A 144179-nucleotide genomic window follows, 5' to 3' on the forward strand; every position below is an offset into this window, starting at 1 on the left:
AAGTGAGGAGGGCCCTGGCTCATAGGGATGGAGAAGACTCAAGGGTGGGGCCAGGCAAGGGTGGGAGGGGAGGGGCAAGAGAGTGAACTGTTTTTTTGGGGGCAGAGCCTGGATAGTTTGGGGTGGGTGGAGAGTGAAGGGGAGGGGGGATACGTGGACGGTGGGGGAGGGGTGGGACTTGGGAGAGAGTGAAGGGGTGCCCAGTGGAAGGGATGGGGACGAGGATCCAGGGGAAGGGTTTTTAGGTTGGGGGCAGGTGGGAGGACACAGTCAGTGGCTATGCAGGTGGGGGTGCTCCCGTGGAGCGAAGATAAGGAAGAGGCGGGTTAGAGCTGAGCAGCAAGGGGACCCCAAAATACATGTACTCCAGGAATAGATCAAAGGGAGTGTCGGGGTAGAGGAAGGGGGGGCTGTAATAGGTGTAGGGGGAGTTTATCTTGGCAGGTGGAGGAGGTGCATGGCTCCACACCGGTCTCACAAGCTTTCTTGCAGGTACAACGGAGGCGGAGTAGCGCAGAGTCAGGAGAGCATGGGTCGGCTGGCCAACCCCGATGGGAATGGCCTGCTTGGTGCCGGGTGACCAGCAGGGCAGCATCGTGGGACCCCGTGGTGAGCACCCCGAGTACGTCGGCGACCGCCGTGCTGGGGTGAATGACAGGTCAAGAGCGGGCCCGCTCTGCCAGCGTGATGACCATGAACAGCGGTGCAGACATCAGGGGTAAGAAGGATGGCATACAGGCTATCAAGGAAAGGTGGAGCTTCACCCCCTGGGGCAGAGAAAGCACAGGAGGTGGTGAGTGCCAGGGGTCCCAGAGGTATTGGGCCGACCAGGGGCAAGGTGGTGCCCATAAAGGTATCTGCGAGGAGCACACAAGGGTGCGAGGATGATAGTATGGAGCTAAACTATTTTGAAGATAGCCCAGAGGAAGGGGAAACAATAGACGGTGACAGTGAGATGGAGGGAGAACAGGTGGGAGTGCGGGGGTAGTGCTAATGTTCTTTGTCCTAGTGTGTTGCAGGTCAAAGTAAAGCATTGACAGGCCGCGACAGAACAGACTGCTGCGAGAACACTGGCAAGGTGGCAAGCTTCAGTGTGGGTGCCAACCCTAACACCAGGTAAGACGGGGTGGGCTTGAAGGGGTGCATACACGAGTGAGGTCGGATGTGGAGGGAGAATGGGTGACTTACAACTTAGGCACGGTGTAAGGAAATGCCTCCTTGGCATGGTTACCCCCTGACTTTTTGGCTTTGCTGATGCCAAGTTATGATTTGAAAGTGTGCTGAGGCCTGCTAACCAGGCCCCAGCGCCAGTGTTCTTTCCTTAAAACTGTAACTTTGTTTTCACAATTGGCACACCCTGGCATCCAGGTAAGTCCCTTGAAACTGGTACCCCTGGTACCAAGGGCCCTGATGCCAAGGAAGGTCTCTAAGGGCTGCAGCATGTCTTATGCCACCCTGGGGACCCCTCACTCAGCACAGACACACTGGTTGCCAGCTTGTGTGTGCTGGTGGGGAGAAAATGACTAAGTCGACATGGCACTCCCCTCAGGGTGCCATGCCAACCTCACACTGCCTATGGCATAGATAAGTCACCCCTCTAGCAGGCCTTACAGCCCTAAGGCAGGGTGCACTATACCATAGGTGAGGGCATAGGTGCATGAGCTCTATGCCCCTACAGTGTCGGGAAAAACCTTAGACATTGTAAGTGCAGGGTAGCCATAAGAGTATATGGTCTGAGAGTCTATCATACACGAACTCCACAGCACCATAATGGCTACACTGAAAACTGGGAAGTTTGGTATCAAACTTCTCAGCACAATAAATGCACACTGATGCCAGTGTACATTTTATTGTGAAATACACCCCAAAGGGCATCTTAGAGATGCCCCCTGAAAACATACCCGACTTCCAGTGTGGGCTGACTAGTTTTGCCAGCCTGCCACACACCAGACATGTTGCTGGCCACATGGGGAGAGTGCCTTTGTCAATCTGTGGCTAGTAACAAAGCCTGTACTGGGTGGAGGTGCTTCTCACCTCCCCCTGCAGGAACTGTAACACCTGGCGGTGAGCATCAAAGGCTCACCCCCTTTGTTACAGCACCCCAGGGCACTCCAGCTAGTGGAGATGCCCACCCCCACCGGCCACGGCCCCACTTTTGGCGGCAAGGCCGGAGGAGATAATGAGAAAAACAAGGAGGAGTCACTGGCCAGTCAGGACAGCCCCTAAGGTGTCCTGAGCTGAGGTGACTCTGACTTTTAGAAATCCTCCATCTTGCAGATGGAGGATTCCCCCAATAGGATTAGGGATGTGCCCCCCTCCCCTGAGGGAGGAGGCACAAAGAGGGTGTAGCCACCCTCAGGGCTAGTAGCCATTGGCTACTAACCCCCCAGACCTAAACACACCCCTAAATTGAGTATTTAGGGGCCCCCAGAACCTAGGAAGATAGATTCCTGCAACCTGAAGACGAAGAAGGACTGCTCACCTGAAAGCCTTGCAGAGAAGATGGAGACACCAACTGCTTTGGCCCCAGCCCTTCCGGCCTGTCTCCCCACTTCAAGAAAAACTGCAACAGCGACGGGTCCCCCAGGGTCCAGCGACCTCTGAAGCCTCAGAGGACTGCCCTGCATATAAAAAGGACCAAGAACTCCCGAGGACAGCGGCTCTGCTCCAAAGAAGATACAACTTTGCAACAAAGAAACAACTTTTAAAGGACTGCACGTTTCCCGCCGGAAGCGTGAGACTTTCCACTCTGCACCCGACGCCCCCGGCTCGACCTACGGAGAAACAACACTACAGGGAGGACTCCCCGGCGACTGTGACCCTGTGAGTAGCCAGAGTTGACCCCCCTGATTCCCCCCAGCGACGCCTGCAGAGGGAATCTAGAGGCTCCCCCTAACCGTGACTGCCTGCTTCTAAGAACCTGATGCCTGGTAAAGACACTGCACCCGCAGCCCCCAGGACCTGAAGGATCCGACCTCCAGTGCAGAAGCGACCCCCAAGTGGCCCTCTCCCTTGCCCAGGTGCTGGCTACCCTGAGGAGCTCCCCCCCTTGCCTGCCTGCTTCGCTGAAGAGACCCCCGGGTCTCCCATTGAACTCCATTGCAAACCCGACGCCTGTTTGCACTCTGCACCCGGCCGCCCCCGTGCTGCTGAGGGTGTACTTTTTGTGCTGACTTGTGTCCCCCCCGGGGCCCTACAAAACCCCCCTGGTCTGCCCTCCAAAGTCGCTGGGTACCTACCTGCTGGCAGACTGGAACCGGGGCACCCCCTTCTCCATTGAAGCCTATGTGTTTTGGGCACCACTTTGACCTCTGCACCTGACCGGCCACGAGCTGCTGGTGTGGTAACTTTGGGGTTGCCCTGAAGCCCCAACGGTGGGCTACCTTGGACCCAACTTTGAACCCTGTAGGTGGTTTACTTACCTGCAAAACTAACAAATACTTACCTCCCCCAGGAACTGTTGAAATTTGCAGTGTGTCTAGTTTTAAAATAGCTTATTGCCATTTTTGCCAAAACTGTATGTGCTATTTTGATGATTCAAAGTTCCTATGATACCTGGGTGAAGTACCTTTCATTTAAAGTATTGATTGTAAATCTTGAACCTGTGGTTCTTAAAATAAACTAAGAAAATATATGTTTCTATATAAAAACCTATTGGCCTGGAATTGTCTTTGAGTGTGTGTTCCTCATTTATTGCCTGTGTGTGTTCAACAAATGCTTAACAGTACCCTCTGATAAGCCTACTGCTCGACCACACTACCACAAAATAGAGCATTAGAATTATCTCTTTTTGCCACTATCTTACCTCTAAGGGGAACCCTTGGACTCTGTGCATGCTATTTAATACTTTGAAATAGTACATACAGAGCCAACTTCCTACACACGGGAAGTATGTCAGAGACACGGGTGTGGGTCCGGATACCAGGGGAGAAGAGGAGAGTGCCCAAGGGCAGACATCGACAGTGCAGGCAGGGGGGCAGACAGATTTGGGGGGATACAAAGGGTGAGGAGAAGGAGAGTGAGGACAATGAGGTGAAAGTAGGAAGGAAAGAAAGCAAGGAATTGAAGATAAAAAAATCCCTTACATGAGGGTGACAAAACCTCTGGGGGCGCACTTGATGCCTGCCACCAGGGAAAAGATATGCAAAGGTGAGTATGTGGAGGTACTGAAGCTACTCTACAGGGAGGTAAGGGCCTAAGAGGGTTCGAATGAGGAGGAATTTGAGCTGGCGAAACGCCCACAGGTGCCAGTCACAATAGAGAATTGAATGTCAGCTTTTCTGATATACGCAAGCGTATATTGTGAGAAGCACCCAGAAAGAAGTGTGGCATTGCTAAAATACATGGATGTTACCAGGAAAGCACAGCTCTTTTTTTGGTGGCAATGTATGGGCCCAGTATGACGAGGAGTTCCGGGCCAGGATGTCACCAGACCCGGGAGCCAAATGGATACTGACCTATGGCAATAGGCTATGGGCCCAGCAAAATTTGGCAAGACAGTGTTTCCTGATACAGTACAAGCCCTTTCAGCAGCATCCCACCGGGGCAGGATGGGGTCAGGATCCAAAGTCCAGGGAGGAATATCTGGGGCATGCTGGGACTTTAATAAGGGACTGTGCACAAGGGAGTATTGTAAGTTCCGACATGAGTACTCCAAGTGTAGGGGCAAACATGTCTGGGTGCAGTGCGACGGTAACCCGGGGACGGGACAATCAGGACAGGATATCAGCTGAGGACAGCAGCCACAGGGTGCGCAGGGATGGCAGCAGGGTGGTTCAGGGGCCTTCAGGGGGGTAGGGGCCAGGGCTCTGGAGAAAAAGCTTGTACACCGGTTAAAATAGACAGGTTGAGATACTAGTTGCAGTTTTATCTTAAGCGAGAAGCAGCGGTTCAGTTGTTGGAAGCCTTTAGGTGGGATTTTCATTTGGGGTACAAGGGTCTCCGACAGCGGTGCTGGGTGAGAATTTGAAGTCTGTAAGGACGCATCCACAGGTAGTAAGGGAAAAGCTGTCAAAATAGATAGACGAGGGTAGGGTGGCAGGACCTTTCCAAGACTGGCCAATGGACCAGCTCATGATCTCGCCCATTGGGGTGGTACTGAAAAAAGAACCGGGGAAGTTTCGGTTGATACAGCATCTACCGTGGCCGGCAGGCCAGTCTGTCAATGACTTTATCCCAAGTGAGGTGTCCAGTGTGTCATATTCATCAGTGGACGTGGCGATGGCGCTGGTTGAGCAGGCAGGGCATGGGGCACTGGTGGTCAAAATGTGATATCAAGTCCGCTCTTAGGCTGCTCCTGGTGCACTCAGAGGACTTTGAATTGTTGGGTATCCAGTTTGATGGCGAATGGTATGCAGATAATGCTCTGCCCATGGGTTGTGCGATATCTTCTGCCTTGTTTGAGTGCTTCAGTTCCTTTTTGGAGTGGCTGATTACATTTACCACAGGTCATACAAAAGTGACACACTACTTAGATGATTTCTTCTTTGTTACACCTTCCGGTTCAACGGGCTGCCAGGGGCTTGCTGGACAGCTTTACAGAGCTCATGGAAGATGTGGGTGTGCCTTTGGCACTGAAAGAACTGAGGGTCCGGCTAACTCACTTTCCTTTTTGGGAATTGAGCTGGACTATAGGGTCATGGAAGCCAGGTTGCCTTTAGACAAACAGGTGGCGATGCGCCTGTTGTTGGATGCAATGTTGGAAAAACCAAAAGTCATGGTCAAGGAAGTACAGATTTTACTCGGCCACTTGAATTTTGCATGCAGAGTAGTTCGGGCAGGTAGGACATTTTGTAGGTGGTTGGGGCTTGCCCTTTTGGGATTGTCTTAACCACACCATCACGTGAGGCTTTCCGCAGGTGTGAGGGAGGATTTGCACATGTGGCGCCAGTTCTTGGACACTTTCAATGGTATTCCATTGGGTTCCCTGCCAGAGGTCGAGTGAGAAGCACAGATATATTCAGATGCAGCGTGGGTCGTTGGTTTTGGCATCTACTGGCAGGGGAGATGGTGTGCAGAGGAGTGGCCGGCAAGGTGGAAGGGTGGGGGAGGGAGTATTGCAATCAGCTAGGGACCACAAGTCCTAAAATTGTTGAGTGTGTTTGTGTTGGCGTGTCTGCGCTAAAATATCATGTTTAAGGCAAAACATGTGCCTGGAGTGAACAATGACATTGCGGATGCTTTGTCTTGTTCGCAGTGGGAGCGGTTCCATGGGCTTACCATGGACGCAGATAAGCAAAGGAGCCAGATGCCACAGCAACTCTGGAATGTAAGCGAGAAAGGATGCTGCAGCTGGTGGTAGAGTCTTTGGCGCGCTTGACGCGGAAGGCATATGAGGCAGCATGGAAAGAATTGATAAGGTCAGGAGCGTCTAGGCGAAAGAGGGTTAGAGATAGAGTAGAGGTTGTAGTCCAGTTTATTTTGGATTTGCTAGGAAAGGTACAGTCGAAGGTGACTATAGCAGGGAAGATAGCAGGGATCGCCTTCATGGGCAAATTACTATGGAGGTATGACCCTCAGCGGGTGAGCTGGAAGCACGGACGTTGGAGAGGTGGGCAAGAGAGGCAGGGCAGGCAAGCACGGAGACCAGTGATGTTGGCAGTCTTGACAGGGGTCTTGGGAAGATTGGTTCTCATTTGTTCTGCGGAACATGAATATATTCTTTTTGCGACATTGATGGTGTGGATGTTTTTTGGAGCTTTTAGTGTGTCAGAAATGCTGGGTTCCACAAGAAGCACAAGGGTGTTATTGGGGGAGGTGTCCATACAAACCCAAGGGGTGAGGATGTTTATGAGGTCATCTACGACGGATCAGCGGTTGCAAAGGAGTTCAGGTATTGTTGCCAAGACAAAAGGAGATGGAGGTTTGCCCACATCAGTGGGGGGTGAGGTGGAGCCAGCTGCAGGAAGACAGAAAGGGGGCAGTATTCAGACACGAAGATGGCACACGGGTAACAGCTTTTCAACTGCTGACCTTATTAAGGAAGGCATTGAAGAGCATGGGAATGCCACCAATGGATTTTGGGACCCATTCTTTTCGAATAGGAGCAGCGACTGAGGCAGGGAGGCGGGGTGGTCCAGGAAGGAAATAAAGCAGCTGGGTAGGTGGTCCTCTGAGTGTTTCCAGAGAAACGTGCTTTAGGTTTGGTGGGGGTGTAGGGACAGGACTTGTGGTTAAAACTTGTTTGTTTTTTAGGTTCAGTGCTGGGTCCTCTGTCGGTAAGGTTGACCTATGGATTTTGGGACACTCTTTCATCAGAAGGGCAGAACAGGACACCAAGAAATCGGATTCCGCAAACCTGGGGCTGAGTGCATCATGTGGGGGGTGGTATGGTATGGAAAAGGAGGTATAAAAAGGAAGGAGCTTTTGCCAACATTGGTTAAGTTACAGAAAGGGGGGGCATGGCCTTGTTCATGAGAAATGATTGACTCTGGTGAAATGGATGAAGAGGGATTTGTTGAAGATAAAGTAGCAGTGGGCAGGTTTGGACGGAGTACATCCCTAGGAGGATCTGGAGGGGAGCATGTAGGCCAGCAGCGATAGATAGGGCATGGAGGAAGATCAATAGAGAAATATGATGTTTTTGTAGGGAGCGCGAGTTAGGATGTATTGTGCACTCAGACATCTGGTATGATTCAGTGGAATTGCCCATTTTTTCTGGTGGCAGATGCCGGGAATGTTGGAGGGGTCTTTACAGAAGGTCAGTGGAGTTTACAGAAGGGAACCAGGGCCTAAGCGAGGAGGCAACGAATTTGAAACAGAATAAGGACAGGGATTAGGGTTATTGACAGAGGAGCTTGGCACTTACGAATAGGCATGAGTTAAAAATTTAAGCAGGAAGTTCAAGTGTTTTGAATAACAGAAGGTAGTTAGACATTGGGTAGTTTGTAAGGTAAAAGGGGAGGGTGTTGCTTTATGGGTGGTCGGGGTAGGTGTTAAGCAGATGCTGTTTTGTTTAGTGAGGTACATAGTTTTGTAAGGCAGGATTCCGAGGGATAAATTGTGATATACACCTGTTCAAATAAAGCGGCCTTTTGCACACACTAAATGGTAAGTGGTCTGTCTGGGCTCATTTCACCCAATACGTCTTTGGGTGACAGGTGCCGCCAGGCAGTCTGTCCCCTGGGGGCATTGGTGGGAGGAAGCACAGCTGGACAACTGGTCTGTATTCGGGCTACATGCATCATAGGATGTAGCCCAAAGGGGGAGCACACAGTGGCAGCCCATCACTGAAGTAGTGAGGGAAGCTTCCGTAGCTCCAACCAGCCCACCCTCAAAAATCGTTTTTGGAGGAGGTTTGTGGTGGCAGGGCTGCTTTGGTAGTAGCAGGTGTGTAGGGCAAGGATGTACGGATGTCGCTTGGGGCAGCTGTAATAGGGCGGATGCCCGGAAGGTTGGAGGGGCCTTTGCAGAAGGTCAGTTGAGTTTACAGAGGGGAACCAGGCCCTAAGACAGGAGGCAATGAATTTGAAACAGAATGAGGGCAGGGATTAGGGTTATTTACTGAGGAGCTTGGTACTTACGAATAGGCATGAGATAAAAGGTAGTTGGACATTGGGTAGTTTGTAAGGTAAAAAGGGAGGGTGTTGTTTTAGGGGTGGTGGGTAGGTGTTAAGCAAATGCTGTTTTGTTTAGTGAGGTACATAGTTTTGTAAGGCAGGATGCCAAGGGATAACTTTTGCTATACTCCTGTTCCAATAAAGCAGCCTTTTGCACACACTAAATGGTAAGTGGTCTGCCTGGACTCATTTCACCCACTAGATGTGTTTTCTGATAAATAGTTGGGTACAGGTGCTTTCAGTGGAGTGTGGTGAGTTGTCTCTCATATTTCACCAGGGTCGATCACATATATAAATGCAAACCTACTCTCTCCCTCTCTGTTTTGCAAGTCCTCAAAATATTGGTTATTAAACAAGGTATTGTGTTTTCTTTCCCTTAGCAATCCCACCAATCCGCATTTCTCTCTCTTACCACTGCCCCTTAGGCCCCTCTCATGCACGCTGCAGCTTCTCCTATAATGTATTTAAAAATAATATGTCATTTTGTTTGGCGGAAAATCTGGAGCTTACACCCCGCCAATCTTACTGACCAAGCTACGTCCTTGATTCTGAATCTGTTAAATTTTGAAATACAAACGATATTCAGAACAGAGAAATCGGGGAATATGCACCGGTATGCGTTTATACACAGAACACATTAAAAATGGAATACGTGATAATTTCGAACAAAGGCCTGCGTCCCGGCGTCTTACCCTCCCATTGGAGAGCAGGGGGTTTAATGAGCTTTTAATCGGATGCGCTGCTCGCTGTTGTAAATTATTTGTTAGTAGGGGATGCAATCAGCATGCTGATTACGGCTGCTTGTTTTTGTGATGCTAAGCACTAACGGGATGGAGCCGACGGGTCGTGGGTACGCTGCTTTGCGTTCGCCTGTGAAGGGACAGGACTGTCCAGACTGCCGAGTGCAGATATAGGTGAGTGTTTCCAGGGCCCACTTTGACAGGGAGTCGAGGCAGTCTTGAGAAAAGCGCGCCAAAAGCCGCATCGTCCAGGAAGAACTGCTTGAATATTTGAAGGGTGGGGAGGTCTTGGTTTACGAGCTCTCTCTAAATATCTGTGACATCTCTCCTGACGAGTGCAGGGACCTGTTGCACTGTATTTATATGTGTACTATATGTCGCCTCTGTGCCTTGCAGTGTGCCTGCGCCTCACTGTCTTTGTGTGATGTGTCTGCTGGCAGTGGCCTAGTCTTGGGTCTAGAGACCTCGCGGTGGCATTTCTAATGCAAAGTGCAGGGACCTGCTGGCTGTCCATAGTCCTGCTGTAGTATGTCTGCTGCAGGGTGCAGGGACCTGCATCCCGTGGCCTGACGTTGCATCTATGAGTCATTCGCAGTATGTTTGTGACATGCCCGCTGCAAAACGCGAGAACCCCTGCCATGGCTTCACGTGATGCCCGCGCGCGGTCCTGCACTGCAGACCAACGTCCTAGTTACCAGTGTATGTATCTGCTGCAGGCTTCATGAAACGGGTGCAGCAGGCCTCGTCTGTGCGCATCGCTCCACTGGACTCTCTCTGTGTCTGCGCCATAGCTGCTGAATGTGCGGGGACCGGCCCCAGCGGCCTTGCCCACAGACCCTGGACCTGACGTGCCTTCAGACGCCACCTGGCCAGGAATCCATATTATCCAGACGTCTAGACCGAACCACCGAGCGAATACGATTACCATAATAAGGCACCGGAACGCCGGCATTATTTTATAAGCATTGTTTTAACATGTTTTTGTCTAGCCCTAAAACATGTCTTACCCACTCACACCAGGCAGATCGCGATTGGAAGTGAATAAACCAATACTGCTTTGTTCTTCCCTCGGTCGATGTGTTAATGTTCATGCTTTTGTGGTGAATGTAATGTATGGAGCCTGAAAGTTTTACACGCGAGTATTTATGTATGTGCAGGTTTGCTTATCCCTGTATACCACCCACAAACACTCTCACACAAATATATGCTTCTATGAGATTGTCCTTGTGGTTTTGTGTGAGCATTGTGCATTTAAGTCGGTGGTTCTGCGATTGAGACCAGTAAGCGAAAGTCTGATTGTTAACATCACCAGATCCCGGGGATGACAATATTTGTTCATAATAAGTTTCCATAATGTATGTTTAATATTTTACATCACTCGCTTTTTAAGCAACAAAGCGTTTAATAGAGTGACCACGAGCTGACAGGCAGATCAGCTAAAATCTGTAATTGGCGAGGATTATGTCATCACCTTGGAATGCTGGGTTTACAACTGTTGTTTCCGCATATGTGCATTATAAACAACCTGACGTGGACTTCAGGCGTGACGCACACTCGCCTCCTCTCCCTACGTCTTTGATACACATTAAGCTGCGAATTGTGCATCAATGTTTACACTCCATGGCCCGTAAGGGACACGGAAAACGCTATATCAACACCAATTCAACACAATTATTTGCTGTTGAGTTAATTAGTGTGCGGAGTTTGACATAATGTCAGGTCAGAGGGAATCGTGTGTATCAAACCGGCTTTGTGGGGGAATTATAAATTCCACGCTGGTTCGTCAGGTTGTCCTTCGCTGTGTTTATTTCCCATAAATAACCGGGGCTGCTCTTTACCAGCTCCAGTTTATGACCCCGGAGGTTAAAAGCCTTTGACTGGCATTTGACCCCTGACCTCTTATAAATGTTATCTTATCAGTTCCTGCTTGTTAACTTGTATTGAGGGCCGGTCCCCGGGGGGTGGTGGATGAAGGGGTGATAATGGTTCCTGTTGAAGTGGGTGATTTTTTTTTACCGTCCCGGGCCCTGTTTTTTATCAAATGTTACCGAGGGGGTTAACCACAAAACTCCAGGGCGGCTCCTGCAAGCTTCCTTTCCATGCGACGTCCTAAAATCAGTGACCCGTATCCTCTTTAAATAAACTTCAAGCCGACTAACTTGCAGTGCCAAAATATAGCTTTTGTTACCTTTTTAAATCTGTAAATTTTAAGGTTATATCTTTAATCTCAGAAATATATTTTGAACTTAGATATCCAAAAATGTGTGGTGGAAATTGCAAATGAGCCTTTACTTTTTGTTTGCAAATGGACTCTTTTATGTTTAACTGTCTTCACCTAAACTATAAAAGTCACAGTAGGACCATGCACCGCATATGAATGTTTCTGACTGGAATGGTGGTGTGGGGGGGGGGGGGATCCAAGATGGCCGAATGCTGCAGGAGTTTACATTTGACGGGGTGTTTTACTGCTGGGAACCAGCCATTATATGTAGCTAACATTCTTGTTTTTATCTGATTGGTCGGTGTTATTTCACAAGCAGCAGTGAATTGGCAACCCGCAATTCACAGGTATGAAGTCATCTAAGTGAATTATGGGTTGAGTTTCACAAATATGACATTATTCTGGTCAGCTACGGTTTTCAACCAAGTGGAGTCTTAAACACGTTTTTCCTCACACATATGACATGCAAAGTGCATACTACGTGATGATTTGTCGTGGTTCTTTAATGCTGAGTGGTTCTGCGGCGCTTTACACACGTTCGGGCTCGGATTTCGCGTTCATTGTGGATTTATGCCACGCGAGCCTCTCGAGGCAATGCAAGGCTGTGTACAGTGGTAAAGTGTCGGGCGTGCTTTCTGCATCTTTACCTGAGTGCACACGCAAGCTAGAGAGAGCCAAGTGCTGCTGCCCAAAACCAATTAGGAAACAGACGTCCATCCTGTGCGCGGAGCAGGGCCACGCTAGCTGTGTTGTGTTAAGAGCACCGGTATTGGGCATTCATACCCTTTGTACGGCCCGGAGAGCTCCAGCACTCAGCTCCCAGAGGCACGCTGTAACGCTGCCAAATGCTATAAAAATACAAACCTAAATTAACGGGAACCGTAACCTCTCCACATGTATCAGCTTTAAAAATAAATAGTAAACATCCCATTTAAAGCAACAACAAAAAAGAATGAGCAGATATGCGCCTTTTTATAATGGAATGGAATGTGGAATATTCTCTAAATTGCAGTTAACCGACCCATCTGCCCCTGGGTGGCCTTCACTGCTCGACATCTAGGTAAAAAAGAAAACAACATATGCGAGCAACCGAAATAAAGTGCAGCATTGGAGCAACGCCTTTAAAGTGAGAGTTCTCAAAGAGAAATTAACTTTCGAGTTTTACTGAATTATACCCAAGTGTTCTTTTAATTCCTGATCGCAGACCCAAACATTGTTTATGTTTCGCGAATTATAATAAACAGACTAAGGTTCTCTCCTAAAAGTTACCAAAAATTAATTTAGTTTAGTTTATCCAATTGCATAGACGTGTCCTATCAAAATAGCTGCATGTCAAGTACCGGACATGAATAAAATAAACCGAATTACACGATAAAAAAAATGTAAATCATTTTAAAATACTACACTCCACGAGTATATAATTTACAAATATGTGCTTTGATAAGAAGTAAGGTGATGTTTAGGCGGTTTTAAAAATGTTTAACTATTTTTCACACAGGCAATCTCCAGGTTCGATAAGTTTTAAATTGCTGGTTAAGCAGGTGCAGTGAGACTATAAAGGGGTTGAGACCATAGCTTTCCATAACCACGAAACTGGTTTAAGGTCGGCTGTTACACTTCCTGGCAGATATTGGTACATTGTGTGAGAGTTGCACCTGTGCGTACGAGAGCATAGGTGTAGTGGGCGCGCCCGGCCACTGGCAGGAAAAGGACACGCGCGCGCTTTGGGGCCCTAGGGCGCACACAGCACCCATATCCAACCTGCAACCCTACTGACCTGCGCTCAGGGAGAAAATGAGCCATGAGGTACACAATGACTTTAACAGCCGCAAAATACAAACACACATGCAGTAATACAGGTTATAAAAGCGGCGATGTGAATCTCAAAATAAAAGCGCTGATGCATCTTTGATCTCTTATAATCGTGTAAAAAATAAAGTATATGTTTTACTTCCAATATAAAGAGATTAACATTTTACATGAATATTCGGAACACTAAAGGCGTGTTACACTAGTATAGCAAAAAATAACAATTGAATAAATCAGAGTTGTTTCTCTGTTCCCAATGTGCTGTTTGTTTAACTTTGGAAATAGGGTACAGTGTTTTTTTTTTCCTGGTGATACATGTGTTTAGTGTTTAGCCCCACTACCAGTCAGGTACTTGAAACGTAGCTGTGGTGTAAACTAGGCCCATATTTATACTTTATTTGCGCCGCATTTGCGTCATTTTTTGACGCAAAAGCGGCGGAAACTTACAAAAGTATAAATATGGGCCATAATTCCTTTATCTTCGACCTTTAAAAAGCAGTCAGGTGCACAAAGATACCGAGTAAAGGCGTAGCCAGTACGTGTGCAGGGAAGCAGCTCTGCCTGCGCCTCTGAGTGGCTTGTGGCTGGGTGTTCACAGGCGCTAGGGCCGCCAGTGCGCATGATGTTGGGGTCAGGGTACCCCCGTGTCTGGCCTGTTAAACTTGTGCAGTCCGCGGCGAGGTCAATATCTCTGTCTTTTCCTTTCTTCCCCTTAACTACACGGACAGGAATCTGTCCAGGGCAATGTTCATTTGTTCTTTCCACTGCGTTTTCTTTCCTGTCAGGGTGTAGGCGCCCCTTACGCTTAGTTCTCCGTCCCCAGGCCCTGCCTCTCACTCCGAAGCGCCGTCGTGTGATTGGGAGCGGGGCCGTGTGGGGTTCGCTTAGCTGGCTGGAGGGGGGACGTGGGTTCAGAGCTGTCCTCACGGAGCAGCCCGAGTTATGCAGTTAGCAGCTCTTGGTCATGCTTACTGTACGGGTGTTAGCTCCTCTCGGCATGTGTACACCTTCCTATGAGAGTTTGTGTGCACTCTGTGTACATGTATGTGTCGTCTCAGAGTGTGTGCACACTCCTGTATCAGTGTGTGTGTTGTCAGTCGCGCTAGTGTGTGTTCTTGTTCTAGTGTAAGTATGGGTGTTATTCTTTCAGTGTGTGCATCCGCTTGTGTCACGGATAACACTGAGCCGCTGCGTGTGTGCGTGTCCGTTTGTGTGGGTTCTTGTGTCAGTGTCCTTACACTCTTGGTTCATTGTGTGCACTTATGCTTTTCTGTGTGCCTCTGCATCAAAGTGTATGTGTACTCTTGTGTTAAAACGTTTGTCTCGCGCCAAATTGTGCAGGGTCTTTTGTTAGTCTTTCTGTGCACTTTGGCCAGAGTGTGCATGTGCTCTCGAATCAGTATTTTGTGTGCACAGCACAAGTGTCACTGTCTGTCCTTTTGTGTCAGATTGTGCTCACAGTCGAATGTCATGTTGTGTGTGATTGGTGTCAGTCTTGGCATTCTCTCATGTCAGTGCACGTCTGCGCTTTTGTGACTGCGTATGTTCTCGTCTGAAAGTGGTTGTGCTTTTGTGTCAACAATGTGTGTATGCTTTCCTGTCTTTATGTATGATCGCGTGTTAATGTGTGCACTTGTATAATTTATTGTATTCGCCCTGTGTCAGGATTTGTCTTCTCGTGTGTCCATTTATGTGCATAGTCCTGTGTCAGTGCTTCTAAGCTCGTGTGTCAAAGTATGCATACTCTAATGGCAGTGTTTTATGTGCTGTTGTGTCACTTGGTATACTTGTGTCATAGTATGCGGGCTAGTAAGTTTGTGTATTCTTTAGAGTCAGTGTGTACTCGTGTCAATGTTGTGTATGATCTTACAGTGTCTGTATTCACTTGTGTCAGTGGTTGTTTTCTAGTGTGTCAGGTTGTGTACATACACGCACCAGTATTTATGTGCTTTTGTGTCAGTGTTGTATGTGCCCTTGTAATACCGTGTATACGTTTGTGTGTCAGTGTGAGCTGGTGTAAGATAGAGTATGATCTCATGCCGATGTGTGAGTTTCCTTCTGTCATTCGAATGTGCTCTTATTGCAGTGCATGTGCTATTGTTCAAGTATGTGTGTACACTAGTATGTCCTAGCATGTCAGTGTATATGTGTGCTCTGTGTCATGGGTGCTCTTGTGCTGGTCCTGTGACAGGGTGTGTGTTTGCTGTTATGTCGGCCTGCGTGTGTTCTGTGGTCAACGTATACATTCTCGTGTTCGAGTGCGACTGTGCTTTTATAGCACACCACGCAGAGACGATTTGAGGCAAGGGCCAAGTGAGCAGTTGCCCAAGGGGCCTCCTAAAAACGTGAAATGTCTCCCTTTCTCTGTCTCTCCACCCCGAGTTGTTTGCCATCGTTCAGGCTTCACTTATCAGAGAATGGGTAATACAGTTCTAAGCTGCCTGGGCCTCACAAATTCCTAAGATGACACTGACAGCACGCGTGCGTTTGTGCTAGAGAATGTATGCTTGTATGTCAGGATGCGCGGGCTAAAGTCAAAGTGTGCGTGGTTTTACTTCTTCCAACACTGCGTATGTGTTCTTGTTTGACTGTGTATACGCTGTTGTGTCAGTGTGTATACTCATGTGTGCGCGCATGGCTCGGTGGTCACGTGTCACTGTGTGTAGTCGTATGGCAGCGTGTCCTCTTTCTTGTGTCAGGGTGTGTGTATGATATTGTGTCAGCGTGTGTGTGCTCTTGACTGTGTGTGTTCTCATCTCAGTGGGTATACGTTTTCGTGTAAGAGTGAGTGGCCTTGTATCAGAGTATGTGTGCTTTTATGTTCGAGTATGTATGCTCGTGCGTCATGGTGTGTGATATATCATAGTGTGTATCATGGGGTGTATGATCTTGCATCAGGTTGAGTGTCATTATGGCAATGGCTCTTTCAGCGTGTAAGCGATCCTGTGTCAGTATGTTTACGCTCGCGTGCGTGTGCACTTTGTCTGCTCTTCTGACACGGTGTACATGCCACTGTGCCAGAGTGTGTGCGTGCGCAGACTCTTTTGTGCCAGTGTTTGTGCAGTGCGTGCGTGCTTGTGCGTGTGGATGTTGTCTTGTGTCAGTGTGCACGGTGAGTGTGTTTCGGGTTCTTATTCATAAAGGGGATGGCAGCGAGAAGATGCATTCTCTCCCCTGAACGGGTTCAGAACATTATTTTCAATTGTTGCAAACTAAAGCGGATCTCCTACGTTTCTAAACGGAATGCGTGCCCTGATGACGTGTGCTTGTGAGACGCCTGCCTTATAGAGGCTATACACTGTAACAATATTGGGACACCGGCCCTCTTGGCCCCGTGTAGGAACCCAGCATTCGTATCCACACACAAACAGGACAGGCTCGTTTCCACGTTTACCCGCGTTGCTGACCCCTTCACACCTACACACTGTCCAATGGGGGACTACTGCCCTAAAACCAACCACAATATTCCTACAACTGCAGTGTCACGCCTCATGATGATGTGTATTAAGCAATTTATAGATGGCGGCTTTGGGCACTTTTTATTAGAAAGTGTTTACTTAGGCTCACAAAATGCATTTCTTGACTGGTCCTTCTCGATGATATGTTTGAGGCTTTATACAAGGCAAGGGGCGGATAAACTTTCCTGTATAAGTGTGAATACATTTGTGCACACGTGTGTATGTGCCTATACACGAACGCTCGTCTCTCTCTCTCGCTACCTGTGTTGTTATGTGTGTGTATCGCAGTGCTTTCTTCTGACTGTGTACGGCGTGTGTTACTGCAGGGGCGTCTATGCTCGTGAATGTAGGTGTTGTGTGTATCTGTGTGTTTCTGGTTGTACCTCTCTCTGTGTATATATGTTTTGGCCTACGTGTGTGGTGTAGTCTGTGAATATACATGTGTGCACACGTGTTTTTCTGTATCTATTCCTCTAAGTATGTTTGTAGGGATCTACACGTATTGTATTGTAAATGCTTTTACTACCCTTGACGAAGTGCTGGGAAACTGGGAGTATGTTTTTGGCGGCACATGTGCATGTCTGGTGTGTATATGTTTTTGTGCATGGCTGCCTGCAGTATATGCATGTGCACACGTGTGTGTGTTTATGAATCTGTGCATTTTTTGTTTTCTTGTGTGTTTATCACTATGTTAGTATACGGAGTGTGTGTGGACACGTGAATAGTATGATGGGAGTAGGCTATCTCTGACATGTAGGCTGGCAGAGATACTGTATTCACTCCTATCTGGTTCATCCTGTCATCCACCATTGACCCCTTTTAGTTTATGAATTTATCTGGCATTGCAAAGACTTGAACTGACAGAAAAGTTAGACTTTCTTCTGAAAATCCAAGACTCAGTGTCCACCAGTTTGAGGGCGCGCACGTGTGACGGTGTGAGTGTGGCCTGTAATTCTCATTGTAAAAACGGCCTCGCACTCCAGCATGTGCGCGTGCCCCTCAACCTACATAAATGAGAGCCTCGCGTCAGGAGGTGACGTCAGTTTATAAGAATTTGAGGCAAGGGTTTTTGATAAGATGAGGGAGGCTTGGTTCTGCTAGTGTGGGAGAGTGCGTGAGTACTGTGACAGAAAGCGGGGGACAGCCCTTACTTCGAGGGAGTAAGGGGCTTCCTCGTTTCTTAAGGACATACTCACTCATTTTTCTCGTTTCAAAGTGCCTTGAAACACACAAATTCACTTTATGGCCTCACACAATTCTCATTACTTTTTATTCCTAAACATAAAGTCAAGCACTGTCTTATTACATATTTTTCTCTCAATACTCTACATCAACATGCGTTTGGCCCGCTAATAGAGAACACATCCCGCCCTTGTAGCAACAAAGACCCTCATTCATTAAGATGGCCTCGTGGGAGAGGAAGGGGGTTTGGTAAAATTAGCGGCCTGTCCTGGTATTTGGAGAGAAAGAGTGACAACTTATTGGTAGTTCTCAAGGAATCATTTATATTTCACACTCGACCAGGCAGCTGATTTGAGATGGTCCTGTTAGCATAACAAAGGCCCGGAGCCTGTGAACTTCAGCAACCTTTCGACCTCTTAGCTGCTGCGATGAATAGCCCCCCAGTCCTGCCTATGGAGGCCTCGCAAAGCTCCCCTGTTCGTGGCTAAATTGTTAATCAGGGTAATTTAATATAGTTTTCAATATGCCTCATCTCTCATTGGCAAAGTATTCACGGTCTTGCCCCCCTCCCATTCCTCACAGAAAAGCCTCCTCACTTCTATTCAGGCTGTGAGAGGGGCAGCTGCAGACAAACCCCCGTGAACTGCCGGGAGCACGAGAGGTTCCCACAAACCGCGCTGGGCCCGCGATGCACTCCAACGTGAACCTGAGATCCCAGACTATTTACCCACAAAAACAATAAAGAGCCTCGTCTTGGTCACAGAAGCAGCAGACAACAGACTAAAGTTCTCTAGATACCAGATAGCCAGACACATGCACAATCCGCAAAGGAAAACAGTCTTTCCAGGCATTGGGCCATTTTGTTGGTGTTTCTGACAGGCAGCAATTTTTTGCCAAATGAATCGCACATAAGCTTTTCATAACAGGAAAACAAATATCTCTTTTAATGCACAGAAGAAGTAGAGGTACTTTTTACTAGTCTGAATGACAAAATTACCAAATTTAAATTTGAGGAAAGGAGTGACGTATACAATGGAGCTTATATATCAGTCACAGTGTTGTGGCACGTGTGTGTGTGTGTAGGTTATATATATAGATGCACAGATCGTAATATGCTAATTATTACCAATGATGGTTATGGGAAGGGGCCATGGCTCATGAGAGGCAAGCATAGAGTGATCCTTGATGCCTCTCCCCTTCCTTAATAATAGTAATACATAGCATATTATATTCTACCAATTTGCACCCAAGATTTATGCCACCACATTTTTTTCATGTGTACTTAACCTAAGTTATTTTTATCAAAACCAGAATGCAATGTTTTCAATTTATGAAGTGTAGTAAAATCATATTGAAGAGATATTATGACTGTTAGTAGAGCTGTTCCATGTGTAATGCAATTGTTACATATAATCTAGTGGCCGCAAAACATATTTTCCTAATGTCAATTTTACTGAGTCAATGAACTTGAATTTGAAGTTTGCACTGTAAGTAATATGTGTGTGAATATACCTTTATTACTACAGTTGGTCTAAATTACTTGTTATTGTTGGGCCACGTGTATTTTCACTGCTGGGGCACCTGTGTATGCTCAGAGTGTAATATACTATTTATTACCATCATTGAGTGTGGAAAGAGCCATGCCTAATGAGAGACACTAGAAGTGGGTTGTGCTGCCCCTTTTCTTCCCTCCTTTCTGTTAGCAATGGTAATAAGCAGCATATCACAATCAGCATTACTCCATTTATAGTTCATGCCATACTATTTTTTCATGTGCAGTAGATATAAACAAAGGTGTTTAACCATAACCTGAACACAAGGGGTTATATCAGTGCAGTGAGATGAAATTACAAAAGCATAGGCCTTACCAGTGTGGCCCCAGTGGCTTTCCTCTGTCAAGTGAATCTAGAATGGTGCCTTTTGAGACATTAATCAATGTTTTCTCAAGCCAGATCACTCTACTATGCTAATAACAAAAATGTGCCCAATAGCACATATAATTACATACACCTTATTAACACACATTCCCACATGTATTACTACAGTGCGAAAGTCTCCATATTATTACCTCAGTTACAGTATAGCAAAACCGACAAGGGAAAAACACTGTTGCTACTTCATAGGTAGCCTGTTACTATCAATTCGCACAGCGAAACAATTCTGCTAATAGTCACAATGCCTTATCTATGTGATTTTGCCTCATCGTATGAATTTAACCCTCATATCATTTGAAAAAATACTTGGCATAAGCTATGTATGCAGACAGAGACACAGGATGCAATATACTATTCATTAAAATATTTGAAAACGGGGAGGGACATCATGCATTAGTAATATGTACTGCGTTATACTTTGCACATCTGCATGAAGCCTTTATATCGCTCACCATGTTAATAATATTGGATCATTACTCTGCAAGTGTTATGTAGAAACAGACTTTTATTTCATGATGAATGCGGCACTATGGACACATCTCGGGTTCACACGGTGCCATTTTTAAATAAAACATGATATTAAAAAAGAGCTAAGCTTTAGTCACAGTTTTAGAGCAGTATACAGAGAACACTGTATACATTCTGTAAGAAATAGATCATTGCTCTTAACTGTATAAACTGTTTTGAGAGTTTAAACTTTAGTTTTTTTGCATTACATTTTGCATCAATATTTCCATCCTTAGTCCTTGATTATTTGGGGCTTGGTCAGTCTTACCTCGCCTTTTAAATTGAATATGCTGACAATTGTACATAAGTATGTGGAACAAGGCCAGAAGCGCACCAGAGTTTAGTAGATCATTGAACTTTGTTTGTTGTGCATCAAAGCTCCTCAAAATCATGGTTATTAAATGAATTTGCAAATGTTGCATTCATTTTGTGTAATAATAAAAATGGCAAACAATGGAAACAAACACAAATATCAGCAAAGACAATGAGATGAAATAATGTTGTGTTGTATCTAAGATATGTGGTTTTGACTTTAGTTGTATGGTCTTGAAATGTAACAATCCTTTATTATTAGTTCTCTAAATGTATTTCACTTTCCATGAGCTGACATACTTTTAGAAATTAGAAAATGAGATAACAAAATGTAGGTGTGATTGTGTGTTGCTGTACAGTGTAAATTCCTAGGGCTACCATACTTGGATAATATCTTTCTATGAAAATTTGTAATATTACAATCTATTTTAGATAAATACTCCTCTCCACAAAAAGATGCTGGTGAACAGAAATGTATTATATTTTAAAAGTATGTGAGTTATTTTATATGATGTGCATACAACATCTAATCCTCCACACAGTAGGTATCTATCAGAAACCCAACAGACAGCTAAATCTCGTCAGTGCGTTCCATAAGAGTGGGAAAGCCCACGGAATAAAGCAAAGTACACAGCTCAATATGTTAATTCAATTACATGTAAGACTTAATTACACATGAGTCAAATACTATGCAAAATGTGTAAAATCAAAATTAAAAAATGTAAAATGTCATTGGCTTGCCAATAGTATTTGATCTTGTGTAAATCTAACTTTTGCATACATGAGGAACAGAATGCTTGATCATAACTCTGAAAGAAAGAGAAAGGGGAACACTGGTAAACTAAAAAAGATTTGGTGAGAAGTGCTTAAGAGTAAGTACTATATGCAACAACTTCCAGAAAGCATGAACCTCCAGAGATCATGGTATATAAACATATGTACATTATTAAAAGTAGTATAGAATCACTGATATAGTAAGAACTGAGCCATTGGTCACTTTCAAGCATTTAACAACAGTTCAGGGTAAGCAGTGAAATGAACTACATTAATCTGTAGTTTCTTTATATTGTTTCGGGATATGTCATAAGACCATGTTTCTACTGAAATCGATTTGATTGTATTCCATGCTGTAGTGATAATTTTCTTAAAAAATATATATTGTATTTTTTCTTCATATACCTTTTCCAAAAAATATCAAACGTTAACAAAAAAGGCAACCTAAAGTAAACTCTTAGAAAGAACATGCACTTATTTTGGTGTCTAAAATGTTAAACTAGATATTGCTCTGGTAGGATGGGTTGAAGACCACTAACTGTGTGCCGGATACTGTGCGGTGCCATTCTTGTGTAAGAGTTGCTTAATGTGTACAACTGGCAGAGGCAGGCGGTGTTTACCCATCCCTGGAGGTGATAGGCCCTATATGACTCCCGCAGTCAGATGGCCCCTGCCCGGCTACATTTAAGAGCATGTTGTAGATGGTTTTAAATGTGAGTGCACCTCACCACGTGACCTGCCCTGGTAGTGAATCAGGCTCATGTCATGCAAATTGGTTCCGTTGTGACGTCAGTACTTCTACTGATTTATATGCCAATGCTTGATACACTGTATAAAGAGTTAAAATGTGCAACTGGTGTAGTTTTCTTCAAGGACTGGATCTAGCCCGCAGTATCTATGAGTTCTACCCCAAACATACTATAGCAAAATACCTCCATGCCTCCTGACATTGTTCATGGAAAGAGTCATATTACCTCAAGATATGCTCACAAAGCAATTGTTGTTAAATGAAACAGATGCTGTATGGAAGGACAAGACCAGATCCCTTTTCCAGTGCAACAAAAGTAATAATTGATCATTTCTAGCAAAATCAGATCCCAATATTTTGGCTGTCACACATATTTCTGTGATATTTTACGTGGTTTCACTTTCCAGATAACGTAACCAGTTAACCAGTACTGCGATCCATATTGTGAAACTATGTGAAGTTGGTTAAAAATTGGTTACTGGGAAACAGGTTTAAAAGTTATGGAAGAATGGTGTTTCTCACTACTTAAACCGATTCATGAAATGACAAAGAAGGCAATATAATAAATGTATGTTAAATTTCGTCAATTTAAAGGCTATACTGTAATTACTTTGTCAGGTAATAATGAGAAGTACACAGTAATATATTTAGTATCAGACAAATCTGTGTCCACGTTTGCCATTCATAAAATGCCGATTTATTATTTGTTAGTTTTAAAATCTGAAAATTACCACCAAGTAGGCAGTTTCTGGAATCAGATTTCAGAGCTGACAGCAACAGTGTTATCAGTTTCATTATGAAAGAGCTAAGCTCTCTGTTAACCATGTCTGTCCAGATAGTCTGACATAAGCTGCCCTCTTTAACTTGACTGGTTATTGTTGACATAGGTATTATGCAATGTTTCACCATGAGCTAATAAGGCTACAAAAGTGTGTTATTCACATTCTTTTATATAACAGAATTATATGGATGGCATAAAGAGAACTGTTTTTTTGAGGAGATTGAGCAAGGCACTGGTTTTAGAACGATGGAGATTGCTCTTATTTATTGACTCACTACATAGATCTTACAAAGGTAAAACTAGTTGTGGCAATATCATCATATAAACTTTATATGGGATAATGCCAGGGGCTGCGGCCTTTCTCTCTGCTGGCTGGTACATTGCAGGAGGCCATGAAGGTCCATTTGGGCACTCTGGCATTTACCTGGTGAGCTGCAAGGCAGAGAACTGTGGCGTCAACATCCTGGGATTTTGTGCAATTCTGTGCATCACTTGGTCTCCCTATGACTAGAAAAAACGTGTCCTGAAGTAGTCTAACTGGTGCTCATGCAAAGTGCTCCAGTACCTTCTGGTTGAGTTTGTGCTTTATAAAATAAAAAAATAAAAAAACAGCCCACGGTTTGCCCCAGTTGTTTTCTAAAAATATTTGTGAGAAAAAACAGTTACAAAGACGGAGGCACAATCCAGAGACAGGCTTTCATCCTAGGCTCATTTGCACAAAGCAGTAAGGGTATGATTTAAAGCTTTTTGCCAGGGCCAGGTTTAGTTCATAATAGGTCTGGGAGTAACTTTAATTACGCAGGATTAACCAGAGCTATTTTGGTAATTTTGCATTACTCCTTGGAGCAGAATTAGTAATAACAACGCAATTATGCCTACGCCCATCACTAAGAGTAATTTGGGGAAAAATGTACTCCAAGTGTACATTTAGCAAGCATGAGTGGTTGATTGAGCTGCTATTCATGTTTTGTTGCATTTAGAGGTATTTCCTATGGTAAAATGCACCCTCATGTTCATTTTGGACTTGAAGGTGAATTTTGCTCTAAGAGCATAGCACTAACTGCAGATCTCCTCTTCTAATGTAATTCTGCTTAATATCGCAGCATTTTTAAGTAATTCTGTGCGATTACTCTACATGGAAGTAGGGGAGGTACAACCACCCCTAGTTCATAGTCTGGCAGCATATTGTAATATAAATCTTCCATATGCTGGTGCTCTTGTCTATGCATCTGTTAGTAGAGACATGTATTTTTTTATGCTTAAACATTTTAGCTTAATTAACACCATTGCACCTCTACTAGATGAGAAGTGTGTAAATGAACAATATTTGTCCTGAAAACGCTGCTAAGCAGAGAAGGTTAGCAAAGCTCTGGCTGCTACAATAGGGGGTATAAACATAGAGGGTCTGAAACTGAAAAAAGTTGGAACTGTGCACCCGCAGGTTTGTGACCTTTCATGAGTGCTACTTTCATAGTTTTTGGAATCCACAAAAGAGTTGACAGCCACAGGTTACCAAGCGTGCCTGGAAAAGTTTGTGAATTCCACTTTTGCACTTAAGAATGGGTACACACATACCTTTGCACGCAAAAAACAGAGCAAGTGAAAATGCACATGATCTGTTTTTTTTACCATGGATAAAATATGTTCCCTGTGGAGAAAGCCCTTCTTCTACTGTCCTACCATTTTCGAGGATAGTTATTTTCCTAAAATCCCTTCCCGATATTTACTTCTGCGCTTGACAGGAATAAGACTCCCCACTGCCCACCTAACTCATGTCCCGGCTCGTAGAAGTATTCACATTAAAATCTTTGTGTGCATAACGCCTTTTATGAGCACAGAAACAACTTCTGGCAATAGCAAAAGTGGTTGTGCATTCATATAACAGCACATTTGAATGTGCAGGTCGAATTGACATGTTCACTTTTGTGAATTAGCCCAATGTCTTGAACTAGCGATCGCATTGGTACACGCTGACGATCCTCTCGGGGTGAATACAGCGACAGGTTCAGAATTTCTGCAGTAAATAATCATGAGATGCATTTACTTGAAAGGGAGTAACCTGCACGTTAATTTTGTATCCTGAAATTCTGACAGTATACACTCCTTGAGGACTGACAGCCGGTACCCCTGATCTATAGAAACACCTGAATGCAGAAATCCTAGAAAACCAACAATGCACTGTTTGGTCATGTAACACATTTTCATCTTTAACATTAAGCTCAAGACCACTATATTGCTGGCATTAGGGATGTGTTGGGCAGACATTCCATACATTTTGGGGGATGTTCTGCATTTGCTAATCTTTAAATCCACCTCCAAGTTTCCATGAAACAGCACCACATTAGGGAAAGAAACACAAAAGCAAAAGAAGCTCGTGATTAAAATAATACTTGATAACACAAAAAGGTTAAATATCGAATCCTCCATTTAATTAACACCATTTCAATCCAATGTTAAATCTTAACAATAAGATAACAGGACTTTAGGGCACAGAAACTAAATAAAAATTAATGCCAGCAACGTTTTGCACGGCAACAATTTTAGTGTTGCATGTTAGATTATGCAATTTTAGATGGCATCCGGCTATTTCATAACCTTTCATGCCAGCTGAAGATCTCTCTCACTCTTACTATGCAAAGCAGCACCTCAGATGGAGCACAGGCCAACCATTTTTGTGCCTGGACTGGAAACTGCTTTAACAATCTCACCAGCTTCACGTTTTCCAAAACGTTTCAGCCCTCTACATACATTGGTCTGTTCAAGAGTCTTTCAAACACGGCGTAGGGGCAGTGGGTCAGCCCTTTTCATCCATTGGCTGTTTTGTAGTGTGAGGGATGGCATTTTGCCTGATATGCACAGCCTCCTGAAATGGAGTGCATTTCAGTAACACGGCTAGCATGGATGAGCAGCTGGGCTACTCCTTTATTTATCTATATGTTTCTCAAATTATTTTTGTATATTGCATAGGTTTAAAAAAAAAAAAATACATGAGTGCCAATGACAAACCTATTTGCTTGGAAGTGCTTATTAAATATTGTTTCTGTATCCCACAGCCATGGCCTACATAGGCCCTCATTATAAGAACGGTGGTAAAAACCACCTACCGCCGTGGCGACGGCCACCAAAAGACCATTGCCGCAACCACCAGCCATCCGCCATATTATGACCACAGCTGGATTTCCGCCACAAGAATGGCGGAAATCTGGCTGTGGCCATACTGGCGGATGGCAGTAAGGTGGTGCTGCTACCACCAGCAGCGCCACACCAGTAGAGTGCCGCCAGCTGTATTATGACAAATAATACGGTCTGGCGGTGTTCTGCTGGTGGGCACTGCTGGTGGTAGCAGCGCCCCATTCCGTCTCCTGCCGGAAGACCCCCTGGATTCAGGTAAGTCAGGTCTCCAACAGGGGAGGGGCGTGGGGGTTGTTGTTTGCAGGGGTGTGTACCTGTATGTGTGTGCATGTATGCGGGTGTGTTTTTAGTGTTGAATGCGTGTGTTCATGTATGGATGTGTGAGTGCGTGTACGTTGTGAAATGTGAATGCATGTATGTTTGGAAGTGTGTGTGGATGTGTATGTGATTGGATGTATGTATGCGTGTATGTATGAGTGAATGAGTGTGTGTATGCATGTGTGTGTGTGTGTGAAGGGGGCATGGATGTAGGGGGTGGTGGTGGGGTATCTGGAGAGGTGAGGGGAGACTCCCATCAGTGACAGGGAAGGAATTTCCTGTTGTTGATATGGCCTACCACCATGCTTTCCGTGGCGTTACGAACGCCACAAAAACCATGGTGGTAGGCGGGGTCATAATCATGCAGGAGTCCAATGGCGGCCGCCAGGCTGGAGATAGATATCTCCAGCCTGGCGGCTATTACCGCCGTGGCGGTCAGAGTGGTACATTGGCGGGTTGAATGTCATAATGTGGCGGTAAGTACCGCCAGCCTGTTAGCGGTACTTACCGCCACATTATCGTCAACTGCCGGGGTCGTAATGACTCCCATTATGTGTAAAAGTGTCTGTTTTCAATAGCCTCTTCAGAAATGAGTGAACCTCACCAAAGGGTTCACAATTCAGGCAAAATATTTAGGTGACGTTTTAAAAGAATTAACTTGAGTTTTATGTGAGATAAGAGTTATTCATAAAATTACCCTTGTCGCTTCTACATGATATAATCGTCAATGATGTATCCAGAATGCTTTAAAATGAAATATCATGGATATTAACCTCTTAACAGTTATAGGTCACCTTGGTCTTTGGCTTCACTTTCAATTGTTTATACAGGATAAAATTGATCCAAACTTTAGTCACTTCAAAATCTTTCAGTGACAGCAGGGGTGAAAAATTCACAGTCATCTCTTCTTCATTTAATTATTTAAAACACTCAAGTATGACCTTTATGTTCTTGGAAAATGCTTTAAGAACTGAGCCTCAAAGGACAGTGTTTGCCTCTGAATTCAATACTGAATCCTGCACCTGCACTGTTGATGACAGTAACCCAAACATAGATCGGAGAAATTCAGTTGAATTTGATCCAGCCAGTGAGACTTTTTTGTGGATGGACTTACATACCACAAACTAAGGCGGGCATATGTTTTGCACTGGCTACAAAAATAATAGGGCTAGTGAAAGGACTTAGGGCCAGATGTATCAAAATGCAAATTGCAATCTATAGAAATAGCTCTTTAGGAAATACAAAATGATATGTATGAAATTGCTGATTTCCCAATAGCGATTCCTACAGAGTAGGAACACACAGATGCCGGACCCTGAAAAGAGGCTTGTGGGGATGTCGGAGTGAAGCTGGATACATTGAGGGCTTATCATGGTCCCATCCATTACTAGACTTTCACATCCCAATACTGCTGCCATGACCAATCACCAACATACTTATTTGGCGACCACGTACTACAGGAAGGTTTGGTAAATTTGAATCAGATGAAAGTACTTACAGATCTGGGATACAGTGCGTTTCTTTTCCTCTTAGTACTCTTAATTTTTTTCTAACTTGGAGACAACAACATTGTGATTTAGCCTTGAAAAAGTCCTGTGGAGGAGGAAACACAAGTCGGCTGTGAATAGGCTATGAACATTCATGAGGAACCAACTCTCCTTGCATTTGGAATTTGATTAACATCAAACATTTGTGGCTGTGAATATTCATGAGGAGTCAATCTTTTTTATATTTGTAATTTGATATGCTTGAGAAACTCCATCAAACAATTGTACACAAAAATGATATATGGAAATAACATCTGTGTGCAGTTTGGATTAAGAACACGTGTAATATGAAGGACTTTGTTTTTGCTGTTGGGACCAAGTAAAGGGAAAATATATCTGAATGTTTGCAGTGGAGCCTTGTAGTACTTCTTTAATAGTAAAATTGATTATATATAGGTACCAAGGTGCATGTATGGACACTTGGAAAAAAATGATAATTAGGATACTGATTTAAATACACATTTGTTGTGTGCTCCACTAATATATGTTTTTTGGTCTAAGATTGGAGTGTTACTACCACTACCCAGCCCCACCCCGATAACCATACTGAAAGGAAGACCATCTTTCTTTGCTGTCTCCACATCTCCTGTATGAAAGAGTGCTCTATTTAGTGTCTGGGTTGGCTCAGCGAGAAGGGACAAGCTCAAGAAGTTTCCAAGGCATAATACTACCGACTGCCATCCTGGCCTGTTTCCCATCTGCTGACCGCTATCTCCTGACTATGTCCGTGCCAACCTATAGAACTATGCACTAAAGCAAATCAATGGTACCTTGCAAATTAAGTGTGAGCTGGGATAAAGATGATTTCACAACTGTCTTAAATGGCACCCGAGCCTGATTGTGGACCATGAGCTCAGTCTCAGGCAAACCTTGCAATTGTTCAAAACTAGCTAGTGCTGTTTCCGAATCGTTTACTGAATTCAGCAACAATGTAGCTTATCAAGGCCCTCTTTCACTGCCTACCTTGGACTGACATTAAAAAGTGATTTACATGTAACTTCTTTTACCTCACCATGAAATTAAATACATACCTGACGATTTCTAAATGTTCCTAACTGCTGGCAAAAAAGCAGTGGCCTCTATGGATGCCATTTGAGTGTATTGCCTAGTAGTGAACATCTTCCATCTTTTGCCATCTTCTTGTTATGAAAGTACCAGATTTAGTCACCCATAGGTTTTGATGCAAATCTGATCCATTAAGACAATCATGCCTTCTTGAAGCAGGCTTTAACAAGGGGACACGATTACATTTCTCCAAAACTCCATGCACTGCATGTGTGCCGGAATGCATAACACAAATCCAATATGTGGGACCCTTTTGTAATAGGTCTATGTATAGTAATGTATACTGGAAGGCTTGCCTTCCAATGCAAACGCTATGCTGGTCATCGGACTCTCACCTCTGCACCATGGTGAGAGGCTGTGCATGGCACGAGGCTCCCTAATTAAAGTGCCAGCGCAAGGATGGCAGTCGCAGCAGGCTAATCTTTGTAGCTAGGGCTCTGTGCTTTATTTTCACCGTTGCAGAAAATAGTGCAGCACATTTTCTTAGTGCGTTCATGAAAAATTACAAAATTTGCCCCTTAAGCCTTCTTCCGTAGCATGATCAAGATTGCTAATAATACTCTAAAGTATTACAAATTATTTCTCAACGTGTATTCTGTTATCGTTCTGCTGCCACCCACACACTAACATACCGTGCCATTTACACTTTATTTGACTTCCGTGTATGATATCGTGCCATTTCATACCTGTATTGGGAACACATGTGATAAATATGTATGAACTATTTGTATCTTGAGGTATTTGAGCTTCTCTGTAAAGTCATATTTTCATCCAGGTTATCTATCATTTCACATATGTTTCTGTGCAGACATAAGGAAACTATGTGCATGTTGATTAGCCCTGCGTCAGTTATAGGATCCGGAGGCCTCCAAAACGGCCCACACTTCCCCCGCCAAGAATACACGAGACGACAAGCTCTATTCGTTGGAAGAAGTATCTTTTATTTTCAAAAAGACATAATTCAAAATAACTCATAACTTCAACAAGCCAAACATCAAATAGCAAGTATAGCAAGGTTAGTCAATAAAGAAAACATTTTTATTTACATGTTACTGAGAAATTCTTGTGACCATAACCAATCTGACAGGATCCCTTCCTGTCCTGAACCACCATTTGGACCACACAGGTGACCCATGTCTCACCTGTATCCATAGGAGGGACGATTACCCTGACTACACTGTACCTTGTCCTCCAGTTTCGGGTTCCGCCCCCCCCTCCAAACACCAATCAGCCCTGGGGTGTAATGGGGGGAGCCAAGAGCTGGAGCCCCATGTTCTCCCCAGCGATCTGAGTTCTCTTACCCCCTGATCTGGTGTGTACATCCACTGGTTGGCTCAGAACTTCAGGATCCTATCCCAGATGTCCTCCTGGGGGCCCCACCTTGGGGACCCCCTCCTATTGTTTCTAGTCACATTTTTTATCTCAATTTCCCAACTTCTTTCCAAACTACTAAACATAAAGGAGAGGGTGGGTGGGACAATCGCGGGCCGCACGCCAGGTCCCGCCGCCGCACACAGGAAAAGAAGGTCTAGCCTTCTTGGGGGGACATTAAATAGCCCCCCCACCAGTATGCGGCGGCCGGAACCGGCGCACGGCGAACGCCGGCCCCACGCCATGCCCCCTGCAGGATTGACTTCCGCCCTAACGCCTCGCGAGGCGTCATGGCGGAAATCCGGCCGAACTCCAGCACCCCGGCAGAAGGAAAAAGGGGGGGGGCGGAAGGGCCCCAGGGCCTTGGAGGCCCCGTGTCCTAACGGGACGCGCCCCCCCACTGCGGAGCGGGCGCTTTTCCCGTCTCTCATAGCTAAAACCGTTGGACCCACTGATGTCTATGGTGGTGGCCGATAGTATTATGCGCTCTGCTGGACCTTGTTATGTCGTCTAAGAAGTAGAATGACTTTAGGCTAACTCCCTAACAGATAATGCGCTAGAAATAGTGACTGCACAATGGAGAAGGTCACTGGAAGATTCTTTTCATAGGGATGTGTAGGCCTTGGAAGGGTTAAGGAAACAGATAACTACATTACAATGCAATTATTGTTGACCCTGTTTTTCCAATGACAATGTGTATCCAGCGTTCAAATATGACATTATTAAAATCTTCTAATGATTGCCTGAATTATATTGGCTCAGAATTTGGTGTTTTTGTAATGTTGCTGTAGCTAAGCATAGTTCCAGAAAATTACAATTGGTAAGAGAGATTCTAACAATCGTACTGCATGAAACCAAAGCTTGGGCTCTTTTTAAAATACACTTTAGGTCATAAACATACGTTTCTGTCCGCAAACACCTGATTTACACCTGCCATAAATTCACAAAGGCACATAAATGTGCTACTCTGATGGATTTGTCTGTCACAAGGGCATAGTTGCCTTATACTTTTGTAAATGCCCACATCCATGTGCAATGTGTGGACATTCACAAACTTAAATACGTCCCAGTACAATTCTGGAAGTGGTTGTAAAGTTACTGCAGTCAAGGACTGGGGTAACTCCAGGGTCGGCTCCTCCGTCAGGGCAGATGAGCGTCGCCCCCCGCCAGTAGCAGCAGGAGCTAAAGGGGTCGGGCCATGGGGGTGACGGGCATGGAGGGGAGGTCACAGAGCAGTCCCCTCAGTGTACATGAGTGTGTGGCCGGCCATCTTGGGCAGGTCAAACATACATGCGTAGAAGGGCTGTCTACAACCTGGCACTGTAGTGCCGAGTTGGAGAGAGCTTGCACAGGCTCCCAGTCTACGCTGGAGCCCCTAGCCGAGGCACTCCAGCGAATCATGTCGCTGCTTTGAGCAGTGTCATTATTGGCGCAGAGCAGGCTGGGAGCCTGTGCGTGGGGTATGATTTTTTTTTATATATATGTATACATTTGTTTGGCCATCCCCCGCCCCTCCTCCATGCCAAGTCGCCAGCTGCGACTGGGTAACTCCCAGGAAAGGAATACGAATGTCACAGCTCATGTGTGCTGGCAGCATGGGAGAAGGACTTTCTACTAAGGAAAAAGGTTTTCAGTACAGAGAAAAAAGTGTGGATTTGGATTGTAGCCATCATTTCTCCTAAGTGTAACTCTAGTAACTGTAGGCTACATAGGGTTTGGCACAACGGGACCTGGAGCCCAGGGAATGGGTCTCATGACTTTCCTAGAAATACCCCTGGAAACCTGAACTTCACATAGCTTTCAGAACATTCAGTGGCATATTTAAGTGGCGCTAGCGCCACTGGAGCGTCACTTTTTGTGATGCTCCGGTGGCGCTAAGCGCTGCTTCATATTTACAAGGAGGTGTAAAGCCTCTTTTTTGTGGTGTTATGCCTCCTTGTAAATATGGCCCCCTCCAATGCAGTTTTCTGCTTCAGAGGGGCATGTAATGGGTGTTGCTGTGGGCGTTCCACCGCAACACCCTTTGCTTTTGACGCAGCAGCAGATTTACGAGTTGTTGTAAACCTGAGGCAGCGCCAAACACTAACGCCACCCCAGGGGTTGCACTATCATGGCAAAACAAGATGGAATGCTTTTATTCCTCCTTGTTATTTGTTTTTTTCTATGTGTGATGCATTCAGCAGCACACATAGAAGAAGCAAAATGCCATGGACGATTGTTTATGTGCAGGAAGGTGTCCCTTCCTGCACATAAACAATCATTCCAAATTATGCTTTGGTGCTTTTATGTGTGCTGCATTTTGCAACATATATAGAAGTGCCAAATCACCATTATAGATTATGTGCAGGAAGGGAGACCTTCCTACACATAAACAATCTACCCCCTCAACGCAGACACCCTTGCACTATGGTGCAAGGATGCCTGTGTTGGCAATAGGCAGCTTAATTCAGCGCCAGTGCAGGGGGAAACGCAAGGATGCACCACATTCCCCTAAATACGATGCACCCCTGCGTTTCAAAAGTGGCACAGCATAAATCTGGGCCTCAATTGGAAATGTTTATGATTTTACAAACACAAATGTATGCTCAGCTAGAGATGCAAATCTCTGTCCATACTTTCAATTTGTCACTCTTTGTTGCAGCATGCCCTGGTTAAATATGCAAAGGCTTCACTTTAGTGCCTTGGTGATACCATTTGGCCTAACTGGTTTGGGTTCCTGAGGAAGAAAGGTATGTGAGTAGTACAAGCTGTCAAAGTAAAACACCTGTAACAGAGGTAGTAGAGTCTGCAGCACGAATACTAGAGTCTGTAACAGGAAAATTAATGTATGCACCATGAGAAGTAGAGCTTGCAGCAGAAGTAGCAATATTTGCAACACAAATAGTACAGTAGGTGTAGTACAGCCTTTAACAGAAAGAGCATAGGCTTTAACAGTAGTAGTGTATTACATGAATAGTAACTTTTATAAACAGCAGAAATCCTTTAGAGCAGCATTTAACTGTACCATCTTGGAACATTCTGGTCCCATTGCTTTCAAGTAGCCTATCATTCTCCTCACAAAATGCAGTGTTACACTGATTTTCCTCAGTCTCTATCCAAAAAATATTCTTAATCCTAGTCCCAATCCCAATCTCGGTAGTGCAGATCCATATAAACAAAACTCTAGCCTTTATTGCAGATAAGTCACCGTACCCTAGTCTGCGCCTTGGTACACCTATAACTGTGTGCATCTGGTGCATAGTGTATCAGTTCTCCTTATCAGTATGAATGCTGTGCCCAGTAAAACTGCAAATTCGCATCTGTCCTGGGGGCAGCAAATGTGATCCAGCTGTTTGAAGCTGCTGGTCCACCTTTCACTTTTGCAGTTGGCAACACAGTCGACATTTGAAAGGGGGGCCAAGATCCCCCTGTAGGCAGGTGCAGTGAGAGACTGAACCCACCTGGTGGAGGATGTCTGTGGGTTCCCTGGGGTCCCTCTACCCCATACAAGAGGCACACTCAGGGTGGAGCATTGACTGTGGTCCATCTCTGTGTGGTAGACAGTCAGTGCAACTCCTGATGGCCTCTTTGACTCTGTACATCTATAATTTATTTCAGGGGCAGAGGCTAAGTATTTCTTTATTGGCATGTGGCGACAATCCTATGCAAGTGAAGGAACCCCCCTTCAGACTGGACTATTGCTACTTGTAGGGTGGCATGGTCTGTGTTGGACCTGGCCCTTTTTGCAGGGTCATATCCAAAATGTTTGCCCTCTTCCTCCTATCTTTTCTGATATGTTTGGTTGGCTTTAGGACTGTGGGCACTTTACCATTGCTGACCAGTGCTAAAGTGCAAGTGCTCTTTGTCTAATATGGTACTGATAATTGATTGGCATATTTGGTTTACCTGTAACATATTTGGTATACCTAGTAAAGTGTACTAGGTGTGCCCATGGCCTGTAAATTAAATGCTACAAGTGGGCCTACAGCATTGACTGTGCAACCCACATGAGTAGCCCTGTAAAAATGTCTCAGACCTGCCACTGCAGTGTCTGTGTGGGCAGTTTTAACTTCCAGTTCTACCTGGCAAGTGCACCCACTTGCCAGGCCCAAGTCTTCCCTTTTATCACATGTAAGTCACCCCTAAGGTAGGCCCAAGGCAGCCCAATGGGCAGGGTGCCGTGTATTAAAATGATAGGATGTGATTGGTGTGTTTTACATGTCCTGATAGTGAAATACTGCTAATTTCGATTTTCACTATAGCAAGGCCTATCTCTCCCATAGGTTAACATGGCGATTGCCTTTAAGTGTAAATTTCCATTGGGAACAGGTAGAGATATGGAGTATGGGGTCTATGGACTCACAATTTAAAAATACATATTTTGGTAAAGTTGGTTTTTAAATTGTAGGTTTGAAAATGCCACTTTTAGAAAGTGGCCATTTTCTTGCTGAACCATTCTGTACCTCTGCCTGGCAGCTGAATACAAGTCTGGGTCAGACTGACAGTTGTCCTGTTTGTGATTTCTCTCTACGCAGTCACACCTAGGGAGCTGAGGTGTGTCCTGCATATCCGGATGGGTCTTCCTGGGCTAGAGTGGTGGGAGGATGTAATACCTGCATTTGACTAGGGATGTGCCTGTCCTCACTCAGTGCAGTCTCCAAACCCCTTGAGAGTGTCTGGGGCCAGGACAGGGAAAGGCAGGGTCTTGTGCACTATGAATACTTTCCTTTGTAGAATGCTTACTTCAAAGGCAGAAATCAGTATACGTATTGGACTGGTGACTCCACAACTTCATAACACTTCTGGACAGAGGACATTCTGTCAGGGAGAAGAGCTGGATGCTTGATGAGAACCTGCCACTCTGCCTATGACGTTACTGTGCTGGCCTGCTGCTGCTACTTCTGCCCTGGGAGTGAAAAGACTGGACTTTGCTTTCCACATTCTGCTTTCCAAGCTTCTCCAAGGGTGTGAACTGAGCTGAGCTTGCATCCTGTTGTACAGTCTGAGGGACATCAAAGACTTAATCTGCTAGTGCCTAGGCAATTCTGCTGAGAGTCCTGGCTTGGACCAGTCCCTGGTGCTAAATCCAGTCCCTGGACCTCGAAGGAAAGCTGGTAAACCTGAAGAAAAATTCTCTCACCAATCCATTGTATCAGAAGAATCGACGCATCACCTGCACCACAGACGAAAAATCAACGCAGTGCCTACGAAATCAACGCCTTGCCTGCTTCAGCATAGATCCATCAATGCAGTGCACGTGGATTTTCCACACATCGTCCCTCGGCATCAAATCTGCAACATCACCACAAGGAACCGAGGTTGCGTATCCAGAAATCAACGCATTGTTGTTGGGCAGGGAAAAGAAATGACACATTACCTACCCGGTGGGGAAATGAATCGATGCACCGCTTCACTTGCGAATAAGGAATTGATACATCGCTTGCTTTTCTGACACATCACCCTTCCTGTGGTTTTAGTTTTTGATGCATAACAGGTACTTTGTGTTAAAACAACACATCCATTGGTTTCTATGGCTTAAGACTCTTTTAACTTTCAAAAGTGATATCTTTATTTGTGTATGTTGGATTTGTGTCATTTTGGTCTTATTTTATTCAGCTAAATATTGACTATTTTTACTATACTGGCGAGGAGTACTTTTGTGGTATTTTTACTGTGTTACTGTATGTGGGTACAAATACTTTACACATTGCCTCTGACATAAGCCTGACGGCTTGAGCCAAGCTAGTAGGGGGGTGAGCAGTGGTCATCTTAGATGTGTGACTCCCTTACCCTGATTAGAGTGAGGATCCCTACCTGGACAGGGTGTAAATGGACTGCCACCTAGAGACCCCATTTCTGTCTGTATTACAGAAAGGGCCATGCAGGCACTCTAAGGGATGGGCAAAGTTAGCAGTTGCTAAGGACCACCACCTTCCGATTGAACCTGGGGAGTATGACATTTTCCTATATAACCTCTGTCTATATACCTGTCTCCACTTTTAATGTTATTCAATACTGTTTGGCATCACAGGGCTTGAATTAGCAGAAAGTGGGTAGTAAAATACAATGTCTGAACAGTGGAACCAAAATATGTCTTCCCCACGACCCACACAACACTTAAGATTGCACTGCATGGGCACTTTTCAAAATACAGCTCTAGATGCAATGAGCGTAAGTGCATTCAGAAATAATAAGCTACAGTCCACTTCTTAACTTGTCCAGTTGAGCACAGACCCTCGTGATTTTACTTGGCCTACTGGCAGCTGAATTCTAAATAAAGGCCCGGCATTCTACCTTCAAAGTTTGACTGCCCTAGCTTCTCACAGATGCTTCTTAATAAAACCCATTAGGAATTCAGCTGCCCACTTTATTTTTTGGTGCCACTGTTTGCATCAGTTTATTTGCTACAATTGCTAGAAAATTGCGAGAAGAAGCTCAAATGTGCAACTCTATAACCAGCAAAGCATTTTCTCAAGGCAGTTACCACCTTCAGAAATGGAGGGAGATACATGCGACTGTCTCATGTCCCTACTCTGTTTCCACTATGGAATTGTTTCATTGTGTGCTGCGCTCATCCCGGGTCTTCTTGACACCAAGTCACTGTTTGAACCAACAGACAGATTTAAGAATGGCTCTATGGAAAAAAACTGGAATTTAACATCATATATTGTCAAATATATAATTCAACACAAGTCAAACATACAATTCAGAACAAAATTAACGTAAGAATATAATTACGCTTTTTACATTGCACCACAAAACAGGAAGTTAGTAATAGTCGCTTGCCAATTTAATGTTTAACAAAAATTGCTGTACTCGTTGGAAAACAGAATATTGTTTCAGGAGAATAATAAGTGTCACAATAATTCTCCAAGACATTGAACACTTTGAGCATGTTTTGGCAGTGGGAAAGGGCGGCCAGATTTTTTTGCAGGAGAAGAAATGCTTTGCAAGGGCCTGATTCACAAGGTCATTTGCACGTGTAGGCCTGATTTACATTCATATACAGCTGGACTTTCGACTGGAAGGAATTCACAAAAAGTACCCTTGAAGTAGGAAGCTATTTTAGTGGTGCCTAATTTTACCCCACAATGGTGTAATATTAGGCTGGATTAAAATCCACTCAGGAGGTGACGAGTGGGAGCTGCATGGTATGGTTTCCCTCCAAAGTTTGTAAACACCCCAAAACACATTAGTTTGAGTGCGCTTTCAAACTCCTGTTTTACCTCTTCCCACTCTGGAAATGGTCAGAGATTTACTGCTGTCGTGGCCAGGAAGAAATTCTTTTCCTGGTTATAAAAGGGGTTGGAACACGTTCATATTCATATGGTTGTAGGCAAAGGACTTTCTCCTGATGGAGAAAAAAACTATAAGGAAATTGTGCTAAACCGATGGTATTTCAATTGCAGCTCACGTTTAGTTTGGCCGGCAGAAATGCCAATAGCCAGATGTAGCCAGTAATTCATAAAATGTAAAATGAAGTATGCCTCGAAAGGTGCACCTGGTGACGTTTTCCGGGGGTAATCTTGAATGTGTGGTGAATACAAGGTCATAAATGCACGGCTTCTGAGGTGGCCCTGCAGGTGCCGATTTATGACTTTTGTTTTCTAATCCAATCTCAGGAAAATAAGGTTGATCAGATTGGCTTGTGATTTCATTGATATATCACTTTTTATTTTACACAATACCATTTTGCCTCTTGGTGCAGGATTTATACTCTTTACCTGAACAAATGGGTGTTTTAACCTATTTTTAAATCTGGAAGGGCTGGACAAACAGCTTGGAGGATGGTAGCTTCAAAAATACCGACTCATCGGTTGATATAAAATAATCCGGTTGGCCAGCTACTGTAGACCATATTGTCGGAGCGTTTGAACAACCAGCGGCCTTGCCTGAATCTGGTTCGGTCTTTGACAAAGAGCCAGTGGAGAGGTTTCCTGGCATCTGTTAGTAGGTCTTTCCTACCCAACCCAGACAGCCCCTTACCTGCAGTGTTCCGAGCTTTCTGAAACATATGATCTGCCAATGTGACAGTCATAAGTAGACGAAGCACCAGTAGCCTAATCTAGATCTGACTGTTGCTCGTAGGTTTGGTGTACAGTAATATTTGTACAAAGTCTGAATGTGGCAAGTTGATTGAAACAACTGCCAATTATTGTGACTTTATGGTGCTGGGTGTCATTCCAGCTTGCATGGGTCACTATGTTCTTTCAGTGGGTGCTATGCAGTGGCACATCCATTGATTAACAGGGCATGCCACATTGGTGTGCTTCCTTGCTTTTCAGCTTAATTCAGATTTCTTTGCATTCGCATTTGCGTAATTTTAGCATGAACATCAGTGTGTGCCCTAGTTTGAGACGAAGGACAGACTTGCACTTGTCCCTCAGAGGAAATTCTGGTACAGGTGTTCAAGTGTTTTGTACATGTTCATTGTAGGAAATCTGACTTTTCTGCATGGGCAGTTTGGATTTTACAACTTTTGCTGGACTCTTTATTTTTTATGGCTTTAGAGCTCCTGCTAAACAGTAGTAAACTGTCTGTGCTCCCTTTTTTAAATGCGGTTTAATTGGCATATTCCTAAATGACATTTTTAACTTGCCTATAAGTCCCGAGTATATGGAAGAAAGTGTACCCAGGGCCTGGATTTTAAATGAGGGTAGTGGACTGCAGCACCCCTTTTGCTATCCACTACAGTTGCAGTGGAAAAATAGCTTCAGGCCTATTATTGTAGCCTGACTAGCAGCATAAAAACTGCAATTCGATCCGTCAAAATAAACCTTTTGACAGGTCAAAACTCCCCTTGTAAATATTTATAAGCTACACCTGTGTGGGTCATGTAGCCACCAAGGCAGGGTGAATGGGATTTAAAAGTAGGCAATGTTTAATGTCCTTACAGTGACTAGCGCCCAAAAGCTATTTTTCACTATGTCAGGCCTAGTTGTCCTATGTAGAAAACCAGAGTACAAACTGAAATCCTAATAATGTATCTCAGGAATGAGACTTGCTAGAAAAATAATTAAACAACTATGGTTAACAGTTATCAAAATAATAAAGTAATGGGGAAGCTGGATTTTTAATAAATATTAGGGAATTTACCCTTTACGTCTTGAACTATCAGAAGGGTAATCCTCTGTTAGATCCCAGCCATTAATTAGCCTTTGAATAGGTTTGAACAAGGTGCGAATTTTCTCTCAGGAGTTGACCAATAGCTCATGTGATCATCCTTTTTAACTTTAAAGTGTCAAATCCTGATTTAGGGGGTCATTCCGACCCCGGCGGGCGGCGGTCGCCGCCAGCCTGGCGGGAACCGCCATATGGCCGCTCCGCGGTCGAAAGACCGCTGGGGCCATTCTGACTTTCCCGCTGGGCCGGCGGGCGCTAGCCAATATAGCGCCCGCCGGCCCAGCGGGAAAGAGGACTGCAACACTGAAGCCGGCTCCGAATGGAGCCGGCGGTGTTGCAGGTGTGCGACGGGTGCCGTTGCACCCGTCGCGCTTTTCACTGTCTGCTAAGCAGACAGTGAAAAGCTTCATAGGGCCCTGTTAGGGGGCCCCTGCACTGCCCATGCCAGTGGCCGCAGAAACAGGCTGGCGGGAAGGGGGTCAGAATCCCCATGGCGGCGCTGCTTGCAGCGCCGCCATGGCGGATTTGGGCAACCGGGGGAAATCCGGTGGGAAACCGCCGGACCCGGTTTTCTGAGCCCAGGAAGCACCGCCAGCCTGTTGGCGGTGCTTCCGTCGTCCCCGGCCCTGGCGGTCTTTGACCGCCAGGGTCGGAATGAGGGCCTTAGCCAATTAGTCATTTACATTGGTTTATTTGGAATAGTCTGGTGCCAGAAAAGGAAGGTGATAGCACTGGCATCAGCATGGTGATTGCTTTGAGTGCCTAATGGAAGCACAGGTGTGTTGCCTTCCAGTGCTAGGCAGTAAACACAAATCAACTTTCTAGTTAAGTTAGTGAAAATAGAGAGGAGGCTTGCAAGACATAACATAGATGGCTGCATTGACAGCAGGTGCTAGAAGGACAGTAGCTTTGGAGTTGAATGAAATCAAAACACTTGAAGCAGAAGCAAAGATGTTTAAAGTTGAGAAAATGGGGGATATGTTGGTACCTCTTCACATAAAAAGTGAGTGTAATGCAAGGGAAGCAAAGCAAGCAAAATGTTGCAAAAATGGCCCATTCCTTGGATAATAAATCCCCCCTCTTTCAAGCAGAAGAAAAACCTACCTGCCAAAATCAAACTTACAATGAGCAACCCCCAAGGGTCTCTTCATTTCATTTACACTTAAATTAAACCCTAACGAGTTGAATCTCCAGTATGGCCACAAACTCAACATCAGGATGAGAAATATCTTCACGATTGAAATATCCAAAGAAGCATTGTCACTCAGTTAATGGCCTCACCTTAACAGATCTCTCAAATTCCTCACTCAGGGCCCTCTAAAAGTTATGAATATTATGTATTTTTTATTCTTGATATTCCCCAGTTTGAGTTACATGTGCCAGTCAATCAATAAATAAAAAATAGGTGTGATTATTGCAACTCACATTTATTTTATATTTTATATTTTGCAATGTGTTAATCAAGCTTATGTGAATATATCTGCAGTATTTAATCTAAATGCTAAATGCTTTATTTTACAGTATTTTGTTATTGATTTTTAAGAGTTTCTAGAGGGTTGACAACTAAATGCCTTGTTTATTGTTATTATTCTGAAAAACTACTAAACTCTGCTAAGAATTTTAACAATAATAAAATACATTATCAATACTGAGCACAGAGAATGAAGGGTAAAGTGGAATCATCATGCCTGGCGACACTGGGAGAGGCCGTACAGGATCATAACTCCGATTCCACTTAAAAGCTACCAGGACTTAGCATTTGATAGCTGACTTATCATTGCAATTGACCTCAAAAGACGAGAATATCAGACTTTGCTATTCTACTGGACATAACATACATTGTTCAAACAGGTATGTAGGTGTGTACTATCTCTGAATCCTGAAATAGATTTTATTTTTTGCTGCACTATGATTAGATTAGCACTTAGAAGTAGTGAAACAAGGGTTAATTGCTATAACTTTCTAACAGGAATCATGTTGGACTGACTCCTTTTATTCATGCTTTTAGTAAATGTTGTTGCTGCCATTTTATTTGACTTAATTGTGGTTGCAATTCATATTGTGTGCACTTGACCAGGATTTTGTTTTTTAAACTGTATCGCTTGTGTTCTAATATCCTTCAATGTGTAATTCCTAATGAAAGAGGGTTTTGTGTTCCAAAAACTATTCTTGTAATGTCCCATGGGATTGATTGTTACCTGAAACACATCTCACTAAAATACTTCTCGGTGGATTGTGGTGTGGTTGAATTACACTTGGTTTCTGTTTGAGGTTGGCATATTGACAGAGTCCTTGGTACCAAAGGATCTAGAGGTCTAGAAAACCAACCTCTCTGTATGTAAAATCTAGAAAATGTGCCATAAGTGAAATCCTGCTCCAGTTCCAGGGATTATCCATTTGCTTGATGACAGTATACCAAAGAATCCATCACTGATCCTCTTGCTGAGATTGTCAGTTGAGCCCTGTTTGGAGGCTTTGTTGCGGAAACCTTTGTGCACAGTTTACATGTGCTTCATATGAATTTACAGCCATGGAATCACAATCTGTTTTGTAGAATTTCAGGAAATAATCAATACATAACAATATCCTCACATACATTCACTGGCCGGTGAGGTGTAACTTAGGGAAAGGAAGGTTAAGTGCGAAAGGTGGGAAGCTGGGAGTGTGGACTGGCATAGGGAAGGGGTGATAAAGGTGAACAGGAGCGTCAAGGGAAACAGGGTATGGGCATGCTCGACAACCCCTGTTATTAAGAAATGCAATGAATTCAGGCTAAGGGGTAGGTAACAGTTTATATTACAACTTTCACACCTCAGTCAGCCTCATGGTCTGTTTGTGTGAGGCAATGCACCCACAGGAAGGCTGGGCAGGAGACTTTACATTGTGGCACTTTGCTGTCTACTGTCACCAAAAGCTCCTCTATGCCAAGGAGTTACCATAGTTTATGCTGCCAATCCAGCAGTTTTGGCATCCTATATGTACCTCACTTGGACAGTATGACTTGCTTGGCTGCACAAAGGGCAAGAGTGACAGTCACCCACCCCCTTGCCAATCACAGGGGGTATGTCAGTGCATTGGGGAGCCTGGGCCAGTCAGTTTCAAATACCTCATTAACTTCTGCCAGGACGTCCATCCGGTATTGTTGTAGTTTGGAGCAATGCCTACGAATATGTGTCAGTGTGCCTAGATGTCTACAATGTCTCCAGCATCCATCATCCCTTCCCTGCTTCAATTTAGCTGTTCTGGCTGGGATGTAGTAACAATAATGCATAATTTTAAGTAAAGTTTCCTTTCCGGAGGTGCTACAAGCAGCTGTGCGCACTCGATGTAGAATGTCAGACCATTCTCTACAGTTGAAGGGGTGTTTGCACTCCAGTTACCATCACCGCTGTGCTGGAGATTTAGTGCTGGTCATCAGGGTGTTAAGGAGGACACAGATGTCAGAAAGAAGGCCTTTGTCCATGTGGCAGGTGATGAGCCATTTCTCAAAGGTTGTGAGAGGCCAGCAGGTATGTGGGCATATGTGTGTTTGAGTAACCCACTGCCAAATGGCAACATGTTGCCAAAGTGCACTGGGAGGGATGTGATAGTTAGACTAGACTTGTATGAAGTCCATAAGGCCATCATGATCAAATAAGTCTCCCACCCTTTTACAATAGGCCTTTTGCCACAGTGAGAATGAGGTCCCCTGTAAAGATGGAGGGAAGTCAGGGTTACCTATAATAGGTGTCTGTGGTGATATGTGGGTGGAAAGCTTCTGTGTCAGTTGCACCTTGTCCCAGGTTGCTTCCCTTGCCCTAACTACAGGAGAGATAGAAACCTCTGGTGGTCGTCAACGTATCTGAGGGATCGATGGCACTTCTCAAATGTGTATCCTGGCAACCGCTTGATCTATAAAACACCAGTGCTTCTCAGTGCAGGGCTTAGACATTCTACCAGATATAGGTTTTACGCTGTCTGATAGTACCCCATCAAGTGGGGAATTCCCAAGTCACTCTCTGTTGCAGCCAGGTATGCTTGTTTCGTTGCCATGCATGCTTTATCACCATTCCATATGTGGTCTTCAATTAGGTGCTGTTGCTTACCAATAACAGGAGGGGGGGTTGCAGTGGTAATGTCCTCATGACATGGAGTATCTTGGGTAGGAGGGTTATTTTAACCGCTGCTAACCTACCCAACCAAGATAGGGAGCCTTCCTTCCAATGCTGCAGAAAGGATTGGGCGGTGGAGAGCAATGCAGCGTAATTACACTTTGCTCTTCTCTCTATCATGGAGTTTATTTGCAGGCCTAAATAAGTGACCACTTGGGTGGCCCAGGTAAAGGGGAAGAGGCATTCTATTTGGAGTTGGCTACATTGTAAGGGTAACAGCATGTGATTTCTGGAGGTTTACCTTAAAGCCTGAGGCCCTCCCAAAGGCTTCTAATTCCTGCATCAGCGGGGAGAGAGGTATGTGATTGTGTCTGCACACTCTTTATGCAAATGAATCCAGATAGAGGGCAAAGAGGAGTGGTGACAAGGGGCACCCCTCTCCAGTGCTGTGCTACTTTAAAGGGTTGCAACATCAGCCTGTTAACTCTGACCATAACCATAGGACTGATATAACCACACCATACCCAGTGCTGGAATCTGGCACTGAATCAGGCTTTGGCCAGCACCAACTGGAGATACAGCCAGTGCACATGGTCAAGCACTTTTTAGACATTGACTGAGAGTAGAAGCACTGGTGTGTGGGAACAACTGATTTTATCTATGAGATGGAAAAGGCATTTTGTGTTATCGCTGCAGCCCCTCTTGGGAATGAACACGGCCTGCTCAGGGTCTAACAGTCCCTGCATGTAGGGGGCTAGGCGGGCCACCAATATACTAGTGAAAATCTTAGCATTGACATTTAACAATGAGATGGGGTGATATGAAGAACAAAAAGTGGGGTCCTTTCCATTCTTGGGGAATACTGTAATGGTGGCCTCTCTCATAGTGTCTGTGAGGGAGCCCGATTTACTAAAAGAGCTGTAGAGCCAGGCAAGGAGGGGGGCCAGGATGGGCAACAAATGTATTGCAAAAGTCAGAATTCTGTGCGTCTTGACCAGGTGCTTTACCTAACTGCAGGTGAGCTATTGCTATGAGTACTTGATTTGGATGGATGTCACTGTCTAGTTGCAAGGCGTCATCTGCAGGAAGGCAGTCTGTATGGACCTGGGATAAGTAAATGTCAGCGCCCCCCAGACCAAGCTCCTCTGCCGTATATAATGTAGAGTAGAAGTGCTCAAATTCTTGAGCTATTTGTGTGTCCTGATGCACCCTGCAGCACTGTGACCCCTCAATCTTTGCTAACCTCTGTTTGAGTACCTTAGTGCATAGCTGATGTGCCAAAAGACGCCCTGCTTTATTACCCACTGTGTAATATTTATGTTTAGTATGAAGGAGCGCATATTCTGCCTTATCCATGTCTAGGGTCTTAAGCTGCTTTCGAGCTATTGTAAATTGACACTGCACTTTATGGGAGCCAGCCAGCTTATGGGCCTGCTCTAATTCCTTCACCTGTAGTTGGAGTTGTTTGTCTTTTCTGTCTCTGCTAAGTCAGGAAGCAATAGCTATAAAGCTGCCTTGTAAAACTGTTTTCAGGGTGTTCCACAATAATGCAACAAGGTATTGGGTGTGTCTTTGGTGCTGAGGAAGGTGCGACTTGTGTAATTGATTTCAGATACAGTTAAGTTGTATGTCAGTATTTTATAGGTAAGGTGCCAGGTGTGAGGCTGTGATTTGGAGTCTGGGATGTGCAGTGTAATAGAGATGGGTGAACGGTCAGAAAGAGAGGGACAAGCCAATGTCCACTAGTGTGGTAACAGCTGTAAACCACGTTGAGATCAGAAAGAAATCTATTTAGGCGTATGTTTGTGGGTTGCTAAGAAGTAGGTGTAATCTCTTACGCAGTCACCACATATAATCCAAATAATGGTGCACCACACAAAATTGAACACAAGAGAAAAAAAGTTTTTCATTCCAATGTCCTTGTTTTTAAAGGATTGCACCTTTGCAGCAGATGTTGTTAGAGAGTGCACACATATATGCAATCAATTATTTCACTTAAATATCTAGGAATTCTGGGGAGAGGTGTGGTCAGTTTTTTGGCCTGCTGCCACCTGTTAGCAGTCACTACAAGTCCACCAGTCCCATGTCCTCCAGCTATTGGGGGCATGTCAATGTGAATGCCCCTGTCTGCCCCATCCTCTGGGCTGATCTGTTGAGGTGTGTACCAGGGAATAGGGTAAAGTTGCCTCCTATAAGAGGGCCTGCATTGGGAGTGGCCATCACCTGTCCCAAAGTGTCCAGAAGGAAGGTCTTCTGATGGTCATTCAGGGCTTAGATGTTAGCAAGTGTAAAGGCGTATGCATTTATCGAGTTGCATGGGGAAGGTAGTCTACCCGGCAGCTTCACTTGTGTCGGGATGACTACACCCAGGAAGTGCGTGGCCAAAAGGACTGTCACTCAGGCCCATTTCCTGGGACCAGAGGAAAAGTATTGGTGGTCAAACCACCCGGACTCCAGGCGTTTCCAGAAAGCTTTAAGAATGTGGGTTTCTTGGATGAGACAAACATCGCATTTGGAGTCTGTAAGTATGGAAAACATGTCAGACACTTTCCTGGAGCATTAAGGCCTCAGACGTTCAGGCTAAGTATTTTAACTATTTGCTAGAATGTGTGATGGAGCCAAACAAGCAAATGTGGACGAGCAGCAGTGCATGCACCATATCAGGCCAGCCTAGCCATCACTTCAGGAAGTGGGGGGCACCAGTATGTGGGTTGTTGAGCAAGAGAAAAGGGGGGGTAACACAGAACAATATAACTGGAGCGCTTCCCTCCTGGTAACATAGTAAGGGAAGTAGAAGGGGTCCATGTTGTTAGTAAGTGATTGTCTCTGCTGTAGAGTTGGGATGAAATCGGTACTGTGCCGCATTCAAGGAGTGTTGGTTAAAAGAGAGTAAGGCAGCTGAAGTTTCTTGGATCCGAGTAGGTGGGGGGGAGCTCAAGGGGCCTCGATGATTTAGCCAGGTGTCCATCAGGCAAGACCCAGGCAACTCATCTCTCTGTCAGTCATTGTCAGGATCTGATGCACTGTCCCAGCACTGGAGCTGGCGTAGTAGGACTGTCCTCTCTTTGCCGTTCTCTGTTTCTGTAGGTTTGCCAGGGCACTTTTTCACTGACGTGAGGGGTGCCATGAAGTGTTGGAGGGGTGTGGTGGGCTTTGGGTCTTCAAATGGTTGCTCTCCTCCTCCTGTGGTGCCTCCGTGCCTAGCACCGAGCGAGCTTCCTCCATGATGTGGACCATATGGGTCTCGTTATTCCTGATGAAGATGAGTCAAAAGGGATCACCCCATTTATACTGGACCCCCCTTTCCCATAAGAATGTGGTGGCTGGTCAAAGTACCCTATGACGATGTAGCTTAATAGGAGACAAGTCCTGGAATAACCACAACTTTGCTCCCTCAAAGGTGATAGCATTTTGTGCTCAAGCCACCAACATGATGGTTTCATTCTGACGGTAGTGATGCATGCATGTCAGTATATCTTGGGGTATGCCAGGGGAATTAGCTGGTCAGCCCACTCTACGGGTGAGATGCAGAATGATGTCCTTGTCCGCAAGGTGTGGTGCCACAATGCGGAAAAGGCAAATGACATAGTCCTCCAGATTCCTAAATTCTAATGTTAGATTGGTGTGATCTGTTTTCAAGATCTTCCAGGTGATTTTGCAGCTCCTCATTTGTGTCACACAGCTTCAGTAATTCACGTTGGTGGTCATTGAGTTCCTCTTCTTGTGAGTCACTAGTTTGTTCTAGGGTGACCACTCTTTAGACCAGTTCTCCTTGGTCTTTCTTAATGTCCTTGACATCTGCTGCCATGTCCTGCTTGAGGGCAGCTATGTCGTCTTTCAGCGTGCTAGATAAGGTCTACAAAATGGCACGGGTAACAGGGGCCTCGTTCGAAGAGTCTGTGGCAGTCGCAGCTGTGTGAGAGAGCACAGGAGGTGAGGCGCTCCGAAATTTATTGTTTTTTTGGGCGGGTGCTTAATAAGCATGTCCTTGAAGGTAGCGTCTTTTTTGTTACGGTGTGTGGTCATTTGAGCGCCAGGGCAACCCTATCAGGGGAAGCGGGTTGTCAACAGAAAGTCAGGAATTACAGGCCACCACTACTGGGAGTGTCCAGGCATACCCCTTTACAGTTGGGGGGTCCCCTTAGTAATGGATGTTTCTTCAGAGTCCTGCCAAGTTAGCAGGAAGGGAGGGAGGGCCGATCCCCGTACGCCCAAAGCACGAGGATCCACCTGGGTGTTGTTTCCTGAAGTGGTGCCCCCAGGTTGCCGTCAGTGTGTCGGACCTCCACAGATTTTACCAGGTGTATCCACTAAGACGTTAAGGCCATGGCCTCACTGCAGCTTGAGCTGTAGATCTCAGAAGGGCTTGAGGCTCAGTGAAGGCACTAAGGCACTGGACATCCCTGCGGCAGGCAGGCAGGAGTTTAGAGTGCTGTGGTGGGGTCACCTTCATCCAAGGTGTGCAGTTGGGGTCCCGGAGCCTTACCATCCATAGCTCAATCTCCTTGCGAGTCCCCAGCTCCAGTAGTGCAAACACTGGCCTCCATCGCTGTTGCAGAGTGGACAAATGTCCCTCCCTGTAGCATTCCATGCTTCTGTCTGCAGGGTGCCTGGTCTCCAGGACGGGGGCTCCATCAGGCTCTCCCCTGTATTCCACTGTATTTCCTCTTCTGGGCCTTACTTCATACCAGAAAATTGGAATTGCTGCAGTTTATCCCCTCATGGCCGTAGGTAGCAGCACCTCACCGTAGCCTTCAGTATGTGCCACCTAGGGCCTCGCTACCATCACAGGGCCACCCTCCATCAAATGTAATTGTTAGTGCCCCTTCCCTGCCTCCAGGTATCGTAGTGCATTTGGGGGAGGACTTTGATTGCAAAGGCCCAATCCAGCCTGGCGCTACTGCAGCCACTGCCAGGGCCTGGCGCCGACCTCCCCATTGCACTAATGTTCTGCGTGGAGCACTGGCCATGTACCAAGGCCCAGGTACAGCTGTGTGCCTCACCAGTGATGCTTGCTAAGCAGTTCGTAAGGTGCAGGAGGTTTGGAGATGTATCATTGCGGCCCGCCAGAGCCGTCAGGATAAAGGACCTATGGCAGCTGCCATTTTAGATGTGTCAGTGTTCTTCCCCACGGGCCGAGGATCTTCTCAACCGCCATTTTTCTGGTCACAAAGCCACAGTGCCGCCGCCCCGTGTGGTCAGAGGACTTACCCCATGGAGTGGAATCACTGTGGTGTCCCAGGACATGCCAAACCCACTACTTTGCAAAAGCAGGTGGCGGATCTATGCGGAAGCGCAGCTGCTCAGGGGCCATCTTGGACACATACTGACATCCTTTCTAAAACACTTGGACGTGATTGTCTGGCATTTGCTTTGCCTTTAACTATACATGTCATATCACTAAACTAGGCAGAACTGTGAAAGTATAAAAAATGTGGTGGGTGTAATGCTTGCATTATTTATAACCACTCCACTTGTCTGGGTATCATTCTATTCCCTTTTGTTTTCACTGAAACGGCCATTACGGCTATGTTCAAATAAGGCTCGGCCCTACCTCAAAAAGACCAGTGCAGCCTGACCTGATGCCCTGTGCCCATTCTAAAAGAGAACACAAGCCACCTGGACCAGTTGAACCTTTCGGGTTGCCACAGTGAGTGCCAAGATTCAAGCCTGGCTATATCAGCCTCAATTGGAGAGAACAAAACATGCAATTGATTAAATGCTTTTATGTAGTATAGCCATAGCACATGCTACTACTGCAGGTAGCATGCTGTTCCATTTTTTCTGCTCGTTGTGCTGTTTAGAGAAGGATAAACGTATGCAAATTGGCTGTACCATATGGTCTGAAGTTGTATATCACTGACACAACTACATTTGGCCGAACACTGTCTGAGGATGCTTTCAGTGGGAACATGGCCAAGCAGCTTATACTTGGACTGCCACTTTCGAGTCAGAGCCACGAGTTATTTGAATGTTAGTTCCCTTTTGTAATGTCACAGTCAGTAAAATATGCCATTCAACGCTACCCAGAGTTAGTGTCTGAGTTTGGGTATTTCTAATACATATTTCTTTGTGGTTATTAGTACAGTTGCTAACGTGGCAGTTATTTGCATTGTTCATATTGGAGTAGTCCAGGAGTTCATTAGTGGAACAGATCTGACACAGCATTGGTGTTCTCAGACATGGGCAAGCTATCTCGTCATTGTGGGGACTATGCTTGGCCTATGTTGTGGTGATGGAAAACCTACGGAACGTGAGTGCTGAGAGATGACAGAATAGAACTGACCAGCCTCAGTAAAATCCTGTAAAACCTACGTCATGATGAAAATAGCTGTGTCTATTGCAGGGTGCACAGAAGATTGGTCTGCGTCTCTAGGAACACTCTGAACGCTGTTGTCAAGCTGGGTAGACAGCCCTCCCTCAGGACTCTCTTCGTCTTCTGGATAAAAATGATTATGACTGGGAAAATACTGCTGCTACTACTCTGTGTGCAATCGAATGGCAAGTTGTGACTAACCAAGAGATCGATCAATGACTGCACTCCTCTTAACGAGCAGCAAGGCAAACATTGACAAAAGATAGCAGGTTTGACTGAGTAATTTGAAATTTCTATATTTCCTACATTATTTGATTTGACAACTTTCGAAGCACATCAAAAATGAATTGTCTTGATGCTCCAAAAATATATTATTTTTGCAAAGCTCCAATGCATTCCTTAAATTGACCTTACAATGATGAAAGACTCAGTTGATGCTTGTGCATAAACCCTGTCAATGTATATGTTCTTCTGTTGTCAAGACTCAACTCACCGAACTATATGTGTGATTTATCAGAAGTCTGCAAAACCTATATAAACTCATTACATTATTATAGTCTATGTTTTTATCACTATCCCTCGCCCACAATAAGAATATGTCATCAATACTGCAATAACTTGTAGTTATTACTTCACAGTGCTAGTTGCCAGGTCCATGGTACGTTAAATGTGTTGTTTTTTCAGGTTCGTTCTTCTGAATTGTAATTTTACTGCCACCCCTTTGCTAATAATGAACTGTCTGTGGTCATCTGTATATTGAGTAGACGGTTGAATGTATATTGAAGGAGGCAGTCATCTTTATTTGAAAGACACTTCTGTCACTTGGGTTAAAACATGCATGGCACAAATTACAAGCTACAAAACCATGGGTACTACTTCATGACTATGGGTTCTTCATTTATCTATTTACGCATGTAGACATATGTTATAGCCCTCTCGTGTGTAAGCTGTATAGATAATGGAAGGCATAGAGGAGTTTGGGGAACATACATATGAAGGAGGCCAAGTCGCTTTTTAAGGTTGCCTATCCCTCCTTGATTTCCAGTATACTCTATGCAATACATATGTGTTTGAGTTTCCTGGCTTTTGAATTAATACTGTTTGACCACTGATAGTCACACCAACAGGGCATAGGCTGTGACCATGCTGTGGTTGTAGACTTCTCCAGTACCTGCAGGGCATTGCCTCTGGCAATGCCCTGCGTGTACCATTCACATTATCCATGGGCTTAATACCTATAAGGAATGGCCTGTGATTATGGCCTGTGGGCACTAATTACAGTGCTTACCATTTAACCATGTCCTTTGTTCACTGCTATTGCTCACAGTATATGCAATTAAGGCATCAGGTTAGGCCCTGTGTGTACTGACTATAGGGAATGAACTTGTTCATGCTTTGTGCCCAGTACCCTTACCCACAGTAACTTCAGAGACTGGCCTGCGGCCATGCCCTATGCATCCTACACAGACAGGTCCTTTAAGTATTTGCATCTGAACAGTTACTTAAGTGTCCCTCGCACTACTTTTAGTATCTATACATGTTATGATGGCCACATAGTATCCAACAGGCGTTTGCAAAGCCTTTGCATATTACTGTCAATACTGAAATCATGGTTGAGTTGGAATGCATTTAAAGTATTGCACTGACCTCCTGGTCGGTGTCTGCTGCCCTCCCCAGCTCCTATGGCTGCTGCTGCTGCTCCTGCCTCTACCTCTTGCCTGGGATGAACTGAGTCTCCTGACTCTCAGTTTGAGGCCCTCCTTCACCCACAGGCTTGTACCTGCGCCTCATCCCTAGTGGTCTAGTGGCCATTACCTCCCGTCCCTCCCTCACCTTCCTTTTAACCAATGAGGCCTCCCGCCTCCCCTCTAGACCCTCCCTTCCCCTTTCAAAACCCCCCCCCACCCTTATCCCCTCTGTTCTTTTGTCTAGCCCACGCTAGACGGTTTTCTTTCCCTTTTCTTACCTGCATGGCGGGGCCTGGAGGTCGTCGATGGAGGCACTCCTCGGGACGCGGAGCTCCGCGAGGAGTGCTACGGCTGGGTCGCGTCTTGAACGAGCAGCATGGTTGCTCGAGAGGCGTGTCCTGGAGGCCGGCTGACGGGGTCAGCCGGCCCTCTGTGGCTGGGACGTTGATTTCCGGGTTTCAGCGCCGCGGAGCCGCGGGGAACCGAGGGACTTCAACTCTGAGATGCTCTCAGGTAGGACGGGCGTTCGGCCCGTGGTTTTTATGTATTTTGATGAAATAGGTGACCTCTTTAGGGACTGGTGGAGCCCTGATTGGGGGGAGGACCAGGTGCCTATATAGAGGGTAGTTTTTTGGGGTTCCAGTCAGTGATTATTTGTTTACCATGCCTAAAGTTCCAGCAAAGAGACGTAGGATTGTCTCTTCTTCCTCGGAGGAGGAGGGGGGTGAGGCTAGCATTACTACTCCGGAGAACTCACAGGTACCTGGCAGGGGTACTCCCCTCATGTCCAGAGAGGAGGTTCAGGATATGATTGAGGTGGCGGTGACCAGGGCACTACAAGCAGGCGTGGCCAGGACTGGTCAGTCTAAATGTGAGCATTCATCGGTAGCAACTAGGAAATCCTCATCGGAGAGTGAGGATGAGGCCCCATCGACGTCATCTGGGGGGAAATATGTTTCCAGAGAAGATATGTGGGAAGTGATGGCACATGTTCGGGACAATTTGGGTTTCCCAGTGTTTCAACCTGCAGACTCGGATTCTCATTTATTTCCTCAATATAAGACACCTTCAAAGTTTGCCATGCCTTTTCAGGGACCTGTGAGGGATATGGTGTTTCGTGAGTGGAAGGATGTGGATAAGGCTCAGGTTCCACGATTCCTTCAGAAACTTTACTTACTTGAGGGTGAGGAGGTTTTGCCTCCTTCAGTACGCCTGGACTCTATTTTGGCTACTCTGATTGGCAAACCGGCAGTCAATCCGGAGGATTGTGTGCCTACGGATGCCACTGACCGTAAAGTGGATTCGGGTCTTAAGAGGGCTTTTGCTGCGGAAAATCTGGCGCTGAGGGCAGGGATTTATTCTGCATATGCGTCACAGTCATTGGTTCAAGACTTTGATAAACTGGCGGTGGCTGTACAGGAAGGGGCGGAATGTTCGGAGCTCCTGGCTGGTATGGAGCAGCAGGCCAGATTGTTGGCTGATGTGTCTTCGGATGTGGTCCGTACTTCGGCTCTGGCATCTGGGTCTTTGATTGGGGCTCGTAGGTCCCTCTGGTTGCGTTCCTGGAAGGCTGATCCGGGGGAAAAGGCGGCCTTGTTGAGACTGCCGTTTGAAGGTCGTACCTTGTTTGGAGAACAATTGCCATCCATGCTTTCCAAGGCTTTTAAGGAACGGAAGCATGCCTTACCTTATAAAGGGGGTTCTTCTTCGAGTAAAGGGTGGAAGAAACATTCCAGATCTTCTCCTACTAGGGATGCTAAATCCTTTTCATTTAGGAAACGGCGTTTTCAGCCGCGTTTTTCACCTAAGAAGTCTGCTCCTGCGACCCGGGGTGGTTTCAAGAAGGGGTCCTGACAATCACTGTGGGCCTGGCAGAGGGCCGGTTGGGGGAAGACTGAGTCACTTTCTTTCGGCTTGGAAGGACAGTGTAAACGATCATTGGGTACTAGACATTGTGGCCAATGGTTATGTCATAGATTTTGTGGTGGTTCCTCCAGATTCAGGGGTACGTCCCACACCTCTGCCTTCAGAGGGGTCACGGAGAAGAGCATTATTGGACGGAGTGCGGGACTTACTGGTCAAGGGGGCCATTTCCCACGTTCCGCTAGACGAGCGGGGTCAGGGCACTTATTCGGTCTTGTTTCTTGTTCAGAAAGTTTCAGGGGGATTTCGGCCGGTGCTCAATCTAAAGGAGGTGAATACCTGGATCAGGACAGTGCATTTCCGCATGCTGTCCATTCAGACAATTTTTCCATTGGTCAGACACGGGGACTTTCTGGTGTCACTGGATCTGCAGGATGCTTACCTACACGTACCGGTGGCAAGATCCTCTCAAAAGTTCCTGAGGTTTGCTGTGGGTCAGGACCATTATCAGTTTTGCGTTCTGCCTTTCGGTCTAAAATCTTCTCCTCGAATTTTCACAAAGGTGCTGGCTCCTCTAGTGGCTTTGCTTCATTCAGAAGGGGTATTTCTGCATCCTTATCTAGACGACATTTTGATTCATGCCCAATCACGAGACCTTTTGCAGAAGCAGGTGGTCCATGTTCTGGGGGTCCTGCAAAACCACGGGTTTTTAATCAATTGGGAGAAGTCAGACTTAGTGCCGTCCCAGGATCTGGTTTTTCTGGGAGCTCGGTTTCAGACTCTTCTTGGGTTGGTGACTGTGTCAGAAAAACGGTTGGGTGTCCTACAGGCTTTGGTAAAGAAGGTATTGTTGCAGTCTGCTCCCCGAGCTCTTCTATGGTTGCGTCTGCAGGGTCATTTGGCGTCGGTGATATTTCTGGTTCCTTGGGCACGTTTCCATCTCCTGTGCTTGATGACATGGTTCTTGAGAAGGTGGACACCAGGGTCCGGTTCTCTGAAGGACAGGGTTCCAGGGTCCGGATTGATTCACAGAGAGTTGCAATGGTGGTTGGATGCAGACCACCTGAGGATAGGGGTTTCTTTATCGCCTCTGAGACCCGTGGTGGTGACGACGGATGCCAGCCTCTCCGGTTGGGGGGCATGGATGGGGTCGTCTCAGATTCAGGGGTTTTGGTCCCCTCGGGAGGCGAGTCGGTCGTCGAATTGGCGCGAATTGCGGGCAGTATTCCTGGCTCTGGTCCATTTTCAGGATTCCCTGAGGGGTTCGGCGGTTCTGGTTCGCACAGACAACTTAGTGGCCAAGGCTTATGTCAATCGGCAAGGAGGGACCAGGTCAAGGGCTCTGTTCAATCTAGTCAGGGAGATTTTTGTGTGGGCTCAGGAGTGGGTTCCTTCTCTCAGGGCTACGTACATTCGGGGGGTGGTGAATGTTCGGGCGGATCGGCTGAGCAGAGTGATTCCTTCCTCTCAACTTTTCTCTCTCCGGAAGTCTCTGTTTCAGCATCTGGTTCGGCTTTGGGGTCTTCCAGTGCTGGATGTGTTTGTGTCAGTAGGGAATGCGAAAGTGGATCGCTTCTGCTCCCGGTTTCGATGTCCCCAAGCATGGGAGGTGGACGGGATGTCATGTCCTTGGCCGCAGGGCCTTTTGTATGCGTTCCCTCCTTTTCAACTACTCAGGGCGTTTCTGTTACGTGTGAGGGATCTGGGGTCCAGGGTTGTCCTAATTGCGCCACTTTGGCCGAGGGCGAATTGGTTCCCCTTGTTGAGGCTGATGGCGGACGGGAGGATGTGGCCTCTGCCTCTTTGTCCGTCTCCCCTGGAGTTTCCCTGCCTCCCATTGGGGTCATTGAGAAGGTTACACTTGACGGCCTGGAAGTTGAACGACGGGGATTGACAGGTCTGGGGGTGCCGGTAGCTTTGAGTTCTACATTGCTGGCTTCGAGGAGACGTTCCACTTTACTTTCTTATGGTAGACAGTGGAAGGTGTTTTCGTCATGGTGCTTAAGTCGTGAGTTAGATCCTACCTGCGCTTCTATCTTTGAGGTGATGCAGTTCCTGCAGGACGGTGCTCATTTAGGGTTGTCAGTGGCATCTCTTCGGGTGCAGTGGGCGGCTATTCAGGCATTCAGAGGACCATGGCGTAATCTTCAGGATGAAGGGCGCTTGATGCCGAGATTTTTTCAAGGGCTTGTTAATTTATTTCCTCGCCCGGTACGTTCTTTTCCTTCATGGGATCTGTCCTTGGTTTTGGATGTGTTGACGGAGCCCCCTTTTGAACCTTTGGGGGACTGTGATTTGCGCCATCTATCTTTGAAGACATTCTTTTTGGTAGCCATTACTTCGGCTCGTCGGTTGGGGGAATTGGGGGCATTGGCTTGTTCCTTTCCTTTTTGTAAGATTTTTCACGATCGGGTGGTTCTGGTTCCGGTACCTTCCTTTATTCCTAAAGTCAATTCTTCGTTCCATTCCCGGCAGGAGGTCATCCTTCCTTCATTTTGTCCGAATCCCTCCTCAAGGGAGGAGGTCCGTTTGCATTCGTTGGATGTGCGCAGGGTTTTGTTGGAGTATCTGCGGGTGGTGGCTCCTTTTCGTAAAGGGGATTCACTGTTTGTTAATTTTGGTCCGGCTCGCAAAGGTGAGAAACCTTCCACGGCTTCCTTGAGTCGGTGGGTTCGATCTTTAATTCTGTTGGCCTATTCCTTGAAAGAGGTGGTTCCTCCTCAAGGGATTCAGGGGAGATCTACCAGAGGCATGGCGGCTCCGGTGGCGGAGCTTCAGGGGACTTCCGTGGTGGAAATTTGCAGGGCCGCCACTTGGGCTTCTCCTTTGACGTTTGTGCGTCATTATAGGCTGTCGGACTTGGGTAGTTTGGAGTCGGTGTTAGGTCACCGGGTCTTATCCTCTATGAGATAATGTTTGGGATGTTCTTGGTGCAGGATATTAAATAAAGGTCTTGCAACTCGATGTCCGTCTCCTGTGTGTTTTCTTGCTATGTCTCATTGGTTAAAAGGAAGGCGAGGGAGGGACGGGAGGTAATGCTTCCATTTTCTTACGATAATGGCATTACTCCTAGTCCTACTCCCTCGCCTTCCTTTTCCGTTCCCTCCCACCCTCCCGGTACGGACTGTCCGAGTTGCAGCTTGGGCTTGGTTTTTGTACAGGAGGGGATAAGGGTGGGGGGGGTTTTTGAAAGGGGAAGGGAGGGTCTAGAGGGGAGGCGGGAGGCCTCATTGGTTAAAAGGAAGGCGAGGGAGTAGGACTAGGAGTAATGCCATTATCGTAAGAAAATGGAAGCATTACAAGTAAGTATTTTCCTTTTCTTTTCCTCTGTCTGTTGCTCTTTCACTCTTACATTTTCTGCCTTTCTCTTCTATCATTTGCCTTTTCTTTTTTCTCCCTGTTGCTCTTTCACTTTTGCATCTTCTGCCTTTTTCTTCTATCACGCCTCGTTTTTCCCTAGTGCTTTTTCCTTTCTCCCCTCTTCCTCTGCCCCCCTGCGAAGCACCTTTCCCGCCCTCCCGCCTCCCAGCTGACTGCTTCCCCCAACCCCTAACCCCCCTCCTCTTCTTAATGACGGCCACGTGCAGTGGAAGCGCCGCTGGCGCACCAAAGGCAAGCCTGTCTGCGCCCGTCCTCGCCTGGACAGCGTCCAGCGCCAGGAACCCTGGTGGCTTCCGGTTTAGGTACCCCCCAGCACCTTGAGGCCCTTATGGGATAATAGCTACGCTTTATAAGCATTGATTGATTGATTGATTGACATTTCATCTCTGAAAACGCTAGAATAATTTTATCATATTTGATGAATAACCATATTCTTAGAAGATTTGTTTCCATAGGAACTGTGACATAAATGGATATGAATGGTTTTAAACTATTTGTGCCCTTTTGTTTTCTATGGCACAGTCCATGCTAAAAAAGTTCTCAAACGCTGACTCCAAAAAGTAGCTTTAAACGATGGAATTACTGACCTATGTTTACCTGCCTTGCAAGTGGAAAAGTGCATCTTTTAATTTGCCATGAAAAGTGCAGCCTAACTTTAATTGTTGTATTATACTTTTATTTATAAACTCCCAGGCACCACTTCTATGCAGATTTAAGATTTATAATTTCAAACAGGCGCTGGAGAGTCTCTGGCTACTGTACTTCTGTTGTTTAATGTTTTTGCACAGAGAAATCAGACCTTTTTTCCTAAAACAAATTATCTGCTATACTGCTTCCAGAAGACAAAAAAAAAACGATTTAGAAATAGACTTTGAACCGAATGTCAACAAAAGAGCCAACTAAATTGAGAAGTGTGTTATCTGATTGTTAAGGAAAATTATAAATACTGAGTGAGCAGGAGAGCGATGCTGCTTAAACTGGATGCAACTTTTAAAATATCAAAGCCACTAACGACACTGTATACCTCTATTTATTTTATGCTAAATAATAAACAAGATAACAAAAACAAGTTAGAAAATGAATTAGCTCATTGTTTGACCAGGTACCCGTGGGGCGTCACTGTATGAAAGAGAACAGTTCAAATTCTCACTGCTTACATTTACAGTTTTGTTTAAAAATAGGCGCAGTAAGAAAAAAAAGGCTTTGTACTTGTCGCTGTTTACTACAATATTTTCCCGGCATACGGCTATAAACGCCATTTACAGTTTACCACAGCCGGGTCTATTATATTTGATCAAATATATGCGTTTTTGGAATGGTATTCGATAGGGAGAATGAGCACAGACACCAGAACAATTATGTTACGAGCCCACAGGGACCGGCGGCACCAAATTTGGTCATCCCTGAAGGGGGAGCGTCTAGACGGCCCCTTTGTGTGTCAGCTGTTTTCTCCCGCGCTATTGTCCTGACTGAATGTGTCCGTTGAGCCTGCATATGGACCCGACCCTCGGCAGCTACTCAGCCATATTTTATCAACCACAAATAATGAAACTTTACGTCGTCTGGGTGGTAATTAAGTGCCCCTTGTTTTGTGATCCATCCATATATTATTTTCTAAATATGCAATTACGAATCGAGAATGTTCTGTTAGCAGTGACGCCGCAACGGGAAGGCCTCATGCCAGAGTCAAACTATGCACGGAGAATGGCTACCACAGAAGGACAATCGGAAAATGTTCTTGTTTTATGTAGGCATGGCCTTTAAACCAAGCATGGGAAATATCAATTAGAAAGACAGTGCATATAGAAACAGAGGAAGAAAAAGATGTTAGAAGCATGTGAGAAGAAATAAATATAAATGTATTTAGAAATGAATACATAATCTAGGGGTGCCAAGGGAGGAACCTAAAAGGAAAAGTGAGGACCAAAGAAGTAAGACAGTGAGAGAAAAAAGAAGTGTCGAAAGAAATGAAATGCAAATGAACGAGCAAAGAATGACACAGCAAAAGGAAGAGAGGACAAATATGACATACAACACAGTGGAAAATGTGAGGAATTTAAAAAGAACTACAAATATGATGAAAAAGAAAATACAAATAAAAGAAACTGATACAGAAAGATAGGAGAAAAAAGAATGAACGGAAATAAAAAACAAAAGTAAATAAGAAAAAGAAAGAGAAAGAGAAAGGAAGAACGATGAAGAAGAGAGGGGAGGAATGGTCTGAGAAGAATGATAAAAGGATCAAAATGCTAAAGGCAGGCATGAAACAAGGGAAGGACTGATGGAAGAATAGACTGAGCCAAAGAAGTACGGAAAAAAGGAAGAAGGAAGGAAAGAGAGATTGTATAAAGATAAGAAACAGGGAAAACAAGAGAAGACGAGAAGAAAAAGAAAGAGATGGAGAGAGAAAAGAAGATGGAGAAAAAAGCAGGAAATGGGAATGGGGAAGAGTAGAAGTATGACAATCAAGGAAGGAAGTAAAGAAGGAAGAACGGAAAGAAAAAGTGGTGAAAGGAAGGATGGATGAAAGGGACGGATAGAGCGAGGGGGAAATAAGGAAGGAAAAAGAAATGGAGTGAAGGACTGAAGGAACACTGAAAAACAAAAGGCAGCAAGACAGGCAAAAAGAAGACAGGAGTAAAAGCAGAGGAAGGGAGTGATAAAAGATGAAGAAATATATGAGACTTGAAGGTGGAAGAAAACAGCAAAGTGCTAAGTAATAGTCCTATTTATGAAAGAATAGCCAATGTTAATGTAAACAAATGCTTGTTTCTAAAAGTTTATTTTCCAGTCTGCATTTCCCTATTGTTGTTCTGTGTCATATAACTGGTTCACTCAGACATTGTAGAAGGCTGACAGGAACCATAGTTACTATAGAGGGAGGGACTAAAGCAGCCAAACAGACAGACAGAAATACAAGGGCTTTCTGCTTGATGAAACTTCCTGCGTAAATGTGACTCCTACTTTGAAAAAAGTACAATGTACACATATATGTATTGCGTGTGAGCCATATATGCATGTAATGCGTCATGACATAAACTTTAGGGAGTATCACTGTTAGACTTTTTATCCTTGGCGTGGTCTCCCTTAACTTTTTGCCTCTGTTCCCCAGGTTGTTGATGTGTGCTGGACTCTGATTTTGCTGTTTTTTTTTCACTCTGGGCACTTTACCACTGCTAACCAGTGCTAAAGTGCAAGTGCTCCTTTACAAAATGTGTATGTAATTGGCTTATCCATGATTGGCATATTTGATTTATTAATAAGTCCTTAGTACAGTGCACTAGAGGTGCCCAGGGCCTGTAAATCAAATGCTACTAGTGGGCCTGAAGCACTGGTTGTGCCACCCACACAAGTAGCTCTGTAATCATGTCTCAGACCTGCCACTTCAGTGGCTGTGTGTGCAGTTTTAACTGTAAATTCGACTTGGCAAGTGTTCCCACTAGCCAGGCCTAAACCTTCCCTTTTCTTACATGTCAGACACCCCTAAGGTAGGCCCTAGGTAGCCCCAAGGGCAGGTTGCAGTGTATGTTTAGGGTAGGACATATAGTAATGTGTTTTATATGCCCTGACAGTGAAATGCTGCTAAATCCGTTTTTCACTGTTGCAAGGCATGTCCCTCTCATAGGTTAACATAGGGGCTACCTTTAAATCTAATTAAAGTGTAGATTCCCTTTGGGAGCGGATGGACATGTGGAATTTGGGGTCTCTGTGCTCACAATTTAAAAATACATCTTTTAGTAAAGTTGATTTTAAGATTGTGTGTTTGAAAATGCCACTTTTAGAAAGTGGGCATTTTCTTGCTTATACCATTTCTGTGACTCTGTTTGTGGATTCCCTGTCTGGGTCAGTTTGACAGTTGGGCTGGTTGCACCTCACACTAGACAGTGACACGAAGGGAGATGGGGTGTAGTCTGTATGTGCTGATGAGGCATCTGTGCTAGGCGGGAGGGGAGGAGTGGTCACTTACACCTGAAAGGGCTGTGCCTGTCCCCACACAATGCCGTCTCCGAACCCCTGGTGAGTGTCTGGGGCCTGGCCTGGGAAAGGCAGGATTTCACATTCAAAAGAGACGTTACTTTGAAGTAGGCCTACTTCAAAGGGGAAATTGGGTATAAGAAGGGCACCCAAAACCACAGACTTGAGATCACTTCTGGACATCAAGAGGAACCTCTGCCTGGAGAAGAGCTGAAGAGCTGAGGAGAAGTGCTGCCCTGCCTGTGAATGTGCTTTGTGGAGCTATCCTGCAGATGCTGCTTCTGCCAGAGTAAGACGGCAAAGACTGGACTTTGTGTGCCTTCTATCTTGTGAAGAAGTCTCCAAGGGCTTGATTTAGAGCTTGCCTCCTGTTGTTTGAAGTCTCAGGGACAGCAAAGACTTCTCTCTGCCAGCACCTGGAGTCTCTGGAGAGACTTCTGCTCTGACAAGTGGTGCCCTAGCCAGTCCCTGGGCCCTTGACAGGAAAGCTGGTGGAAATCCAAGGAAAATGACTTCTGACGACTTCGGACCAACACCGCTGCTGAATCCGGTGACGCCGCCTGCAACCGACTCCGTGATCTTCGCTGGAACGCGACGACCTCCGCAGGCCCGACGCCGCTGCAGCCCCTCTGAAGTCCGCGACTCCGTGGAAGTCGCTGCACCACATCATGACCGACACCGCTCGAAGTGCGCAGATTCAACGTTTCACACAGACGCTGTGATCCCCGACTTCACGCATCAACTTGTTTTCACTCTTCACCAAAGGTACTGTACTTGGGGGTCTACGTGACTTCGTGTTCGCGTCACTGGTGTTGGCTTGTTGGGAACGACTATGTCACGACGCCGTGTTAACATCTCATTGAAGCATTTTGTGTTTCTAAGCGCTATTTTTTAGTTTAATCTTTAAAAATTCATACCTTGACATGTGTATGTCAGATTTTTGTTGTTTTGGTCTTGTTTTGTTTAGATAAATATGTCCTATTTTTCTAAACTGGTGTTGTGTCATTTTGTAGTGTTTTTATTAAGTTACTGTGTGTGTTGGTACAAATACTTTACACCTAGCACTCTGAAGTTAAGCCTACTGCTCTGCCAAGCTACCAAGGGGGTAAGCAGGGTTTAGCTGAGGGTGATTCTCTTTTACCCTGACTAGAGTGAGGGTCCTTGCTTTGACAGGGGGCTGTCAACCAAAGACCCCATTTCTAACAATCACCATCAGTAAATATAAAGAAACTCATATGGCAATTGACAAACATGTTTCTAGGTATTTCTCACAGAGTAATATCACAAAGTATTAGATAAAAACACTTGTGTTTTGTACACCAGTTTTTCCTTCACATTTACAAGCTCCCTTTCTCAGCTTTTTCATGTTTACAAGCTTTCTTTATCAATTAATCTCACTTTTGTACACATCATGTAGACATTATCGAGTTGTAGGAAGGAGTTAAGTCCCACAGCCGACACGCTTTTCGCATCTTTATGCTTCTTAAAAGCTTTAGTGAGATTCTTACTGGTAATATCAAGTTCACAAGTTTGCATGAATCCATCAAGATCTCCCCATTTTTTGATCTTCAAATTGTATGATTTGTTACTGAATTAGGATCTAATGTTCATAAATCTGTCTTATCCATTGTGATAAAAATAAGGTAATGAAGTCTGCAATTGCCCAGATGTGTTGGGTTACAGGACACCAAGTCTGTCATATTTGTAGCTCCTTCGAGCAAGTAATCATGATAATAATACTTGAGTTGAGGCCTGACTTTCTCATTAGGTAGATCCAGGCTTGAAAACAATGCATCTTCACAAACCTCTTCCCGTGATAAGGAGTATCTCATGAGTTGTTCCTATCACTGTCTAAATAAAGCTACTTTATATGTTTTTATAATTTGTAGATCAGTGAGGTTACTAACCTGCTTAGTGTGAGTTGTGCAGGGCCATCCAGATCTGTAAGAACCTTTTTTTGTAACTCATAATGTATACATATATTTGTGAGATACATGTAAGCAATGTATGCAAGGTACGCATGCATTAGGCTCGGTATATATATATATATATATATACAGTTTGGGATTGGAATGGTAGGCATCAGAAACGTGGCCAGAGAAATGCAGTGGAAATTCTAGTTACTGCTCACAACGCTGTATATTCTTGGGCATTCACAAACACCAAGATGTTTACTTTTTCCTTTTCAGAACACCCAACTTACAGCCAAATCGTTCTGTCAAGGAAGAAGTACAATAGAGGGTCCACAAATTTCACAGTTTGGGAGGCATATATTGTGTGAAATAATTTTGACACAGCTAGCACAGAGCCAAGCTAAAAAAATAGAAATTTTGCAAAGCCTCAGGTGAAAGGTCATATTTCTTCACTTGATATGAAAATCATATGTATAGGTGAGTGCATTTACACTAGACCTCTGCAGCATCTTTATTACGGCTATAAAACATCTGTCTCAAATTCATGAACTTCAGCGAATTTTGCAAAATTTCACACAGTTGTCAAAACATTTGCTGACAAATGTAACATTATTTCACATTGTTATTAGAGACCTGTGCAGAACACGCATGGGGAGAAGGGCATGTATGTAAGTAGCCAGTGAATGAAAAACGATGTAAATGCTTAGGAATTACTTTATCACTGCCTCCTTTTCACGTCTAAGTGTGCATGTATATAAGGGCTCCCTTATAGTTTATAGTGAGACCCATTCAAATCACCTATAGCTGTACATCAGGCAAACAAGTGAGCAAACTGGTTATTGCACAAGGATTTCCTTCTCATTCTGATGGGAAAACAGTAAACATATTTTGTTCTATTTCAAATGTGTAGTTTCAAATTCTCCCATTTTTGAAGTTTGACCTGATGTAAAATCGTCGTGCAATGTGGCCAGTCAGCATTTGTGCAACATTTGTCAGCATTTGTGTCAGCATAATGTGCAACATTTCATACGTGCAAGCCATAATGATAAAAAAATGTTTAAGCTCAATGGGCCAGATGTATCAAAGGATTTTGCATTCGCAAATGGTGCGAATCGCAAAATTCCACCGTTTGCGAATGCAAAATCGCCCTTCATGATTTATGAAAGGAATTCACAGTGCAATTTTAAGAAATTGCAAAAATAGCGATTCCTAAAAATTGCGACTCCATTTAGAGAATCGCAAATTGCGATTCTCTAAATAGGAAATCGCAAAAAAGGAATTCCTATTTGCGATTTCCAAAGCACATGTATCATGCATTTCCTAAATGCGAATTTGGAATTTAGGAAATGCAATTACCACAAACTCAAGTTTGGTGGTAAGCATGTGCAATTTTAAAAAATGCATCACAAATGCATTTTTAAAAATGACATGTACTCACACATGCCCATTGGGCATGTGTGCGCTTTACATGTCCACAAATATTTTTGTTGGGGTGCATCAAAGGGGGCCTTAGGCCCCCAGCGCCCTGGAGTTTGCATTACCTAATTTGCGAAATCCTAACAGGAATTCACAAATTAAGTAATGCAAAACCATTCGCACCTGTGGGCCTACAGGCCTGTAGGGATGAATGGAGTCCCATTCCCTAACTGCGATTTGGTAATAGCGATTGCGATTTTTAAGAAATCGCTATTACCGAATCGCAATTTTCATACATCCCATTTTGCATTTCGTAAATAGCGATGTTTTAAAAATCGCTATTTAAGAAATGCAAACTTGGAGCTTGATACATCTGGCCCAATATTTCCGCCTGTTCGGCCTATTAACTAAGCCGCCAGGCCTCTTGTTAAAATGGATCTATATCTTTTAAAGCATATACATACTTAGATAATAAACAGCAACAAAAACAAGGTAAACATCAACACACAGCCTGCCAAGCCCAAAACGAAATGCAATAGAGGTAAACTACAATGAAATTGAACTCCGGCGTACGCAGGACTGCAGCACCTTGCTTTTAAAGTGTGTAAATAGGGGCTCCGTTTCGCAAGCAGCCATTGATGAGGAAGGGGTGTCCTGAAGTGCTAGAGTGACGAGGCCTAAGCTTCTCTTCTAACACCCGTGACCGGCCTCCCCCCGCTGATACACAAACCGCGAACGGAAGTCCTCGAAGCCACAATGGAATTGTCAGATATTGATCGATCCGCGGCCGCCACCGCAGCTTCTAACTCCTGCTGTGGATAATTATAATCTGGGGAAAGTTTGATACCAGCTCCTATTGAGTCAGACAGGAAACACAAACAAGGCGAGTGATGGGCAATCTTTCCTGACACCACGTGGGACGGCTGTAAGTGAAGCTGCCGTGGCCGCCTCGGTACTTACTGACCAGTAAATAGACACTGCATTTGAGAAGCGCCTCGAAATGGCGGCAGCATTCAGTAATTAAGGGAAGGATAATATAGCGCGGTGGTCACCGGTGCAATGAATCATCTGATCAAGAACAAAAGGCCATTTTTGTTGTGGAGAAAATAAAGCCCGTGTTGCAGTCATGCAACAGAGTTCTGATCAAGATTTCCACTCCGTCGCACTATTCGTATAAATGAAAACACGCAAATATGCAAAAGAACACAATAAAGCGCGTGTGCACCCCCCATCCCCCGCATATGTATACCCAAAGTTCAGCCATGCATATAGAGACACACGAGCAGGTACATACATCATGTGCCATAAAATGCAAACTCACCCAGCCCTTGATGCATACGCAAAAACATGCAACCCTACAACAAATACACCCACAATACATGCACATAAAAATGCGCCGACACAAACATACACATATAAACACAAATGAGCCCTACTAAGTACAAGTACATAAAAAAAAAAAAAAAACTCTTTGCCATAAACATACGGGGTCAGCTCCACAACAAATTAGTAAGTTATGTGCAGAAGCCATGCTCTGCTCTCTCATGTGGTGTCAACAACATGCAGCAACTCTTTGCTCCTGCTGCATCCCAGCCCCCCCCCCCGAACGCCGCTACCACTGACGCTGTCAGTGTCTCAGTGCAGAAATGGAAGAGGCAAAGCTCTGTCAATAGTTGAGCAGTCCTGTGCATATATTTGATAGAGGTTTCATAAAGCATACAAAATTTGAAGTCAGGAATGCTTGCAAATAGAGTAGCCACTGGCAATCGCTCAGAGTAACATTTAAATCCATTGCCTTTTTGTTCAAAATGCCACCTCAGATTAGACCCAGCCGTATGTAAATCAACCTTGCTTCTGCTCAAGGAGGAACAGTCCAGACCAAAACGCCAAGCCAGGCCTTCTCTGAACCAGAATAGAAGCAACCCATGACCGATTTTGTCTTATTTGGGCCTCTTCAGTGAGGCACATCTTGGTTCCAGTAGCACAGTAAGCACAAAACCCACATTTGGGCATATCCTTTGCCACTTTACCAGTAATTACCAGTGACTGAGGTTAATTCAAGCATTCCTACCATCACTTTTTCCTGTACCTCTATTGGCTAGAGGTTTCACATTTTTGAAGCCCATTTTAGGGTCTAAGGTTCTTGACGAGCCACCGTACACTCTCTGATTCAAGTATCCAGTGTTGCCTCTGAATTATTAAATAGTCTGTGGTGTGACAATACAAGCTTTTCACCTTAAAGCAGTTTGTACACGTCACATAAGAAGCTGATATGCAATATATGTACCATCAGATACGGAGCATTTAATGAGATGAAGTTGTATGCACACTATTTGGATGCACTGTACATTGTACACAGGGGTCCTGATGATGCCTATTAAAAACAGGCTAAATTGTGTTAATAGGAATGGAGGAGCAATATTGAACAATTGAAGGGATTAAGGGCCAGATGTAGCAAGCCTTTTGCGCCTTTCAAACTGCGAAAAACGCAGTTTGCGAGGCGCAAAAGGTCAAACGCGATGCACATCCGCAAATTGCTAGTCGGTACGACTCGCAATTTGTGGCTGCGACTAGCAAATAGGAAGGGGTGTCCCTTCCTATTTGCGACCACATCGCCATGCAGAGTTGCTTTGGGACCGCGAATGCGGTCGCAAACCAACTCACAGTTACCATCCACTTGAAGTGGATGGTAACGCATTCGCAAAAGGGAAGGGGTCCCTATGGGACCCCTTCCCCTTTGTGAATGTCAATAAAAATATTTTTTCAGAGCAGGCAGTGGTCCTAAGGACCACTGCCTGCTCTGAAAAAACCGAAACCAAATGGTTTCGGTATTTTTAGGGTCGAGCCTGCTTTGCATGCACTCGCGCATGCGTATAGCAGGGAGACTCTTTTGTATTTATAAAAGGGCTCGGAGCCCTGTCAACTTCACGTCAGTGCTTTTTATTGGTTCGTGGGCTTCCCTAATTAAATCTGCTTGCTTTCATTAGTCGAAGGCACGCATATGGCATGCCTTTTCCGGTGGCAAGCCCTCCTCGAGCGCAGCGACCAAGTACAGAAAACATGCGAGGCTCGCTGTTTTCCATCGAGCTCGTGGACTTTTTTTTCTCTAATTTAGGAGCCCGATCTCGCTTGGCAGAAGTCGAGCGCTTTACCTACTTGATTTCACTTTTTCGGGTTACGTGCATAAATGCACTTTTGCCCGATAGGTGAAAAGTCGGGTTAGGAGTTTACAACGCGATCGGCTCTAACACGAGCAAACGCGAGACCCGATGCATTGTAAATGCTTGTTTCTTTTTGCAGCTCGTTTTCCTTCAAGGAAAACGGGCTGCAAAAAGAAAAAAAAACCTGCTTTATTCAAAAAGCAGTCACATACATGGTGGTCTGCTGTCTCCAGCAGGCCACCATCCCTGTGAGTGCCTAGACTCGCTATGGGGTCGCAAACTGTGACCCACCTCATTAATATTCATGAGGTGGGTCTTTGCGACCCCATAGCGAGTCGCAGAAGGTGTCTGAGACACCTTTCTGCATCTCGTATTGCGAGTTGCAATTTGCGAGTCGCTATGACTCGCAAATTGCAAGTCACAATTGTATACCTACCTACATCTGGCCCTTAAAGTGTATATAACATTTGGATTTAAGGAATGAGGATCAGTTTTTTTCTAATTGGAATTATGTTCATTTTACAAGTTGACATGTGCATGGAATAATTAAAGACATCCCATATATTACACTAAAATTGTTTTTAACAGATTGGTTGAATGGATTTGCTTGACAAAATAATTTTAATAGAACAAAGAACAATTGAATTGGCATTATTTGTACTGAGTATTAATTGGAAAAATATAAGGCCAAGTTTAGAAAATGCTTAGAAAAGAATGATTAGTAAAATAATAAAATGGCCAGATAATGTAACAGTCTCTGATTGGATGATACCCAGAAGGAAAACTATAGACAGTGAAACAGTTCAGGTAACAAGTGCACGTATCCTTCTCAGCTATCCGCTGGTAGCCACTGCAGGCTTCCACTCGATTCCATCTGCTTGCAGCAGAGACCCATGGAGCGTGCCAGAAACGTGACAGTGGGAGATGACTATTACCAGGTGTTATCAGTGTTCAGCCTTGCATTTGCTGTTTCCTAATTTGGCACCTACGAGTCAGAAGACGACTGTGGAAACATTTTCAGGAGTCCCAGGGCAATCAGGTAAAGTTGGACTCAGATTGTAATAATGAGAACTTTTTACCACTGATGTCTATCGTATTACATTACTATTAAGTCCAAAATTGAGGCTCAGTTTGCACCTGAATCCCAGTGTAGCGAAGTTGAGAAGTCCAAGGCTTACTCAGGGAGGTGGTACAGGAGAGAAACTCAGAACTCAACGAGACACAATAACAGTCCATAAGTGATTGTCCAGCTAGTGCATGTTCTAATAGGAAAAGGAACTTTACTTTTGACATGCAGCTCAATACTGTACATAAAAATCAAAAGAAAGTAGTATGGTACACAGCCATCAACAAAGTAACTACTATGCGAGGGGACCCACCTGTATTGGTTTAGGCTGTTTCAGTTGGTAAAGTATTCTAAGAGAGTGGGCTGCTGGTTGAGGGGGTAAAACCCTACTCAAGCAGAAACCACAATCCTTGTCAGGGTGAAGTCACAAGCAAATTCCAAATTAACTTGTGCTCAATCTCCTGGTAGCTTGGCACAGAGCAGTCAGGCAGAAGGTAGAGGCAATGTGTAAAGTATCTGTGCAACACATCAAACAGTAACACACTGAAAACAAACAACAACAACAAATCCCACATGAGACGCAGAACAATAGATTTCTCTTTATTAATTAAAACAAGACCAAAATGACAAAAATCCATTTAGTAAAGCCGGAGATATGCAATTTTAAAGATTTCATTTGTAATAGTGCCAAAAGACACAATGAGCCAACTGTGGATATCGGACTGTGCCGGTCTGTGACAAAGTCAAAAGTTCAAGCTGACCACGATTGAGCGCAGGCCGGCTACTGTCAGATACCTGGAGTTGATTTCCTCAGGAGCACAAGATTGGTCATCCATCCCAACCCAGACTATTCGCACAACAAAATTAATCTCCGTATTGACCACCCTGGAAGGGGAAAGGGGAATAGGATTTAGAGAGACTGCCTCAGAGATGGTACTTCATCAAGGCTCAGACTGCCTCCTCACTGTTGGTTTAGCTGGTGAACGGCACCTGAAAGATTATTGTCACAATTAATAAGGACACACTATTATATACTAATCAACTTAACAAATAATCGTTTTAACCTAGCAATACTATAATCACTCACCCTGAGCTCTCTGGGAAATTTGCCTCTCTCTCTCTGTTTGTCCTACTGTTGTTATTGAAATGGAAATAAGTTTTTTTAAATGTTTTTAGAAAATAAACTCTCTCAGTTCAATAGAAGAATTGTCCACTTTTTAACTGAGGAATTGTTTAGTCTTTTTTCCTCTGCATACTTTTATTTTCCTTTGCTCAAGAATGTTGCTATATATATATATAATATATATATATATATAATATATATATATATATTTATTTATATGTATTTATTATCTTGAATTCAGGCAAAGAGGAATGACCTTTTAGTTAACTGTCTCTTATTAGCTTCCTCGTAAGGTAAAAAAACGTAAATATTGTCTGTATAGCTTTTCTTGTGTTTAGTTGGCTATGTCAAGCATGCTATATTATTTGAGACGTTAATATATTTATATTCTCTAAATGCTCTTTGAATTGTCGTATATTTTCTTATCAAAGAATTTTCATAAACCTTCAATAAAGTTTGTGTTCAGAATTTGCTTCCTGGGTTTTCATTCGCTGAGACACTTGTGTTTTTTTTCTTTATCAAGATACTTTCCTCACAGAATGTTTCTTCACAGACACGCTCTCTCTCTGAACACCTGTCTCCTGTTAAAGCGCAGTTGAAGTGCAAAGCTCTCAGGCTTCGCACGTGTATCCTAGCAACTGGACTAATGCAACACTAGAGCAGCAACTTCACTGTCTGCCTAAACGGCAGACATCTTGGATTCCTGTTCTTGACCTCCTTTCTGTAACACGGTGCAATACGACTTGACAGATCTTCCTCCAGCCTGGACGATGCTGTCTGCACTGAGGATGCTTCTTCACCTGCATTCTGATTACTTTTCTGGCACCTTTCGTAGTTACGGCATGACAGGTTTGAAGGGTCTTGACAGCTACAGGGGAACAGTTAGGTCAGCTAATCAAGAATACCTTACATTTTGGTTGGGGTGTCACGACTTACGTGCTGCTTTGCCAAGTAGGGGCCACTCTTTCTGGCGGCCACGGTGCTGCAGGCAAAGGGTACGCCAAGAGCAGGCCGTGTCGCTCAGAAGTAGCGCCAGAGGGAAAAAAAACCCAAAAGGGGAAAAAACCTCCACAAAGATATGTTCCTACAACAGGAACAAAAAAGAAGAGATATCAGCAAGAGCAAATACAGGAAAAAGTATTCTGAACTGACAAGAACCAGCACAGGAATACAAGGAAGCAGGAGCGAAGACACCATCCAAACAGAAAGTGTTGCAGCGCAAGGAGAGAAAGAATCACAGCCCTTAAATCCCATCAAACAGGAAACGACCAACAGGAAGTAAAAGGACACCATCTTAGATAGGGAAAAGCACATAGAACAGAATGGACTAGGAACCGTAGAGAATAGGGAACAAGGAATGCTGGGAAGAGAAAGGTAACATGGGAAGGGGGAAAAAACATAAAGGAAGGCACAACCAGATGTCCAAAGAAAAGAAGAAAAGAAAAGAAAAGAGAAGAAAAGATAAGAAAAGAAAAGAAAAGAGAAGAAAAGAACAGGTGAGTGGGGGTCAGACATGCCTAAAAACGCGGTGCACAGCAAAAGAACGAGGCCCCATGCCCAATTTGGGGCCTCTTAAAGCACACAGCAGACTGGGGGCGCGTCACGCCTGAGAACCGCGTGCTGCGGCCCGAGCCGAATGTTCGGCTCGTGCCGCGTGCAGCAGCGCGACATGGGGAGCATTGCACCGTCCTGCTTTGAGGATGTGTTCTGCAGCAGAGGCAATGCATCAGTTCTGAGGAGATACAGCACTGTGATGTGAGGTCCTGCATCATCTTCAAAGATCCCCTCTATGAGGGATTACAATGTAGAGTCCGCTGTCAAGGATGCGTCGCTCAGCTGAGGTGAAGAGTCAGTTCTGGGGAGTGACAAAATTGCAATGTGAGAACCTGTGTCATCATCGAGGTTGCCGTTGATGAGAGATTTATGATGCAAGGCCCATTGTGGAGAAAGTATGCACAGTCGAAGTTCCAATGCAGGCTGCAAGGTGGTTTCAGAGTCCAAAACCTCACAGCAGCGGCGATGCGTTGGTTCTGCTCAGGATTGCGCCATGTAGCAGAGGAGATGAGTCAGTTCTGCTGGATCCACAGATGGACTGTGTTGGAAATTGGGTCTATTGTTGGCAAAGGTATGCACCCTGTCCAGGTAGGGACCAGAATCCTAGTCAGGGTAAGTAACAACACAACCTAAAGTATCCTGTGCTCATCCTCTGATAGCTTAGCACAGAAGAGGCAGGCTTAACTTAGAAGGCAATTTGTAAAGTATTTTTGTCATAACTCATAGAGTAACACAGTGAAAGCACCACAAAAAGCACTCCACACCAGTTTCGGAAAATAGATAATATTTATCTGAATAAAATGAGACCAAAACAACAAAAATCCAATATGCACAAGTTAAGATATCACTTTTTAAATGTCAGTGGCTGGATCCTTTTAAGACACAGTACCTGGGATCCCTAAAAAATAACGATGCAGAGGGGCCACAGAGGAGGAGAAGCGTTGAAAAGTAAAGCGATGTGTCGATTTTTCAGACGTGCAACGTGATGCGTCGGTTTTCAGGAGCGCAGCCTTTGTTCCTCATTGCAATGCGGGGCTAATTTGACAGCCAGGGACGATGCATGGAAAACCCAGAAGGCGTTGAGCAGATGCAACAGGCGCTGCTTTGATCCGGCAGGCAATGCTGTAATTTTTAAGCCGCGAGGCAGGCTCTGCATTGATCCAGCAGGTGTTGCATCAAATTTTGCAGGTGTTGAGTCGATTTTCCAATGTGCTGGATTTTCTTCGGTGGAGTCTTTGATAGCCCTGAAACCTCAGAACAGGAGGCAAGCTCAATCCATACCCTTGGAGAGCACCTGTGGAAGCAAGCAGAGTCATTCCAGTAGAGTCAGGGGTCAGCAGGCAGCAGGGCATCAAACAAGCCAACAGTCCTTCCAGCAAAGCAGTCTAAATGAGTATTTTGGGCAGCCACAAGTCCCTCTGTCAGAGTGAAGTTGTAGGTCCAGATGTGTCTGATTTGGTGGGGTCACAGACCCAATACATATACCCAGAAGTGCCTTTGAAGTGGAGGAAACCTTTGAAGTGCACAAGTTCCCATTTCAACCCAGCCCTGTCTACCAGGAGCTCTGTAGGTGGTTATCAGTCCTTTGTGTGAAGACAGGCTACTGGCCTTTAAAATGTAAGTAAGAGCCCCTCTATCCTTCCTGCCCAGGAAAACCCATCTGTATGCAGATGAATACAGATGTAGCTAAGTGTCCTGTGTTTATGGCTGTCTGGGTGGAATGTACAAGGGGAGCTGTCAACCAGCACAGATCAGATGTGGATTGGAGACAGACTGTACGGCACAGATGACAGTAAGCTCTGAGAAATGCCTACTTTCTAAAAGTGCCATTTCTTTAACAGTAATGTAGAATCCAACTTCACCATTAAATAGGATTTCTAACTATAATTCCAGCCATATTAAATATGACAAGTCTATTCCTCTCAGATCAGAAATGACCACTTAAAAGCATATAAGAGAATCTCTAATGCTGGCCTATGAAAGAAGCAGGCTTCACAGCAGGGAAATCCAACTTTGGAAGTTTTTCACAACCAGGACATGTAAAACTTGTAAGTACATGTTCTGCCTTTTACTTGCATAGCACCCTGCCCTATGGGTTACCCAGGGCTTATATTAGGAGTGACTTATATGTAAGAAAGGGGAATGTAAGGCTTGGCAAGTAGTTTTGAATGCCAAGTCAAAATGGTAGTGAAACTGCACATCCAGGCCTAGCAATGGCAGACCTGAGACATGGTTAAGGGGCTATTTATGTGGGCGGCACAATCAGTGCTGCAGGGCCACTAGTAGCATTTAATTTACAGGCCCTGGGCACATCAAGTGCCAATGTTACCATGTTTACGGAGAGAGCACAAGCACTTTAGCACTGGTCTGCAGTGGTAAAGTGTGCAGAGTCCTAAAATCAGCAAAAATTAGATCAGAAAATTGGAGGGAGGCAGGCAAACAGTTGGGGGAAGAACACCCTAAGGCTGGCAGGTCTAACCGACTGGCAGAGCACCTTCAGGCCCACTTCCAAGGGTCAAGGACTGGGGTGGAACCACTTGGCACGGTAGGACTCACAGATGGCAGGGTCCAGGTACTGGGTTCAAGGTTGTTGGTGTCTTCTGTCCCTGAGGCTCTAGTTAGGAGGACAACCAACTAGCCCTTTTAATCACTCCGGGGTCCTGAGTTCAACAGATTCAAGTCCAGTCCATCTGACCCAGGCAATTTGGTAGTAGGCTGCAGGTCAGCAGGGCAGTAGTCCAGCAGAATGGCAGTTCTTTCAACAGCACAACAGCAGCCCTCCTTCCTGGCACAGTATCCACAAATTACCTGAAGGTTTGCTGTTTATACATGGGCCTTTCTTTGAAGTGAGAGAAGCTTCTAGAGGTTTCGTTTTGAAGTCCAAGGGCTTCTTGCCTTCCCTGCCCTAGCTCCAGAACAACTATGTGGGGTATACAGCCCTTTGTGTGGAGGCCGGGCACAGAGTATTCAAGTGCAAGCAGAACTGTGCCTAGCTCTGCCCTACCATCCTGCAGTAATGGTCCTTCCAGGCACAACTAAGCTTTCTATTGTGTGTGGCTGTCTAGGAGTAATACACAGAACCTGTTAGAAATAGGGTCTCTAGTTGGCAGCGGTTATCACCCTGTCCAAGTAGGGGCCATCACTGTAGTCAGGGTAAGGGAGTCACACAGCTAAGATAACCCCTGCTCACCACCTTGGTATCTTGGCCCAAGCAGTCAGGCTTATTTCAGAGCAATATGAAAAGTAATTGTACACACACGCAGAGTAACATAGTGAAGACAGCACAAAAGTACTCCACACCAGTTTAGGAAAATAGCAAATATTTAACTGAGTAAAACTAGACAAAAACGTCAAAAATCCAACATACACTAGTAAAGTTACAAATCTTCAAAGATTAAGCCTTAATTTAGCGCTTAGAAACACAAGAACTCCAACTGGGCCATCACAACGCCTTGATGGAGTTGCTTCCAACAGTCCGATGCCACTCACGAGGGAGTGTGGGCCAGTCATGGAGTCGCACGGACCCCAGTCACAGTACCTTGGAAAACGATGAGGAAACAAAGACGTTGCACGGAGTTGGGGAGGTGAGGCGTCGCTGGAGCAAGTGCGGCTTCAGTTCCTTACTGCCACCAGGGAGGTGAGGAATTGGTTCCTTACTGCTAGGCAGGTGAGGTGAGGCATTGGTTCCTTACGGTTGCAGGAGAGGTGATGCAGCATTAGTGGCACGGCATCCGTTCCTTATGACAAGTCAGGGTCGATGGATCCAGCAGGTCAAGACATGAGGAGTCAAACTTGTGGTGCCACAATCACACCGTGGGGCCACAGGTTCTGCGGCAGAGATGGGTGTCATTGACGTCGGGGACACAGCACTCTGGACTCACGCTGTGGCACGACTTTGGAGGCACTGCGTCAGCAGCGGGCCTGCAGCATCTGTCGCGGTCATTGCACTCAGTAGGGACCATGGGTCCGGTGCAGGCAGCGGCGCAGGGGTCAGAAAGCAGAGCTGTTTCAGAAGTTGTTCTGGAGGTCGATTCACTTGCTTCTAACTTGTTACACCAGAACTCACTCCCAAGGGCCCCGGGACTGGCTTTGCCACCACTTGGCAAGTCAGGACTCTCAGTAAGAGGAAACCAGGTGCTGGCAGGTGACGTTTTTGATGTCCCTGAGAGTTCTTAACAGGAGGCAAGCTTAGTCCAAGCCCTTGGAGAACCTTTGGAAGCAGGAAGTAGAAAGAAAAGTCCAGTCCTTTCAATTCCAGGACAGAAGCAGCAAGCAGCTGGCCAGCACACCAAAGCAGCAGACAGAGTGGTAGTCCCTCCTCCAGCATCCAGATCTTCTTCCTAGCAGAATGTCCTCAGTCCAGAAGGCTTCCAACTATGTGGGGTCAGAGGTCCAGTACTTATACCCATTTCTGTCTTTGAAGTAGTAGTAAACTTCAAAGAGAAGCGTTTGTAGTGCACAAGACACTGGCCTTCCCTGCTGGGCCCAGACAGACTCCAGGGGGTTGGACAGTGCTTTGTGTGAGGACAAACACAGACCTATTTGGATGCGGATGTCAGCTGCTCCCACCACTCTAGCTCAGAGCGACCCATCAGGAAATAAAGGCCACACCTCAGCTCCCTTTATGTGACTGTCTAGAGCAGTGTTTCCCAACCTTTTGATTTATGTTGAGCCCCATTTTAACATTAATGGAACCCAGAGACCCCCACTGAATCATCATTGGAATCCGGGGACCCCCGTCTGAGTCATTACTGAAAGCTGGGACTTAATTTGTTAATATTTGTGAATATTTTGTAATTTTCTAAGCAGTCGCGGACACCCTGAGAAGGCTTTGCGGACCCCCAGGGATCCCCGGACCACAGGTTGGGAACCACTGGTCTAGAGTGAATTCACAAACAGCCCAACTGTCATCCTGACCCAGACGTGTATTCCACAGACAGACAGAGGCACAGAATGGTTAAGCAAGAAAATGCCCACTTTCTAAAAGTGGCATTTTCATACCTACGATTCAAAAACTAACCTCACCAAAAGTTGTATTTTTAAATTGTGAGTTCAGAGAATCCAAACTCTACACCTCTATCTGCTCCCAATGGGAAATTACACTTAAAAGATATTTCAAGCCAATGCCCATTTGAGCCTATGGGAGAGACAGGCATTATAATAATCACTATCAAGACATGTAGAATGCACCAGTGCATGTGCTACATTTTAAATATACAGTTGCCTGCCCCTGGGCTGCCTTCGGCCTACTTTAGGGGTGACTTACATGTACTAAAAGGGAAGGTTTGGTGCCTGGGAAGTGGGTGCACTTGCCAGGTCAAAGTGACAGTTTAAAACTGTCCACACTGGTACTGCAGTGGCAGGTCTGAGAAATGTTTTCAGGACTACTGACGTGGGTGGCACAATCAGTGCTACAGGCCCAATGGTTGCATTTGATTTACAGGCCCTGGGCACACCTGGTGCACTATACTAGGGACCTACTAGTAAATCAAATATGACAGTCATGAATAAACCAATCACCAATACATTTAGGCAGACAGCATATGCACTTGAGCACTGGTTACCAGTGGTAAAGTGCCCAGTGTCCTACAGCTACCAAAACAAGTCAGGAAAATAGTAGGAAGAAGGCAAAATGTTTGGGGATAACCCTGCAAAACTGACCAAGTCCAACAGAGCCCAACTGTCAGACACACCCAGTCATGTGACCCAGACACTACATTGCAGAAAAACGCCAACTTTCTAAAAGTGGCATTTTCAAAAAGTGTAATTTAAAATACATCCTTATAATAATAGAGAAGTTTTCCTTACAGTTCAAAAGATGCCAAACATGAACTGCTTACATGTTCCCATTTGGAAGTTACAGCTTATTAAATATAAAAATGTAACTAATGTTATCATATGGAAGAGGTTGGCCTTGCAATAGTGATAAACTAATTAAAGAGTTTTTCTACCAGGACATCTAAAACTCATCATGTCCTACTTTTTAAATACATTACACCCTGCCCTGTGGGCTGATTAGGACCTACCCGAGGGGTGACTTAATTGTATAAAAAAAGCAAGGTTTTTGGCCTGGCAGAAAGTTTATTTTTTCAGGTAAAAGTGGCAGTTTAAAACTGCACAGTCATGCTGTAATGGCAGACCGCAGATATGTTTAAAGGGTTACTTAAGTGGGTGGCAGAATCAGTGCTGCAGGCCCAATAGTAGCATTTAATTTAAAGGCCCTGGGCACATGTAGTACCACTTTTCTTGGGACTTACAAATAAATTGAATATGCCAATTGGGGATAAACCAATGTTATTATGGTTTAGGGAGTGAGCACATGCAGTTTAGCACTGGTTAGCAGTGGTAATGTGCAGAGAGTCCTGAGATCTGCAAAAATAGCAGGGGTGAAGGCAAAAAGTTTGGGGGAAGACCAATCTAAGGCTGACAGGTCTAACAAGTATCATGTAGGTACAGTCATTGCAAGTTGGGGCACATTGTCCTCTTAGTGTAAGCACCACTCTGGGATTCCCATCTACCCCAAAGTTCTTGTCGGTATTTTTATGGTAGAGTGTGAATTGCCCAAAGCCAAAGCTCCCCAGCAATGTCCGATCCTTGTGCTATGTAATTTCAGTCCTCAGCAGATGGGGCCAACTTCTGCAACCTGGGGGCAGCTGGAGCACTTCCATTTCAGTGTCATTGCACAAGTCTCATAGAGAAGGACCACACTGACTCTGCCACAGCCTAGATAATGCTATTGTTGTTTCTTGCCTCTGCATCTTGTGTATAGCTGTGCCCCAGCAACTAGTAAAGGCGACATCATGCACACAGATGGAGGAAAGACTGCGCCCCACTTACTCATTACAATCTTTTAGGTCTTGAATTGGGATGTTCCTCTGGACAAAACACAAACACACAATTGGAACAAAGGGAATAATCTGTCCCGGGTGACACTGATGACCAAAAGCAGAGGTACGGATAGTAGTTGACAGCAGTTTTAATCTATGTATAAGTCTTTCAAAGATCACGGCATCTGTCGACATGTGATAATTTTTCTGTAGCACTGCACCTCACAGATGCTTCAGCTTATTTCATGGAAGACATCAGAAGGGTAACCTTTCTTCATGAGTGCCAACCCTCCTCTGGTGCCTTTGAATATTGGCAAGCTATGGGAGCACTAGGGTTTCAAAGCCTCACTACACATCCTGGAGATCCGTTCCTGCAGTGGGCTGCTTCAACATCTTCCTTTTAAATAACGTTTCCTTAGACCTGATTAAAAATAACAAAATAAGGTAAAGTGCTGCATGCTTTGTATTGATACACCATCACAGGCACAATGGGTCATCCTTGAAGAACATTGCATCATATCAGGAAAGGCAACCACGTGATGAACAATACCCACTCACAGTCTGTTTAAGACAAAATGGTGCTGGCCATTGGTTACCCAGGTAAGATATGATTGGCAACCATCTGGCATATCACTCAATAAATATGTCATATCTGTTGCTTCCTACATTCTTTGCTCCAATATATAATTCATAAAAGAGGCTTAATTACACTCTTCTCAATAGAAAGGTAGCTTTTGAGGTCACTCAAAACAGGTAGATTAAAAAATGTACTAAACAAATCATTTATATAAGACAACCAGGAAATTTTAAGAGCACAATTTAAAGCAAGGCAGTCTAGAATAATAGACTTTGTAAAACTTCTATTGGTTTATGCTGAAATAGACTGCCATTATAGTAAAGATTGTAAAGTTAAAATGTCCTTCATAAAGTGAGGAACTTTTTCCTTATGAGTTATAAATGATGATGCAGATCTAGGTACACCCAACAGACATTTGAGGAAACAAGTCTCCTCTGTCTGAAGAGATTTACTGGGTATGTAACCGTATAGTCCACCCCCTAGGTAGCAGTTGATACACATCTCGCTTTGTACATTTTAGTAATCTCGTTAACTGGCTGACTACCAATTTTGTTTTCAGCTGAGTATTTGAGACTTGTTGTGCCCGTCATCCAGGATTAGAAAATAAAATCCCTGGATAGCAAAAGGGATTTACACTAGCAATCGCAGAACCCTCAATATAGAATGTCCTGCATTTGTGCATCTTTTTCCCACACACCATTGTGAATCTTTTATTTTAATTTATTTTCATTCTCCTAGATGCCATGAAAAACCCAAAGGTGTCCATTAATCCTTGCAGGCCGATCAGCGTTATGGATAACAGGGCAGTCTTCAGCTTATAATAATATTGGCACTGAGCAGCCATTGACAGTAGGTGCATCAGCCTGCAAAGTCTGAAGGGTGTCACCCGCTCCATTAATGAAGAGTGAAAAGAAGAATGCTGCCAGTATGCACCCCTGTCTAATACCCCTCTTGATCTTAAGAATGGGAGAACATTCCCGATTGGGGTCATACCGCACCATAGCGTGTAGGTTTTCATAAGAGCTTGCAAGGAAGCTAATAATATATCTCCGGGCACCCAGGGAAACCAGAGTAGACCAGAGTATTGAATGGTCCACCAGATCAAAGGCGTTGCAGAAGCTGACAAAGCATAGATAGAGAGATCCAACTTTAGCTTTAGTGTACTTCTCTATAAGTAGTTCAAGGTTTACACATTGATCTACAGTCCCCCTCCCTCTCCTATACCCATATGGTATCTCATATTTAATGGAATTATTTCAGCAAAATTCTCCAATCTTTGTAGAAGGACCATTCCCATCAATTTAGCTGCAGAATCTAGGAGGGAAATAGGCTGATAACATTTTGAGTCAGATTTGTTCCCCTTTTTAAAAAGGGGATTACAATTTGAAAAGTCTAGGAGGGAGGAATTGAGCCCTCAACAGCTGCATTAAGTACCCTAGTCAAAGTGGGACAGCATAATTCTGTCACAGCTTTAAAAGCATCTACTGTCACCCCATCTAACCCTGGTGATATCCCTACTGCACTCGTACTCATGGCGAGGAGAACCTCCTCTAAAGTAATATGTAATGGAACTTGAGGCTTGATTAATACTCCCTTGTCCTCTGCCGGAGATTTTTCTACCACATGGGAATCAAAATCAAAACTACCCATAAAGTGGGTTACCCATGCATCACAATATACCAGTGAGGTGAGTTCAGACAGAGTATCAGTGTAGAGTAACGAAAGACAAATCCTTCACAAACGAAGCGTGTTAGGTGATTTCAGTGCGAGGTTTAATCAGGGATCCACGGCAGGCAAAGAAGCGACTGAAACGGATGAAAGTCAGCCTCCAACTGCCCCACAACAGAATACAGAACCTTAACGTAGGAGTTCTATTAAAGGAACGGAATGGAACTAACAGAGTTAAATACTAACAAAAGGTAAAAGAGAAAAGAGGCAATAAGCACAGGCAAATGCAAACAATACACGAATACAAATAATAATAAATACCAATGCTACATCATCTTCCTCCTTCACAATGCAAAAGAAAAAACATATTAACAATGGAAAGTAAACAGCAGCTAAACAGAGGCACATACAAATAATACCTAAACAGAGGCAAATGCAAACAATACACGAATACAAATAATTAGCAAATAAATAATAAATATACTAATATAAGCAATAATCACTGTATTTAGACGGAAGTTTAACAATTCTATGGCAGCGTGTATGTAGAGGTTCTACAGCTGGACCAACCGACGAGGATAAATCAGGAACATCCAGTCCTTCCTGATGACGGGAAACAAGAACTTGATCCTTGGAATTACTTTGCATGGGATTCGTCTTGTCTTCTTTGTTGATAGGTCTGTCTATAAATATGTCGCTAGAAGTAGCCTCCTCTTCACGGCCAGCATAGACTTGTTTAAAAATGTCAGCTTGTAAAGGAGAAATAGGGATAATAGAATTTTTATTCCACCACCCCTTCCCCTCTAAAAGTACAGCAGTTTTAGAAACTCTTAAAACCTTTACAGGTAAAGAATATTTGGAAATTCCTTTGGGCACTTTGCAAGGTTTTTTTATCAGGACATAATCATTCACATTAACTAATATCTCACACACGTTTCTACGAGCATCATAATTACGTTTTTGAATACGTTGTTTCTCAGAGACTCTCTTTTTCAACTCATTAATATCAACCTTCACCTCCTTGTGAGGGATGGTCATCCATGATGGTGTTAATTTAGATCTAGATTCCCTCCCTCTAAGTAATACAAACGGTGAGAGACCCGTGGTGGAATGTGGTGTATTAAGATATGCCCACAGTTTTTCATTCAAAGATTCTTTAACATTGCAGTTGGTGGCAATGGCTGTTTGAATCCCCTCTTTAAGAATGCGATTAGCTCTCTCCACCAATCCATTAGAGGAAGGACTGTATAAAGCTACGCATGAATGCTTTATGTTGTGTTTAACTAAGAAACCTTCTATTTTACTAGAAATGAATTGCACCCCATTGTCAGTGACAATGTTAGACGGTGGACCTTCTAAATAAAACATAGATGACAGGAATGCAATAACAGATTCTGTGTCAGTATGTTCTACAAAGTCATAATATATCCATTTGGAAAAATAATCGATGGCAACAATCATGTATCTCATGTTCCTAGGTAAAGTGTTAAAAGGACCAGAAAAATCTACTGCAATACTCTCCCAAGCACCATTGGGAAACGGGATACTATGCAAGGGTTTAGTCTGGCATTTCCAGTGCTTGTCAGACACCACAAGAGGTGCACTGATCAACAAAATCCGACACTTGTTTGTCAATACATGGCCACCAGTATTTTTCTTTTAACCTTCTGCAAGTGGCTGAAATGCCTAAATGCCCCTCATGAGCAGCCTTTATAAGCAATGGTCTTAAATCATAGGGAGGAATGCACAGAGAGCCTCTCATGCACACCCCGTTCTCATATGACAATTCAGCAGCCAATTGACAATAGGTGTTGAGTTCCCTACAAAGTTTCTGATGTTTGGGCCAACCATGAGTAATATGAAATTTCACTTTAGACAAAATTGAATCTCTAGTCATCGCAGAATTCCAATCATGTTCAGAAAAAAGACCCTCAGAGGATGAAGCTACCTCCAATACGCCAATGACACATTCAGTGTCCTCATACTCAGTATCAAACAAAGGTAAAGGCAACCTAGAAAGGCAATCCGCCCTCACATTTTTCCCACCAGGAATGTATTTTACATCTAGATTGAACTCTTGCAACTTGGACAACAGTCTTACTAACCTTGAAGAGGCTTTACCTAGCCCATTCCCTCCCATTAAGAAAACAAGTGGCTTGTGATCAGTGTAGAGGGTACAAGCCATACCCCAAATGTAAGTCTTGAACTTATGTACAGCCCAGACACAGGCCAGAGCCTCCCTCTCAATTGTGCTGTAATTGACTTCAGTATCTGAGAGAGATCTAGATGCAAATGCAATAGTGTGTTCACGACCATCCACCCATTGGCCAAAAACTGCCCCTACGCCCTTCATACTGGCATCCACAGCTACAAAGGATTTGGCTGACGATATAAATGGCTTTAATGCCGGAGCAGATAGTACAAGTTTCTTCACAGAAATAAAGGCTTCCATAACTTCTTCACTCCATTCAAACTTGCTACCTTTTTTTAAGAGGTTTCTAAGGGGTTGCACTAACATAGCATAACCATGTACAAATCTTGAGTAGTATTCGCAAAGGCCCAAAAATGAGCGAAGCTCATCTTTATTTGATGGAGAAGGTGCATTTAAAATGGCATCTAGGTTCCCCTGTTTAGGCTTAATACCATCAGCAGAAATTGAATGGCCTAAATATTCTACGTCCTGGACCAAAAATTTACATTTGTCCTTTTTAATAGTAATCCCATGGTCTCTGAGTATAGTAAACACTTTGTCTAACATAATAGTATGTTCCTCTATGCTCTTGGTGTGTATTAGAATGTCGTCCTGAAAGACACATACATTATCAAAATCACTAAATAAAGAATCCATTAATTTCTGGAAAACACTCGCTGCAGAGGCTAATCCAAAAGGAAGTCTGAGATACTTATAAGCTCCAAATGGAGTCACAAAAGTAGTGAGTTCCTGAGAGTCTACACTAAGAGCAATCTGATGATATGCTGAATGCAAGTCAATAGTGGAGAAAAATTTAGAGGTCCCCAAACTAGCAATCATCTCTTGTATACGAGGTAGAGGATGACAATCTACAATTATGTTTTTGTTTAATGATCTTAAGTCCACACATAGCCTTAAGTCCCCATTTTATTTTTTAGTGATAACAATGGGCGAAACCCACTCCGAGGAATCCGTAGGGGTAATTATGCCATCTTTGACTAGTTTCTCTAAAAGATCTTTGAGTTGCCCTCTGACAGAGATAGGGACAGGTTTTACTTTATGAGCCACAAAAATGGCTCCATGCTTAAGCCTAATGCAATGTTCGAAACCTTTTACTACCCCAATCACGTCAGCAAATACTTCAGGGCATTTCATAGTAAAAGATTCCGAAATATTGGTAATGGGCAGGCTGATTTCTGATACTTCTAAAGGCATTTCTCCTAAGACTATAGGATTGTCAAATCCAGGACGTAAAGTTATGCCTAATTTAGCAAGATTTTTCCACCCTACGATATTTCTACCATCCACAGCTACATAAAGCTTAGTCACTGTGCTCCTACCCAAGAGAAATAATGTAGATGAAAAATATCCTAGAAGATTAATGTCATGGTTCCCAAACGCCTTGGGACTAATATCTGCCTCAATTAGTGTTTTATTTAAGGGCCAATGTCTGCGGTAAGTGGTTTCTGCAATGATGGTGATGGGTGAACCAGAATCAGCCATAGCAGAAATTTCAATAGAATCAATAACAACCTGACAAATGGGCCCCTTAATACTTCTAACCGTAGTAACATCCACAGTTAGTACAACATTAGATAAAATATTTGTACAGTCATTTACACCACCATCCTCCACCTGGTCACATTTAGCATATACATTACTGACTTTAACTCTGGCATTATAGTTAACAGGTTTGTAATTACGGTTATGTTGCCTACAGACAACCTGAAAGTGGCCAACTTTCTGACATCTCAAGCATTTTTTCCCCAATGCTGGACACGACTGATTGTTGCTTAAATGATTGTGTGACCCACAACGGAAACATATTGGTACATTCTTACTAAATTTTGTAGTTCTTTCCTTTATATAATTAATATCAGAATCTGCTGTCATTTGGTTAACCATTATGCCTTCAACATGTCCAGAAACTAATTTGGAAGTAACAATGGATCTCTCAATGGCTTTAGCTATGTCTAATGTCTCCTCTAATGAGGGATTACGACAAGCCAACAACCGTTCCTGAATTTTTTTTGAAGAACAATGAAACACAAACTGGTCTCTAATGTGTAAGTCTACTTGATTGCCAAAATCACATCTGGCAGCTAGCACACGTAAATTAGCCACATACTCGTCCACTGTCTCATCCACAGATTGCTTGTACATTGCAAAATTGAATCTCTCCAAAAGTACATTGTGTTCATCCGAGAACTGCTTCCCAATCCTTTCTTTCGCCTCAATGTAAGTGTTCCATGTTGTATTATCACCACCACTTCCATCAGGTGGAGAGATCATGGGTAGGTTGTCAAAAACCCGTTGACCAGCCACACCAAGGTGATTAAAAAGTAGAGCTAATTTCCTTGAGGGAGAAAAGTCGTTGGCATCAATTGCCACTAAGTAATTCTCGAAAATTCTAATCCATTCTCTCCACTTAATGTCCGGTTTGCCACTCTTGGTTAAAAATGGTGGAGGTTGTACTACCAAATTATTGGATGCCATGAAGAGACAGCAGAATAATGCAGGTAAGATGCTTGTACTGTTGTGACAATGGCAAAGTTTTTTTTTTTTTTCTCTTATTTATTTTAAATTTGCTTGAGTTCAGATTATATTGTTAAAATATGGGATCGTGTATCAAATAAATGACACTTCCAATCTTCCGGCCTCCTGAAATCAAATATACACGTGGTGTACGTAATTAGGCAAATCAAACTTCCTAGAAATGTACTGACGCGTCCGTAAAAACGGGACGCTTTTCCTTCAAAAATCCTCGCTAGGTGTAGGCACGTCAGTATCCTAGGAGACCACCACAATGCCACGACGTCAGCAGGGTGAACGCCGTAGTATCCTGGGAAACAGAGCGCGACGGCACAACAGCAGAAAATGCTGAAGACAGGCGCTGCGCGAGCACGGCCGTTGAAGCTCGTGACAGAAGGCGCGTTTAAAATGCACACAAGTAAGTCTTAATAATGCGCATAAGAAACCGCAAAACGCACACGTTACCAATCACAAAGGTAGAGGGTGAAGTCTATGCCGGTCGGTGAATCCCTGGACAGGCACCAACTCCGTTGTGGAACTGCTCCGCAAATTATCTTGAATGTTGGGTTTTCTCCACCCCACTCCTGGTACCAAAATATGTAGAGTAACGAAAGACAAATCCTTCACAAACGAAGCGTGTTAGGTGATTTCAGTGCGAGGTTTAATCAGGGATCCACGGCAGGCAAAGAAGCGACTGAAACGGATGAAAGCCAGCCTCCAACTACCCCACAACAGAATACAGAACCTTAACGTAGGAGTTCTATTAAAGGAATGGAATGGAAATAACAGAGTTAAATACTAACAAAAGGTAAAAGAGAAAAGAGGCAATAAGCACAGGCAAATGCAAACAATACACAAATACAAATAATAATAAATACCAATGCTACAGTCAGCTTTAAAAAAAGGGACATTTACTGTGTGCCAAAATAAAACTGAATCCTTTGTCTCACAGACCAGAGCCATATGAATCCAAGCCTCCTCTTGCAGTACTCTCTGCAGGAACCTGCTTATAATTCTTATGTAGGTCTCAAATAGCTGGGCTATCCCTATGAATTCCATGAAGAGCCTTCCTTAGAAGTTTCGATGACGGGATCCATCCTACCAGCTTTAATGGGGCTTCTAAGGAATGATTTTAGCTCCCCAGTGATCTTCCCAAAGGCATTTAATATCCCAACATAATCTATCTCCTCTTCTAGACAATAGCTGAATTAATCGAAGTTCAAAGTTAACAATTCTCATAGAACTTTATTTGGGTCAATCCCTGCCCATTTAATCTGGACTCCAATAGGCCTAACTGGAATGACATTGGTAGCAATCACATTACTTATAGTATCATGGGCCAGAATTGAGAGTAAAAGTATTAAAGGGTTGTGGCTGTCTGTGATATATTAACAGAGTGAACCAAACCCTTATCAATAGCAGAAATCAAAGTGTGATGAATGGTGGTATGTGGATCTCTGCTAATAAATGTAGGGATCGGTAAACTGGTACCCACACATCTGCTTTCCAAGAGCATAAAATCGTACTTAAAGATCAGGGAATTCAAACCGTTCCCATGGTCATTGTGGCAAAAGTGCACAGCTCCAGCCCCAATGGCATTAATTATGCATTAATTATGCCACAAACACTTCTTGCCATTTTGGAACATTTATGGATATTAAAATCACCCAACCAAAAAATGTTGTACAATGAATCGCATGCAAGAACTCCTCCAAACCTGCGTCTGGGGCATACACGACTGAACAACACGATGAATCAAACATGTTATTGTAGAAAGTAATCACCACCAAATCCGTCCTACATTTTAATGATAACCAGAGTGTGCATAGGATAGAACAGTTGGAACTCTCCTGATGGTGACAGATAGCAAGTTAGAAACCAGAACTCCCCAACGTCCCTTTGTCCTGCCCTGCATTAGATGGTAAAGCTCCACTCAAAATTATGTAAACCATTTAACGTGTATAGGTTCCACACACCAGGGGCCAGATGTAGGAAAGGAATTGCAACTCGCAAACGGCAAAAACTGCCGTTTGCGAGTTGCACATCACATTTTCCTATGCAGAAATGCATTCTGCGAGTCGGACCGACTCGCAAAATGCATTTCAGAATCGCAAATAGGAAGGGGTGTTCCCTTCCTATTTGCGATTCCTAGTGGTATGCAATACCATTTGCGACCGCATGTGCGGTCGCAAATGGTGTTGCAGTTACCATCCACTTCAAGTGGATGGTAACCCACTCGCAAATTGGAAGGGGTCCCCATGGGACCCCTTCCAGTTTGTGACTGGACCCAAAAACATTTTTTCAGGGCAGGGAGTGGTCCAAGGGACCACTCCCTGCCCTGAAAAAATACCGAAACTAAAGGTTTCGGTTTTCTTTTTAAGTGCAGCTCGTTTTCCTTTAAGGAAAACGGGCTACACTTAAAAAAAAGAAAAACTGCTTTATTTAAAGCAGTCACGAACACGGTGGTCTGCTGACTACAGCAGGCCTCCATGTTTGCGAGTGCCCATAATCGGTATGGGGCCGCAATTTGCGACCCACCTCATAAATATTCATGAGGTGGGTCATTGCGACCCCATACCGACTTGCAGACGGTGTCTGAGACACCGTTCTGCATAACATTTTGCGACTTGCAAACAGCGAGTCGCAATGACTCGCTATTTGCAAGTCGCAAAATGTTATTTTGCTACATCTGGCCCCAGGTCTCCTGAATGCAACTTACATTGGAATCTGAAATAATAGGACACCAGTCTGGGGAATACAGTTTGCTTCGTAGCCCGCACACATTCCAGGTCACAAATTGACATTCTCCCCTGGTATCATAACCATTAGGTGTCACCGATGGGCGGAGATGATCAGAGACTTGCAGACTAAAAGATGTGATTATTTCCTTGCTTTGATTAGATTTGGGGACTGCAGAATTATAACAACACTCAACACAGTCTAACAATGGGATAGGTGAGATAACAGTCTCTTTGCTAGAATTTGATATGGCTGATTGATTTACCCAGTTAACTGAAGGGCAGTTATTTACTCAGGGCCCAGATACGCACAGTCAATTAATTTCATTGAGGCCAGAAAGAGGTGTAAACCTGTTGCTGACTGACATGGATTGTCTCAGCTAATGATTGGTGTTAGGGAGAAGTGCAAACGATGCCTGGAAAGGTGGCTTTTTAAAACAGTCCAAAAGCAAAGCAGGTATTCTAGCGCGGATAAACAACCTCTCCTCATGATGCCTTAATAGCCTTCTCACTGTCGTTGGATGGCAAAAAATCACCACCAGGCAGTCTCCTAGTCATCAGGCAGTAGTCTTCGGTAATGGACCAATGCAACCAACCCTACGTGCTGTGAGGATCTCATTTCTCTCTGCTGGAGTGAAGCCCTTATCTACCCCGAGCCAATGTGTGACCTTGTTATTAGCCTGTTCCCCAGACTCTGGATTGGTAAGGTTTAATGCTGGGACTCCCTCCACAACCAGCACATATGGACATGACTCGGGGGAAGACTTGGGCATATTTATAAGAAGTGACACAGCGTGGCTGCTGCACCAAAATTGGCATCGCTGCGCTGCTTTATTTCTAAAATGCAGGGATGCGCCCTATTTACTAGAATACGGCACATCCCTGTGTTTTCCCTGCACTGGTGCTAAATTAGCTGCCGAGTGCCAATGCAGCTACCCTTCTGCCATGGTGCAAGGATGGCTGCATTGCGGGGGCGATTGTTTTTGTGCAGGAAGGGATACTTCAATGGCGATTTTCTCTTCATAATGCAGCACACATAGAAAGAGCAAAAAACGTGGAGAAATGAAAGCATTTCTCCACGTTGCACCATGCTAATTCCACCCCTGAGGTGGCGTTAGATTTTGGCACTGCCTCAGGTTTAGGAAATCTCATAAATGTGGGGCAGCGTCAAAATGCCCCTTTCACGCAAAGTGCTGCGTGTGAAGGGGCCGTATTTACGAGGTGGCATTAAGCCACAAAAAGTGTCTGCCTTGTAAATAAGGCACAGTGCACAGCTTCATCGGAGCGTCACAAAAAGTGCTAGGGGCTAGGCACTAGGAGCTTGTAAATATGCCCCTTAGTATCGTAGTGCTGGGAACTGCATCCTCTCCTCTGTGTTCCTGTTGTTGACAGTTAAGAGGCCTGACCTCCCATGGGGGAGACTCCTCTCTGTACTGTCTCAATGGTCCTCTCATTTCTCCTTCCTGTCTGAACACAAGGAGCTTTCCTCTCCTTTTGTGGGAAGGTGGCAACCATACTTGTCTCCTCCACAGCTGGTGCACCTCTGTTGGGCGCATTCTGCACCCACGCCTATAATAAGATTAAACTGGGCTTCCATGGCAACCAAGGTCTCCCTGATTGGGGTAAGATGCTCTTTCAGAATTTCTGCAAATTTCTCTTAGATCTCATTGTGGTTCCAAACTCCCCCCCACATCCCGGTCTTTCCCTAACCAGCTCTTGATTTCAAAGGTTGGAGTGTTCGGGGCATTCTGGTGTTAGGTCTCTTGAGTCTAGCAGCAGGTTCCAGGAAGGAGTTAACAATGTCTGAGCTCTGGGACGCCAAACAAGCACAGGGGTTAATCTCTGCCACTGTAACCCCTTTCACAGCTTCTTCTGCACTATGGGTATCCTCCCCATCAATATTCCTCACTAAATAGTCCTTCTCCATCACAGGGAGTGCATCCCTCAACACACAGTACCACAGTTTGACATCTCCTCACAACCTTCCTGCGGCCCCCTATGCTTCTCCATGTCTTCATGTCTTCACTTGGTCAGAGCTATTCCCATGGAAACTACCCCAATGGCTCTCTCAAGCATAGTATCTATGTGTGTAGGCCCATGTGGAAGGAAAGTTGTTTCCTTTGCCTTGCACTTACCCATGGTCAGCTGTAATCTGGATTACTAATTCTCGTTCTGACTGCACTGATGTTAAGGGGGTGCCCTAGCCCTCCTCCGATCATGGGCAGGCTCACCTTTAACCAGAGCAGCGAGAAAACACAGCGCTTAATTGCACTAATCCTCTGTGGCAATAATATGACAGGAGGGCTTCCTCCTCAGGCCCACAAGATCTTAGGTTGTGTAGGTCCATCAGCCCATCAGACCTAGCAATCCCGGGAGGTGCCAATGTGCCCAGTCTGGCCCTCACTTTCCACTAACCAAAATGTATTTCTCCACATGCAGAGGAAGAATGAAGAAAGAAAGAGGGATGTCATTTCATAGGGATCCTCTATTTTCTACCCTCTACCCCAACAGCCTGGTCCACCACAAAGATCCTTAAGAATGCTTTTGAGTAGTCCTGCACTTCGCACTGCTCCAAGCCAAACTCTGGGCCTCATTTACAAGCCTTTTGCTCCATCGCTGCATCATTTTTTTGATGCAGCGGTAGCGCTAGCAATGTGCTGCACTGCTCCAGATTTATAAACTGATACATTGGGCCTAATGTGTCAGTTTGTAGAGCCCTATGTTAGGTTACACCTGCGCCAGGCATAATGTATGCAGGGTAGGCGTTCCCAGACAAAAAGCCACACAGAACTGACGCAGTGAAACGTATGATTTCACTGCGTCAGAATGTTGCCACTTGCTCAGATCAGGCATAAAATTGAGGCAGGGCTTTTTCCAATGGGAGCCTCCTCACATTGCTGGAGTAGCGTTATTTTGTGACGCAAGTCAAGCAATGCGTCAGTTTAGGGCCAACAGATGCATCAGAAGTTCTGACGCATCTGTGAGAACTTGAGCCATGGAGCTGTGTATTGTACATACAGTGGGTCCATGACATTGTTCGTAGGTCTTAGGCAAGTGCAAGTAATCTGACGCATCGATGCCGATGTGTCAGACTCTTGTAAATGAGGTCCTCTGTTATTTGTACCAATCAATTGCAGGGAATAAAAATGGATTTCTGCTCTGCCACAGTCGTACACAGCATATATACTCCATGCACATCTTACCACACATACATAAGGTAAACAAACATGCATCTCCCACATAGAGTGAAGTCTCTAGTTGCATCCTTATTTTAGTTTAATAGAAAGTTTATTGTTAAAGTAGGGTGAAGATAAATAGTACAAATTATAATTCATGCAATTATACACAATATTAAAGCAGGTATTAATAAAATAAAAGGCAAATATATTAATCAAACTAATGTATGCTGTTAAGAAAATGTTAACAAAAATTTATAGGGAAAGAAGGTAAAAAAATGAATAAAATGGAATATATTTGAAAAAGAATAAGAAAGATATGAATAACAAACAGAATATAATAATCTATTGTTCTTTCTTCTAATTAGAGGAAATTTTAAACAGGTATGTAGTAAAAGGTAGCCATAAATTATAATCTTTGATCCTAGTCTTAATATCCAAAGCAGAAACCGTATCATTTCTATGGCAATCAAATGTATGATTTCACCAAGAAAGAAAAGCTAGCTAAGAAAAATCTTTTGAGCAAGATGGTATCTCTCTAATAGTAATAGCAGTAAGGAAATAAATAAAATAAAATAAAAACTTGAAGACTTGCATTCCAATTTAAAAACAAGCGAGGCCAGTAGGCAACTCTCTTTGGCTGGTGACAGGTCAAAAGATCAGGCTACAATTACACTATGTTTCTGCCACCACAGTTGGCCCTTTACATCACAGTAGGCTGATTATAGTCCTGCTCAATTAAAGAAGGGGCTCCTGGTGTACCCTGAACCATATTCCATGTCGAAATGCAGCTTCAGCGCACATGCAAAATTGCCCAACATGCAAAATTGCCCCAAAACCATCAGACTTGCAATAGGAAACAGACAGCAAAGATGCGTGCTTTCCGAGACAAAACAGGTGGCATTTCCCTTCCCAACACCAGCCGTACAAACTCTTGTGCAGGCAAAGTTAGGAAGGGTCTACAAGCAGCCCCTTCAATGGAACAGAAGGCTGCAAATACCATCAGAAAATGGAAGCTAATCAAAAACACCTTAAAATTAACCTGAATTATGCCACAAGAGATTATTAGGAGAACAAAAAGCTTAGAATCTGCTCCAAACTTAACCGTCCCAGGCCCTGTGGCAACCCTGTGTGACCCAGACCAAGGGGCAGCTTGGAATAGCAAGGACGAATCACAAGATTCGGGAGTTAGGGCCTGATTACGATCTAGTTGGATGGGATACTCCGTCACAAACATGATGAATATCCCGCCTATAGTATTAAAAGTTCCATTATATCCTATGGAACTTGCAATACAGTGGGCAGGATATGTGTCATGTTTGTGACGGAGCATCCCATCCGCCAAGATCATAATCACTCCCTTAGAGAAGAAAAATCTACCAGAATCTTTTGGTCTACACAGAGCTAAGAATGCCTTTGTCACCTTCGAATATCATTCTAGATTCTTCTTTGCTAACCATAATTGCCCTGCACTCAATGTCCGACCCCAGACAAACTGCATTCTGTCTACACCTAACATTCAACAGTTCTGCATGCACTTTTCTTTTCCATTACCTGCGTCATCCTTCTAGAAGTCATTCTTAATTTTAGAAGCACTCTGTTTGACTTGGCCCTTTTTGGAGGGTCTCCTCCAGATGTTTGCCATCCGTAGCTGAACCCATTTTGTAGGCATTAGGATTCTGTGCAGGTATGTTAAAATTGGCCTACCCTGATTGGCATTTTTAATTTACTTGTGCGTCCCTAGTAAATGGTACTACATGTACACAGGGCCTTGCCAAATTGACATTTCTTAATTGAGGATTAGCATAATTGTGCATTTGCAAATGTAGCTATTTTCAGCTTTCCATTTAGAGGAAGCTCCACTCCTTTCGACTCTTGAATATAATGGCAATGTAAAGGGCACTTTCTCGCGCCCATTTCACCACTCAATACTAAGTGAAACAGGTACAGATTAGAACTGGATTGACTGCAGGAATGGCATTCACAATGTCTTGGCTTTGTCAGTGTTCACCACATTTCAATGAAAGCTCCAATGGGAATTCACATTTTTTCTGCCCAAAACATATTTATGACAGGAAAACCCGTAGATCTGTACGTCTTTCACAGTACCGAGTGCCATCTGTGCCCTCAAAAACATTGATTCTGTAACTCAGAGACTCGAACTTTCGGATGTAGATACCATTTTGAAAACCTAAATATAGCATATACACACACATTGTTTTAAATAAATTGTGCACACAACATCGGTTCTTCCTGCAATAGAAGGCTTGACTGGTTTGACAGTCATTTAGGAAATGTAATGCTAAGTGTGCGCAGGATGGACTCTCCATGCAATATTCTCAGGATAACTGCTGACTATGTGTGAGTGTGTGTGTGTGTCACCGAGGTCTCTTGTATGACAATTTAATTTGTGTGGCAGTCCTAAAGGTCTGATAGATTGAGCCTTTCTAGACCGACATTAATCATCACTCCCATGTTATAGATGTTTAATGCACTAGTTATGGGGTTTCTCATTAACACAAAAATGAAAGTTCCAGACACGGCCTCCCGTGTAGGGAGCATAATGATTACAGATTAAGTAACACAGCAACCTGAAAAGTACTCTGTTATGTGTGCTTTCTTATTTACAAACTATATTTAATTTTATGACATAGGTGTAACGTGATCAAACGCCACAGAAATTCAGATATTATGTGGCTTTAACGGCAGTCTGTCATGCACCACATAGAATGTGTTGCTTTTCTAATCTCCGAAGTAAATCCACATAAATTAGTGATAAAATGCAAACAAGCTACAGCAGTACATTCCAATAATAATTTTCCGAATTTCAACATTTCAGTTTCCATTGCCAATATTGTAAATCTTACTTGATAGATTTTTCTTATTCTAAATCAAGGTGCTTTCATTTGATGACACACTAGTGAGAAAGGGCTGTCTTAAACGATTGAAAAGTTCCCCGCCAAACACACATATTAACCGTGTATTTCTTCAAATATTAGCATCTTCCAAGAATACAGTGCCGGCGAGCACATGATGCCGGCTACTGAGAGTTTAAACCTTTCAACCTGTTTTACCCACTGTATTTGAAAGTACTTGTCCACTACCTCCGATATTTAGTTTAGCCCGTTATTTTAACAGAACGTGGCACTTGGGCGCTGATTTTATCTTATTCTAATTTACCCTTTCATTTAAATGAATGTATGTTTCACAACTTTCATTTAAACACTTTTACAAATTTTCCCTGTACATGCCTTGTTGGGACAGCCTATTGTTAGCATGTCACACCTTAATAAACTTACAAGGGGACGCAAATAGGTCATGAACCTTTTGACTTGCAATTAGGAAGTTCTTACCATAGCTCCAGGACATAATCAATAATCAATACACAATAATCGACATTCATTAGTAATCTATAAAATCGATAATCAGTGGAGTCAGTAACTGTCACTCACCATGACCTTTCAGTCACGGAATAACCACACTTTTAGTAAAAGTTTAGAATGTTTATTTCCCTATATTAACAATGCTAAGGTCATGTGGATTAATCTCAAATCAAATGAAACACATACCAAAACAACACTGTTTGTCCAAAGCGGCGGAAGAAACGCAATCTAATCAAAGTTGCATTACAGCATACTCTAATGTTACAGCACAAATCAATAGCTTGCGTTAGCGAAATGTAGTACGTGTGGTAAAGCAGAGAAATCCATCAAACATCAGTCTTTTCTTCATAAGTCAGAATCCTCAACTAACACCAGATTAGCATCAGCATGTTGGGCTTCATGCAAAACAATTTATTAACACAAATTTGGAAAACATCTTACTAAGGTTGTATCAAAACAGCGCAGTTGGTACTGAGAAAGAAAAGACAAAATGCATAGTAATCACATTTCAATGTATACCTATCCTCGGTATGGGTCAGCAAAGCAGAAACTGTCTTCGTCCTCAGGACATCAGTCGGTCAGCAGGGCATCAGGTCTCAGTCAGGAAAGCATGGGTAAAGTCACTTGGCATTAAAGATAGGCACAAGAAGCTAATAATCTTTCATCAGACATGTGGGGAGAGAATGCTCTCCTCTCTCGGAATGAGCGTTGTTATATTAAAGTCACCTGAACTATCCCCTGATTCCCTATTGGTCAGTTAATCGTATGTTCACACTTTATCCAATAATATTTCTATGTCAAATCTATGAATTCTAATATTTTTCTGTTCACATACAGTTGATTGGTTCGTCTTACCATGTTCTCATCATCCGGCTTGTCAGGTAACAATATTGTTGCAGCTTCCACTCTAGGCAGTATCTTCATCACACACACATTACACATAAAATGTTACACTAGCAAGAACATCATCTCCTAGCAGTCAATTCTCTAGAAAAGCTTCCATTAAGCACATTTAGCCATTCAATGGACATTTCACAGTTTAATTCACTTGGTCAGCAATTTACTCAAACGTTAAGAAATACAGCTTCTGCATAAGGCCTGGCAAAATAGGCCAAGACACTCGCTAAGTAAAGGCCTACAATTAATACGCTAAAACATACTTCATAACCCTTAATATGACATATTACTGCATTCATCTAGTACATATTCGATATATAGTATTGCTCATTAATTAGTACATTTCGTTAACATTGACGGCCATTCTTCGAGGTCACATTTTCAAAAGCATGCATTATTTTTCTACGTTATTTCATCTTCTACATAAACTCATTATTCAAAATACATAAACACTCATTAATACATTTTATTAAAGACACCTGCGCTACCACTATCAAGCATGTCACCACTGTTTTCTGGTTATTTTTCAGCTTGTTAGTTTTGGTTGGTTAGTTGTGCTGCAGCAGTTTGAGGAAACTGCATGTGCAACTGCACCATGGGCATGTCAAATGTCAAAGTCAAGCCCATCTTTGTTCTGGATGTGGCCGAAAGGAAAGTCTGTAGTGCCCGACGCAATCATCGTAGGGATGCGGCATGATTCTTTTGCGCTGCTCCAATCTTACTGAAGATCAAAAACTTGTCTCTCTCTTATCACAGAGACCACATTAAAGATAATTTGATTGTTCTGAACTCTTCTTCATGGATATTAATTTTACCATAATTATCGTATTGGAAAATAAGTGGTGGATTTGCAATTCTTTACAAGAAAAAGTTTTCTAAATTTTTATTAGATGCAGTGATCACTAAGCCTAAAGACATATGTTACAGAACATATTACGTAGTGGAAATGATTGTATCTATCTCATATTTTCTCCACTTTCTCATTGCAAAAATGAACAATATTCCAGTTAGCTGATTACACTACACCACTACTATTTTTTTGTGTGTAAGCTAGAGTCCACTGCTCAAATTTTAAAACATAAATTCACCTAGCATAATCAGCATAATTTTACTTCTATTCTACCAAAAAGTGTCTTATGTGTGCCATCTGATGTTCACAACAGTGTTAATAATTTTAATAACTGGTTAGCTACTCCACTCAGTTATATTGTTCCTTCATTGAACTGTACCTCACATGGATCGAGACCATCTGCACCATGGCACACATACTTCTCTGGAGTGTAGGTGCAACAAATTAGAGCACAGTAACACAGAGACTACTCATCAGAGGTCAAATAACATGATAAGGCTGTCCAGAAAACAATACAATTTCAAAGTCCAACTGTCATTTTGTGCAGTTCCTAATTTGGTAAGAAGACTGCGTGTTTTAGGCTAGCAACACCATCGAATGTGGGTAACTGAGTCGGTCCTGCACCATCTGAAAGCTGTGGGCCTCACTCCTGGCTAGCCCGCAGTGCCTCACCCAACCCTAGAAAGGAAAGGTGATTTGTGGCAACCTAAACATGACATTCTGACTAATCAGGGAAGCTGTGGTGAATAGATCATACCCCTTTTGTTCAGTTACTCAGAGACTCACACATGCAAAGGGAGAACAAGAGATGCAAAATGGTATTCAATGCATTTATTGGAGCCATAGCATCCTATTATAAAAAGCATGGGCTGCAACAATTAGGCAGATGAAACATAAAACAGCAATCATCATTACAATTAATGTGAAGAGGACAAATGATCCCAACATCTTTTTATGATCCTAAAAGCCTAAAGATTCCTACCTACACTCTATGCCTAAAATCTGAGAGTATATCAGTGGTAACCCTTCTGCCTGTCCTGGTCTCAGGGAAGGACCCCGACCCCATACCTGAAGAGGCTGGCATGGGTCTGCCTGTTATCTAGATAGCAATCCTCTTGGGTAGCTGAAGAGCCAGCAGCGGAATCAGCAAAGCTGTCAATGGAATAATGTATGTCGCAGGACAGTCATGACTGTAATGCCGTCTGCCCCCCTTAGGCCGATGTGGTGTTTATATAACAAATTCTGCAGTGTTCTAAGAACAGGCCTGACAAGATAATATGTCGAGGAATTGAGGACTGACTCCTGAGCTCCTGGAGTGGCAATATGAGTTAGAATATCATGCACCAAACGTGATAGCCTTGAACAGGGCTCAAAGTGAAATGTGTACAAAGGGCTGATAAAATGTACAGCACAAACAACTATGCCTTCTCGGAATGAAGGAGCTGAATAAAACTTTAAAAAAATGAGCTAATGGCTGGCTGTCCTAAGAAATTTGAAATGGATAAAAAATTATGGATAAAAGGTTCAGGCTGCGGGTCTAATGCTAAAATGAGGTTGCCCACCCAAACACTAAAGAGAATCCATAACAGTCACATGTGCAGTTTTAAACCACGAGTATTGCATCATCAACAAATTCCATACAGGAAATGCTTTTAAATTGTGAAAACATTTTATCATCCAGTCTGCAACATTAATTCCACTACTCCATCACTGAAAATCCAAAAGTATTTTTTCCTTTTTCACTGACAAAATTAAAATTATACTGAATTCTTTTGCTCATTAAATCCAGCTCCACTGTCCACCAATCTGCCACCCCTCTTGTTATGCCCAGGTTCACCTGAACAATGACTGGAGGCCATTGTTTTATGATTTTGGCTCACACCATTAGCTCCTTTCCATTACAAATGATTCTCTGTTTTTGTTTGGGCCCTGAAAACCTTTTTCGTTGTTCTTAAGGTGTTGGTGAGTATTACGGCCATGTTGTCCCCCAGTACCAAAGCTACGTTGAGTGAGTGCGTTAGAGGAGACTAAAACATAACATAAAACAAAATATCAAATGTAAAAATAAAATGACACGGTCAACTGAGATTTGATAGACATAATCAGACAAATAGTGTCATAATCTCACACTCAGGGGCAAGAGCAGATGCCAAAACTGTGTTGAAAAAGTAATCATGAATCTGAAATTAATGTATATACCACAGTCCTTCCAGGAAATCCACAACCTCTTGTTAAAATTGTAGGAAGTTGACATAGCACCCTTTACTAACATAGCTTCTAAAATGTATACTGAACCATGAGTTTAGTCCACTGAAGACAGACAAGTATATAGTTTTTTGGAAAGAACATGTTTGCATAGCACATATACCAAACGGTAAATAGTTAAGCTCCAGGTAACAAATCTTAGTTGTCTCTTCTTACTAAAGGAAGAGATTTTCAACATAAAGATATAAAAGATAGAATGTAGGAGACAAGAGTAGAAAATAGGGGCAGTTCCTCATTTCTGGATACAATAACATCTCAGGGAGAAAACAAAATACAGACCAGGTGGTGCACTATGGGAATCACAGACATTTGTTTTGCATGTTCCTTTTTAGAGAGCTCTTACTATTTTCATCCCACTTAAAGATATGTGTGTACATATTTTTGTATGACTGATTGCAGCCAGCAGCTGTGGGTGCTTCCGGAAACCTGGTTAGAGCATTTTCTTCCAAAGGTGATGCTGCATGCAGTGCAAGACACTGGGCAAGCACACACGTTAAGTTGTTGCAGTGTACAATTACAATTACAATGAAAGTAAAGGGTGAGCATATTAATGAAGTAAGATATCGGGCAGTTTTAAATGTGTTTAATATTTCAAGACTATACATTCCCACTGCTTTATAAACCTTGCTTTCTCACTAAATTTATTTCCTTTCTAATGCACTATTTGTCAGTCTTTTTCAATTTTTTCTTGGGAGGACCCACTCTTGACCCCACACTTGTCCACTGAACGTGATCACTTCACTCGCTACATAAAAGTCATACCCAGACTTTTACGCCCCCTCACTTTCAAATGTCATCAGACACAACTGGATGGTGGCATTGGAAAGAATATGATTTGCAATTAATCACTCTTTATTCCATTACACTCACTTCCCTCTTATTTATCCAAAAGAGGTGGAGTCTGTTTCTAAGTAAAGATACCCTGTGCATAATTTAGAATATGCTGCTCCCAACTATCCAGCATCTATGATATACATGTGTGTTATGAAAGGGGCATTTAGTTCTTACAACGCTTTGTTTTTAAATGTCTCCAATAGGTGCCATGATTCCCAGTTGCAATACCACGCTGGACTGAGTGCTATGTCCCCTCCTTTGGACGTCTTGATGCCAGGTGGGTTGTCTGGGAGCCGTCAGACCAAGCACTGCAGATTGAGCAGTTATCACTAATCTGGAAATTTATTGAGAAGATGCCTACTGGTTTTTTTCTATACCAGCACACCGACTGTTTGAAAAATGTTGGGAGATAATGTCATATTGCATGCCCAGAGTATTTGAACTGTTTGTGTTTTGAGTCAATTGCTTCAGGAAACTGCTTTGTGAAATTCACAGTTTGTTAGTTTTTCAATGTTTCCTTGAGATTTGAAAAATCTCCCAGAACTCCCACAAGTAACATTGGGCGCACTTTGTCTACCATACTGTATTATGAAAATGCTGTTTTAGAATTTCCCCCAATGGTATTTTTAAGCCAGTTTATTTGAAAACTGTGATGTAAAATGCACCAAATCGTGCCAGTATTTTTAAAGTGTTTTGGAGATTAGCTCCTCTGAACTCACTTGGGAGGTTCTTATCACTTGTTTTCTATTGATCGGTGCAGTTCACTCCAAGGACTATGCACCAACACCTGGAAAGTCTACCATCCACCATTGGATCTGCATTCAAAAGAACTCCCTTTTGTTTTTAATGGAGCATTTCTTAAATTACAAAATGCACCACTGCCTATGGCACAGGAAAAGATCAATATTTGCAGGCCATCTCTGGTATGATTTGCAAATTGTGCCCTCTAAAAGGCATGTCAATGGGCATCAAAAGTGGTCAAACTTACCATGTGAGCACCCCACTAATTTTCCTCAATTATGTCACCAAATGTATGGAAGGAAAGTGGTAAATTATCCCAGCAGTGTTCGAGAATGCTTCACTAAAGGTTTGCAATAAACTGACCGGTTGGTGAGCCCATCTCAAACAAGTTGAACATGTTTGCTCCTCTTCCATCCACACTTGAGCTGCACCCAGCCACAACCTAAGTCACATTCACATTTCATAGTATGCCCCTTTGTGCTTTCTACTATATAACTAGCCATACGTGATCTATTGTACAGCAAGATTTTATTTACATGTCAAACTTGGTAAAGTCTATTAAAGCATGAGCAGCATGTATGTTTCAATGCTGTATTATTTCTTTGGTTTTCTTTTTTATGTAGAATGTGGAATATAGAATGGATGCCATGGCAGAACTAGGGCACAAATCAGCAGATTGAGTCATACTAGTGCCCATATTGTACAGAGTGAGTGAGTTCAATGAGACCTCTGCAAGTGGGGTTTGGATGGGGCTGATGGAGAGACCGCAATAGACTTATGAAAAACACACTTTCCAGAACACACTGAGTGAAACAGATAATTTCACATTGCACAATGACATTCATTTCTCCAGGAATGGTCAATCTACAGGTAGCAATAAATCATTGAAAGAAGGTTACAAAAATCACTAAATCATCACACCAATATATTGGACAAATAAATGTTTGCAATATGTGCAAAATTCATATTTACTGTATTCCCCTATCCAAATCAATGTATGTGTGCAAGGATGTCTTATTTATGTTTGCAATCATGGCTGTAGGTGTGTTATTGTGGCTGTACATGGATACCCAAAGATATATTGCTCTGACTGTATATCTGCTTGTGCCATCTATGTTGGCCTTTGCATGTTGTGTCCATCTCCATATGTGTTTGCACTATGCAGAAGTCAAACCTGTCTTATCTATATTAATGTGTGTGTATGCTGTCTGTAGTGCAAGTACTATGCAAAATTCAAATCTACTGACTTTGTCAATGTTTGTTTTCTTTGCTGCTTTACCAACATCCCTTATTTGGCTCATGGGGGGCTTTTCAAGACAATGGCCCTCATTATGACTTCGGCAGTCAAAACAGTGGACCGCCGAAGTCACGCCGGTCAGGAGATCGCCAGTGATGGCAGTCTGGAGACTACCATATTATGACTCCTGGCAGCTCTCTGCCTTAAATTGGGTGGAGAGCCACCAGCAGCCATTCTGGCAGTCGGCGGTCTAGTGGAGGTTGCTCTGCTGGTACTGCCACGTCATCACAACACCGCCCGCAATATTACAACTTTGTAATCGGTGTGGCGGTGTTGTGGTGATGGGGAGTGCCGGTGGAGCAGGCCTGTGGACCCATTCCCTCCCAGACGACCACCTGAAGCAGGTAAGGTGATCGTCTGAGAAGGGAGGGGGAGAAGGGAAATAGGGTGGGTGTTGAGTGTTGTGTGCATGAATAGGGGTGTGAGTGTGTGTGAATTGAGGGGAGGGTGTTTGTGTGCCTGTGTGTGCATGTATCTATGTGAATGCGTGTTGGGGGCGGGGGAGTGTCATGGACACGTGTATGTCTGTGATTGTGTTTGCGTGGATATGTGTGTGATGTGTGCATGTGTGGATAGGGGAAGTACAGGGTTCAGGGGGAGGGTGGTATCTATGAGGTTCAGGTGTGGGAGGGGGGCCGTGGTTGTTTGGGGGGGTGGGGGAGTCACATACTGGTGACATGAATGTTAATTCCTGTCGCCTGTATCCTTTCCACCAGGGATTTCCTGGCGGGGTTGCCACCAGGAAATCCCTGGCGGAAAGGAGACTAATAATATAGTCTGCAGTATAAGGTGGACCGCAGGGCTGATCTTGTGATCAGCCAACTCAGCTCCTAGGGGAACCCATTTAAGCTCATAAAGGCATCCAACAGAGATCAATTCAGCAGCTATGGAACTTATTCACGCATCATGCCAGTCAGCCCTTGCAAGGACCCAGCTAAGCTTCTGCAGGCATCATATTGAGCTCCTGAGAGTACCCACACAGCTCCTAATGGGATTTCACTCAACTGCTTGTCACAGTACAAGTCTCTATAGACGCCTATTTATCGAACTCCTACAGACATACATCTGAACTGTTACAGGCAGCTACTTATGGACCTGCACACACCTTCCTGTAATAATGCAGGTTCGACTGAGCTCCAGCAGGCACTCAAAAAAACCCATTCAGACACATATCCAGGCACATGTAAGAAACTAATTAAACTTCTATAAGCGCTACATAAAACTCATGAAGCAACCCCACATACTGCCACTGCAGAGATTCTACTGAGGTACTAGACCACATACAGAGAACCAGTTGAACACCTGCTAGAATCCATGTGAGGTTCTGCAAGTAAAAAGTTCAGTTCCTTCAGGAATGCAACAATGACCCTTTTTAGTGCCCCAGTGAACTCTTGTAGGCACCACACTTATCTTCTGCAAAGTTAATCGTTGGCAATACACTCAACAATCCTTGCATAGATTCCCTTCTCCATCCCTAATTGAAGAGGCTCTTCCAACTCGGGAGAGCCGGCAATATGGCGCATGAGCAGGGGGCCATCCTTGGTTGGTGGCACACACCTGGAAGACAGGCCCAAGATGTGGATTGGCTGCAGTGTAGTTGGTTTGCCCATTGACACACTAGAGCGCTTTCGTGGTCATTACATGATCAGTTTAAGGCTATGCGCATGTCTGTATGTTCCTGCTTGCTGTCCCAAAAGCATCAATGCATCTGCCCCCTTCATACCCCTGGGATGAGATGCCCACACCCGACCAAGGAGCAAGGCCACATTGCTGCTTATGGTCTCTCCCCATTGCCCGCTGCAGGCCGCATGGGCTGAGCCTATGTTTTTGCCCGACCCGAGATTTCTATTCCTAACACCTTTACTTCTGTCTTTCTCAACTGCTCATCTGTTGTAATGATCCTCTGCATTGTTCAAACATTTTTCATTCTTTATCAATGCTTTTCCCTAATCTGTAGGGATGTTGATGTTCCTTGCTGCCAGTGTTATCCATTCAAGACTTCTACTTTTTGTTATTCCCCCCTCTCTTTTATGCACACTCCTGCACTGCAGCTTCTTTCTCCATCATTGCGTATTTTCTTGTTTTTGTTTAATGTATTTCCTTATTTTTGTCACTCACTTCCTCCCTCCTTCTCTCCCTTGTGTGGGTTTTGCTTGAACCTTTTGCCATTGATTCCTTCTTCATTATGCTTCCTTAGTTTTTCTCTGTCTCACCTTTGCTTCTTTCAGTGTCTCAATTCCTCAAATCCCCTCACTCATTCTGTTTTCTCGCAGCGCTCCTTTTCTATATCTCTTTTCTCCTTTACCCATCTCTTTTTTGTCTTTCTCTCTTTAGGTTACTTTTTCCAACCCCTCTATTCCTCTCTCAACTATGGGTTTTCTCCCTATATTACTCCCCCTCTTGCATTCTGTCCTATTTCCACTCTGAGTATCTTCTCACATTGATACTTTCAGCCCTTTCATTTTTTGTCTTAATTATTTCCCTTTATGCCAATAATCAGCAGAAGGGGAGAGAACTAATGGGACTTGAGAGGAGTGTGAGAAGAGCATTGTTTCGACCTACCTCAATTCCTCTCCTCTTTTCTGTAGATGTCTACAAACTATTTTTTTGTTGCTTCTAAAGCACTCCAAGACTCTTTATTTCTTACTTTTGATCATCAGCTACAGCTTGAGTTGAACAACCAGATCTGTTGCCTATATCATTGCAAGTAATGTTGAAGGTTCAGTGCCCAATGACAAAGGTGGTCTATAGTGTGGTAGCTGAGCTCTTCCTTTCCCATAAAATGCCAAGGACTACTCGTTTATTCAATTTTAAATGCCACCACTTTGGCCAGCACAGTGAATAGCTGCACATCTGCTGGCATGCTATTTTAGGGGTTGTAAATTGGCCATTCCAATTTCACCTGATTTCGTTGGCTCCCAGAGCGCACTTAATATTAATCTGTTTGACATCAGAACTGATAGAGCGGTCCGTACTAATAAGTTACCTGTATTCGGACGCTCTTTAGGCCGATGAATCTTTTGACTAAGTGGGACTCTCCGTACTCTATATCGGTCAATTTAATCAAATCAATAATCAATAACGAACATAAGCAATACCTTGATCGACATAACACTTAACAATTAATCCAGAATACATTTCGGCAAACCCTGACCTTTCAGTCAGGAATAACCACACCAGTTTATTCAAAGTTAGTGAATTTTATTTCCCTATATTAACAAAGCTAGCACAATATAAATGTGTCTCAACACCAAATGATAAACGTAAATGAACATTAATAGCTGTCCATAGCGGCGAAACAAGTGCAGTCTATGCAGCATTTGAATAACAAGGCATTCGATAATAGCAATGCAAATCACTAATACGATAATCTGTAATGAACTAATTGCATACATTTAGTCAGCATAACAAGATCTCAAATTGCATTGTGCGACATAAGGAATCCTCGTCTAACCTCAAATTAGCATCGGCATGTGGGACTTCATGCAAAAACAATTTAGCAACATTAATTTAGAAAACTCCTAACTAGGGCTCTTATCAAAATCAGCAGTTGGTTACCTAAAAGAAACACAATGCAATTTTACAATTTACTTTCATATTTACCAATTGCGATCAGCATACAAGGAAGTCTTCGTCTCACAGGTGCCGTTCTTCGGTCAGCATGGGTACCGTTTCGATCAGCATGGGACGGGGCAAAGGGGCAGGGGTGGACGGGGCAATTGCCTCACGGCGGCAAAATAAAACTACTACTTCATGCAAAGGGACAGTTCAAAGTTAAAGTCTCTAGGGCCAGAATCATTAAAGTCTCTTCCTCTCGATTAGAGAAAGCATCAAAGTCTCTTTCAAAATGGCATCGCAGCAAAGTGGGCCATAATAGCTACGGAATGACGCAATGTCGGGCAATAGCTGGTAATGGCTATAATGGCCGGGAAATGGCTACTTCCTTCTCGTGCACCTGGTTTAAATAGACAACAGTTCGAATCCAGTAGGGTCTTCCATTGGAGGGTTCATAGGTTAGCTTCAAATTGTCCAATCAAAAACGACAGTTCTCAAGCTTTTACTTAAGCATACATTATCCTTGGAGATGGGTACGCAAGTTGCAACATTTTATACCAATTAACTCACTTTCAGAGCTTCCATTGTCCGCACCTGCAGATTGACCTTGGAGTAAAGAGAAAATATGCCAGGCTGGCACGAAACCTTAAGATAAGCATGTGAACGATCTCAGTGGAAAAGTACAGCTTCAAGCAAAAATACACGTTTAATAGCACATTGGAAAAATACGAGCATCTAAACCGTGAGACCAGGCAACTAGGCCGAAGCCTGCACTAAAGTAATGCTAAGCTAAAACATTTCAAACGAGCAAATCATAGCACACGTTTACGATTATGTCGGATTAGTGCAATTCTAATACACCACGTTATATAAAGCACGCTTATAAATGTTGGCGAACTACTCTAAGGGCACATTTTGTCCCCGTACAATCTTTATTAGTTCGGTTAAAGTCACACATGATTATTTCACACTACGTTTATGCGTTAATAAATGAAAACCTTCATTTTCTGCTTCATCAATCCCTCCTCTGATGACTACTTGTCATCACACCAAATCATCCCCACAAATTTTATTCCATTAAAATTCTGTTATTTCTCTTTTCCTTTTAATTCCCCTAGTTTTCGCTTTGGATTCTTCTGCCATTCTCTTCATTATTTTCTCTTCCTTCCTTCTTTTAATTCTTGCCATAATCATTATTATTCCCCTTTTTATTCCCCAAATTCCAAATATGCAAATTAGTACTATTAATATTCCTTGTATTATTTTCAGTAATATTCCATTCCAAATTCCCCCAATCCAATGTCCCACTGAAGCAAGTCCTTTTCCAACCTTCTCCCACACTCCTGGTTCTTTCAGTTCCTTCAAATCTGCACTCTCTTTTGTTAGATTAGCAAGCATAGTTTTAATTTTCACACTATTGTCAGGAATATATGTACAACAGTGTCGTGCACCAAGCATTTTGCAAACGCCGCCATCCTTTGCTAAAAGAATGTCTAAAGCAAGCCTATTTTGAAGAGTCATAGCTCTTTCCGCTGCAAGTTCAGCATCTATCAGGATTATAGCACCTGAAAACTTTGTCAACATGTTATCCACTATAGTAGACAACTTTCTTATTTTAATGGAATTCAACACAACCCCCAACGAAGGAATCATGGCTCCAAATATATCTCCTACCACAGCAGCTGCGGTCTCTCTTTTCTGGATACGATGGGATCCAGATGTCTTTTTAATCATCGATAGGTCATCCAGTTGATAAACCTTTGGGAACACTATACCCAAATAACATCTCCCCCACCATCCCTTTGGAAGACGATAATAGGCATTATACCCACAAATGTAATATACACTTGGAATGACAGGGTCAAGTCCGTTCATCATGAAAGTCCATTTGGCCTTAAAAATAAACGTATGTTTACACTCACTCGCTCCTACAAAAATATTGTCATAATAGGATTCACCCCGATATATACAAAATTTCCCTACATGCCAAGCATCTAAAGCTATTTTCCCTTGTGTCTTTATTGCGGCAAAATCATAATTATCTACTGAAGTCCTCTTATGTAGCTCCTTTTCTAATTTCGCATTCATTTGTGCTCTTCTATCATCTGTGCGATCTAAAAAGCTTATTTCTATTGCAGAGAATGAGCAGGTAAGGTTTTCCCTATGAGCGTGAGCCGTTTCAAAAGGTTGCATTGGCTCGAAAAATTCCCTCATTATTTTAGCATCCCAATCTTTAGCAATCTGGCTTAGCTGCGCTATTATAGGAACATATGCAAAGGTAACATCATAATTCGAGTAAAAATACTGTATGTTAGTTTGACCATAAAACCTAGACATTACTATACTACATGTAATCCCGTATGTAAGAGGCATGTGGTGATAAGTCACCCCTTCCTTTACTGATGTCGGTATCTGTGTACACACATAACAATCCTTCGCATCCATAGTCTCAACATATTCTGTTAGCAAGCGATAGAAAACATTATACGAAAGCTCTTTCTTATCATGCAGGAGCCTCTCATCTAATTCTAATCTTTTTAATGCGGTTAGTTCAGTGACAGTAACAGGAGCAAAAGTAGAAGCGTCAATTTTCTCATTCTCACCCTTTCCATGCATTGTAAGCACTATTGCCATTATTATTAGTACACATGCAGTTACCAAGCCTATACACACATATTTACAATATTTCTTTCTACTGTTTTGTGTAGCGTACCCAGTCATGATCTGTATAGAATCAGAGAGCTGGAAGCACCTGTAAAAGAAACTATTTAGCAATTCAGTTACAAAGCTGAGCGAGCGCAATGTTCACACCGTCTTCTTCAAGAGGCCAGTCACTTATCGGTTAGCAGCATTTGTCTCAATTCGGCAATAACTCAGTCTCTATTCGGCAATAACTCAGTCTTTTATCAGTTCAGCAAATGTCTCATCCGGTTTAGCAATGTCTCAGCTGGTTGTATCACGTTAGATTGTAACAAGCAATGTCATTTATCACCCTTTCAATCGACAGAGTCCATAAAACTTTTCTTTTCTATTGGTATCTCTTCTTCTTCGTTATCGAGGCTAAGAGATACAAATTCGTCAGTCCAATCGTCATGAACTACATATGCCCATTCAGGACCGGAATACCTTCTGTTCGGTATCCTTTTCCTTTTCAATTTTGCCTCTCTTTTCGATTCTGCCTCGCTGGTACTTTCCTCTTTGGCCAAGTCGTTTCCCTCACTTGAGGATTGTTCCACAACAGTCACTTCCTTTCTTTTCTCCTTCACTTTTGGCCTTTCTCCGTCGTTCAAACTTTCTTTAGCCCTTTCTTTTATTGGTGATATACTTAGTCTCCTCTTTGCACCGTGTCCATTTGATGGACCTGCGATCTTTTCTGTGGAAGCTTGAACTTTTTCGTTCTGTTCTGCCTTGTCCCCTCCTTCTGGGGAATCAATCACGTTCTCCTTTTCTTTTTCTCTATCGTCTGCTTCTGGGAAAGCCCTCCTCTGATCAGGCTCTCCTGCTTTTTCACCTTTTTCGAGGCCTTCGTCACCGTTACTTTCGTCAGGCTCTTTATCACTTTCAGCTGCTTCAGGTTCTTTGTCACCTTCAGCTGCTTCAGGCTCTTTGCTACCCTCAGCCGCTTCCGGTTCTTTGTCACCTTCAGCTGCTTCGTCGCTGTCTGAACTTTCTCCTTGGCCTCCCCCAAGCGAGTTGGTCTCTTCGTCCTCAGAGAATATCTCTCTCTCTCCCGTTTCTGCCTGTTCGCTCTCAGTTCGGTTTTGTTCTGTCTCAGCACTCAGCACTGTTTTATCAGGCACTGGCAGTTTTAGCGCTTCAACTTCCTCATCTGTGGGACACAACACCTTCTTTGTGTGACTGGCGTGAATCCAGTTGGGAACCCCCGCACACTTCACAGCGGTAGTTGTCGTCAGGATCACTTGGAAAGGGCCTTTCCAACGGGGTTCCAGACACGACTTCCTCACGTGCTTCTTTACCACGACCCAGTCACCTGCTTTCAGTGCGTGTCCTGGACCTTGTATCGGTGGCAAGGTGGTCGCTTCCACCTGGTGAGAGAAAGAGCGAACCACGTCAGCCAGACCTTTGCAGTAGTCTAACACCATATCATCTGTAATATTCAAAAGCGCGTTTACGGGAACTGCAGGAAGTCTCATAGCCCTGCCCATGAGAATTTCGTGCGGAGACAATCCAGTCTTTCTATCAGGGGTGTTTCTCATTGACATTAGCACCAAAGGCAATGCGTCAGGCCATTTCAAATTTGTCGATGCACATATTTTCGCCATTCTTGATTTCAATGTACCATTCATCTGCTCCACCAGTCCTGAGGCTTCAGGGCGATAGCTACAATGCAGTTTTTGCTCAATGTTCAGCGCCTCGCAAAGTAACTTTATCACCTCGTTATTGAAGTGACTTCCCCTATCTGATTCTAAAGAGATCGGGAATCCGAAACGTGGTATTAACTCCCTCAACAATAGCTTTGCAACTGTAAGGCTGTCATTTCTACGTGTGGGGTATGCCTCAATCCAGTGACTAAAAATGCACACAATCACCAACACATACTTCAGACCTCCATGCACAGGCATCTCGATGAAGTCCATCTGCATTCGACTAAATGGTCCACTGGCTCTGCCAATGTGGCTCGCGTTCACAACTGTTCCCTTTCCTGGGTTCATCTGCTGGCAAGTGACACATCGATTGCAAACTGCTTCTGCAGCTTGACGAAATCTGGGGTTAAACCAATCAGTTTTGAACAATCTTATCATGGCATCTCTCCCTAGGTGAGCTTGCCCTTGATAGAACCGCGCAAGCTGTGATAAGAGACCATCTGGCAAAACAAATTTTCCCTCATTTGAAACCCATAACTCATCTGGTCTTTTTATACATTGTGATTTAATCCAGGAATCTCTTTCATCCTCCCTGACATTATTCTGTAATGTTTTTAGTTCATCTATTGTATCTACAACCTTCAAGGCAAATGCTTCAGCTGGTTCGAGTTCTGGTTCACTTATCGAATTCCATTCATCTCTGAGTAATATACAATTCAAGGCACAAAATCTTGCGACTTGATCCGCATACGCATTTCCCAGAGAAACATAGTCTTGTCCTTTCGTATGAGCACTACACTTTACCACTGCAACTTCAGCTGGCATTTGAATGGCGTGTAACAATTCCCTTATTCTCTCCCCGTTTTTCACTGGGGATCCTGAAGAAGTCAGGAAACCTCTCTGTGACCATAGTTGTCCAAAGTCATGCACAATCCCAAACCCGTACTGACTATCAGTGTAAATGGTAACTTTCATCAATGCAGACAGTTGACATGCTCTTGTGAGGGCTACAAGTTCTGCTACTTGTGCAGAATAGACTCCTTGAAGCCATCCCGCTTCCAAGACACCTGTTACAGTGCATACAGCATATCCTGCTTTCAAAATTCCCATCCCATCTCTTAGACATGAACCATCAACGAAAACAATTTGGTCATTTTCATCAAGCTTAGTATCCTTAATGTCAGGTCGAGGTTTTGTGCAAAATTCAGTCACCTGAAGGCAGTCATGCTCGACGTCTTCAGCGTTCTCAATTTCAGCATTTTCTCCAGGAAGCAAGGTTGCTGGATTCAACGTAGTGCACCTTTTCAGCTGCACATTCGGTGAGCCCAGAATTATCGTTTCATACCTTGTGAGTCTTGCTCCAGTCATGTGCTGCGTTCGGGAGCGGGTCAAAAGTATCTCAACTGAGTGAGGGACCATGACTGTTACTGGGTGTCCCATCACTATTCCTTCACTCTGAGTGAGGCTGATACCAACTGCTGCTATGGCGCGCAAACACCCTGGAAGTGCTGCTGCGACCGGATCCAAAGTAGCTGAAAAATATGCTACTGGTCTGTTTACGCCACCATGGGCTTGAGTCAAGACAGACAAAGAACATGCATCACGTTCATGACAAAACAATGTGAAAGGCTTTGTGTAGTCAGGCATACCTAAAGCTGGAGCCCTGCACATGCATTCCTTCAATTCAATAAAAGCATCCATCTCATCTCCTTTCAGCTCAATTTGATCCAAGGCATCCTTCTGGGTCAACTTCAGTAAAGGCTTTGCTAGAGTCGAGAAGTTGGGAATCCACTGGCGACAGTAGCCCACCATTCCCAAAAACTTCCTCACCTTCCTCCTTGTCTTTGGTGGACTCATTTGAAGTACACTTGTTATTCTTTCCTTCATTATTCTCCGTGACCCTTTCTCTATCTGGTGACCCAAGTATTTCACTTTCTTCTGACAGAACTGCAATTTGGAAGGAGACACCTTATGTCCATTCCTTCCCTAATGGTTTAACAGAGCAATGGTATCGGCTGTGCAGCCACTTTCTGTCTTTGATGCAATCAATAAGTCATCAATGTACTGTACTAGAGTTGACTCGAATGGCAATTCTAATGCTTCCAAGTCTTTCTTTAGAATCTGATTGAAGATTGACGGTGACTCAGAAAACCCTTGAGGAATTCGACACCAACTGTACACTCTGTCTAAGAATTTGAAACAAAAGAGAAATTGGCTGTCCTCATGAAGAGGCACCGAAAAGAATGCTTGTGACAAGTCGATGACTGAGAACCACTCGGCATCGCAAGGGACTTGAAACATTATCACAGCTGGATTTGGTACGACAGGGCAGCATTTGACTATGATGTCATTTATTTTCCTCAAGTCCTGCACAATTCGGACCTTTCCACTCGGCTTTATTAGTCCCATGATTGGTGAATTACATGGACTGCTTAACACTTCTTTCAGTACTCCCTGTTTTACAAATTCGTCAATGAGTTGGGCAACTTTCATGAGGGTGTCTTGTGCCATGTGGTATTGTGGGGTCTGGGGAAAAGTTGCATTGGGCTTTACAGTCACTTTCACTGGTTCCACTCCTTTCATCAATCCCACCTCTTTCCCTGTCATATCCCACACTTCCCTTCCGACTGTTTCCCGTAATTCAGCTGGGATATCTTCTTCAGTCATCATTGGGAACAGACAAATCAGAGGGTAATCTTCATCGACAGTTTCCATCTCATCCCCCTCTACACTGTCCTCTTCTTCCCCATCACTGCTCGTCTGAATTTTAATTCCCTCGTTCGAACACATAATCGAACATCCCAACTTGCACAATAGGTCTCTCCCTAATAATGCTATCGGGCTTGAGTCACATACCACAAATTTGTGTAACCCTTGATAGTTACCAATGCTGACTGGTACCGGATCTGTTATTGGGTTTGTCAGGTGCCTGTTTGCTACTCCCACCACTTGAACTGTACTCCCTGAGAGTGGCAAATTTGGTACTTCACTGCTCTTAACAGTTGAACGTGTGGCTCCCGTGTCAACCAAGAATGAGACACGATGACCCATTACTCTTCCCTCTACGTACGGACCCTTTTGATCAACTTCCAAGGATGCTGCAAGCACACAATCTCCTTCCTCTCCTGAACTTTCACTCTCCCATACATTGTTTATTCCACTCTCACTGTGTAATGGGAACTGTTGTACGGTGCCATTTGTACTCATTACCTGACCCGAGACCTGTGGAGGAACCATCACTTGCTGCTGACTCATTGGTGCCAAAGGTATTTGCATTTGCTGATTAGGTACCATAGGTGACTGCTGTTGCATTGGCTGCATTTGCGTCATCTGCATACGGGGCACCTGCATCTGCTGCGGCTGCATAGGTTGTAATCACTGTAATTGATTTATGGTCTGAAAATTTGGGTTTGGACCTCTCATTTTCGGTCCCCTCATTGTCTGAAATGCATTGACATCATTGTTTTGCTGACCAACACCTGCACCTGCACCTTCCTGCACCACCATCGGGCACTCGCGTTTCCAATGACCGACAATTCCGCACACGTGACACGGCATCACCTTCTTCATTGCCTGCACACCGTTCACAACAGTGTTCAAATCCGGACCATTATTCACAAAACCTCCTCTGCCTCTGCCTCTCGCCTGTGACTGAAACGCCATGTTTCCCTGCAACTGCGGCTGCGGTTGCGGTACCTGTTGTTGGAACCCTTGCAACCCTTGCAGACCTTGCAAACCTGTCTGAGCTGCCTTAAGCTGCATCATCATCACCTTCTCTTTCAGCTTTTTCTGTTTCACCTCAATTTCGTCGCTACAGTATTTTGCATAATTCAATACTTCGTCAATCGGTTTCGACTGCCAGCAAATCAAATGCGACTTTATCATCTGACTTATCTCTGGTCTCAACCCTTCCACAAATCTGAACACAAAATGAAGCATGTCCTTCGCCTCTATTGTTTCCGTGCCGCTGTAGTTCTTGAACGCCTTTAACAACCTCTCATAGTAACTATGAATCGATTCTTTAGCCTCTTGGGCAGTTCGATCAATCTTCTGCCAATCCACATTTTTCGCGGCAACCTTCGTCTTCAAATGCTCAATCACCTTATAGTACAAGCTCATCACCATAGGTGATGGTGCACCCGTCTCCCTGTCTCTCTCTGGTTCACTTGTCGGCCAACCTACCGCTCTTTTGCAATCCTCCCACAAATCTGCTGGAACCACAATCTCAAATAGAGTGTTCAGGTCTTCCCAGAGACATTTTGCAAGCTTCACAAACCTATCAGTCTGTTGATACCATTCAATCGGCTTCTCTCTCAGTTTGGGAAAATCGTCCGTAAAAGACTGAATATCGCTTCTGTGCCATGGTACATGTATTAATTTTCCCCCTGCTGTTTCCCTCATTGGTAACATGGTTACTGCCTCGCTACTCTGTGGTCTTTTCTCATTGTGCTCTGTAGCGCTGTCCCTCCTCTTTTCCTTTCTCTTTACCCACCTGCTTTCCCACTTGTCTAAGCACCTCCACACTTGTGCACTCTGTAGCAGTTCTCTAAGGTGCGCCTTCATGCCTGCTGACCTCATATGTTCAAAATCTGTGGTCCCAAAGTCCAACCTGTAGCTTCTGCTCAAGTGTTTTGTCTTATCTATGTCAACCCCGTTTTTGTCGGCTATTTCCTGCAAGCTCTTATGTACCTTGTTCACTTCCTTCGTAATCCTGGGACATAGATACCTCAGTTCTTCTTCCGAGTAGGACTCTAACCTATTCACACCCATAGTCCCTTCCACCAATTCTTGTGCTTCCATGTTCAACCTCATCCTATTCATATAATCTTCTCCCTTCCCACTGGCTGAGCTTTGTGTAGAATTCAGACTGTTGAACCACTGTGTCAGCTGTTGCGCATTCAACCCCATCAGCGTAGCATTCACATCGACTGCCATTGATGGTTGCGGCAACTTTTCAGTGTTCGATGTTAGAGGTATTATCAGTGGGGGGCTTGACCTCACCAGCGTTGACTGAGCACATATGGGACTAAACTCCATCAAGGACCCAGACCCAGTTGGCTGAGCCGCTATCGGAGTTATCCCTGGAGTGTTTTCTATGCACCTTCTTTCTGTCCCATTCTGCAGCATTGATCCTTGACTGCTCATACCTAGGTTAGGCTGACTATACAAAGGTACTGGTGGACCTACAGTAATGGGTAGTGATATCGCATCTGGGTTTTGTCCATTTCCCATGTTCTGAGGCATGTTCATTCCCATACCATGGGTCATCATTGCCGGCATGCCCATCTGGCTCCCCGTCATTTGAGCATGTGCTGTTCCCCCCTGCATCTGCTTTTGAGGCATCAAAAACTGGGTTGATTCGGCTTGTGCCAATGTCTGGTTGTGACCATTCTGTACTCCCCTTACGGTTTGTTCTAGAATCATTCCTGCACCGTTGTCACTGCTGTAGTACCCTGGCATCTGCGGCGGATAATTTTCTGCTGGTTTCAACATGGGCACATCTGGATATATTCTCCTAACCTGCGGTATCTGCGGGGTGAACGGTAAACTCGGGTCCTTAGATCCCGATGATGCTCCTGAACTCTGAGTTTCACTGTTCTGTACCGGTGCCGGAGGGGCAGAACTGGTACTTGGACCTTGTCCACTCTCCGCATAAGGTGGTGGACGGTCGTTCAGCAATTGCATTATTAGCTCCTCATCCTCTAACTCCTCTTCTCTTCTCAACTTTTCCTCGTCCTCCCTATCCTTGGAACACCTCCTGTTTGTCTTACAGGTAGCTTTCTTACCTGTCTCCTCTTCTTCCTTAGTAATTGCGGGAAACAATTTTATCCCCTGCAATACATCTGACCTCCACACCTTCTGTGCATTATCCCACCTAGCGTCCGCTAGTGTCTTTTCTACCTTTCTCATTCTGGTCTCGAACTTCTTTTGCTGTTGCTGTCTAGCCATTAGTTCCCAAATTGCTAGAGCCTCAAACTGGGCTGGCCTTGGAGGCACCTTCATGTCGTACATCGTGAATCTCAAATTCTCTAGAATCCTTATATTGAATGTCCCATGTATCGGGAACGCTACGCTCCCATGTTTCTCTGTCAGTTTGTGCCATTGCTTTAGCCAAAGACACGGAGCTACCCCCTTCTCTTCCATTACAATGTAAGCTGGTGTGCCTTCGGGCGGCGTTTCCTCTCCTACGCTCGCTTTAATGTAAGACTCCCCCTTCATCGCACTCCTAAATGCTTTAAAGAATTTCATTTTCTCGTCCTTTTATTTCACAAAGTTTGTAATCAATAGGTGACTTTAATTCCCGGAATACTCTTCGCTTGCCTTTCCCCTTCCAATCGAGCCCCACGGACTGCGTCCAATCCGTGCGCGACCCCTCTCTACAACCAACCTATCCCAGCGCGGCTCCTAGTGACGTCACACTCACACACACTGCGGCTGACAAAGCCTCGCGGCTAGTCCTCCTTCACTCAGCTCCTCTCGTAACAACTTCTGGCATGTATCGCGAGCTACCAAAAATAAAACAGATCTGTCGGTTTACTACAGGAAGGGTAACACAATCGCTTCAGGACCTTAGGGATTTTTCACTAGCCTCGGCAGTTATTCCATCTTTCTCGGTCCCCACGTTCGCAAGCAAATCTGACCCGCAGACCTACTCTCAACTTGTCAATGATCTATTCTAGTGCACTTAGAATTTTGTCAAAGCCCGAAGTCGAAGTTTCTTTCACTCCCTAACACACATACCGACTCGTTGACCACGCCCGATCAACCTACTAAACCGCCCAGACCACAACATAAAACAACATACTCCGGAGTCTCTTGACCTCGCAGGGCCCGTCTCAACAACAACAACCACGTGGACCTTTTTATGCACGAAGCGCCACACGCACATGAAGTTCGACGACTTCCCTACTCTCACCCTCGGAGTCGCACCTCCGCTATTTCTATGAAGTTCGACGACTCCACTACTCCTACACTCGGAGTCACACCTCCGCTATCCTCTAAGAAGAAAAAAAATTCCTCGCAACCTTCTCACACAATCTGTGGCAATAAGCTGTGCAAGCGCAAAACCCTAACTTCACCCATACCATCACTAGTACCGCCAACGCCGATTCCACACCTCCATTCTCTCCATTCGCAAGCTCCGAGATCCCGAGAAAGTCGCGGTGGATCTAGCCCATCATCATTCTGTCAATCTGTTTTACCCAAGAAAAATCTAATTCAACTTCTCGAGTGGGGTCTCAAAATGCGTAACCGTTAATTCAACACCATGTACTTTAAGAGTACAGGGTCCCAAAAGACGAAACCGTCCTCTGCTACCATCTACTGATAGAGCGGTCCGTACTAATAATTTACCTGTATTCGGACGCTCTTTAGGCCGATGAATCTTTTGACTAAGTGGGACTCTCTGTACTCTATATCGGTCAATTTAATCAAATCAATAATCAATAACGAACATAAGCAATACCTTGATCGACATAACACTTAACAATTAATCCAGAATACATTTCGGCGAACCCTGACCTTTCAGTCAGGAATAACCACACCAGTTTATTCAAAGTTAGTGAATTTTATTTCCCTATATTAACAAAGCTAGCACAATATAAATGTGTCTCAACACCAAATGATAAACGTAAATGAACATTAATAGCTGTCCATAGCGGCGAAACAAGTGCAATCTATGCAGCATTTGAATAACAAGGCATTCGATAATAGCAATGCAAATCACTAATACGATAATCTGTAATGAACTAATTGCATACATTTAGTCAGCATAACAAGATCTCAAATTGCATTGTGCGACATAAGGAATCCTCGTCTAACCTCAAATTAGCATCGGCATGTGGGACTTCATGCAAAAACAATTTAGCAACATTAATTTAGAAAACTCCTAACTAGGGCTCTTATCAAAATCAGCAGTTGGTTACCTAAAAGAAACACAATGCAATTTTACAATTTACTTTCATATTTACCAATTGCGATCAGCATACAAGGAAGTCTTCGTCTCACAGGTACCGTTCTTCGGTCAGCATGGGTACCGTTTCGATCAGCATGGGACGGGGCAAAGGGGCAGGGGTGGACGGGGCAATTGCCTCACGGCGGCAAAATAAAACTACTACTTCATGCAAAGGGACAGTTCAAAGTTAACGTCTCTAGGGCCAGAATCATTAAAGTCTCTTCCTCTCGATTAGAGAAAGCATCAAAGTCTCTTTCAAAATGGCATCGCAGCAAAGTGGGCCATAATAGCTACGGAATGACGCAATGTCGGGCAATAGCTGGTAATGGCTATAATGGCCGGGAAATGGCTACTTCCTTCTCGTGCACCTGGTTTAAATAGACAACAGTTCGAATCCAGTAGGGTCTTCCATTGGAGGGTTCATAGGTTAGCTTCAAATTGTCCAATCAAAAACGACAGTTCTCAAGCTTTTACTTAAGCATACATTATCCTTGGAGATGGGTACGCAAGTTGCAACATTTTATACCAATTAACTCACTTTCAGAGCTTCCATTGTCCGCACCTGCAGATTGACCTTGGAGTAAAGAGAAAATATGCCAGGCTGGCACGAAACCTTAAGATAAGCATGTGAACGATCTCAGTGGAAAAGTACAGCTTCAAGCAAAAATACACGTTTAATAGCACATTGGAAAAATACGAGCATCTAAACCGTGAGACCAGGCAACTAGGCCGAAGCCTGCACTAAAGTAATGCTAAGCTAAAACATTTCAAACGAGCAAATCATAGCACACGTTTACGATTATGTCGGATTAGTGCAATTCTAATACACCACGTTATATAAAGCACGCTTATAAATGTTGGCGAACTACTCTAAGGGCACATTTTGTCCCCGTACAATCTTTATTAGTTCGGTTAAAGTCACACATGATTATTTCACACTACGTTTATGCGTTAATAAATGAAAACCTTCATTTTCTGCTTCATCAATCCCTCCTCTGATGACTACTTGTCATCACACCAAATCATCCCCACAAATTTTATTCCATTAAAATTCTGTCATTTCTCTTTTCCTTTTAATTCCCCTAGTTTTCGCTTTGGATTCTTCTGCCATTCTCTTCATTATTTTCTCTTCCTTCCTTCTTTTAATTCTTGCCATAATCATTATTATTCCCCTTTTTATTCCCCAAATTCCAAATATGCAAATTAGTACTATTAATATTCCTTGTATTATTTTCAGTAATATTCCATTCCAAATTCCCCCAATCCAATGTCCCACTGAAGCAAGTCCTTTTCCAACCTTCTCCCACACTCCTGGTTCTTTCAGTTCCTTCAAATCTGCACTCTCTTTTGTTAGATTAGCAAGCATAGTTTTAATTTTCACACTATTGTCAGGAATATATGTACAACAGTGTCGTGCACCAAGCATTTTGCAAACGCCGCCATCCTTTGCTAAAAGAATGTCTAAAGCAAGCCTATTTTGAAGAGTCATAGCTCTTTCCGCTGCAAGTTCAGCATCTATCAGGATTATAGCACCTGAAAACTTTGTCAACATGTTATCCACTATAGTAGACAACTTTCTTATTTTAATGGAATTCAACACAACCCCCAACGAAGGAATCATGGCTCCAAATATATCTCCTACCACAGCAGCTGCGGTCTCTCTTTTCTGGATACGATGGGATCCAGATGTCTTTTTAATCATCGATAGGTCATCCAGTTGATAAACCTTTGGGAACACTATACCCAAATAACATCTCCCCCACCATCCCTTTGGAAGACGATAATAGGCATTATACCCACAAATGTAATATACACTTGGAATGACAGGGTCAAGTCCGTTCATCATGAAAGTCCATTTGGCCTTAAAAATAAACGTATGTTTACACTCACTCGCTCCTACAAAAATATTGTCATAATAGGATTCACCCCGATATATACAAAATTTCCCTACATGCCAAGCATCTAAAGCTATTTTCCCTTGTGTCTTTATTGCGGCAAAATCATAATTATCTACTGAAGTCCTCTTATGTAGCTCCTTTTCTAATTTCGCATTCATTTGTGCTCTTCTATCATCTGTGCGATCTAAAAAGCTTATTTCTATTGCAGAGAATGAGCAGGTAAGGTTTTCCCTATGAGCGTGAGCCGTTTCAAAAGGTTGCATTGGCTCGAAAAATTCCCTCATTATTTTAGCATCCCAATCTTTAGCAATCTGGCTTAGCTGCGCTATTATAGGAACATATGCAAAGGTAACATCATAATTCGAGTAAAAATACTGTATGTTAGTTTGACCATAAAACCTAGACATTACTATACTACATGTAATCCCGTATGTAAGAGGCATGTGGTGATAAGTCACCTCTTCCTTTACTGATGTCGGTATCTGTGTACACACATAACAATCCTTCGCATCCATAGTCTCAACATATTCTGTTAGCAAGCGATAGAAAACATTATACGAAAGCTCTTTCTTATCATGCAGGAGCCTCTCATCTAATTCTAATCTTTTTAATGCGGTTAGTTCAGTGACAGTAACAGGAGCAAAAGTAGAAGCGTCAATTTTCTCATTCTCACCCTTTCCATGCATTGTAAGCACTATTGCCATTATTATTAGTACACATGCAGTTACCAAGCCTATACACACATATTTACAATATTTCTTTCTACTGTTTTGTGTAGCGTACCCAGTCATGATCTGTATAGAATCAGAGAGCTGGAAGCACCTGTAAAAGAAACTATTTAGCAATTCAGTTACAAAGCTGAGCGAGCGCAATGTTCACACCGTCTTCTTCAAGAGGCCAGTCACTTATCGGTTAGCAGCATTTGTCTCAATTCGGCAATAACTCAGTCTCTATTCGGCAATAACTCAGTCTTTTATCAGTTCAGCAAATGTCTCATCCGGTTTAGCAATGTCTCAGCTGGTTGTATCACGTTAGATTGTAACAAGCAATGTCATTTATCACCCTTTCAATCGACAGAGTCCATAAAACTTTTCTTTTCTATTGGTATCTCTTCTTCTTCGTTATCGAGGCTAAGAGATACAAATTCGTCAGTCCAATCGTCATGAACTACATATGCCCATTCAGGACCGGAATACCTTCTGTTCGGTATCCTTTTCCTTTTCAATTTTGCCTCTCTTTTCGATTCTGCCTCGCTGGTACTTTCCTCTTTGGCCAAGTCGTTTCCCTCACTTGAGGATTGTTCCACAACAGTCACTTCCTTTCTTTTCTCCTTCACTTTTGGCCTTTCTCCGTCGTTCAAACTTTCTTTAGCCCTTTCTTTTATTGGTGATATACTTAGTCTCCTCTTTGCACCGTGTCCATTTGATGGACCTGCGATCTTTTCTGTGGAAGCTTGAACTTTTTCGTTCTGTTCTGCCTTGTCCCCTCCTTCTGGGGAATCAATCACGTTCTCCTTTTCTTTTTCTCTATCGTCTGCTTCTGGGAAAGCCCTCCTCTGATCAGGCTCTCCTGCTTTTTCACCTTTTTCGAGGCCTTCGTCACCGTTACTTTCGTCAGGCTCTTTATCACTTTCAGCTGCTTCAGGTTCTTTGTCACCTTCAGCTGCTTCAGGCTCTTTGCTACCCTCAGCCGCTTCCGGTTCTTTGTCACCTTCAGCTGCTTCGTCGCTGTCTGAACTTTCTCCTTGGCCTCCCCCAAGCGAGTTGGTCTCTTCGTCCTCAGAGAATATCTCTCTCTCTCCCGTTTCTGCCTGTTCGCTCTCAGTTCGGTTTTGTTCTGTCTCAGCACTCAGCACTGTTTTATCAGGCACTGGCAGTTTTAGCGCTTCAACTTCCTCATCTGTGGGACACAACACCTTCTTTGTGTGACTGGCGTGAATCCAGTTGGGAACCCCCGCACACTTCACAGCGGTAGTTGTCGTCAGGATCACTTGGAAAGGGCCTTTCCAACGGGGTTCCAGACACGACTTCCTCACGTGCTTCTTTACCACGACCCAGTCACCTGCTTTCAGTGCGTGTCCTGGACCTTGTATCGGTGGCAAGGTGGTCGCTTCCACCTGGTGAGAGAAAGAGCGAACCACGTCAGCCAGACCTTTGCAGTAGTCTAACACCATATCATCTGTAATATTCAAAAGCGCGTTTACGGGAACTGCAGGAAGTCTCATAGCCCTGCCCATGAGAATTTCGTGCGGAGACAATCCAGTCTTTCTATCAGGGGTGTTTCTCATTGACATTAGCACCAAAGGCAATGCGTCAGGCCATTTCAAATTTGTCGATGCACATATTTTCGCCATTCTTGATTTCAATGTACCATTCATCTGCTCCACCAGTCCTGAGGCTTCAGGGCGATAGCTACAATGCAGTTTTTGCTCAATGTTCAGCGCCTCGCAAAGTAACTTTATCACCTCGTTATTGAAGTGACTTCCCCTATCTGATTCTAAAGAGATCGGGAATCCGAAACGTGGTATTAACTCCCTCAACAATAGCTTTGCAACTGTAAGGCTGTCATTTCTACTTGTGGGGTATGCCTCAATCCAGTGACTAAAAATGCACACAATCACCAACACATACTTCAGACCTCCATGCACAGGCATCTCGATGAAGTCCATCTGCATTCGACTAAATGGTCCACTGGCTCTGCCAATGTGGCTCGCGTTCACAACTGTTCCCTTTCCTGGGTTCATCTGCTGGCAAGTGACACATCGATTGCAAACTGCTTCTGCAGCTTGACGAAATCTGGGGTTAAACCAATCAGTTTTGAACAATCTTATCATGGCATCTCTCCCTAGGTGAGCTTGCCCATGATAGAACCGCGCAAGCTGTGATAAGAGACCATCTGGCAAAACAAATTTTCCCTCATTTGAAACCCATAACTCATCTGGTCTTTTTATACATTGTGATTTAATCCAGGAATCTCTTTCATCCTCCCTGACATTATTCTGTAATGTTTTTAGTTCATCTATTGTATCTACAACCTTCAAGGCAAATGCTTCAGCTGGTTCGAGTTCTGGTTCACTTATCGAATTCCATTCATCTCTGAGTAATATACAATTCAAGGCACAAAATCTTGCGACTTGATCCGCATACGCATTTCCCAGAGAAACATAGTCTTGTCCTTTCGTATGAGCACTACACTTTACCACTGCAACTTCAGCTGGCATTTGAATGGCGTGTAACAATTCCCTTATTCTCTCCCCGTTTTTCACTGGGGATCCTGAAGAAGTCAGGAAACCTCTCTGTGACCATAGTTGTCCAAAGTCATGCACAATCCCAAACCCGTACTGACTATCAGTGTAAATGGTAACTTTCATCAATGCAGACAGTTGACATGCTATTGTGAGGGCTACAAGTTCTGCTACTTGTGCAGAATAGACTCCTTGAAGCCATCCCGCTTCCAAGACACCTGTTACAGTGCATACAGCATATCCTGCTTTCAAAATTCCCATCCCATCTCTTAGACATGAACCATCAACGAAAACAATTTGGTCATTTTCATCAAGCTTAGTATCCTTAATGTCAGGTCGAGGTTTTGTGCAAAATTCAGTCACCTGAAGGCAGTCATGCTCGACGTCTTCAGCGTTCTCAATTTCAGCATTTTCTCCAGGAAGCAAGGTTGCTGGATTCAACGTAGTGCACCTTTTCAGCTGCACATTCGGTGAGCCCAGAATTATCGTTTCATACCTTGTGAGTCTTGCTCCAGTCATGTGCTGCGTTCGGGAGCGGGTCAAAAGTATCTCAACTGAGTGAGGGACCATGACTGTTACTGGGTGTCCCATCACTATTCCTTCACCCTGAGTGAGGCTGATACCAACTGCTGCTATGGCGCGCAAACACCCTGGAAGTGCTGCTGCGACCGGATCCAAAGTAGCTGAAAAATATGCTACTGGTCTGTTTACGCCACCATGGGCTTGAGTCAAGACAGACAAAGAACATGCATCACGTTCATGACAAAACAATGTGAAAGGCTTTGTGTAGTCAGGCATACCTAAAGCTGGAGCCCTGCACATGCATTCCTTCAATTCAATAAAAGTATCCATCTCATCTCCTTTCAGCTCAATTTGATCCAAGGCATCCTTCTGGGTCAACTTCAGTAAAGGCTTTGCTAGACTCGAGAAGTTGGGAATCCACTGGCGACAGTAGCCCACCATTCCCAAAAACTTCCTCACCTTCCTCCTTGTCTTTGGTGGACTCATTTGAAGTACACTTGTTATTCTTTCCTTCATTATTCTCCGTGACCCTTTCTCTATCTGGTGACCCAAGTATTTCACTTTCTTCTGACAGAACTGCAATTTGGAAGGAGACACCTTATGTCCATTCCTTCCCTAATGGTTTAACAGAGCAATGGTATCGGCTGTGCAGCCACTTTCTGTCTTTGATGCAATCAATAAGTCATCAATGTACTGTACTAGAGTTGACTCGAATGGCAATTCTAATGCTTCCAAGTCTTTCTTTAGAATCTGATTGAAGATTGACGGTGACTCAGAAAACCCTTGAGGAATTCGACACCAACTGTACACTCTGTCTAAGAATTTGAAACAAAAGAGAAATTGGCTGTCCTCATGAAGAGGCACCGAAAAGAATGCTTGTGACAAGTCGATGACTGAGAACCACTCGGCATCGCAAGGGACTTGAAACATTATCACAGCTGGATTTGGTACGACAGGGCAGCATTTGACTATGATGTCATTTATTTTCCTCAAGTCCTGCACAATTCGGACCTTTCCACTCGGCTTTATTAGTCCCATGATTGGTGAATTACATGGACTGCTTAACACTTCTTTCAGTACTCCCTGTTTTACAAATTCGTCAATGAGTTGGGCAACTTTCATGAGGGTGTCTTGTGCCATGTGGAATTGTGGGGTCTGGGGAAAAGTTGCATTGGGCTTTACAGTCACTTTCACTGGTTCCACTCCTTTCATCAATCCCACCTCTTTCCCTGTCATATCCCACACTTCCCTTCCGACTGTTTCCCGTAATTCAGCTGGGATATCTTCTTCAGTCATCATTGGGAACAGACAAATCAGAGGGTAATCTTCATCGACAGTTTCCATCTCATCCCCCTCTACACTGTCCTCTTCTTCCCCATCACTGCTCGTCTGAATTTTAATTCCCTCGTTCGAACACATAATCGAACATCCCAACTTGCACAATAGGTCTCTCCCTAATAATGCTATCGGGCTTGAGTCACATACCACAAATTTGTGTAACCCTTGATAGTTACCAATGCTGACTGGTACCGGATCTGTTATTGGGTTTGTCAGGTGCCTGTTTGCTACTCCCACCACTTGAACTGTACTCCCTGAGAGTGGCAAATTTGGTACTTCACTGCTCTTAACAGTTGAACGTGTGGCTCCCGTGTCAACCAAGAATGAGACACGATGACCCATTACTCTTCCCTCTACGTACGGACCCTTTTGATCAACTTCCAAGGATGCTGCAAGCACACAATCTCCTTCCTCTCCTGAACTTTCACTCTCCCATACATTGTTTATTCCACTCTCACTGTGTAATGGGAACTGTTGTACGGTGCCATTTGTACTCATTACCTGACCCGAGACCTGTGGAGGAACCATCACTTGCTGCTGACTCATTGGTGCCAAAGGTATTTGCATTTGCTGATTAGGTACCATAGGTGACTGCTGTTGCATTGGCTGCATTTGCGTCATCTGCATACGGGGCACCTGCATCTGCTGCGGCTGCATAGGTTGTAATCACTGTAATTGATTTATGGTCTGAAAATTTGGGTTTGGACCTCTCATTTTCGGTCCCCTCATTGTCTGAAATGCATTGACATCATTGTTTTGCTGACCAACACCTGCACCTGCACCTTCCTGCACCACCATCGGGCACTCGCGTTTCCAATGACCGACAATTCCGCACACGTGACACGGCATCACCTTCTTCATTGCCTGCACACCGTTCACAACAGTGTTCAAATCCGGACCATTATTCACAAAACCTCCTCTGCCTCTGCCTCTCGCCTGTGACTGAAACGCCATGTTTCCCTGCAACTGCGGCTGCGGTTGCGGTACCTGTTGTTGGAACCCTTGCAACCCTTGCAGACCTTGCAAACCTGTCTGAGCTGCCTTAAGCTGCATCATCATCACCTTCTCTTTCAGCTTTTTCTGTTTCACCTCAATTTCGTCGCTACAGTATTTTGCATAATTCAATACTTCGTCAATCGGTTTCGACTGCCAGCAAATCAAATGCGACTTTATCATCTGACTTATCTCTGGTCTCAACCCTTCCACAAATCTGAACACAAAATGAAGCATGTCCTTCGCCTCTATTGTTTCCGTGCCGCTGTAGTTCTTGAACGCCTTTAACAACCTCTCATAGTAACTATGAATCGATTCTTTAGCCTCTTGGGCAGTTCGATCAATCTTCTGCCAATCCACATTTTTCGCGGCAACCTTCGTCTTCAAATGCTCAATCACCTTATAGTACAAGCTCATCACCATAGGTGATGGTGCACCCGTCTCCCTGTCTCTCTCTGGTTCACTTGTCGGCCAACCTACCGCTCTTTTGCAATCCTCCCACAAATCTGCTGGAACCACAATCTCAAATAGAGTGTTCAGGTCTTCCCAGAGACATTTTGCAAGCTTCACAAACCTATCAGTCTGTTGATACCATTCAATCGGCTTCTCTCTCAGTTTGGGAAAATCGTCCGTAAAAGACTGAATATCGCTTCTGTGCCATGGTACATGTATTAATTTTCCCCCTGCTGTTTCCCTCATTGGTAACATGGTTACTGCCTCGCTACTCTGTGGTCTTTTCTCATTGTGCTCTGTAGCGCTGTCCCTCCTCTTTTCCTTTCTCTTTACCCACCTGCTTTCCCACTTGTCTAAGCACCTCCACACTTGTGCACTCTGTAGCAGTTCTCTAAGGTGCGCCTTCATGCCTGCTGACCTCATATGTTCAAAATCTGTGGTCCCAAAGTCCAACCTGTAGCTTCTGCTCAAGTGTTTTGTCTTATCTATGTCAACCCCGTTTTTGTCGGCTATTTCCTGCAAGCTCTTATGTACCTTGTTCACTTCCTTCGTAATCCTGGGACATAGATACCTCAGTTCTTCTTCCGAGTAGGACTCTAACCTATTCACACCCATAGTCCCTTCCACCAATTCTTGTGCTTCCATGTTCAACCTCATCCTATTCATATAATCTTCTCCCTTCCCACTGGCTGAGCTTTGTGTAGAATTCAGACTGTTGAACCACTGTGTCAGCTGTTGCGCATTCAACCCCATCAGCGTAGCATTCACATCGACTGCCATTGATGGTTGCGGCAACTTTTCAGTGTTCGATGTTAGAGGTATTATCAGTGGGGGGCTTGACCTCACCAGCGTTGACTGAGCACATATGGGACTAAACTCCATCAAGGACCCAGACCCAGTTGGCTGAGCCGCTATCGGAGTTATCCCTGGAGTGTTTTCTATGCACCTTCTTTCTGTCCCATTCTGCAGCATTGATCCTTGACTGCTCATACCTAGGTTAGGCTGACTATACAAAGGTACTGGTGGACCTACAGTAATGGGTAGTGATATCGCATCTGGGTTTTGTCCATTTCCCATGTTCTGAGGCATGTTCATTCCCATACCATGGGTCATCATTGCCGGCATGCCCATCTGGCTCCCCGTCATTTGAGCATGTGCTGTTCCCCCCTGCATCTGCTTTTGAGGCATCAAAAACTGGGTTGATTCGGCTTGTGCCAATGTCTGGTTGTGACCATTCTGTACTCCCCTTACGGTTTGTTCTAGAATCATTCCTGCACCGTTGTCACTGCTGTAGTACCCTGGCATCTGCGGCGGATAATTTTCTGCTGGTTTCAACATGGGCACATCTGGATATATTCTCCTAACCTGCGGTATCTGCGGGGTGAACGGTAAACTCGGGTCCTTAGATCCCGATGATGCTCCTGAACTCTGAGTTTCACTGTTCTGTACCGGTGCCGGAGGGGCAGAACTGGTACTTGGACCTTGTCCACTCTCCGCATAAGGTGGTGGACGGTCGTTCAGCAATTGCATTATTAGCTCCTCATCCTCTAACTCCTCTTCTCTTCTCAACTTTTCCTCGTCCTCCCTATCCTTGGAACACCTCCTGTTTGTCTTACAGGTAGCTTTCTTACCTGTCTCCTCTTCTTCCTTAGTAATTGCGGGAAACAATTTTATCCCCTGCAATACATCTGACCTCCACACCTTCTGTGCATTATCCCACCTAGCGTCCGCTAGTGTCTTTTCTACCTTTCTCATTCTGGTCTCGAACTTCTTTTGCTGTTGCTGTCTAGCCATTAGTTCCCAAATTGCTAGAGCCTCAAACTGGGCTGGCCTTGGAGGCACCTTCATGTCGTACATCGTGAATCTCAAATTCTCTAGAATCCTTATATTGAATGTCCCATGTATCGGGAACGCTACGCTCCCATGTTTCTCTGTCAGTTTGTGCCATTGCTTTAGCCAAAGACACGGAGCTACCCCCTTCTCTTCCATTACAATGTAAGCTGGTGTGCCTTCGGGCGGCGTTTCCTCTCCTACGCTCGCTTTAATGTAAGACTCCCCCTTCATCGCACTCCTAAATGCTTTAAAGAATTTCATTTTCTCGTCCTTTTATTTCACAAAGTTTGTAATCAATAGGTGACTTTAATTCCCGGAATACTCTTCGCTTGCCTTTCCCCTTCCAATCGAGCCCCACGGACTGCGTCCAATCCGTGCGCGACCCCTCTCTACAACCAACCTATCCCAGCGCGGCTCCTAGTGACGTCACACTCACACACACTGCGGCTGACAAAGCCTCGCGGCTAGTCCTCCTTCACTCAGCTCCTCTCGTAACAACTTCTGGCATGTATCGCGAGCTACCAAAAATAAAACAGATCTGTCGGTTTACTACAGGAAGGGTAACACAATCGCTTCAGGACCTTAGGGATTTTTCACTAGCCTCGGCAGTTATTCCATCTTTCTCGGTCCCCACGTTCGCAAGCAAATCTGACCCGCAGACCTACTCTCAACTTGTCAATGATCTATTCTAGTGCACTTAGAATTTTGTCAAAGCCCGAAGTCGAAGTTTCTTTCACTCCCTAACACACGTACCGACTCGTTGACCACGCCCGATCAACCTACTAAACCGCCCAGACCACAACATAAAACAACATACTCCGGAGTCTCTTGACCTCGCAGGGCCCGTCTCAACAACAACAACCACGTGGACCTTTTTATGCACGAAGCGCCACACGCACATGAAGTTCGACGACTTCCCTACTCTCACCCTCGGAGTCGCACCTCCGCTATTTCTATGAAGTTCGACGACTCCACTACTCCTACACTCGGAGTCGCACCTCCGCTATCCTCTAAGAAGAAAAAAAATTCCTCGCAACCTTCTCACACAATCTGTGGCAATAAGCTGTGCAAGCGCAAAACCCTAACTTCACCCATACCATCACTAGTACCGCCAACGCCGATTCCACACCTCCATTCTCTCCATTCGCAAGCTCCGAGATCCCGGGAAAGTCGCGGTGGATCTAGCCCATCATCATTCTGTCAATCTGTTTTACCCAAGAAAAATCTAATTCAACTTCTCGAGTGGGGTCTCAAAATGCGTAACCGTTAATTCAACACCATGTACTTTAAGAGTACAGGGTCCCAAAAGACGAAACCGTCCTCTGCTACCATCTACTGATAGAGCGGTCCGTACTAATAATTTACCTGTATTCGGACGCTCTTTAGGCCGATGAATCTTTTGACTAAGTGGGACTCTCTGTACTCTATATCGGTCAATTTAATCAAATCAATAACGAACATAAGCAATACCTTGATCGACATAACACTTAACAATTAATCCAGAATACATTTCGGCGAACCCTGACCTTTCAGTCAGGAATAACCACACCAGTTTATTCAAAGTTAGTGAATTTTATTTCCCTATATTAACAAAGCTAGCACAATATAAATGTGTCTCAACACCAAATGATAAATGTAAATGAACATTAATAGCTGTCCATAGCGGCGAAACAAGTGCAATCTATGCAGCATTTGAATAACAAGGCATTCGATAATAGCAATGCAAATCACTAATACGATAATCTGTAATGAACTAATTGCATACATTTAGTCAGCATAACAAGATCTCAAATTGCATTGTGCGACATAAGGAATCCTCGTCTAACCTCAAATTAGCATCGGCATGTGGGACTTCATGCAAAAACAATTTAGCAACATTAATTTAGAAAACTCCTAACTAGGGCTCTTATCAAAATCAGCAGTTGGTTACCTAAAAGAAACACAATGCAATTTTACAATTTACTTTCATATTTACCAATTGCGATCAGCATACAAGGAAGTCTTCGTCTCACAGGTACCGTTCTTCGGTCAGCATGGGTACCGTTTCGATCAGCATGGGACGGGGCAAAGGGGCAGGGGTGGACGGGGCAATTGCCTCACGGCGGCAAAATAAAACTACTACTTCATGCAAAGGGACAGTTCAAAGTTAAAGTCTCTAGGGCCAGAATCATTAAAGTCTCTTCCTCTCGATTAGAGAAAGCATCAAAGTCTCTTTCAAAATGGCATCGCAGCAAAGTGGGCCATAATAGCTACGGAATGATGCAATGTCGGGCAATAGCTGGTAATGGCTATAATGGCCGGGAAATGGCTACTTCCTTCTCGTGCACCTGGTTTAAATAGACAACAGTTCGAATCCAGTAGGGTCTTCCATTGGAGGGTTCATAGGTTAGCTTCAAATTGTCCAATCAAAAACGACAGTTCTCAAGCTTTTACTTAAGCATACATTATCCTTGGAGATGGGTACGCAAGTTGCAACATTTTATACCAATTAACTCACTTTCAGAGCTTCCATTGTCCGCACCTGCAGATTGACCTTGGAGTAAAGAGAAAATATGCCAGGCTGGCACGAAACCTTAAGATAAGCATGTGAACGATCTCAGTGGAAAAGTACAGCTTCAAGCAAAAATACACGTTTAATAGCACATTGGAAAAATACGAGCATCTAAACCGTGAGACCAGGCAACTAGGCCGAAGCCTGCACTAAAGTAATGCTAAGCTAAAACATTTCAAACGAGCAAATCATAGCACACGTTTACGATTATGTCGGATTAGTGCAATTCTAATACACCACGTTATATAAAGCACGCTTATAAATGTTGGCGAACTACTCTAAGGGCACATTTTGTCCCCGTACAATCTTTATTAGTTCGGTTAAAGTCACACATGATTATTTCACACTACGTTTATGCGTTAATAAATGAAAACCTTCATTTTCTGCTTCATCAGAACCCATGAACAAAAACATCTTAGCTACAGCTGTCTGTAAGATCTCGTGCTACCAAAACTTTGAAAAAGTACATATAAAAGTAGCATAGAGAGAAAAGGCTTTCGTCAGCCTACCTCAGCTATTGGTTTGCATGTTGTTTTGGAGGTTTTCCATTGCTTGGATGGGCAGTTTGTCCAGACCATGGAATGTTTTAGGATAGTTACTGTTGAGTTACCATAGTACACAATTGTGGTTTAAAGGTTTTATTTCACCCTTATTTTACCCTCCAACTAATCATCTAACAGCTGTCCCACTGGTCTCTTTCTCATTCTCCTTGTTACTATGACATTGGAACATCATCATTAGAACATCACATCTGTGATGTTCTGAAGGCAAGCCACAGCACATCATCCTCACAATGAAATCGCAGAACATTTCCCCAAAGCATAAAGGAAACTGTAGAAAAAAACAACATTAACAACTAAGTTCATATTGCTATAGATGAGGTTACAAATTAAGTAACTATGTACATGATTAAACTTTGTTCTGCCCCACATACCAGGAAATCAACACTAAAAATACATTTAAGACTAATAGAAATACTGTAAAGCAAGATATCCAACATTGTGTATTATATACATAGAATGCTCAGCAATTGCTTACTATTTGCCCCAGCACAAATGAACACAAAATAACTTTTCCTGAGATGGGATAATTATATCTACATACCCTGTAAATACATATCACACATTTCACATTTATTGTTCCTTCCTACCACACATCCTCCCAACTCATAATCCCCAAGATAGGGTGGTGCTGTCCTTGAACACAAGGTGAGCCGGTACTCTCCTTTTCTAGGGTGATTGGAAATAACCCCCTCTCCAGAGATATTTGAACTGTCACAACTCCATCGCTTGGGATTGCATCTTGCTAATCTAGACATACTCCCCACACTACTGTCTCTTACTACCACCACATTCCTCTTCGCCCAATATTTTGTCTTCCCTTTGGGTGATCCTCCTGGTTTTTTAATGAACACATACTCATGTACACACCACTTTTGTTTACAAACATTGCACTTCTCATCATACTGTTGCTTGTACTTAGCCTGATACTTTTCCACTACACCAGAGTACACTACTTTCATACAGTCATTAAATTTCAACTAGGCTGGATTGAGTTTTGATCCAACAAATCTTCCTCTCAAACACTGAAAAGGAGACCGATTTGTCACCACATTGGGTATGTTGCAAGGTGCCCATAATTTTTCTCTGATCACAGTTTTCAGTGGAATATTTTCCTCTAGAGATGTTTGGGCAGATGCCCTAACCAATCTATTCATAGAGTCAACTAACCCATTAGCTTGTGATGAGTATAGTGCAGTGCGTAAATGTTCAGTGCCAAGATCAAACAAGAATTCCTTCATTTAATTGGAATCAAATTGAATTCCACTGTCAGTGACAATGGTTTTGGGAGTCCCTTCTGATGCAAATATATCCTTAAGGAACTCAAACACACTTGTAGTTGTCACAGAGTTCACACAGCATGCTGCAACTCCATTTGATGTGTAATCTGCTCATGCAAGCACAAATCTCTCAACCTGCAACAACTGGTCAAAGGGACCAACAATAACCAGCCCCAACTTGGTCTGTGGTTCCCCTGGAACAGCACAGGTGCCAGAGGTGCTGTTCGAGTTACCTTACATTTGTAGTTAGCAGCACAGGAACCTCAGCCTTTCACCACTGTCTCAACTTCACTATCCAACCTGGGCCACCAGTACCTTTCCCTGATCCTTGCTTTAGTCAAATTCCTCCCTAAATGTCCTTCATGTGCAAGATTTACAATCTTGCCCAATAAACCGGACAGGGGAGTGATTTCAAAGGAAAAGATTACCTCCTCAATGCACAATTCTTCACGAACATTCCAAATGCTCTTTCATCCTACTCCGAATCCTTGAGATTCGGCCTTCCTTACACCACTAAACCTTTGATAAATTTCTTCACCTCATCTATGGCAGATTCAGTATTCCACTCTTCCTCACTGATCACTGACTCTTTAACCCACATTAAATGGTCCACCACTGCATCCTCTTTACTTACTTTGTTGGAAGGCAACCTCGCTAAACAATCCGCAGGAATGTTTTTGGCCCCAAAAAAGGTCTTGACTTGAAAATTAAATCCCATGAGACCTTCTATGCATCTTTTGATTCGTGGAGAAATATTACCTAAACTCCTGCATCCAATAACTGCACCAAAGGTTTATGACCTGTCCTCAATACAAATGGTAGCCTCCACAAATAAAATTTTAAATGATGTATTGCCCATGTAAATGCCAACGCCTCACGCTCAATCACTGAATATCTGTCTTCAGTTCCCTTTGGTAAGTGTATGCCAAAAGCCACCACTCTTTCTTCTCTGTCCGTCACCTGAGACAGTACAGCACCTAATCCTTTCAAAATGTTTATTTTTTTTGTCACATCAAAATGACCCAATGTTAGCATTTTTGCAATTTCCTCCTTTATGATCTTGAGTTCTTTTTCAGCTCCATCGGTCCATTCATGTGTTACCTGTTTCTTGATAAATTTTGAGTAAAACTATGCCAGGCCTAGGAACAACCTTATTTGATCTTTGTAACTAGGAGATGACATCTCTATATGGATTTTGCCAATTCTACTTTAGGATTAATTCCTTCCTCTGAAATGGTATGTCCTAGGTAACTAACAGACCCCACTCCAAATTTGTACTTCTCTTTTTACAAAGTGAGGCCCCTGTCTTTTAGTCTAGTTAAAACCTGTCTCAAAACTTTGTCTTCCTGCTAAGTGTCCTTCCCATACACTAGGATATCATCCTGTAAATAAATTACAGACTCAGGTGCTCATTCCGAGTTCAGCAGTAACTGAATCGCCACGCCGATGGCGGTCTTGTGACCACTGGCAGGGTGGCAGTGCAGACCGCCAAATAACAAGTAAGATGGTGAATCCAAAGCAATACAGACAACTCACCACCAGCCCCACCACCGCTGATGAGCAGCATCCGCCGGCGGAAGACAACTTCAGGCAGGAGGCAGCCAACGTCCCGCCCTCCATATTCCGAGTAACCACTCTGCCAGGATATCCAGTGGGGCCATACCCCCATGAAAAACCTGGCGGAAAAAGAAAGTATAAATGGAAACACAGAGCACAGAGACGTGGCCGCCATGGCAAATGAACTGCTAGTCTTCCCACGTTGTATCTCGCCATACACCTTCAGGCCCACCGACAAAGACGACAACCGTAAGTATACCTAGCACAGAGGGAAAGGAAATGGCAGTGATACACTCCCACACATAACACACATACCCCACACACATAGTTAAGGCCACACACAACACGCACAACATACGTCAATACCAAATACCCAATACACACAAAGCCATGCAGATACGTGCCAAACATACAGCACAACAACACCACCAACACACCCCATAATCACACAACTATCCCCAAACACCTCAGCGATGGCATAGACGGGCATGTTGTGCGACACAACACATACACACACACCATGAACTCCATGTAGCAATGACACACAATCAATAGCTGTGAACACACATCCAGACAATCATACAGGTGACACAACACGTACAACCAACAATCAAGGAAATGCACGCATCCAGCACTAGACACACAGACGCACACAATACCACATACAAACACACAAGCAAGCAGACACACACATCACAGCATCCCCAATGGCCCAAACCATCTACCAAGTGCATGCAACAACACAGACACAATCCACACACAGACACCACACATCTTTGCATACAGATGTCACACCACAATGTAGAAGGAAACCAGGACAAGCATCTCATCCTGCCAACCACAGCAATGTGGGCAGTTGTATTGAAACAATAAACTATATAAAAAAGTGCCAATGGCAAGTTCAAATATACAATTCTGCTGGACACATTGCCTATCAAGAATGGCCCAACCTGATTCCTGACTGAAGCTAGGCCTCCACTTCATAGGGGCAGCAATGGGACATGCAGGCACCCAAGGTGTGTGGGGGTGTAGGGGGAGGCTTGGAAGTGGAAGTGGCATGTTTTGGCTTGGGCTTGGGAGGGGTGACCTTGGCACTGGGAGGGGTGGATTTTTTGCTGGGCAGAGGAGCAGGGGAAACACCCGAGGGGGTACCCAAAGAATGGGAGATGGAAGGGCCTGGGAGGGGCAGGAGGACACGCTGTTTAAGGGGAAGATGGGGTGGGAGAGGAGTAGGGAAGAGGTCAAGGGCGGCAAGGAAAAGTCTCTTAGGTACACGGGCGGTCACATCATTGAGGGAGAGGAATGGAGGTAGAGGCAGTGATCGCCTGACGTGTCTGTGTGCTATACGTGGATGCTGGTGTATGCAGTGTCTGGATTTGTGTGGTGGCTAAATGTTGGGTGGGTGAGAGGGAACGTATGCATTTTTTGGGGGGCAGAGATGCAGGGAGAGGGAATGGGTGATGTGTGAGTGAATGTTGAGGTGGTGTGTGCAAGTGAGGTGGATGTGCTGTAGGTGGCAGATACGGTAGTCGTGGTGAGTGCGGACATGTTGTGTGGGGTGTGTGACTGTGAGTCTGCTGTTTTGGTGATTGTGGGGATGACAGGAATGACAGCAGGACCAGTGTGTGATGATGCTGTGCTGGCAGGTATGAGGGGAGTTGTAATTGTACAGGAGGAGGTGGTGGGAGAAGTGTCTGTTTTTGTGCCTGCAGATGTGTGGTGTGTGTGTGCATGCCTGTGTGAACGTTTGTGATGGCCATGTCTGTCTTTGCGCACCTTGTCTGTTGTACTGGGTGTGTGTGTGTGTTGGTGTGCCATGGATGGGTGTAGGGAGCGGCCTTGTGGATTGGGAACAGGTAGCTGGAGGTGGGACGGAAGATGAAGGGACACTGGCTGCCGTCAACAAGGAGGCCAGAGCCTGAAACGATCTCTGGAGGCCAGACAAGGCACTGTGAATGCCTTCCAGGAACGCATTGGTCTGCTGCATCTTGGATGGCAGTCCCTGGATGGAATTCACAAATGTTGTCTGCCCCACAGAGATGGAACTCAGGAGGTCAATAGCTTCCTCATTGAGGGCAGCAGGGCTCACTGGGGCAGGGGCAGAGGGGCCGGTGGCGAAGGAGATGCCCACCCTCCTGGGTGAGTGGGCACGGGCAACTGGGTGGGGTGCCACAGGGAGGGCGGTGCTGGAAAGGGGGGTGGCAGACATTGATGGTGTTGGTGTGGTACCAGAAGGGTCTGCCACTGCCAGGCAGCCACCATCGGAGGAGGATTCTGAGTCAGATGTTGAAGTAGCTCCAGTCTCCGCCGTGGTTCTCCCGTTGCCCTCCGTCCTACTGGTCCCCTCGGCTTCACTGCTGGCCGCCTCCTGGGTCCCATGGGCTGCAGCATCCCCACTCACTATTACCCTTCCGCCCTCAACAGATGATGCTAATGCACACATAGACAGAGGAGGAGAGAGAAAAGGAGGGTTGCAGAAACAGAAAGGTAGGAAAATATTAGAATCCACACATCCACTTCACATACAAACAATGCAGATAACAGTCCCTACCTGCCAAACATTTGACAGTTTAGCAGTCTTTACCAAAAAGAGTCATAACGTGCATGAAGCTATATTAAAAATGGCTACACTACACCCTCCCCTTGTCGGCAGAAAGTGGTTTAAGCCAAAGTTAAAAATGCCCTAAGCTAAAATATACTTAAAACCCTATTCAACTTTAACAAGTTAAGAGGACACACAAGCATACTATTTTGCAATTTTTAAGTGAGCATGCAGCCAAATGCCGAATTCAAAGGAGAATGTCAATTTAGGATAGTTCCAAATCAAGCATTAGTCATGGAAAGCAGGAGATTCTCCACCTCGGCAGATGACAGAACCGGTAAATCCACACCAAAAACTTCCAAGGAGCAGGTGTGTTCCATAGCCCCAGTGTCAACCAAGGCGGCATCCCGTGCAGTGCCTATGAACGAGTTAATATTAACTTCCTCCAGGAAGGGTAACTCGTAATCAGCTTCTCTGAGCAAACGCAGCCGCAGCGCGCATGTCTGGTAATGAACCCTCATCGAGAACATCAACAGATCAGCATCAAGCACTGAGGGGAGTAGCTGTGAGAGACAAACGTCCAGTGCATGTTCAAAAGAGTACCAACGGCACCGAAACACGGGCTGCACACAATCCAAAACCGGTGTGAATGACAAAGACCAGTCACATTCCAAATGTTCCAGGAGTGTTGCTCCAAAGTGCTGCATCATGCTTTCACAACACAGCTGCGCTGATGGGCGCGCCCTCATTCGTCCTTGTTGCGGCGGGACAGCCATTGCGGAAAAACAACAGCAACAGCAAAATGCCAACTAAGAAAGCCAAAGTTATCGTAAATCCCCCCAAAATGCTTCCGATAATTGAATGAATAGCCGAAGGTATTAAACCGAATATGGAGGAAAAGGTGTGAACAAAACCAATACCAACAGCTTTGAAAAAATGTGCTAATCCAGCCGTGCTGGACGCATTAAGTATATGTCCCATGAGTTCACCAAAGTGTCTCGGAAAGTTTGTATTTAACAGGGACTGTATTTCCGCCGATGACCTTGCCACCTGAAGTGCATAGGTCTCGAGTGCAGATGTAAGGGCCACATGCCTCTAAAACAATAAAGCCTTTAGTCTACTTAACTTGTCAAAGTTCACCTTGGAAGTAGCAATGTGAGGCCAAATATCTGCTACCTCCCTAATTTTAGTGGGGGGAAACAACACGTTCCCGCAGCATGTAACGACCTTAGTGACCGAAACAACGTAAACTATTCTGGCTCGCATGCCACAACACCCTTCACTATTGAGGAGGACATAGCTGCCGTTTGAAAGCACCTGGAAGGTGCGTTTAATCAATGGGACTGGAACTCCCTTCAGATAGCAAGCCAAGTTCGCAACCGAGGCATTACACGCCTCATGCAAGGACAGCTGCTTACAAATCATCGAATGGCTGACTGAAGTCTCACATTCACTGCCGCTAAGAAAGACCTCTTTCATGCCATTGAGGCATTTGTACGAGAAGGGAAGCTCCCACACCTCATGGATTTAACTATCTCCCAACTTTTCATATCTGCCTACCGGAACATGTTTCAAACAAGAAGTGAATTGTAATGTAGAAATAGGCAGATTAATGACCCTGTGTATCAACCACTCTGCTGAGGGAATTTCGGCCACTGTAAAAGGCAATCTTTCTATCTTTTCAATGTTGAGCATGACATAAGTCGCCTCCTTCTTAGCCATTAGTTGTTGTTGTCGCGTAAATTGAAGTAAAAAAATATTTCCCTGGCACTGATGTGCTGCCACGGAACGCTACCCACCTTCAATGTCTGAAGTGCCCAACCCAACTGCATAATGGACCTGGTCTGACTCTGTCCATGATATAAAGAAGACATCTCAGATCGTATAATGTCTATGGCAGAAGAAACAATGTTGTTAATTGTATATATCCGGTCAGACAAGGTATGAATGCCATTGTCCACAACAGCTAATACCTTTTTCAGATTTTCCTGATCTATCTGCCTTAACCGGGCTGCAGCCTCTTGTTGGGAAAATTTCCATATTTCATTGTATACCTCATACAAGAAACGTTTCCTAAGTGGTATTTTTGGGCCTGACAATAAATCTTGTACGTCAGTGTTGTTAGACAGGAGACTGAGATGTGTCTTAACTGCATCTAGTGAGCATGTTTTTAGCCACTGTTGGCACAATTTTCCTATACTATATGCCGTAATTATGTCAGCATGTTCTGGTGATATATAGCGAGGGTCTGACTTACTCGTTCGGAATCCCCCCGAGGAGGTGACAAAACGTTGATGACACCCATTGGTATCTACTGGCCACAATAACCACCCGCCTGGATGTGTCAGTGAAGTATTAAATGAACCATTCTGGCCCCACTCATTAAGCTCACTAAAAGTTGCATTCGTGTACTTTTGCCAATTATTAAATTTTGCAGGGGCAGGTATGCTGGGCATGTTTAATTCTCTAATTGTAGCTAAGCCTAAGCAACTGGTCTGTTGTACTGTTTCATTTAAAAAAATCATTTGAACCGGGATGAGACATGCTCTAAACAATGTTTCTCTACCCTTGGTCTGCCAATTTGTTGTTCCCCAAACACTTTTCAAATCAACATTTTTTGACCAATAATCATAACCTTCAATTGATAACCGAGAAACAAAGAAGTCCGAATATATACATTTCGTGTTGGTCAACAACATTTGTTTATCCCCAGTCGGAGTTATCTTAAAATAATATGACTCAGCATTTTTTTGATGATGCCCAGGAAAATACGCAAATTTTTCAAAATAAGTTTTTGAACTCCCTTGCGGGGGAGTTGGGCAATGTTTCCATTGCGTATAATCAAATATCGTTTTTGGACTGCTCGCTTTATGTAGGAAGTGGTGCCCAAAATAATTATAGCAAAACATGTCACCATAATTGTTTTTAAACTGGTAAACATCCTCATTTGCATAGACAGTATAATATTGCAAGTCTGTCATCATTGAATCAACTGTTTTCACATCCCAGTCATCAGATACAATGCCTGGTATAACTACATCATTCATAGATAACTTTAACACATACGGAATTTGAATTATCTCAGTGGTACCGTATATATCAAACATTACTTTATCCCACACAATCCCATCTGGAATTGGTACTGCAGAAACGTTCACAAAGGACAAGTCTCTTCGAACCTTATATGATGAAAAATGTGGTTTCAATACCTCCTCCACCTGCTCAACCGCTGATCTCTCGGGAAGGAGATGACCATGTATTAACAGAAAAAAGGTAATGACAAACCCAATCGAAAGAAACAATTCTGGGAAAATCAATAAAAGCCACAGATAGTTCCATGGAAAAATAGAATACGTATCTTTAAGCCAATGTATCAGCTTACGTGGACCTGACAGGTCAGCAGTTGAAGAGGCAAACGAGTCCGATAGACCATTGTTGTTGTCGGCAAAGTAACCAGAGGCAGTTCGTGCAAAAGGCGTTGCCGTAGTCAGTGGAGGAGTTGGTGTTTCCCGTGGTGGGACACTGTAGACAGCAGCATCTGTCACGTTTGTAGTCATAGTGACTTGATCAAATGTTTCTAAGTTGCTCGTTGTTAGTGGAACCAATGCGAGATCATCATCATCATCCACCCTCCCCAAGCTCGGAGAGGCATCAGTGTTAGTATAGATAACTTGAAGCGGAACTTCTTCTCCGGGAGTGAGAGGGATTCGGGAACTACTGGACGTTCCTCTTGGTCGGCTGTGTAGAATCGGCCACATGTTGTAACTTGACATTGTCAATAGAAACAAAGCGGTTTTCTTTGGCACCTAGCAACAGTGGTAGGATAACAGTTCTGGTACGGTGGATCCCCAACAAAGGGACTGGTGCTCGATAAGAAGGGCCAAATTACTTTTTCACTGCAACCTTTTCAAGCACAAGATCCCCAACTTTGGGAATCCAGCTGGTAGGTGTTAATGGCACATCCTTAATTCCTGTGGAGGCAGCACTTTTAGAAGAGTTATCTTCACGGAACTGCTTTAATTCCTGTAAAACAGTGACACGATAATTTATGTCAAAAGGTGTTTCCACAGCCTCCACACCAGGACCATCAAGATCCGGAACAAACATTTGTGTTCCAAACAGGCACTCATATGAAGTACGACCCCCCAGGGACCTTCTAGTCAGGTTATTTAGTGCTCTCTGAACTCCATACAGGTGGGTTAGCCAACTACGACCCGTACCTAAGACTCTGGCCATTAAGGATTGCTTTAAATCGCGGTTTAATCGCTCCACGACAGAATTTCCTTGGGATGAAATAGAGACGAGTACTGGAGCTGGACCACCAACGAAGCCATGGCGTCCCTGAATGCCCTTGAGGCAAAAGCAGGGCCCTGGTCCGAATGGAATGCCGCAACTGCATATGTACAGACAAAGACTCGCAAATCTTTAATAGCAGTCCGAGCGTCAGCCGAGTGTTGTGGCCACACCCACTCAAATCTGGAGCAAGAATCAACAGCGACTAGTATATATTTATATGCACTATCCGGTGATCCAGTACACACATTGTAATGGTCTATTTGATATTAAGTGGGGTGTCTGCGGCAGGCGCTTAGCTGCGGAAGCGTTAATTTGTTCACAGGTGTCACAACAAAGGACATACTGCTTAGTCTCTTTATAGAGACCAGGCCACCAATAACGGGCCTGCAAGAGTGAAATCGTAGCAGCCACGCCAGCATGTGCAGATGCCACCCCCTCATGTGCTGCTTTAATCAACTGTGGTCTTACATCTTTATTGGGGATGTCACGTACGCCTACGCCTGGAATTTTAACTTCAGCGTTCAGCATACTTCCCATCAAGTATTGGTATTTATTAGGAAATCCTTTAGGATAAGGCGTACCATCAACCGTAGCTTTTATGGCAGCCATAATGTCTGTGTCTGGTTTGGAACACAAACGAGTCACTGCAGCTACAGTGGCAACTGCCACTGCCGACTTTGCGGCTTCATCAGCCAAAGTGTTTCCAGCAAAGTGTATCCCAACGCGCTGGTGTACAAGTGTATGTACAACATGGACTTTGGGTAGCGTCTCTTTCAGGTCTGCTACCTTCCCCCACAGTAATCTGTGTTTTATGATGTTGCCTTTCGAATCTCTAAACCCATTCAAGTGCCAATAATTCAGGTATTCATTAAAAGACTGGACGCAATAATATGAATCACAAACAATCAATGTGAACTGTGTCAGATCTGTATGTTCTAGTGCCATTAGTAGGGCTTTCAGCTCAGCCAATTGTGCTGTACAAACCCCTAAGGTCTTTGTATAGGTATGTTGGGGACAGAATTTCTCCCCCTCCATATAGCCACTCATGACCGCACATGCAGCAGAATATTGATGTTTAGTTCCATTCGCTGGTTGCGCTGAGCCATCGGTGTACACGACTGCATTATATTGATCAATTGGCAAGGTGTCAGCGGGAACTGGATATTCAACTTCATATTGTAGAAATTCTTGAGTTTGTAATTTTGGGTCAAAAATGTAGTCTACATCAGTGGCTGTTACAGACGCAGCCCATTGTATCCATCTTGGATGAAGTGCTTTTGCATTTGGGTTGCTAGCTTTTGTAACAGCCTCAAGGGCCGGAACAGGAGAAACGACAATACAGTAATGCGTTTTCCTTGGGCAAGAGGTCTTTCTTTAATAACAGCCATCTGTACAGCAGTGAGTATTTTCTCTGTGGGTGCAAATCGTTGTTCAGCAGTGGAATACAGGTGTGATTTGTATGCAATCGGGACTGTCTCACCTTCATTAGATGTGACATAAGTAAACCCAATGGCCCCAGCTATCACCCTGATGACCAAATGTGTCTTATTGTCCCATGTGTGTAAATGTTTTGCTGCTAGCATATCTGCCTGTAATTCTCGAAGAGTATGTGTATGTTCAATTGTCCAGAATTTACTCGAAAAATCAGGACGTATCAATTCATATAAAGGTTTTATGCGTGTAGCATAATCAGGAATGTATGTTCTGCCAATATTTAGAAAGCCCAACAATGATTGTAGTTTTTTAATCGTATTTGGTGGTTGCAATTGTGCAAATTTTTCTAAAAATTGTGGCGCTAGGCTCTTCCCTTCATTCGACAGCTCATATCCCAGGAATAGGACGCTGAGGAAGGCAATTTTTGATTTTTTGAAGTTAAATTTGTAGCCGAGTTCGGCAAACCCTACAACAATGCGGGCTACCCGTCTTAAATGTTGCAGTAACTCATCATCCGTGACATATATATCATCCACATATGACAATGCTTCAGGGTCCAACTTGTGTAAAATAGCAGTCACACGAGCCGCAAACAGTTCTGGGCTGTTCTTATACCCCTGAGGCAAACAACAGATTTTTTTCTTGGAGCCTAGTGCGCTAAAGCTTGTTAAGTCTCTGCTTTCAGGTGCTATATTCTGGCAGAAGAATCCATTCAGGATATCCAAAGTTGTTTTATACTTTTTCCTCACAATATTGCTCATCAGTGCAGTGCTATGCAAATTTTGTATAGCATATGTACGTGTATGTCTGTTTAAATGTCTGTAGTCTAAGACTATTCTGTATGAATGGTCCGGTTTAGCTACAGGGAAGAAGGGATTATTCATCAGTGAGACACAGGGTTCAATCACCCCCTGGTATTCTAATTGCGTAAGTATTTCTCTCACCGGTGCCCTTGCTTCATGTTTTATGGGATACTGCGGTTGTGGCTGAGGTTCACCTTTAATGGGAATTACATGGTATGGAGAATCCCTGCCCCTCCCTACGTGATTTCTATATAACGCAGGTGCTTGTGCGTGAGCCCATTCCATAGAATAGGACTCAGTGAGTTCCTCGAGAACAAGGGGCGAGAAGGAAGGTTTAATCACCTCCTCCCCAGCTGGGCAGGTGCGGACAAAATCAGGCGGCCAATCTTGTTCGGCCAACAAAATGTCATATATTTTAATCCCAGAAGATTGCGTGCATGGTGTGTTCAATGTCTCCTTCCAATTGTAGAGTTAATCTATACACCCTATCGGGTTCGGAGACACGCATATCTGCTGTTTCTACTTGCATGAAGTCATCAGTCACTTTCACCTCCAGATGCTCTAGAAGATTCCGGCGAACTATTGTGACCTCTGCTGCGCTGTCTAGCAGTGCTAGAGTTCAGTTCTTGTTCTTCAAGACAACCCTCTTCCTGAGTGGCATGTCTAACTGAGACAGCCGCCACTTTTTCCTTTTTAAATTGTTGTTTTTGTTGTACTGGTTTCTATTCCTTCTTAACAGAAACCTCTGAACAGCGTTGTGATTCCTGTCTCGGTTTCACGTACTCTGTTCTCCGCTCTGATCGTCCACCTCTCTCATTTCTCTTTTCCGATGAGTCCTGAAAGGAACGAGATTGGCGTGTATCAGTATATTGATATCTATCAGGCGTTTTTATATTCTCTCTATTTCTGAGATTATACCTATTCTTTGGGGTCTCCGTGCGTGGAGATTCTCCCCTTTCTTTTTTAGGTGTTTGTTGTTTTTTCTCCCAGCGTTTCTTATTACCCTCAGGTTGTAGTTTAGTATTGTCTTTATTAATTTAATCCTGAAATTGAGGTTTTTGTGGTCTGGCCCCAAGGCTATCTCGACCGATACTGGAATATGTTTCCGCTATTATTTTAGGTAGTTCCCGCTCCTGCTCTTGTTGCGGAACGTCACGAAGACGCATACGCACTGCAAGTGCAACTGCTTCCCTTTAAGATTACTCAGGATAATTGAAGAAACTGTGGCAAAGTTGCCCATCAGTTGCATACCTAAATCTAACCCCGGGGCAGCCCCATATTCATCTTGAATTTGTTTAAGCACTTCCGGTAGGTTGGCTAGTGTCGGCGTACCGTGTGCCGTTGTATAGAGCACAGCAAATACTGTGCCCCATGTTTTACAGTGTTCAACTGTTGGAATCATCCCAAAGAGCAAGCACGTGGTTAATATTCTATGTTTATCCTGAGGTCCCGTATGGGGAAATACCGCCTCCAGCGTATTAATTTTTTGTGCCAGCCAAAACAGAGTCTCCTCTCGTTTTGCTGGGACTTTACCCATAATAGAGTGTACAGTCACCAGATTTATACCTGGTGTTACTGCATGTGGTTGTGCTGGAGCAACACGCGCTGGGTTTGTATTTAGTGTCTGCATCACAAATTGTACAAAGCGTCTATATATGGCTGTTAATTCAGTATAAAAGCGTCGAACCTCGGCCACCGCCATATTCGCAACCGCAGGATGAGGTGTATAGGTGGCCAATAAAGGCCAGGTCGGACCATCATTACTTAGTGGACCTAACCTTACTGGTAATATTGTGTGGGGTAGGGCGCCATCAAGCCAATTATTATGTTCTTGATAAGATAAAGGTATCTCTAAGTATGCGTACGCCCTGTACTGCCCAGGTGCGTTCGCAACTGTATATGTATGAAACGTATTTGTATTCCCATCTACTGCTGGAAATGTGACCCAAGAGTAAAACA

At 44.1% G+C, this 144179-nt stretch overlaps 1 long non-coding RNA gene across 1 annotated transcript; it reads left to right on the top strand.

Moving 5' to 3' along the window:
• The first annotated feature begins 9314 nt into the window (after window positions 1–9314).
• LOC138282499 (uncharacterized) lies at window positions 9315–100379 on the top strand. Its single transcript, XR_011200961.1, has 2 exons — window positions 9315–9472; window positions 99248–100379. It is a non-coding gene; the product is annotated as an uncharacterized lncRNA (long non-coding RNA).
• The last annotated feature ends 43800 nt before the right edge of the window (window positions 100380–144179 follow it).

Source organism: Pleurodeles waltl, chromosome 1_1, assembly GCF_031143425.1.
Source record: "Pleurodeles waltl isolate 20211129_DDA chromosome 1_1, aPleWal1.hap1.20221129, whole genome shotgun sequence".
Classification (NCBI taxonomy): domain Eukaryota; kingdom Metazoa; phylum Chordata; class Amphibia; order Caudata; family Salamandridae; genus Pleurodeles; species Pleurodeles waltl.